Source organism: Pleurodeles waltl, chromosome 3_1 (assembly GCF_031143425.1).
Source record: "Pleurodeles waltl isolate 20211129_DDA chromosome 3_1, aPleWal1.hap1.20221129, whole genome shotgun sequence".
NCBI classification, from domain to species: domain Eukaryota; kingdom Metazoa; phylum Chordata; class Amphibia; order Caudata; family Salamandridae; genus Pleurodeles; species Pleurodeles waltl.
In genome coordinates, this window is record NC_090440.1 from 1,061,918,305 (window position 1) to 1,062,062,483 (window position 144,179).

The window sequence follows — 144,179 nt, forward strand, 5'->3', positions numbered from 1 at the left end:
TCTGAGTGGTAACAGTGTCAATAGATATCATTTGACCTAATATCACAGTTATCAAGGCCTATCACGTGTCCAAATGGGGCCTGGATATCTCACAATATCAGTAACACATTCCAGGATCCATGGCATGTCCCAAATGACAATGTATACACAAACATAAACTTAGTCTGCATACAGATATATACAACAAAAGAATTGAGGAGTAGTGAGAGTGACCTAATTGCAACTCCCAGGAGGCACTGTTTCAGAAAATCCAGCTACCAGCCTAGTGTTCTTTTCTCCAATGACCCCTGTTTGTCAGCTCACTAATGAACTTCATACACCTGGGGGGATCACAGTGGTATAGTGTGTGTAGTAGAGAGAGTGACATGACTGCAACTCCCAGGAGGCCTTGTGTCTGTAACTCCAACCACCAACACAGTGTTCACTTCTTCATATACCCCTGTTTGTAAACTCTCAGTTGAATTGTACTTACCTTAGAAGATACCATTGGTCTAATGTTGGGAAGTAGAAGGACTGACCTGACTACAACTCCCAGAAGGCCCTGTTTCAATAACTCTAACAACTAGCACAGGGGTCACTTGCACAATTTCCCTTGTTTGCTAACTTGTAAATTAATTATACTTACATGGTGGGTTAACATTGGTTTAGTGTGTGTAGTACAGGGATTTATCTGACTGCAACACCCAAGAGGCACTGTTTTTGTTAGTCCAAACGCCAGCACAGTGTCCTCTTGTTCGGAGGCCCATGTTTGACAACTCACAAATGAAGAGTAGTCACCTGGGAGTTAGCAAGCACAGATCATGCACAAATCAGAGGCATATCTGTTACCTAGCTTCAACTTGACTTGCTAGATGAAACTATTGAGGGCAGGAAGGACAGCTTGCCCAAAGTGTTCAAGAAGTATTCCTAAGGCCTCAAGATGCCTCACCAGGTTGGCAGCAGACACATTGACATAGCACTGTGCACATGATGACTCCAGTCACATATGCTACCAAGTTCTGGGTCTGCCTACATCCCACTCAAACTAGGCCTCAAATGGTCACAGCCTGTTGGCTTCACTGGTGCCATGAAGTCATTTTCAGGCCATCCTCCCAAGTGCAACTGATCTGCACATCTCCACAGCTTCTTGAATCTAAATGAGTTGGCTTGCTTCACACACGGCATGTCAATACACCCAATACCATGGTTACTTGTAACAATTGGTTTAACTACAACTTAACTTTGTACCAAGCTCTCTGCTTACTGTAACTCTAAACCTTTGGAGGTAGATGTCACAATACAACCAATAACAATGTATGTTTTACATCAACAGGTGGATCTGCCGCTGGCCACACAGAGGCCATGGGACAGAGTGTCATTACCCTCCTGGATGAAGTCTTTAGTGATGACAACACTCCTTGACATCTGCATGTGGAGGACCGTTATGGCCCATCTTGGCAACTTGGTCAGACAGCAACAATGAGCCTCACTGTGCCCACAATGTCACCTCCCAGCCCTGTCTGTTGAACGTCATAGGCAACCATTCGCCCCATAACCTATGTCCCGAGCACAATGTCTACTATTTCATGCCTACCAGTCCTGGATCCTGAGGTGCAGTGTTACACTTCGGACAATGAGGGTCCAGGAACAAGTTGGAGGGGGCACACTGTGGCAAGGGCACAGGCCTGTAGTTGGCAAGGTCACAGGCCTGTAGGGGTAGGGTGCATAGGAGGGATGCTGTGGGCCAGCGGGGGTTATGCCACTGTGGCTGCTCTTGGCCAGGACACCATCAGCCAGTGCTTAAGGGTCTATCAGGAGTCCCAAGGCGTGATGGGGCAGGCGTTGATCGAACTTCAGGAAATCAAGCAGCTACAGAGGGAAATGCATCAGGACATGGAGAAACAGATGGAGACCCACCATAACAGCATGGCCTCGCTAAAAGGGTCGTTGAGGGACATACATAACACCCTGAGCAGGGTTTTTTAACACCAGTCTACCCCTCCTTTTGGCCACTCAACAGCAGGCCCAGCAACATCAGTGCCAGCCACATGAAAAGAGGCCCTGCCAGAGGAACAACAAGCCTCAGGCACCCCTGCCTCTGTAACAGCAGATCCCACCCCCTGCAAGGGGGACATCAAGCAAAGAATCTAACAGGTTCGGATGGCAAGACACCCATCACTGCCAGTAACAACTCTCCTCCTTAAGGACCTCCTTTGTGTGTTAAACATTCATTCTGGACTGATCCTGAGTGAATGTGTACCATTTCCAATGGACTTTGGACTCCCAGTGGTTTGGCATATACTCCAATGATTTAATTCACCATGACTGACTCCTGACTCCTGCACCTTGGATTTTTTGTTGAGTCATGTCACTTTTTTTCTGTTAGTCATAGCTATACAATAAAATCACCTTTCATCGACTGTTTGTCTGCTGATTTTGATTTCATATTTACCCATGTAGATATGTCAGACCATGTGAACCATACAATGATGATCCAAGCTACTTGTCCAATATGGGATATGTTGCATGTACACAGCGTCTAGCTGATGATTACAACCCTCCCACACAAACACATACACACAAATGTCTGCTCAAACTAAAACTTATATTACAGTGCACAACACATAGGCTGCCAATCTGTCAGGACTATTAAAAAGCCGAATAAATAAACATGTTGACAGGTACAGATCTTCCGACCTCGGTACGAAGGGATTTGTCAGACACTGTCCTGTAGAATAGGCAAACATTGATGTGGCTGATGTCAGAAACATGGCCCTTATCACATACCACACCAAAGTAATCCAACATCACATAATCCAAGATACAGTGCAACAGTCCCTGATCACAGGGCCATCATAATCCAATGCCCATGCATCTGATGGTATGGCACAAACATATGTCAGTGTTGTGATATAGGCATTTTGGCCTACACTGATGAAAAACATCTACACCTAGATACAGGTCAGACAAAAAGAGTATTTAGCCACTGTGAAGGGAATATTACTTGGTCGCAAGCTAGGAATACATATTTCATGCCCACATGTTGATACACATGATACAATCGGCCCACCACAGCACACAAAACAAGTCCAGTGGGAACATCTGACCTTCCACCACAATGTGAAGCTTTCTTGGCACAGATCTCATGCACCCAAACTCTTTGACCTACATTACTTGGGATAATCCATGTCCATTTTGTATGTCAGCATACATATCTGCCAATGTCACAACTCTGCCCACGTGAAGATGTCATGGTAAAAGTTCCTGTACAGCAAGCAAAACAAGAGGCAAAGTCTTGAAATCATATATATGACTCAAGTCACATAGCAAGCATCTGGAAAACAAAGTACATTGCAAGGAAACTGACACAAACAAAGCAACATTATCCAGGTGAGGATGTGTCAAAAACTATCTCATCAAGCAGCCTTTGGCTGATTAATGAAGAGAATTAGTTCCCTAGCTCTATCCAAAACTCTCAATTAAAAACATTTTCACAACTACAGTTCATCATACAGCCGCAGTCATGGCATCACAAGGCGTAATTACACTCATGAGAAGTAGCTGTGGATTCGATCTTCTTGCAAGTCAACTCTTTCATCTTCACCACTGTCCTCCTCACTTTGCATTTCAGGATTCTCACCTGTTGGCACTGCAGGCTCCCCCTCCTCTGGAATATATGGGATGTGCCTCCGCAGAATGATATTGTGGAGCAGGCAGCATGCCACAGTGATCTGACACACTCTCCTGGGTGAATGGAGAAGGGCTTCACAAGTCCTGTAAGAACACTTAAATCTAGACCTTAGGAGCCCAAAAGCCCACTCCACTACCAGCCATTTTTTTTTCCATGGGCCTCATTGAAGCAGACTTCCCTTGGCGTAGTTGGATTCCTCACCAGTATTCACAACCAAGTACGGTTTGGATACGATGAGTCACCTGGTAAGGAATGGGACATAAGCAAACCAATGAGTCCCCCACTTCATGACTGTAGTAACTGACTTTGCTCACACACAATTTGGACAGATGTGGCTTACGAACCAGACAGGCCCTTTCTAGGTGTAGTTGTGACATCAACTGGGGAAAGGTGGTACTTTCCATTGCGAAAGGCTTGTTCAGTTGCATGTGGTGACAACAACCCAGGATGTGTGCCATCAATGGCCCCCACAACATGTATGAGGTGGGCAAAACCATAACAGTCAGCCTTAACAATGGCTAAATCCTCACACTGGAAGAACCTGATATAGCTGTCAATGTGTTTCACCATTGCTGAGAGGAAATCCTTCAACACCAGACTAGATTGGGACACACCAGCAGATAGGACCACTGTATGTTGGAGGGACCCTGTGGCCAGGAAGTGCAACACTGACATGATTTGCACAACAGTTGGTATGCAGGTTGGATAACTAATAGTTGGCATTAGATGTGGCTCCAACTGACGGCATGAGTCCACTACTGCTTGCCTATTCAGGAGGTATAACATAATTATATGCCATTGCTCCATGGTCTGAAGGTCTAGCAGTGGACCGTAGACAGGAGGTTGTCACATCGTCACTCTCCCAGGGTACCTATGTGTGACAAGACAGGATTTGTAACATTAGTCAGTATGTCCACAGCAACATACATGATGCATGCCAATAATATCATGTGACAAAGCATTTTTGACTGGCTTGACATGACAACCAGTACATATCACAGCTGGCAACTACACAAGGGTCACATGTGATCCCCATGGTTGTCAACTCGTGTCCAAAAGATGGATTTGGACAAAACTCACATATCTGCTACACAATTGGCCCTCAAAATGTAATTGTATTTTCAGACTGCCAAAAGATCATTGGCTGTGGTGGACGATACACTGCCTTCAAATGCCTGTGCCCTGAAACACACTACACTGGTGGTTGTGTAGAAGGTCCTACATGACAAGACAGAAAAACAATGCTTCTGATGCTGCAACACATATATTGTATGTGTGACACAGGTTACAAAGACAAATACTGTATTTCAGACTGCCAAAATGGCACATCCCTGACCTACTCCATTGGACATTAGAAACATCCGGCGACCAACAGCGGAAGTCATGTGGGCGATAGGCAGTTCCAACTGTGGCAGACACAGCCATAGGCTAATATTGTTGCCTGTGGCAGTCACGACCCAATGGCTGTGTTCGCTGGCAGTGATGACTGTGTATGTGGCAGCTGTGACTGCCATGTTATGCACATTCACTCACTTGACTCCTGACACTGCTGCAAACAACACCTCCACTACCTGAGCTGCTGTGTGCTGCCTCTGGGAAAAATCATGTCACGTCCAGCAGGTGATAGGGTCCCTGCCTTGTTGCCAGAGGAGCTGGAGAGACTTGTTAATTAGGTCTTTCTCCTGTATGAACATCTCTATGCCTCACCAGAGGACCAGGTTAGTACTTGGTATGGCACAACTGACTGTTTGATACATCCTTGCCCTCTTCACAGGCTACAATGTTCCCCTGTGTGACAGTTAGACTTCTTGTATGCCTATTGTTGCAGTCTGTGTGGCATCAGTAGGATGTACATTGTGGAGGTATTGGTGGCCAGTACTATATGTTAAGTTCATTCACATTGTGTTGTGTGAGATTTTCTGTGGCCCTAGGTCCTCCTTGTTTTGGATGCACTTAACTAGGCAAGAATACTTTACTGCCATCCAATAACTTCTCTTTCCTCATGATTGTTGTAAATATTGGATAGATAACATGTATGTGCATGACAGCATGAGCTGTGTATGCATATTGAGTAAGTCATTTGAGAATCTTGTAAGCAATGTGTATAGTATCACAAATCTTTCAACCTACATCTGGCCTTGCCAAACTGTTGTCTGTAATCCATATCCTGACTCACTCAGCCCCTCAGGATGCCAAGAAATCACATGCCAAATTGTTTATGGCCACATGATGTGCTATCAAGCATGGAAGTGATGGAAATGTAAGTGACACGTAGGTTCAGTGTGCTCAGCCTGCAGAAACCAGGGCCTGTCACGTGTATCTCCCAGTATGGGACGTAGTCCAGGCTGTGGTAGAGTCACTGTGTCTGTGCAGCTGTGACACTGTGCCCACTCCCTGTACAGCAGATGATCCTGGCATGGATGATCTAGTGGCAAAACGTGCCCTATATGCCTCAGACCATTGACTAGATTAGGAATGGGTACTGAGGTACACTCCAGAAGTAGTACATATGTGCATTTTGCATCATTATCAATGTGTGCCTTTGACTTATAACAGGTCCTCTACTTCCACAACTCTGTTGGCACCTTCAAATAAGTCATATTTTTCCTGTACAGGCTTATTGCAAGAATGGCAGTCCCACAGTGCAGACAGTGTGTTGATTCCTGTGAGGCCATGATATGTGAGTCAATACCTTGGTCACATAACAGAAATCGCACAATGCATAACTTTCTATACTGGATAGACACAAAGGTTCATACCACAGAACCCACACCATGGAAGTGGAATTAGTCTGCATTGCTAGGCCACCTGTCCACATATGCACAGGGGACATACTTTCTGTACCCACCATGCCAGCCCCTTCATTGTCATGCTAGTGTGATGGTGAAGACTTTACTATGGAAGTTGCCTGTGGGGAATTTATTCAGTGAGTCAATCTCACAGAGTGTGAATGTGTTGGTCCATTCAGACCTAATGAGTTTATACTTCAGAAGCCACATAAGTGTGTAGTGTTTCATTGTGGCTCACATCACATTACATGTTTCTGGAGAATGGATACCTGATGTCAGTAGGCTTGCTTAGTCATTGTAGGCCCTTTGTATGGTAGTAGATTAGTCTGCAGATGGATACACATGCCTATAGTCATGTCCCTGTAATTATTGGCTTGTGTGCTTTACATTTGTGGTGTATTGACAATTTGAACATTTCTAGCTTGGTGTTTCTGACCTGTGTGATTCAATCATTTGTAGTAAAACTTATGATTGTAATCTCTTGATTTTTCTCTTGCATCCATGCAGGTTATTTACCATCAGAAGAAGGAGATATGAAGAGCCATCGCCCAAAAGGTGCCTACCCTTGAGGGACAACACTGGCTGTGTGCATTGATCAATCAAGTATTCTTTATTGCAGTTGGTGTAAAATCTATGCAACACACCAGTAATCCTCAGTGTTACAGGCCAAAGGAAAGGATGTGATTACTGTCCTTAGCCATGTGTCTGGCCAAATTAGTATATTTGCATCTGCCACCCATCTGCTACTTGTCTTCAGCATGTGACAGGTGCCTCACTACTGTCTGTATTGTCTGTAATGTGATAATGGCCATCATAACTGTGACAGGGCATACATTGTTCTTTCGGTCAGATACAGATCAATACTTTCCCTCGGTAAGTGGGGAATATCCATTGACATGATTTGTGTGCCATCACTGTTGCCAACATTCCTTGTGCCTACATATTAGCATGTGTCCCCTTCACGTGTACACTGCTGTTTCACACATGGTCTACCTGTGTTATTGGGATGATTTCTGTATTCCCTTACATATACGTGCATGCCATCCTTTGTGTAGAATAGGACATTTGCAATGGGGTACATTGAGGGCCAGATGTAGCACCAATAGGTTTTGCGACTCGGAAATTGCGACTCCGAGTGACTCGCAATTTCCGAGTCGCAAAACCTAATGCAGAAAGGTGTCTCAGACACCTTCTGCGAGTCGCTATGGGGTCGCAAAGACCCACCTCATTAATATTAATGAGGTGGGTCCCAAATTGCGGCCCCATAGCGACTATGGGCACTCACGGGTATGGAGGCCTGCTGTAGTCAGCAGACCTCCATGTCCGTGACTGCTTTTAAATAAAGCAGTTTTTTTTTTTCAAAGTGTAGCCCGTTTTCCTTAAAGGAAAACGAGCTGCACTTAGAAAAAAAAAACGAAACCTTTTGTTTCGGATTTTTTCAGGACAGGTATACCTGCTCTGAAAAAATAATTTGGGGTCCAGTCACAAAGGGGAAGGGGTCCTATGGTGACCCCTTCCCGTTTGCGAGTGGGTTACCATCCACTTCAAGTGGATGGTAACTGCGGTCGCAAATGGAGTTGCATACCACTGCGACTCGCAAATAGGAAGGGAACACCCCTTCCTATTTGCGACTCTGAAATGCATTTTGCAAGTCGGTTCCGACTCGCAAAATGCATTTCTGCATAGCAAACACACATTTGCGACTCGCAAACAGCGATTTTCGCCGTTTGCGACTCGCAAACTGTTTGCTACATCTGGCCCTTAATGAGGTGCCACAAACAGGAGTGTGTCACCATTGATTGTTGGCTAATACATACTTCATTGCATGTCATTTGGCATGTATAACAGCAGTAGCAATGGGGGTCATGACTTGTATGACTCGATTATTTGGACACAATGTGCATTTCCATGCCATTGATGTGTCACCATGAAGCAAAGTGCACTGCACGTGTGAATAGGGAAGGTTTGTAACCAGACTGTTGGCATGCTACATCGAGTGACTTGCAATTATGTTGGTATCATATGTGTTTGGGTACACCCATTCATCCACAGACATCTGGGTTTGTAGGACAACAATGGCGACAGTAATGTACCTTCCAATTGAGCAACATGTTTAGGGCCTTCTACAATTACTTACAAATCTTTGTGCCTCTCCAACATTCAAAGGACTAATAACATCTACTGATGCAATCAGAGTATGTCATTGTAAAGGGTGCCAGACATTAGTTGTGATTTCCCTGGAGCTTTCTGATTCAAGTTTAAACCAAAAGTCCAAGTTTAAGACTTTTCGGTATTAACAAAGGTGTGTTACGAGTAGCATCTTTACAACTGCACTTTGGGTGGAATCTATGCTCTGAGTGTGGAGATTCCACTCTGCATCCTGAATGTACTCTCCACACCTGGAGTGGAATCTGTGCACTGCGGTCTGGTCTCCACCCAGAGTGCAGATATTTTTCTCCAAGCGCAAAGATTCCACCCGAGTACAGACACAAAGATACTACTTGGAACTTACCTTTGTGAATACCGAAAAGTCATAAACTTACACTTTTGGTCCAAACTTAGACCAAAAGTCTAAGTTTACCTTTGTGAATCGGGCCCTATATCTACAGTGTGCATTTCCACGCCAAATACCTGAGCAACATTAGTACTACCTCCATTACTCCACTGAGACAAATGTCACTTGGTAAAGTGTATATTTTTTATATGTTTCCAGTGTGACATTAGTATTTCCATGTCACCTTCTCCATGCTACTGTACTGTTGTAAGCAACATGGCATATTTGGGGAGCATCATTTCACATTGTTGTGTTATTGTGCATGTGACAAATAGATATCTGCATGACCTTGTGTGGGATCTGTGGGAATAAAGTTTGGCTTGGGCTACGATTGCATGACAACAGGTAACTGAGGTAGGCTCCCCGAGGCAATGTATTGAAGGTGATGTATTCTACTACTTGTTCAGTGGTAACTGTGATTGTGCAACTTCAGCCATGCAATTGTAGTTGTTTGAGATACAAATTTTCCTGTGGGCAGCTGTTGACAGTGTAGATGGCATGCATGCATATGGTATGGTACATGTAGGGGCCACTTTGGTGGAGCTTGTTGGGGTCTACATGACATAATGGTAGTATTTGCTAATCACAGCTGTTGTTCAAGTGTGATCAGGTACATTTGGTGGCCCTTTTTCTCTTTGTATTTGCAGCATTCACCCAGGCAAGCAAAGGAGACAGTGCACAACCAAGTGTGGAAGCATCTGGCCACGGTGCCTTCAGTCAACACACCACTGACATACAAAGGTCCAGTGGCCCGAAGGGTGAGGGGAATGCCACGGAGGAGAACGGGTCTTCAACCTCATCATCAAATTCAAACTCCAGTGGCCACTCCGTAGTCCCTAGTGGTGGCAAACCCATCAGGACATAGTCCTGTACCATTTTTGTCTGCCACCCCCAGTTTTATCGCCACCCTCTCTGTTGTTCCCACTCAGTTGGTAATGCCCACTCACCCAAGAGAGTGGCCATTTCCTTTGCTGCAGGTACTTCCACCCCAGCCCCTGTTACCCCTGCTGCCCTGCGTGAAGAGGCTATTGGCTATTGGCCTCCTGAGGAGCATCTCTGTGGGTTAGACTGCCATTGTGTTTGACATCTAGGGGTTAGTCAGCCAACGTCAGCAGAGCAATGCTTTCCTGGAAGGCATTCACTGGCCTACAGAGATGTTTTCAGACTCTGACCTCCTCACTGATGGCAGCCAGTCATATGCCACATTCCTCCCACCTCCACCTCCACCTCCACCTCCCTCTTCTCAATCCATATCCCCATTCCTCACCTTATACCAAGCACACAAACACATCTGCATGCACCCACCTCAACACATACAAGCAGCACACATAAATACAAACATAACAAGGCACAATGGCATGCAGGCCCACAACATTCACTCACAAAAACAACATCAGCTACCACTTCACCAGACACCCCACCACCCCCACCGGCCAACACACCACATCCAGCATACCCACACACACCACTACTGCCAGTGACACATTCACCACACCCACTACGCCTGCAGGCACCACCCCAAACAGACACACAAACATCTACCACTACCACCATACCCACAGACACCACCCCAAAGACACACAGATATCTACCATATCCACCATTCCCACATACACCACCCCAGCAGACACAAACACATCTACCACATCACTCATCACTTCCACCTTCCAGCCCTCCCAAGGCATGCAAACATCTACAGTGACACACACAACAGACACCACCCAAACAGAAGCATACCTCACACATGCACATACCCAAGACATCCACACCCACACATGAGATGGCCACTCTTACAACCTCCAAATCCCCAACCCCTTAAGATGACCTTGTGATGTTCCGAAGGAGTTTCCTTTTCGACCTTGCCTTTTTCCCTGTTACTTCCAAATTCCCCCCCATCCACAGCCCAACCCATACTTTCCACATTCAAATCCTCCCTGTCACAACTGCCCCCTGCAGGAACCCATGACCCTATCCCCAGGAATTGGCCCACCCCTCCTAAGAAACAGTCCACCCCTCCCAAACCCAAACCCACCCATCCCAAATATGACCCCCCACAAGGCTAATCCCTGAGGTGCCTGACTACCCACTTGATGCCACTTCCTGTGAAGGTTCCCTGGCAGTGATTGGAGTCATGTGTGGTCACAAGAATAAGCATAGACATTACTTGGACCGGCCAATGGCCTTTTTTCGTATGTATATTACATTAATAAACCCACACAATTGTTTTTTTGGGTACACATTCGTCCTGCAATTCCTTTTCTACCTTTATGTTGCGTTCCTGAGTAACTTGAGTTGTATGACTACAGTTGTGTGTGTTTCACCCTGACTGCTGATCCATTCGCTGTTGTTTGCAAAATCAGACTTTTTGGGCAGTAGTGATGTCACCCAGGACAAGGGTAGATGTTGACTGTGTGGATATGTGTTTTTTAATGTAATTGTGGAGTCACTTGCATTGTGTCATTTTTGCTATGGTAAGTATTTCATCCTGTGTTGTCCTATGTCAGCATGTATGGTGTTAGAATTGTCCCCTAATATGGATTGTAGATTAGTCTCATATGTGGCAGCTTGAGTTTTCTTTGTGCAGACATGGAGGGTGTTCAATTGTGCTTGCTTCCTTTCATTTGACTGATCATGTGCCCATTTTGCAGCGTGTACCTTACAGTCACTTAATTTGGATGTATGCCCTATGCTGTTGCAGTTGTATGTGCTTTCTTGAGTTGCACTTCCACATTCTGCAGATAGGCATGTCACTTGGCTCTAGTATTGTTTGTCCCTGAGATATCTGAAGGGCCTTTTCCTGTGCAAATGTTGGCTTAGGGATGTGTGCAAAGTGTAATGTGCCCCAGGGCAGCATGCTTCCCTGAGTGCTCCTGATGCCCCGATCCCTATTGTGCAGGTATTGTTTGCATAGTGAGCTTTGGATATTTGTCTCTGACTATTGTGCATTCCATTGTCCTTTCATTGTGTTGCAATGTGGATGATGTGTGGGTCCATTACAGGGCTATTTAATGGCAGGGGTATTTGTGTTCTATGACACATTGATACATATGTGTGTTGAATCTGATGATAGTCTATGGCATATGTACAATGTGAGGGTGTCAGTTGTATTGGTAGATGTGATAATGCTGTGTTATTGCTGTTGTGTGACACAATGTTCTGTAAAAGTCACCATGCCTGTGCCTAAGATGTGCAAACATACTGTTTTGTGTAGTGTGGCAGTGCAGTGTGAATGACGTGCCCAAAGGAGGCATTCAAGGGCTGTGAATGTCTCCAATTGTGTACACAATGACAAGTGTACTTTGTGCTGTAGCGTGAGCCCGATATCATATGGATGACAGTGTGATGATCTGTTGTTAAGATTAATGACACAGGTAGGTGTGTGCACTTACTGTCATTTACATCCATGGCCGAGTGGCTATTATGCACCTTTGATGAGCAGCAGCAACAGCAGGACGTGTGTGATGGTCTCCATAATGGCTCTGGACATGCAACGCTGCCTGCACGCGAGTTGCTCCCTTAATACGCTGCGTTTCCACCTGCTGGGATGTGGTGGTTGAAGTGCCATGGTCACATTGGTGGTGTGCAACATCATGATAAGTCCGTCAGAAACACAGGAACAACTGGCCCGGTTATACTGCCTTGTCACTGTAGTGGTCTGTGTTGCCTGGTGGTGCTGGCAGAACTACAGCGGTCTTTGCTCCATAGGCCTGCCAGCCTTGTAATACAATGGTCCGACTACCAAGACGATGGCAGTCCAACCACCACCATGGTGGCGTACCGACCGCCAAACGCATAATGAGGGTCACAGACATAGGGGGTCATTAGGGCTAGTATGACTGAAAGCACCGCCAACAGGCTGGCAGTGCTTTTTTCCCCATTCTGACCGCGGCAGTTACGCCGCGGTCGGACCGCCGGGGCCGGCTTTTTTCCACCATTTCTGCCCCGGCGGCGATAATCCGCCAGGGCAGCGCTGCTTGCAGCGCTGCCTTGGGGATTATGACCCCCTTACCGCCAGCCTGTTTCTGGCGGTTTTCACCGCCAGGAATAGGATGGCGGTAAGGGGTGTCCTGGGGCCCCCTAACAGGGCCTGGACAGCTTTTCACTGTCTGCCTAGCAGACAGTGAAGAGCGCAACGGGTGCAACTGTACCCATCGCATGGCCGCAACACCGCCGGCTCCATTCGGAGCCGGCTTCTGTGTTGCGGCCTCATTCCCGCTGGGCCGGCGGGCGCAAACTTGGTTTGCGCCTGCCGGCCCAGCGGGAATGTCGGAATAGGGGCCGCGTGAGTGCGGCTGCATTGGCGGCCGCATGGCGGTTTCCGCCTGGCGGCCGGCGGTAGCCGCCCGCCAAGGTCGGAATGACCCCCATAATGCCTACATTAGTCTGACACAGCAGACTATGGCCCTCATTACACCCTGGCGGTCAGTGTTAAGGTGGCGGTAATACCGCCAACAGGCCGGCAGTAACTACCACCAAATTTGGACCATGGCAGAAAGATCTCTGATAGACAACCAATGTCCCACACCGACCGCCAGGGTGGAAACAACAGCCACCACAGGGGTAGCCACCGACAGCCAAGCAGAATGTTCCACCCACCTTCAAACCGCCACCTTTTCCAGGGGCGGTACCACCAACATCAAAAGCCTGGCAGAAACTGAGCTCAGAAGGGAAAGGACTCACCATTGGAGACACAGGGAAGAACCACACCGCCATGGAACCTGAACTGCATGTCTTTCCCATGATCTTCTAGGTTCTGCTCAACCACAAACACCAACGCCAGCGAACACAACGATGATGAGTACAGCTGCCTAGCACACTGAGGAGGGGGGAGGAAAACTAGAGCGACACACACACGAACAACACACACCCCACACACCCACCATACACACAACCAGCTGCATTACAAGAACAATTTTACCTCATAACTTGGATGAATAATGCAATGACAAAACAATTTCGCAAAAGTGAATGTAATGAGATCAACACAGTATGAAAAATAAGTTAGGCAAGATAATAGATGTATACATATGTACAGAAAAAGGGACACAGCCCAGTCCACAATGTTCGTATGCCATATGGCCACAGGCCAAAGTCCAAGGACACATATGTCACCTGCTTCAACACAGAGAGACCACTGCAGGGGCATCACTTGGTAAGTAGGAAGGCACCATAGGGGGAATGGGGAACTGGGGGCACCTCACCTGGGAGATGTAACAAGACTACTGGTTCTGGAGGGGTCACCGTGCCCTGTGCTTGGTCCTGTGGAGTGCAAGGTCACAGTCTCTCAGTTGGATGCTGCTGGTGGGGAGGGGCTCCTGCCCATCCCCTGCAACTTTGGACAGCTGCACAACCATGGTTAATGGTGGGTGCTCCGTCACAGTTCCAGGCCCAGGCCCCTTGGTCTTCCTGCCTGCTAGTGCAGGCCCCTTTTCGTTCTTGGCTGATGGGGCTGGCTCTTTTGTCTTCCTGCCTGCTGGGACAGCCTCCTTTCCCTTCTTGTCTGCTGGGGCAGGCTCCCTGGTCTTCCTGCCTGCTGGGGCAGGCTCCTTTCCCTTTGGACTTGTTGGTGCAGGCTCCTTCCCCTTCAGAAAATGTGGCCTGGATCCCTTTCCATCACTAGTGGGTGTGGTGACGGCGGGGCCCATGGACTGTGTGGCTGAAGTGCTTGGCTGGGTTCTTCCTACCCTGGTCATACATGCAGGATGAGGGAATGGGTAGGGAAGAGGTCAATGGTGGATAGGAAAATTTCTTAGGGACATTGGGGCAGGAAGAGGGAGAAGGAATGGGAGTGGAGGATGAGGGAGTGGCCGTTGGAGGTGTCTGTCTGCTGCTTTTGGGTGCAGGTGCAAGGGCTGTATGCTGTTGTGAGGTGGATGGCTGTTGGGTGTCTGAGTGCTTGTGTTTGTGTATTGTCTGTGGGATGAAGTGTGGTGCTTGTGCCTGTGACACTCTTGGGTGTTGTCTTGTGTGTATGCTCGTCTGGCTGTGTGCTTGGGATGGGTTGAGGGGAATGGGACTGGGCAGTGGAAGTTGGAGGGGGGATGGTAGGCACAGGGACAATGGCTGCCATCACAGTGGAGGCCAGAGCCTGAATCGAACTCTGTTGGGCTGCCAAGCCAGTGTGAATGCCCTCCAGGAATGCATTAGATTGTTGCATCTTGGATGCCAGCCCCTGGATGGCATTCACAATGGTTGACTGCCCAACAGAGATGGATCTCAGGAGGTCAATAGCCTCCTCACTCAGGGCAGCAGGGCTCATTGGAGCAGGGCCTGAGGTGCCTGGGGCGAAGGAGATGCCAACCCTCCTGGGTGAGTGGGCACAAGCAACTCGCTGAGGGGCTGCTGGGAGGGCTGTGCTGGTACCGGGGTGGCACCCTCACTCACAGGGAACAGCCCTACGCAATATGCCATCGCACTACCAGAGAAATAGTTAGCAGCCAAAGTATGGGGAGGGGCACATACTGCCAAATGCAGCACACATGCGACCCACGCAGCCCTGACCAGTAGTGGATGCCTACAAGCGAGGTTGCAAGATTTTCCCTTCTGAACCCTAGCCACCTGGGGACCTACGCTGCAATGTCAGGCCTGGCCTAGGGGCACCCACTGACACACATCCCCCACCCAGATACCACCCTTCTATGTGTAAGTTGTAATGATGGGCACTGTACTCACCCCCTTCTGGCTGCTGTGATGCCCTCAAGCGCCCATCCAGCTTAGGATAGGCCACCACCAGTATGCAGGCCATCAGGGGGGTCAGGGTTCGATGGACACCCCTTCCTCATTAGGAGGCCATCCCCAGCTGGGCCTCTGCCATCTTCCGTGCACAGCATCTCAGGTCCTCCCATCGTTTCTGACAGTGGGTGATCCACCTGCCATAGACCCCCAGGGTCCGCACCTCCTTGGCGATGGCACACCATATACCTTTCTTTTGATGGGCTCTGCAGAGGCAATACACACAGGAAAATATATTTAGACAAACAGTCCTGCCTGTTGAACATATGGCCTACCATACCCGTTTCCATCACCATTTACATACCCATGGCCCAGCACACAACCTGTACGCCGCCCAGAGACATCCACCCACCCCCCTCACACAAGGCCTTCACACACAAAACTCCATGCATTATGCCACATGCATTGTGCACACAGTGTACTCACCTGTCAATACAACAGTCCGTACTGTGGTAGGACCCCATCCACCAGTCTCCCCAACTCCTCCGAAGTGAAGGCTGGGGCCCTTTCCCCGGTCCCCCGGGCCATGGTAGGTTCTAGACACAGGTCACAGCAGCATATCCAGTGTAGGTCCTCTCCTATGGAAGGTCAGATGGCATGTGAGGAATCAGATAGAAAATGGCGGTCACATTCACGGAGGTGCATACCTTCACTGCCGTCGTAGATCACCATTGGCCACTGTACCCCATAGGGCCCAATTATAACCAATAAGGAGTTGCACAGTGGTTCCCGATTGTCTCCCGCAACGGCGCACAATGTCAGCGGAATTACCTCACTTCTACCTGTCTAACCACACAGGACAGGCGGATGCCATTTTGGGGGGGGTGCAGGCCCTGGAATAATGTTGCATCACAGGAGATATTAGGACATACTGGACAAATCAAAATGACCCATTACAAGCTGACAGGATGCAAAGATCTGTTGTAGCTCCATTGTTCTGTTTGTAACTGGCGCCTCACTTTTGTCTTCCTTAGATTGCTACCGCTGCGGATGAATAGGTGATGGAGACATACCCCGGTGTACAGACCCCTGGTGGACTTGGCAACACTGGAGGAAAGGCACATTATCCTCACCTATAGACCAGACAGGGCCACAATCACAGAGCTGTGTGCCCAATTGGAGCCTGACCTGATATCTGGTATCTGTCATCCCGCTGGGACCCCCCCTCTTGTGCAAGTGCTATCAGTGATCCATTTCCTGCCAACTGGTTCTTTCCAAGTGACAGTGGGCTTGGCAGCAGGAATGTCACAGCCAATGTTCTCAATAGTGCTGAGAGTCTTGTCTGCCCTGATAAAACACATGTGCAGCTACATCGTTTTCCCCCAGGTTGAAGATTTGGCCACAGTGAAGGCCGAGTTCTATGCAATGGGACATATCCCTAACATAATTGGGGGGATTGATGGAACACATTTTGCATTTGCCCCCCCCCCACCAGAATGAACAGGTGTTCAGGAATCGGAACAGTTTCCACTCTATGAATGTACAGAGGGTGTGCCTTGCGGACCAGTACATCTCCCACGTCATTGCTAAGTATCCTGGGTCAGTGCATGATGCCTTTCTCCTGAGGAATAGCAGCATCCCAAATGTGATGGCCCAACTACAGAGGCACAGGGTGTGGCTAATAGGTGAGCCTTGGTCCCCACCCAATATATGTTGGCGTATGGGTATGGTGTGGGCCATTTGGGATAGTGTGTGGCTAAATGTTGTCCCTCAATATTTCAGGTGACTCAGGTTACCCCAACCTATCATGGCTGCTGAGCCCTGTGAGGAATGCCAGAACAAGGGCAAACAAAAGTTATATTGAGGCACATGGGTGAACCAGAAGGATAGTTGAAAGGACCTTTGGACTCCTGAAGGCCAGGTTCCGGTGCCTCCATCTCACAGATGGATCCCTGTGCTACTCACCCAAGAAGGTCTGCCAGATAGTGGTGGCATTCTGCATGTTGCATAACCTGTCCCAAAGACGCCATGTCCCATTCCTGCAGGAGGAGAAGGCTGGAGATGCCCTTGTGCCAGCTGTGGACCCTGTGGACAGTGAGGATGAGGAGGGAGAGGATGAGGATGAGGACAACAGAACATCTGTGATCAGACAATACTACCAATGACACACAGGTAGAACAGTGTTACTTCACATTTCAATGACATTTGTTTGAATTTGTGTGGCAATGGCATGCTGATATTTTCCACTTCTATGCCCACTTACTGTTCCCTCTGGTAATTCATTTTGCAGATGTAGGTGACCTCACATATACTCCTGGTGTGATCACTGCAGGTCATTAATCTATGCTCATTATCTGTACAGTTGATTTGCAATGTTTGTACCTGTTTCAATGAATACAAATTTGATATACATGACATACTCCAAACTTCTTTTTTTCCAAGGGTGTTTACTGATGTGCTAAAATATTGAGGGGCAAGTGCAAGGGGATGGGGTGATGATAGAGGAATGTCCAGGGTAGTGTTCCAGTCTGTTTCTTGCACAGGTGCATTTTCCCAAGGGGCATAGGAAGGGGAGTAATGGCAGTTCATAGTGGATAGGGTGACAGGGTGGGACACAAGGGTGACATACAGGAGGGTGTCATTTCCTGGTGGGGGTCTTGGCAAGTGTCAAGGAACGTTTGCAGAGGGGTTCACCTTCTGCAGGAGGAGGGATAGTGGTGGCCTGTGAATCCTGTGGCAGGGCCTACTGGCCACTTGCAGCAGCGGAAGTAGAAGGCTGTTCAGATGTTTGGCTAGTGGCAGGGTCCTACTGGTGTGAGACTGCCTCCCTCATAATATTGGCCATGTCTGCCAGCACCCCTGCTATGGAGATCAGGGTGTTGTTGATGGCCTGCTAGTCCTCCCTGATCCCCTGGTACTGTCCCTCCTGCAGCCACTTGTTCTCCTGCACATTGTCCAGGATCTGGCCCATCGTGTCCTGGGAATGTTGGTAGGCTCCCAGGATCTCGGAGAGTGCCTCCTGGAGAGTCGGGTCCCTGGGCCTGCCCTCCCCCGGCACACAGCACTCCTTCCAGTTTCCGTGTTGGCCTGTGCCTCTGTCCCCTGAACCGTGTACCCACTTCCACTGACCCCAGGTCCCTGCTTGTCTTGGGTGTGTGGTGTGGCCTGGGGTCCCTGTAGAGGTAGACACATACTGCTGATTGACGTGTCCTGGGGACAGAGGTCTGGGTATGCTGGGTGGCTGCTGTGGTGGTGTTTCCTGATGGGGGAGGCTCTGTGGTGGTGTGTGACTGAGCCTGGGTAACAAGCTGTCCTGAGGTCCCTGAATGGCCAGGTAGGTCATCCAGATCCTAAAGACTGGAGTTGCTGTCATCACTGTGGGCCTTTTCAGTTGGGGGACTGGATAGTGCTGGCCCCTCCTCTCCGCTGACATTGGCTTGGGTACCTATGGGGATGTAAATGATGTGTTATGGTTTCTTTGTCTGACATATTGTGCATCTGTGGCTTTCCCTCTTCGGTTGGATTTACCCTGGCAGCTTTCACTTGTGCACGTTGGTGTATGGTGGGATAGTTAGTTCTCTATAGTGTGCATGCTTTAGTGATGAGTGTTTATGCAGGGCTGTGAGTGGTGTCCATGCATTGGTACAGCATGCAGGGCTTGGCATTGGGATGAGTGAGATCTGATGGTGGGGTGTGTGGGATGGAGTGCAGTGATGGGAGTGAGGGTGGGGGTATGTGATGGCATGCAGGTAGGGGGTAGTAGTAGTAGAGAGTTGATTTACCAGAGTCCAGTCCTCCTCCTACTCCGAGCAGGCCCTCAGGATGCAGGATTGCCAAGACTTGTTCCTCCCATGCTGTTAGTTGTGGAGGAGGAGGTGGGGGTCCACCAACAGTCCTCTTTACAGCGAACTGGTGTCTTGCTGCAATGGAACGTACCTTTGTCGCGTAGGCTCTCATTATCTTAATGAGACTACTGGATTTTGAGCAACAAGATCGTCCACGATGTCGGGGACTGAGTCTGACCCACGGTGGATGAAACTTGCCACTCCAAATCCGGGCTGTGTTCTGGCTGACTAGCAGTGCCTCTTCTCTCCCGAATGGTAGAGATGATTGGCAGCCGAGCGCATGACATTTCTGTACTTCTCAGGGAAGTTGTGGTCACTCAGGTCACAACCTGTTCTCTCATACACAGTACAGTCTCATATATAAATGACAATAAAGGCAGTGTAAGTTTTAAAGATTGGTTTAATAAAACAACTGCATTTTGGATAGCAAAGTATGAGCTGCAATAACCAGGACTACACAACACAGTAATATTAAAATAATAATGATGAGTGAAGCACAAGAATAAGGCTATCATAGTGCCACTAGATTATTTTTCTTTCTAAGTTATATTTCGAGCACAGCATGTTAAGCTCTAAGCCTGTCTTTCAGGTTCCCCCGGGAGGATATCAACCCTCATACCTGAGCAAAGGCCTGTAATCTGCAACAGCATCTGCAACCGGGCATTCAGCATACAGTTGTGGTTAACTGGCTGGAATCTCCCTCTTGATGTGTACTAGAACTAGTAAGTGTTTTTATAACTAACACGCAGATGTTATAAGAAAATGTCCCTACGTAAGGATGTGTATTTTCTACGAATGCTGGAGACTAAACTTCTACCACGTTTACCGACAATGTACCAGACTGTAGCCTTGACTGAAGCACAGGGAGATCAAGAATGCATTATTTGAGAACATAGGGGGTCATTACAACATTGGCGGTAAAAGGCGCTTACCGCCGTGCAGAAGATCGCCAACACACCGCCGCGACAGCGGAATTCCGCCCCAGCTATTATGACCCACAGCACGGAATCCTCCAAAATTCAGACACCCACACAAGTCCGCCACACCAAAGGTCAGTGATAAACTGGCGATAACAAAACCTCCATAGTCACGCCAACAGAAATACGCCCATGCTATCATGACCCACGAATCCACGCAGCGGTCTTTCAACCGCGGTATTCCATTGGCGGTACACACCACCGCGCTCAAATACACACACATCTCCAAAACACCACCACATTGGACAATTCGAAATACACACACCTGATACACATACACACACCACTCCCACACAATCAATACTATATAAAACACCCACCAACATCACCCACAAACCCCACCGACCAAATTTTGAAAGAAGGCCAGAGAGAGACAGCACCAGCAAGACCAACAGCATCCACAGGCACACAACACCATCACCCACACTACTTCCACGCACAAAACACCACACACCACTACATATCACCACACATATCACCACATACACCACCCCACACATCACCTACACCACCCCATGGCACGGCAAAGACACCCCAGGTTCTCGGAGGATGAGCTCAGGGTCATGGTGGAGGAAATCGTACGGGTAGAGCCACAGCTATTTGGATCACAGGTGCAGCACACCTCCATAGCTAGGAAGATGGAGCTATGGCAAAGAATAGTCGACAGGGTCAACGCAGTGGGACAGCACCCAAGAAATCGGGACGACATCAGGAAGAGGTAGAACGACCTACGGGGGAAGGTGCATTCCGTGGTCTCCAGACACAGCATCGCGGTACAGCAGACTGGCCACGGACCCCCAGCTCCTCCCCCACAACTAACAACATGGGAGGAGCAGGTTTGAACTATTATGCATCCTGAGGGCCTCGCATGGGTTGGCGGAGGAATGGACTCTGGTAAGTCAAATCTTAACTATCATATCCCCCACCCTACCTGCATGTTATCACAGACCCCCACCCTCACCCCCTCCCCTATCACTCCAACTCCTCACATATGTACTACTAACACAAACCACCCATCCCAATACCAAGCCCTGCATGACACAACAAAGCATGGACACCCATTACTCAAGGATGCCCACTGCACATAACCATAACACCCCCTCAACCATCATCACACAAGCCCCCACACAGGAATGCTAGCACTGGGGTACACAGTCACCCACCCATTGCACACCATGACATACACAGATGCAATAATCATGCTTTTACACCCCTGCAGGACCACTACCCAACGTCACCAGACAGGAGGGTCCAGACATCTCTACCCCACCCACAGAAGAGGCCCACAATGATGACAGCAGCTCTGTCCAACTGGATCCAGATGACCAGCCCGGACCATCGTGGGCCTCGGAACAGTCGGTTCCCCACACCCAGTCACAGGCCACCACAGACCTTCCACCCTCTGGTAACACCAGCACAGCACCCACCCAGCGGGCCCATACCTCAGTACCCAGGACACGTCAATCAGCTGTGTGTCCACCACTACAGGGATCACAGGATAACCCACCACCCCAACAACAACAGGGACCTGGGGGCAGTGGTAGTGGGCACACGGTCCAGGGGACGGAGGCCCAGGAACACAGGGAAACTGGGAGGGCTGCTGTGCGACAGGGGGGGGACAGGCCTAGGGAACCCACTCTCCATGAGGCCCTCTCCTCCATCATGGAAGCATACCACCACTCCCAGGAGACGATGGCAACGGTCCTGGCCAAGTTTCAGGAGACCCAGCGCCTGCAGGAGGAACAGTATTTGGGGTTCAGGGAGGAACTCAGAACCATCAGCACCGCCCTGGGCACCATCGTAGGGGTGCTGAAGGAGATACTTAACACCAGGAGGGACACTGTGGTACTACAAGGGGCCCCTGACACTAGCATGGACGATGAACTGCCCACCACCTCCGCCGGCGCTAGTGGACAGGAGGCACCGCCACAGGACCACCACACCAGCACCCCACCCCCTTCAGACGGAGAACCACCCCGCAAGCGGGCCCTGAGATCCAGGAACAGGACAGAGCACGATGCCAAGACCCCCGCCAAGAAATGAGACCACCCTGATTGTCATCCCACTGTTCCACTTTGTAACCCTGTCCATATTGGAACTGCCCCAGCTCCACTTCCTATGCCCATATGGGCAGTGCACCTGTGAGACTAATAGACTGGACTCTGCCATGGACATTCCTCCACCATCACCCCTCACCATTTTACCACCCCCTCCAATATTTAGCACTTCAATAAACAGCCTTGAAGCACAAAACAATCTGGAGTCAGTCTGTGATTTTGAAAATGTGTATTAGCAGTGACAGTGACAAAATCCGTTTTCAATTGTAATGTCAACATACCTATGTCACACATCTCAAGTCCATGAGGAATGTAAGCAGATGACACACGTTGGTAACCACACCTGTGAAACCGTAAGGGAAGTGTACAACTCAGTTACCATATACTGGTTGAAATAGAGAGACAGGATAGAGGTAGAAGTGTGAAAGTACTTGTAGTAGGCAGGAATGTGTTCTCACCTGTGTGTCACTGGAAATATTGCTGGATAACTGAGTCCCTGTTGTCAATGTCTTCTTCCTCTGCTTCCTCCTCATCACTGTCCACAGGCTCCACAGCTGCCACAACACCGTCATCTGGACCATCCTCCTGCAGAAAAGGCACCTGTCGTCGCAAAGCCAGATTGTGAAGCATACAGCAGGCCACAATGATCTGGCACACCTTCCTTGGTGAGTAGAATAGGGAACCACCTGTCATATGGAGGTGCCTGAACCTGGCCTTCAGGAGGCCGAAGGTGCATTTGATCACCCTCCTAGTCCGCCCATGGGCCTCATTGTAGCGTTCCTCTGCCCTGGTCCTGGGATTTCTCACTGGGGTCAGTAGCCATGACAGATTGGGGTAACCAGAGTCCCCTAATAGCCACACACGATGCCTCTGGAGTTGACCCATCACATAAGGGATGCTGCTATTCCGCAGGATGTAGGCGTCATGCACAGAGCCAGGGAACATAGCATTTACCTGGGAGATGTACTGGTCTGCCAAACATACCATCTGTACATTCATCGAATGATAACTCTTCCGGTTCCTGTACGCCTGTTCTCTCCTGTGGGGGGACCAGAGCTACATGGGTCCCATCAATGGCACCTATGATGTTGGGGATATGTCCAAGGGCATAGAAGTCACCTTTAACTGTAGCCAAATCCTCCACCTGAGGGAAAACAATGTAGCTCCGCATGTGTTTCAGAAGGGCAGACAACACTCTGGACAACACGTTGGAAAACATAGGCTGGGACATCCCTGATGCCATGGCCACTGTTATTTGAATTGACCCACTTGCAAGGAAATGGAGCACTGATAGCACCTGCACTTGAGGGGGGATCCCTGTGGGATGGCGGATTGCTGACATCAGGTCTGGCTCAAACTGGGTACACAGTTCCAGGATTGTGGCACGGTCAAACCTGTAGGCGATGATCAAATGTCGCACCTCCATTGTCAACAGGTCCACCAGCGGTCGGTACACCGGAGGATTCCGCCATCTCCTCACATGTCCCAGCTGACGGTGCATAGGAAGGACAACAGCGACCAAAGAGTCAAACAACTCAGAGGTATGTACCCACAGTCTACATAGAACACCATTCACACACAGAATCTGACCTGTATTTGTGTTGTGCGACAAGGCCTAGGTCTGTGTGACGCAGTTGTGAATCAGGCCATGTGGGCCCCTGAAATGGTGGCTGCCTGACCTCTAAAGTGGGACAATGGGATGTGAGGTAACTGCGCTGGCGTTGTACACCGTCGCGGTAGGTGGCCGGAGACCGCGGCACAATGCTGCATTGGTTAACATTGGACCCTATGGGTCCCAGGAGCCAATGACGATGTACGCCGGTGGTGATGGTACGCACCGCCACGGACGTGACCGCCGCGGACGTGACCGCCATTTTCTATCTGTTCAATCACTCGATACCTGATCTTCAACAGGAGAGGACCTACACTGCAAGTGCTGCTGTGACCTCGGTCTGGAAGAGACAATGGCTTGTGCGTCTGGGAAAAGGGCCCCTGCCTTCACTGCAGAGGAGTTGGAGAAGCTCGTAGTCGGGGTCCTCCCCCAGTACACGCTACTCCACGGTCCTCCAGACCATCAGGTAAGTACACAGGGAGCACGTGGTATGGGCTATGCCTGTGTAGAGAGGGCTGGTTGTAAGAAGGAAGGGGGCACAGGTCTGCGTGCATGAAGGACTGTGAATGCATGTGCCACATGGCAAGGTTAGGGATGTGGGCCAGTCACGTCGACGGTGCAGTTGGTAATGACTTCTCTTCTTCCCCTGTACATTTCATGTAGGTCAGTGCCCACCAGAAGAAGGATATTTGGCGTGCCATCGCCAAGGACGTCCGGACCCTGGGGGTCCACCACAGACGGAGCACCCACTGCCGGAAAAGATGGGAGGACATTCGCCGCTGGAGCAAGAAGACGGCGGAGGCTCAGCTGGGGATGGCCTCCCAACGTGGGAGGGGTGCCCGTCAAACCATGACCCCCCTGATGTTCCGTATCCTGGCGGTGGCCTACCCTGAGTTCAATGGGCGCTTGAGGGCATCACAGCAGACACAAGGGCGTGAGTACAACAACACTCAGCGGTCTTTGCGCGCAGTGAATGTGTCTGGGTGGGGGAGGAGGGCTGTGGGTTTCCCTAGGCCAGGGCGAGTTCCGTAGGCTAGGCCCCTCCATAATGCAGGCTATGTGGCACCCCACCCCACCTCTGTAGAGTGCCAAGTACAGGTATACATGCCCCTGTGTCATCTATGTGTGCAGATGTCGACTATAGCCATGTAGGATATATCCCAGGAATTGCACCTGTAGAGCCCAACAGCGCGGCGTAGTGCAGGGGGCTTCTGTGTCTGTATTGTCCGCCAACGGTAGCCGCAAGCCATGCACTCAACCTGTCTTTCTTCTGTCATCCCCCCCTTTTTGTGGTCTCCCTGTTCTTGTGTGCATCAGCATCATCAGGCGGAGGTACAGTGGCACCGGAGAACGAGGGAGCTGCATCCCACATGGCCATGGAGGGCCACACCACGGACTCGGAATACACCAGTGGGATGGAGGGCGAGGGGAGCTTCACGGCGGTCACAGGATCAGCAACCAGCGACACGGACCAGCACCGCCCTCCCAGCAGCCCCTCAGCCTTCGCACCATGCCCGCTCACCCAGGAGGTTGGGCATCACCTTTGCCCCAGGCACCTCAGGCCCTGCCCCTGTCACTTCTGCTGCCCTCAGTGAGGAGGCCATTGACCTCCTCGGGTCACTCGCTGTTGGCCAGTCTACCATTTTGAATGCCATCCAGGGTGTAGAAAGGGAATTGCAACACACAAATGCATTCCTGGAGGGCATTCATTCTGGTCAGGCTGCCCTTCATCGAACCCTGCAAACTCTGGCCTCAGCACTGATGGCAGCCATTGTCCCTGTCTCTAGCCTCCCCCCTCCAACTTCCTCCACCCAGCCCCAATCCCCTGTACCCCAGCCTATCCCAAGCACACCATCAGACCAGCATGCACACACGTCAACACACAAGGGAAGCTCAGGCAAACATAAGCACCACACATCCCACAGGCACTCACGCAAGCATCACACACATACAGACACAGCAACATCCACTGCCTCTACTGTGTCCCCCTCCTCGTCGTCTCCCTCCTCCCTCCCAGTGTCGTCTACACTCTCACCTGCATGCACTACCACTACAGCCACTACGTCCCACACCAGCACACCCACCACCACACCACGCTCACGTGTACTCACCACCCCCACTCCCATTTACACATCCCCTGTGCCCCCTCCCAAGATACACAAACGCAGGCACACTCCCACCCAACAGCCATCCACCTCACTACAGCCTCCAGTGCATGCACCTTCATCCAAAGTCACCAAACGTACACCTCCTACAACCACTACCTCTTCCTCTACTCCCAAACCCCCTCCAGCTACCTGTCCCAGTGTTCCTAAGAAACTTTTCCTGACCAAGCTTGACCTCTTTCCCACCACCCCCCCTCCAAATCATAGGTCCCGTACTAGCACCTCAGCCAAAAAATCTCCGGGACCAGTGGTGCCTGTTGTTACAGGTATGTGGAGTGCATCGGCCACCAGGACAGCCAGTGTGACACAGAGCCACAGCACAGCCAGTCCCCCCCTGTGAAGCACCAGAAGTTGGACAGTGCCGGTGGGAGAGGGTGAAGCCTCCAGCCAGCAAAGCCGCTCACAAGGGTCCTGGGGGGAGTGTCGACTCAGCTGTGACTCCTCCCAAGGTGGGGAAGGGGCAGAAGAAATCTCCAAAGTCTGGGAAGAGCAGCACGGCGGAGAAGACCGCCATCATCTCCGCTGACCAGGAGGCCACCGCCAGCCCAATCGTCACTGGCCAGGAGGCCACCGCCAGAGTCAGTGCCCAGGAGGGCAGCCCGATCGTCACTGGCCAGGAGGCCACCGCCAGAGTCTGTGCCTAGGAGGGCAGCCCGATCATCACTGGCCAGGAGGCCACCGCCAGATTCAGTGCCCAGGAGGCCACCGCCAGCCACAGCCCAGCTGGGCAATGAAGGACCGCCATGGCAAGCACCGCTGAACAGGGCAAGCACCGCTGAACAGGTCAGAAACTGCAAACTCAAGCACCTCTGAACAGGGCAAAGACCGCCATGGCAAGCACCGCTGAACAGGGCAAGCACCGCTGAACAGGTCAGAAACTGCAAACTCAAGCACCGCTGGACAGGGCAAAGACCACCATGGCAAGTACCGCTGATCAGGGCAAGCACCGCTGAACAGGGCAAAGACTGCCAACGCAAGCGCCGCCAGCCCATGGGCGGCAGGGGCAGTGACGCAACTGGGACCGTCACGGGGTGAGTGCTGCACTCTGCGCAACAGTCCCCCTCCAGAACCAGTGGAGACATGCATCCACTCCGTCTGTCCTTCACAGGATGAAGGACTCTGGGCACCAGTCCCCCTCCAGAACCAGTGGAGATATGCATCCAATCCGTCTGTCCTTCACAGGATGAAGCACTCTGGGCACCAGTCCCTCTCTAGAACCAGTGGAGACATGCATCCACTTGAGAGACTGTGGCTTTGCACTCCCCAGGATGGTACAGTGGGCAACCCACCCACTGTAGAGACTTGAGAGACTGTGGCTTTGCACTCCCCAGGATGGTACAGTGGGCAACCCACCCACTGTAGAGACTTGAGAGACTGTGGCTTTGCACTCCCCAGGATGGTACAGTGGGCAAACCACCCACTGTAGAGACTTGAGACTGTGGCTTTGCACTCCCCAGGATTGAACAGTGGGCAAGCCACCCACTGTAGAGACTTGAGAGACTGTGGCTTTGCACTCCCCAGGATGGTACAGTGGGCAACCCACCCACTGTAGAGACTTGAGAGACTGTGACTTTGCACTCCCCAGGATACATCAATGGGCATGGAGCCCCCTCGTGGATCTGGCGTGGTGCACTCATCCGGCTGAGGTGCCCTCCCTTCCCTTCCCCCTGAGGTGCCTGTTGTATTTCTATCTGATGCCCCGGCAGTGTTCTCTCCGTTTTGGTATCTGGTGTGGGCCTCGCCCATGCATTTTGGGCCCAGTGGTCCACGGACAATGAATGGTGCATTACCTGCACTACTAATCGTGATGTATATTTTGTTGCATGTGTATATATATATCTGTATATATTTGGTTACTGTATTTTGATATATTAGAATGGTTCCACTCATTTCCTTTTATCTTTGCATTCTTCCGGGGGGGTTGGGGGTTGTTACTGTAATGTTTGGATATGCATTGGTGTGTGTGTTGTAGTGGGTGAGGGTCGGGGTGGGGGTGTTGCGTGTGTGTGTCCCTGTCTTTTGCCTCCCCCTCCCCTATGTCGTAAGTGCAGTACTCACCGTTGTCTTCGCCGCCGGCGTTGATGATCGTCGTATAGGAGCAGGAAGACTAGGGCAGGAAGTATATGGAGTTCCGGCTCCATGGTCCCCTCGTTTCTCGTGGAGTGTGTAGAGGTGAGCGTTTTCCCTTTGAAATGGCTGTTTCCACCGTGTTTTTATCCTCGGTGAATCCTCCACGGAAAAGGTGGCAGATTGGTAGGTTGTGATACTGTGGGCGGTACATTGTCTCCCGCCTGTCTGTTGGCGGTGACCGCCGCGCTGTTTGTCTGTACCGCCGTGGCGGTCGGAGTGTTAAAGTGGCTCTCTTTGTTGGCGGTTTCCGCCATGGTTATAATTCCCATTTTTTTACCACCGGCCTGTTGGCGGTCTTACCGCCTCTTTAACACCGTCCACCAGGGTTGTAATGACCCCCATAGTGCTGAACTAAGCTAAACAGTATGATAGAAGAAATTAAAACAAGACCGTAAAAACTGGTTATTGTAAAATAACAGTGCGAAGCTGAATAAAATACATCTAGGGCAAAGTGCACAGCGGCCTAGTATGTTAAACTAACGTGCATGGAGCTATACTTAAAATGGCTACACAACACCCTCCCCTTGTCAGTAGAAAGTGGTTCAAGCCAAAGCTAAAATTCCCTAACCTAAAATATATTCAAAACCCTACTAAATTATGACAAGTTAAGATTTCACAAAAGCATATTACTTGACAATTTATAAGTGAGCATGCGGCTTAGTGCCGAATTATAAGAAAAAATGTCAATTTAAAACTGTTCCAAATTAAGCACTAGTCATGGAACGTAGGAGATCATCTACTTCGGCAGATGACAAAACCGGTAAATCCACGCCAAAAACGAATAAGGAGCAGGTGTGTTCTAGAGCCCCAGTATCAACCAAGGCAGCATCCCGTGCAGTGCCCATTAACGAGTCGATGTTAACTTCCTCCAGGAAGGGTAGATCGTAATCAGCTTCTCTCAGCAAACGCAGCCGCAGTGCGCATGTCTGGTAATGAACCCTCAACGAGAACATCAACAGGTCAGCATCAATCACTGAGGGGCGTTGCTGTGCAAGACAAACTTCTAGTGCATGTTCAAAAGAGCACCAACGGCACCATAACACGGGCTGCACACAATCCAAAATCGGTCTGAATGACTCAGACCAGTCACACCCCAAATGTTCCAGGAGTGTTGCCCCAAACTGCTGCATCATGCGTTGACGACACAGCTGCGCTGATGGGAGAGCCTTCATTTGTCCTTGTTTCAGCGGGACAGCCATTGCGGAAAAACAACAGGAACAGCAAAATGACGGCTAATAAAGCCAAAGTTATTGGAAATCCCCAAAAAATGCTTCCGAAAATTGAGTGAATAGCCAAAGGTATCAAACCGAATATAGAGGAAAAGGTTTGAACAAAACCAATACCAACAGCTTTAAAAAAATTTGCTAATCCAGCCATGCTGAACACATACGTCCCACGAGTTCACCAAAGTGTCTAAGAAAATTCGTATTTCACAGGGACTGTATTTCTGCCGACGACCTTGCCACTTGAAGCACGTAGGTCTCGCGTGCCGATGTAAGGGCCACATGCTTCTGAAACAATAAAGCCTTGAGTCTACTCAACTTGTCAAAATTCACCTTGGAAGTAGCAATATGAGGCCAAATATCAGCTACCTCCCTTAATTTAGTGGGGGGAAACAACACGTTCCCGCATCATGTAACAACCTTAGAGACCGAAACAACGTAAACTATTCCGGCCCACATGCCACAACAGTCTTCACTATTGAGAAGGACATAGCTGCCGTTTGAAAGCACCTGGAATGTGCGTTTAATCAAGGGGCCTGGAACTCCCTTCAGATAGTAAGCCAAGTTTGCAAGCAAGGCATTACACGCCCCATGCAGGGACAGCTGCTTACAAATCATCGAATGGCTGACTGAAGTCTTGCATTCACTACCGCTAAGAAAGACCTCTTTCATGCCATTGAGGCATTTGTATGAGAAGGGAAGCTCCCACACCTCATGGATATAACTATCTCCCAACTTTTCATATCTGCCTACCGGAACGTGTTTCAAACATGAAGTGAATTGTAATGTTGAAATAGGCAGATTAATAATCCTGTGTATTAACCACTCTGCCGAAGGAATCTCGGCAACGGTAAAAGGCAGTCTTTCTATTTTTTCAATGTTAAGCATGACATAAGTTACTTCTTTCTTAGCCATTAGTTGTTGTTGCCGCATTAGAATAAAGGAAAAAAATATTTCCCTGGTACTGATGTGCTGCCACGGAACGCGACCAGCCTTCAATGTTTGAAGTGTCCAACCCAACTGCAAAATGGACCTGGTCTGACTCTGTCCATGATATAAAGAAGACATATCAGATCGTATAATGTCTATAGCAGAAGAAACAATGTTGTTAATTGTATATATCTTGTCGGACAAGGTGTGAATTCCATTATCCACAACAGCTAATGCCTTTTTCAAATTGTCCTGGTCTATTTGCCTTAACCGGGCTGCAGCCACTTGTTGGGAAAGTTTCCATATTTCAATCTATACTTCATACATGAAACGTTTTCTACGTGGTATCCTGGGGCCTGACAAGAAATCTTGTAAGTCAGTGTTGTTAGACAAGAGATTGAGGTGCGTTTTAACCCCATCAAGTGAGGACGATTTTAGCCACTGTTAGCACAAGTTTCCTACAATATATGTTGTAATTATGCCAGCATGTTTTGGTGATATATAGCGAGGGTCTGGCCTACTCGTCCGGAAACCCCCCGAGGAGGTGACAAAACATTGATGACACCTGTTGGTATCTATGGGCCACAATAACCACCCGCCTGGACGTGTCAGTGAAGCATTAAACGTACCATTCTGGACCCACTCATTAAGCTCGTGTGTTGTTGCATTTGGCTATATTTGCCAGTTGTCAAATTTTGCAGGGGCAGGTATACTGGGCATCTTTAATTCTCTGATTGTTGCTAAGCCTAAACAACGTGTTTGTTGTACTGTGTCATTCAAAAAGATCATTTGAACAGGGATGAGACATGCTCTAAACAATGTTTCTGTACCCTTGGTTTGCCAATTTTTTGTACCCCAAACACTTTTCAAATCAATATATTTGGACCAATATCCATAACCTTCTATTGATAACTGGGAAACAAAGGATTCCGAATATATACATTTTGTGTTGGTCAATAACATATGTATATCCTTAGTAGGAGTTACTTTAAAATAATATGACTCCACATTTTTTTGACGATGCCCAGAAAAATACGCAAACTTGTCAGTATAAGATTTTGAACTCCCTTGCGGTGGAGTTGGACAATGTTCCTATTGTGTATAATTAAATATCGTTTTTGGTCTACTCGCTCTATGTCTGAAGTGGTGGCCATAATAATTATAGCAAAACATATCACCATAATTGTATTTAAATTGGTAAACATCTTCGTTTTCATAGACAGTATAATATTGCAATTCTGTCATCAGAGAATCAACTGTTTTCACATCCCAATCATCTGACACAATGCCTGGAATGACATTATTATTCATAGATAATTTTAACACATACAGGGGGTCATTCTGACCCCGGCGGTCAAGGATCGCCGGGGTCGGCGGGAGCACCGCCAACAGGCTGGCGGTGCCCCGCAGGGCATTCTGACCGCGGCGGTTTGGCCGCGGTCAGAACAGAAAAACCGGCGGTCTCCCGCCGGTTTTCCGCTGCCCTCAGGAATCCTCCATGGTGGCGCAGCTTGCTGCGCCGCCATGGGGATTCCGACACCCCATACCGCCATCCTGTTCCTGGCGGTTTGCCCGCCAGGAACAGGATGGCGGTATGGGGTGTCGTGGGGCACTGCAGGGCCCCCGTAAGAGGGCCCCACAAAGAATTTCAGTGTCTGCTCAGCAGACACTGAAATTCGCGACGGGTGCAACTGCACCCGTCGCACCTTCCCACTTCGCCGGCTCCATTCGGAGCCGGCTTCCTTGTGGGAAGGGGTTTCCCGCTGGGCTGGCGGGCGGCCTTCTGGCGGTCGCCCGCCAGCCCAGCGGGAAACACAGAATCACTGCGGCGGTCTTCAGACCGCGGAGCGGTGTTTTGTTGGGGGAACTCTGGCGGGCGGCCTCCGCCGCCCGCCAGAGTTAGAATGACCCCCATAAGTATTTGGATAATTTCAGTGAGACCATATATATCACACATTATTTTGTTCCACACAATCCCATCAGGAATTGGCACTGCCGAAATGTTCACAAAAGACAAGTCTCTTCGAATCTTATGTGATGAAAAATGTGGTTTCAAAACCTCCTCCACCTGTTCAACCGCTGATCTCTCGGGAAGAAAATGACCATGTATCAGCAAAAAAAAGGTATTAACAAAACCAATCCAAAGCAGAAAGGCTAGGACAGTCAAAGAAAGCCATACATAGTTCCATGGAAAAACGAAATATGTGTCTTTAAGCCAATGTATTAGCTTACGTGCACCTGACAGGGCAGCTGTTGAAGAGGCAAACAAGTCGGATAGACCGTCATTGAAGTCGGCAAAGTAACCAGAGGCAGTTCGTGCAAATGGCGTAGCCGTTGTCAATGGTGGAGTTGGTGTTTCCTAGGGTGTTACACTGTAGACAGCACCATCCGTAAGGCTTGTAGTCGTGGTGACTTGATCAAATGTTTCTAAATTGCTTGTTGCTAGTGGAACTAATGCAAGATCATCATAATCCACCCTCCCCGAGCTCGGAGAGGTATCAGTGTTGGTATAAACAACTTGTAGCGGAACTTCTTCTCCAGTAGTGAGAGGGATTCGGGAACTACTGGATGTTCCACTTGGTCGGCTGTGCAGAATCGGCCACATGTTGTAGTTTGACATTGTCAATTGAAACAAAACGATTTTCTTTGGCACTTAGCAACGGTGGTAGAATAACAGTTCTGGTACCGTGTATCCCCAGTACAGGGACTGGTGTCCGATAAGAAGGGCCAAATTCTTTTTTCACTGCGACCTTTTCACGTAAAAGATCCCCAACACTGGGAATCCAGTCGGTAGATGTCACAGGCACATCCTTAATTCCTGTTGAGGCAGCACTTTTAGAAGAGTTATCTTCACGAAACTGCTGTAATTCCTGTAAAACAGTGACACGATCATTTATGTCAAAAGGTGTTTCTGCTGCCTCCCCGGCAGGACCATCAAGATCCGGAACAAACATTTGTGTTCCGAACAGGCACTCATATGAAGTACGACCCCCCAGGGACCTTCTAGGCAGGTTATTTAGTGCTCTCTGAACTCCATACAGGTGGGATAGCCAACTACAACCCGTACCTAAGACTCTGGCTGTTAAGGATTGCTTTAAATCGCGGTTTAATCGCTCCACAACACTATTTCCTTCGGGATGAAATGGAGACGAGTACTGCAGTTGGACCCCCAATGAAGCCATGGTGTCCCTGAATGCCCTTGAGGCAAAAGCAGGGCCCTGGTCCGAATGGAAGGCCGCAATTGCATATTTACCGATAAAGCCTCGCAAATCTTTAATACCAGTCCGAGCGTCAGCCGAGCGTTGTGGCCACACCCACACAAATCTGGAGCATGAATCAACAGCGACTAATATGTATTTGTATGCACTATCAGGTGTTAATGGACTGCAATGGTCCAAGTACACACATTGTAATGGTCTATTGGAAATTAAGAGGGGTGTCTGTGGCGGGCGCTTGGCTGTGGAAACTTTAATTTGTTGACAGATGTCACAACAAAGGACATACTGCTTAGTCTCTTAATAGAGACCGGGCCACCAATTAAGGGCCTGTAAGAGTGAAAATGTATCCGCCACACCAGCATGTGCAGATTCCACCCCCTCATGTGCTGCTTTAATCAATTTTGATCTTACATATTTACTGGGGATATCGCGTACGCCTACGCCAGGAATTTTAACTTCAGCGTTCAGCATAACTCCCATCAAGTATTGATATTTATTAGGAAATCCTTTAGGATAAGGCATACCATCAACCGTAGCTTTTATGGCAGCCATAATGTCTGTGTCGGGTTTGGTACTTGAACGAGTCACTGCAGCTACAGTGGCAACTGCCACTGCTGACTTTGCGGCTTCATCAGCCAATGTTTTTCCAGCAACGTGTATTCCAATGCGCTGGTGTCCAAGTGTATGCACAACATGGACATTCAGTAGCGTCTCTTTCAGGTCTGCTACCTTCCCCCGCAGGAGTCTGTGTTTTATGGTGTTGCCTTTCGAATCTCTGAACCCATTCAAACGCCAGTAATGCAGATATTCATTAAAGGACTGGACGCTGTAATATGAATTACAAACAATCAGTGTGAACTGTACCGGATCCGTATGTTCTAGTGCCATCAGCAGAGCTTTTAGCTAAGCCAATTGTGCTGTACAATCCCCTAAGGGTATAGGTATGTTGGGGACAGAATTTCTCCCCCTCCATGTAGCCGCTTACGACTGTGCAAGCAGCAGAGTATTGATGTGTAGTTCCAATCGCTGGTTGTGCAGAGCCATCTGTGTACATGACTCTATGGTATTGATCAATAGGCAAGGTATTCACTGGAACTGGATATTCTTCTTCATATTGTAGGAATTCTTGAGTTTGTAATTTTGGATCGAAAATTTAGTCTACATCAGTGGCTGTTACAGACATAGCCCATTGTATCCAATGTGGATGAAGTGCTTTTGCGTTCGGAACGCTAGCTTTTGTATCAGCCTCTAGGGCTGGAATTGGAGAAACAACAATGATGCGTTTCCCTTGAGCAAGAGGTCTGTCTTTAATAACAGCTATCTGTACAGCAGTGAGAATTTTTTCCGTGGGTGCAAAGCGTTGTTCAGCAGCTGAATACAAATGTGATTTGTATGCTATCGGGACTGTCTCACCTTCATTAAATGTCACATAGGTGAAACCGATGGCCCCAGCTATTACCCTGATGACCAAATGTGTTGTGTTGTCCCTTGTGTGTAAATGTTTTGCTGACAGCATGTCTGTCTGCAAATCTCGAAGGGTGCGTGTATGTTCAACTGTCCAGTATTTGCTTGAAAAATCGGGACGTATTGAATCATATAAAGGTTTTATGCGCATTGCATAATCAGGAATGTATGTTCTGCCAAAATTTAGAAAACCCAACAATGACTGAAGTTTTTTAATCGTATTGGGTGGTTGTAATTGTGCACATTTTTCTAAAAATTGTGGCGCTAGGCTCTTCCCTTCACTCAACAGCTCATATCCCAGAAACAGGATGCTGAGGAAGGCAATTTTTGATTTTTGAAAGTTAAATTTGTAGCCAAGTTCGGCAAACCCTACAACAATGCGAGCTACCCGTCTTAAATGTTGTAGTAACTCGTCATCCGTGAGATATATATCATCTACATACGACAATGCTTCAGGGTCTAGCTCGTGTAATATAGCCGTCACACGAGCCGCAAACATTCCTGGACTGTTCTTATACCTCTGAGGCAAACGACTGAATTGTATCTGAGAGCCTAATGCGCTAAAGCTTGTTAATTCCCTGCTTTCAGGCGCTATATTCTGGCAGAAGAACCTATTTGAGATGTCTAAAGTTGTTTTTTTTTTTTTCCGTACTATGTTGCTGATCAGTGCAGTGCTATGTGAATTTTGTATAGCATATGCACGTGTATGTCCGTTTAAGTGTCTCTAGTCTAAGACTATTCTTTATGAATGGTCCGGCTTGGCTACAGGAAATAAAGGGTTATTCATCGGTGAGACACAGGGTTCAATCACACCCTGGTATTCTAATTGTGTAAGTATCTCTTTCACCGGTGCCCTTGCTTCATGTTTTATGGGATTCTGCGGGTGTGGCTGAGGTTCACTTTTAATGGGAATGACATGGTAGGGAGAGTCCCTATCCCACCCTACGTGATTTCTATATAACGCGGGTGCCTGTGGTAGAGCCCATTCTGTAGAATAGGACTCTGCGAGTTCCTCCGGAACAAGGGGCGAGAAAGAAGGTTTAATGACCTCTTCTCCTTATGGGCAGGTGCGGACAAAGTCAGGCGGCCAATCTTATTCAGCCAACAAGATGTCGTATACTTTAACTACACGGTCCCAAAAGATTGCGTCTATCGTGCGTTCAATGTCTCCTTCTAATTGTAGTGTTACTTTATATACCCTGTCAGGCTTGGAGACACGCATGTCCGCTGTTTCTACTTGTATAAAGTCATCAGTTGCTTTCACCTCCAGATGCTCTAGAAGATTCTGGCGAACTATTGTGACCTCTGCCGCGCTGTCTAGCAGTGCTAGAGTCCAAGTCTTATTCTTCAAGAGAACCCTCTTCCTGGGTGGCATGTCGAACTGAGACTGCTGCCACTTTTTTCTTTTTAAATTTTTGTTTGTGCTGTACAGGTTTCTCTTCCTTTTTAACAGAAACCTCTGAAGAGCGTTGTGATTCCTGTCTCAGTTTCACGTACTCTGTTCTTCGCTCTGATCGCCCACCTCTCTCATTTCTTTTTCCCGATGAGTCCTGAAAGGAACGAGATTGGCGTGTATCAGTATATTGATATCTATCAGGTCTTTTTATATTATCTCTATTCCTAAGATTATACCTATTCTGTGGGGTCTCCGTCCGTGGAGATTCTCCCCTTTCTTTTTTAGGCGTTTGTTGCTTTTTATCCCAGCGTTTCTTATTACCCTCAGGTTGTTGTTTAGTATTCTATTTATTAATTTTACCCTGAAATTTAGGTTTTTGTGGTCTAGCTCCAAGGCTTTCTCGACCGATACTCGAATATGTTTCCGCTAATATTTTAGGCAGCTCTCGTTCCTGATCTTGTTGCGAAACGTCACGGAGCCGCAGCACACTAAGATTACTTAAGATTATTGAAGAAACTGTGGCAAAATTGCCCATCAGTTGCATTCTCAAATCCAGGGCCGGGGCAGCCCCGTATTCATCTTGTATTTGTTTAAGCACTTCCGGTAGGTTGGCAAGTGTCGGTGTACCGTGTGCAGTTGTATAGAGCGCAGCAAATACCGTGCCCCAGGTATTACAGTTTTCAACTGTAGGGACCATCCCAAAGGGCAAGCACATAGTTAATATCCTGTATTTATCCTGAGGTCCCGTATGGGGAAACACTGCTTCCAGCCTTTTGAGCCAGCCAAAACAGAGTCTCCTCTCGTTTGGCCGGTATTTTACCCATAATCAAATGTACAGTCACCGGATTTATACCTGGTGTCGCTGCATGTGGTTGTGCTGGAGCAGCACGTGCTGGGTTTGTATTTAAAGTTTGCATCACAAATTGGACTAATCGTCTATATATTGCTATTAATTCAATATATAAGCGTCGAACCTCAGCTACTGCTAAATTCGCAACCGCAGGATGTGCTGTATATGTGGCCAATAAAGGCCAGGTAGGGCCGTCATTACTTAGTGGACCTAACCTTACTGGTAATATTGTATGGGGTAGGGTGCCATCAAGCCAATTATTATGTTCTTGATAAGATAGAGGCATCTCTAAATGTGCGTACGCCCTGAGTTGTTCAGGCGCGTTCGCAAATGTATATGTATGAAATGTATTTGTGTTCCCATCAACTGCTGGAAATAGGACCCAAGAATAAAAAAGCTCTGTTCTATAAGCTGCGTGGGCATCCACCACAAACGTGACTGGACCTTCCTGGACCGTGAGGCCATGTGCTAGTAAGTGTGTTGTGAGAGGTTGTCTCATGCTAACAGCTATTTGTACAACCTGGGGATTCACCCTCATAGGAGCACTAAGAGTTCCGAGAAGGCACACCAAGATGGGGTTTTTCCCTTTTAAAGTTCAAGCTTGAACAACTGCCAGCTGAAATAGGACCACCTATATCGCTGTGGTGGAAATCCTCAGTACCACGGATGTCTCCGTATACGGAACTGAGGGGTCATTGTATAAAATAAGACTGAGAGGTTCCGGTGGACCCAAAGATTAGAGCCTGACTAAACATTGGCAGCGCCATGTCGCATAGGCTCTCATTATCTTAATGAGACTACTGGATTTTGAGCAGCAAGATCGGCCACGATGTGGGGGACTGAGTCTGACCCGCGGTGGATGACACTTGCCACTCCAAATCCAGGCTTTGCTCAGGCTAACTAGGAGTGCCTCATCTCTCCCGAATGGTAGGGATGATTGGGCAGCTGAGCGCATTACATTTCTGTACTTCTCAGGAAAGTCGTGGTCACTCAGGTCACAACCTGTTCTCTCATACACAGTACAGTCTCACATATAAATGACAATAAAGGCAGTGTAAGTTTTAAAGATTGGTATAATAAAATGACTGCATTTTGGATAGCAAAGTATGAGCTGCAATAACCAGAACTACACAACACAGTAATATTAAAATAGTAATGATGAGAGGGAAGCAAAAGAATAAGGTTATCATTGTGTTGCTAGATTATTCTCTCTCTAAGTTATATTTCGAGCACAGCATGTTAAGCTCTAAGCCTGGCTTTCAGGAACTCCCAGGAGGACATCAACCCTCATACCTGAGCAAAGGCCTGTAATCTGCATCAGCATCTGCAACGGGGCATTCAGCATACAGTTGTGGTTCCCTGGCTGGAATCTCCCTCTTGACGTGTACTAGGACTAGAAAGTGTTTTTATAACTAACACGAAGATGTTCTAAGAAAATGTCCCTACGTAAGGATGTGTATTTTCTACGAATACTAGGGACTAAACTTCTACCACATTTACCGGCAATGTACCAGACTGCAGCTTTGACTGAAGCACAGGGCGATCAAGAATGCATTACTTGAGAACACAGGCCCGTATTTATACTCCGTTTGCGCCGAATTAGCGTCGTTTTTTTCGACGCAAATTCGGCGCAAAACTAACGCCACATTTATACTTTGGCGTTAGACCCGTCTAGCGCCAAAGTATGGACAAATAGCGTCATTTTTTTGCGTGAACGCCTTCCTTGCGTTAATGAGATGCAAGGAAGGCGTTCCCGTCTAAAAAAATGACGGCAACGCAAATGCGTCGTATTTATACTCCCGGGCAAAAATCACGCCCGGGAGGTGGCGGGTCAAAAAACCCCGCATTTGCTCCACTATTTAACGCCTGGGTCAGGGTAGGCGTTAAGGGGCCTGTGGGCTCAAAATGAGCCCATAGGTGCCCTCCCCTGCCCCCAGGGACCCCCCCTGCCACCCCTGCCCACCCCAGGAGGACACCCAAGGATGGAGGGACCCACCCCAGGGACATTCAGGTAAGTTCAGGTAAGTATAATTTTTTATATTTTTTTATTTCTTTTGGGTGGCATAGGGGGGCCTTATTTGTGCCCCCCTACATGCCACTATGCCCAATGACCATGCCCAGGGGACATAAGTCCCCTGGGCATGGCCATTGGGCAAGGGGGCATGACTCCTGTCTTTACTAAGACAGGAGTCATTTAAATGGCGTCTGGGCGTCGAAAATAATGGCGCAAATCGGGTTGAGGCGATTTTTTTGCCTCAACCTGACTTGCCCCATTTTAAGACGCCCTAACGCCATTTTCCCCCTACGCCGGCGCTGCCTGGTCTACGTGGTTTTTTTCCACGCACACCAGGCAGTGCCGGTCTGCTAGCGCCGGCTAACGCCATTCCATAAATACGGCGCCCGCATGGCGCTTCAGAATGGCGTTAGACGGCGCTAAATTTTTTTACGCTAAACTGCGTTAGCGCAGTTTAGCGTCAAAAAGTATAAATATGGGCCACAGTGCTGTACTAAGCTAAACAGTGTGATAGAAGAAATTAAAACAAGACCGTAAAAACTGGTTATTGTAAAATAATAGTGCGAAGCTGAATAAAATATATCTAGGGCAAAGTGCACAGCGGCCTAGTATGTTAAACTAACGTGCATGGAGCTATACTTAAAATGGCTTCACAACACCTTCCCCTGTAGGTCATTCTGCCTCTTCCTGATGTCATCTCTAGTTCTTGGGTGCTGTCCCAAGGTGTTGACCCTGTCCACAATTCTCCACCATAGCTCCATCTTCCTAGCTATCGATATCTGCTGCCCCTATGCTCCAAATAACTGTGGCTCTACCCTGATAATTTCCTCCACCATGACCCTTAGCTCCTCCTCTGTGAAACAGGGGTGTCTTTGTGCTGCCATGGATGTTGTGTCAGGTGTGTTAGTGAGGGTGTGTTGGGTAATGTGTTGGGGTGTGTGATGTGGGGTGCGTGAGTTGTGTATAGGTGTGAATAGTGTGTGGCTCTAGTTGTGTCAGTGGTCTTAGGCCCATATTTATACTTTTTTAGCACCGCATTTGCGTCGTTTTTTGACTCAAAATCCGCGCAAATTTACAAAATACAATTGTATTTTGTAAGTTTGCGCCAATTTTGCATCAAAAAGTGACGCAAATGCGGCGCTAAAAAAGAATAAATATGGGCCTTAGTGTCTTTCTGCTGCCAATGGTTTGAAATGGTAAAGGGTTGTGGGTAATGTGGGTGGGTGTTTTATAGTGGTGAGGGTGTGTGGTGTGTGTATGGGTGTCATGGATGTGTTATTTAAATTGGCCAATGTAATGTTGTTTTGTATGTGGGTTTCCATTGTCAGCGTGGTGGTGTGTACTGCCAATGGTTTACCGCTGTTGAATGTCCGCCTTGGTGATTCGTGGTCATAATGTGGTGAGCGTACTTCTGTTGGCGTAATGGTGTGGGTTTTGATACCACCACTTTATCATTGACCTTTGGTCTGGCAGATTTGTGTGTGCGGCTAAATTCTATCGGATTGGTGAATGGGTGTCATAATATGGTGAACGGATATCCACCGCCACGGCGGTAAGTTGGCAGCCGTCAACGAGGCGGTAAGCGGGATTTACCACCATTGTCATAATGAGGGCCTATATGTCTCAAATTTAGCACAGAGCAAAGAGGATGTTTAGTGGGGGTTTATTCACGTAAGGTGGGTTGAGTGTCTGGAAGGAGAGTAATGTCCTTTAAGGGTCACGCAGGGTGAAGACCATGTGCAGCAGTGTCTTGCCTACCCATGTATGGTCAGTTACCATTGGAGGATGGCTGCCCACAAAGGGTTCTTCACAAGGCATAGGCTGTAGTAGTGAGGGTTTAGCCAAATAAGGGGGCTTGGGAGCTGTGAGGGAAGGGGATGGGCATAAAGGGCAGTGCACGGGATGAAAACCGACCTCATCAGCGACTTCTCCACACAGTTTCAGTTGGATGTTCACAGCGGGTTGGCTGTTCTCATAGTGTTGAGCACAAGATAAAGGCTCGGTGATCTGGGGATTTGACCACCTTGCTGGGGCTTGGCTGTCTGAAGGGAACAGTCTATTTAATAGGTGTTTTGCACAGGGCAAAGACCATGCACAGCAAAGTCTTGCCCACTCATTTGTTGTTTGTTGCTTACAGGGGTGTTGGCTATCTGTGAAGGGTTCATCACAGGGCACCATGCACTGTGTGTGTTTGGACACCTATGGGGGCTTGGGTGCCCATGTGTTGTTGCCTACCCATGGGGGATGGTTATCTGCAAAGGTTCAACACAGAGCAGAGGCCATTCATAGTGGAGGGTCAGATTGTTTGATTGGCCTAAAGGACACTCAGACAGTGCCTGATGGGGCTGGTTTGACAGGTTAGTGTGTGACTATTTTTTGGGCTGTTTGTGGTTCTGCTTTATAGTCTGGTGGGCTGCTTTTTACTATTGATTGCCCTAATATTATTCCAACAATTGCCTGCAGCAAGCAGAAATGCATGCAGTCTACCATACCTTGAAAACACATATACAGAATGTCTTTAAAAGTTTAAAACTGGCCCAATTTGAAGACAAAGGCCACTTTTTTACCTATCTCATTCACAAATGGGGCCAATTTTAGTTTGGTACCAGGGCCTATTTTCTATCATTGTCCTATCTTGAGTGTTATCTTTCTTCATGTACATGTTAGGTTTACTGGGCATACTGAGTGGATGACTGCTGAGACTGAGTAATGAGAAATCATTAACCTGTTGTTAGACCTGACAGCCTTAGGGTGGTCACCCCCAACTTTTTGTCCGCCTCCGACCACTCTTTTCACACCATTTTTGCTAGTTTTAGGACTCTGCGCTCTTTACCCCTGCTACTTCCCAACGATTGGTTAATGGGGTCTTAACTGGCAAGGATGCCTTCTGCTCAGCCTTGTTAGACAACAACGCCATCTATAGTTCCAGCTGGGAGCCACACCTGCTCCACCTCAAGGAGGTGCTTCAGGCCCTGCAACAGGCAGGCCTAACCATCAAGGCCAGTAAGTGGCAGATTGGGCAGGGTTCCACGGTGTACTTGGGACATCTAGTAGGTGGTGGCAAGGTGCAGCCCCTCCAGGCCAAGACTGAAACAATCAAGGCCTGGCAACCACCTATCACCCAGACAGAGGTGAGAGCCTTCTCAGGTCTCACCAGATACTACTGAAGATTTGTTAAGGGTTATGGCACCATAGTGGCCCCCTTAACAGAACTCACATCCAAAAATCAACCTAGGTTGGTGAATTGGACAGAGGCTTGTCAGAAAGCCCTTGATTCCCTGAAGGAAGACATCTGCATGGCCCCCATGCTCAAGCACTGTGACTACTTCAAAGAATTCATTGTGCAGACATGCGCTTCAGAGCATGGCATAGGAGTTGTCCTAGTACAGCTGAATGAGGAGGGCCTAGACCAACCAGTAGTCTTTATTAGTAAAAGACTATTACCACAGAAACAGAGGTGGAGTGCTATTAAAAGAGAAGCATTTGCTGTGGTCTGGGCACTGAGGAAACTGAGGCCATACCTGTTTGGGACTCACTTCTGGGTTCAGACAGACCACCGGCCCCTTAGATGGCTCATGTAGATGAGGGGTGAAAATCCCACATTTTTTAGGCGGTCCATTTCCGTACAGGGGATGAACTTTACGGTGGAACATTGCCTGGGGACTGACCACGCCAATGCTGATGGTCTCTCCAGATACTGCTGCCCTAGCGATGAGAGTCCCAAGGGGTTGGGTAGCTCTCTCCACTTTCATCTGGGGGACACAATTTGGACCTGACAGCCTTAGGCGGGTCACACCCAAAGTTTTGCCTGCCTCCCTCCACTTTTTTGACACTGTTTTTGCTGGTTTTAGGACTCTGCGCACTTTACAACTGCTAACCAGTGCTAAAGTGCATATGCTCTCTCCCTTAAAACATGGTAACATTGGTTCATACCTATTTGATCTACTTGTAAGCCCCTAGTAAAGTGCACTACATGTGCCCAGGGCCTTTAGATTGAATGCTAATAGTGGGCCGGCAGCACTGGTTGTGCACCCACATAAGTAGCCCCTTAACTATGTCTCAGGCCTGCCATTGCAAGGCCTGTATGTGCAGTTTCACTGGCATTTCAACTTGGTATTTAAAAGTACTTCCAAAACCTTAGACTCCCCCTTTTCTACATATTAGTCACCCCTAAGGTAGGTCCTAGGTACCTCATGGGGGAGGGTGCTGTGTAGGTAAAAGGCAGGCCATATACCTGTTTGCTTTATATGTCCTGGTAGTGGAAAACTCTTAAACTCATTTTCTACTGCTGTGAGACCTGCTCGTTTCATATCTTAACATTAGGGCTATCCTCATATACTGTTTGAGTGGTAGATTCTGATCAGAAAAGAGTAGCCAGGGTCATATCTAGTATGGCCAGAATGGTAATACAAAATTCTGCCGACTGGTGAAGTTGGATTTTATATTACTATTTTAGAAATGCCACTGTTAGAAAGTGAGCATTTCTTTGCACTTAACATCCTTTTGTGCCTTACAGCCTGTCTCCAATCCACAGCTGGGCTGGTTTGGCAGGTTGGGCTGGTTGACAGCTCCCTTGTGCATTTCACCCAGACAGCCACAAAACACAGGATGCTCAGTCACACTTGCACACATCTGCATACTTAATGGGTCTTCCTAGGCTGGAAGGGAAGAGGGGCTTGACACTTACATTTCAACGGGTAGTGGCCCACCATCACACAAAGGACTGCCACACCTCCTACTGGGACCCTGGCAGACAGACCTGTCCTGAAAGGAGAGCTTGTGCACTTCAAAACCACTCTTTGAAGTCTCCCGACTTTTAAAGGCACTTTTGGGTATATAAACTGGGTCTCGGACCCTACCAACTTGGACACTTCCTGGGACAGACACTCTGAATCAGACCCTGAAACCTGTCAAGAGGAACTTCCTGGCTGCCCAAAGGACTCACCTGGACTGCTTTGCTATGAATGACTGCTGCCTTGCTGATGTCCTGCTGCCTTGCTGGCCCTGCTGAGAAGTGCTATCCAAGGGCTTTGATTGAGCTTGCCTCCTGTTTCCTGAGGTCTCAGGGCCAAAAAGACTTCTTCTCTTCAAGGAACTCCTTGTGCAGTGAAAATAGAGGCACAGCCTGCCGGAACCAATGCACAGCCTTCCTAGCGGTGAAAGAATCACTGCATTACCCCTCTGGAATGATGCAGCCTGGTTCCCCGAGTGGAGATTGATGCAGTGCCAGATTTTCGACTGGAACTTCGGCTCACAGCCCAATGGATCAATGCATCACTGAGACGGAATAACACAGTGCTGCATCAAGAATTGACACATCGCCTGCCGTGCTCCGCTGCATCACCCACCATATCGACAGAGCGGGAAACATCCTGAACAACTAGGTCTAAACCACTACTTGCCTGAACCACTACTGCTAAACAACTAAAAAGTCTCTACAACTAAGTACTGAACAACTACTGTCCAAACAACAATTGTGCCTGAATAACAATTGCCTGAACAACTAATTTTAAGGAAAGGTTTTCTTTTTGGTTTTTATGGTTTATTAGTTGTTTAGAATATATATATATTAGTTGTTCAGGCAATTGTTATTCAGGCACAATTGTTGTTTAGACAGTAGTTGTTCAGTACTTAGTTGTAGAGACGTTTTAGTTGTTTAGCAGTAGTGGTTTAGGCTATAGTTGTTTAGGACCTAGTTGTTCTGTCACATATTCCGACAGAGCACCTGTGACTTCGTCCAGCACACCCAGGATTTCCACGCATCGTCTCTGGATGTCAAAAGACCCTGCATCACAAAGAGGATACAAGCCTGTGTGCCAGAATTTGATGCAAAGTCCTTGCAGCGTCGAAAAGAATCAACACATCACATTTTTACACATACCAGGTACTTTGCGGACACAAGACAATTGTTAGTTGTTAAAGACTTAAGACTCTTCTTATCATTGCAAAAGTGATATTTCAACTTGTACTTATCAACTCTTGATCGTTTTGACCTTAATTAATTCTGATAAATATCTCATATTTTCTTAAACCTGTGTGGTGTATTTTTGTGGTGTTTTCACTATGTTTTTGCATGATTTATTCCACAAATACTTTACACATTGTCTTCTAAGTTAAGCCTGACTGGTCAGTGCCAAGCTACCAGAGGGTGGGCACAGGATAATTTGGATTGTGTGTGACTTAACCTGACTAGGATTGTGGTTCCTACTTGGACAAGGGTGTATACCTCTGTCAACTAGAGACCCCATTTCTAACACCTGTGTTTGTGGCGTAGATGAGCTTGGGAAGGAAACAGCAAGACAACAGTGTCAAAGCACAGGAGTTAGCTGAGCGTCATTTGTTTCTTTAAATGACCCTCCTTGTATGTATCAATGCTCGCCCTAGGGTACCTTTCTATGCATGGTGATTTTGCAATTGAACGTTGTGTACCCAATGGTGTTGGGCACAGGGCCAAGGCTGGCAGCCAACCTCACACCATGCACAGCCTCGGGTTGGTTGCCCATAAGGGGTTGGTCACAAAGCCTGCCCACAATTACTGTTTGAAACAAACAAACCAGTGAAATTCACCAAGTAATTGCAAATCAAGCCCTAAAGTAACTATACCTTGACCCCTTGTCATGCGCTGCTAATTACCTTCCATATTACATCACGTGTGACATACTCTGTGACACCATTGATAACATTACTACAACATCTGAAATTACATCATTGATATTATGATGCGCATAGCATTGGCGCGAATTATAATTATCTTAGGCTTGATAGTTACTTGAGATATTGTCTAAAAAAAAATGATAACAGAAAATGTATCTCAGAACAGAGGATCATCTAAGGAGGGGACCCAGACACTGGCAGGAAAGTGCTGCTTTACTGAAAGGGGATGGAATGTTGGTTAAAACAAAATCAAATTGGGAAAAGAATATGCCCAACGGGTCTGGTGACCATTTCTGAACTAAATGAGTTTGAGTGCCTGAAGGTTCCAATGACCAATCCTGATCCCATAGGGATGTCTTGCCCCAAGTAATAAATGCCTCCATTCATTGCAGTCTTCTTTCATAACCAACACTTTTGGTTCTAAAATTGAATAATTCTGTTCTGAAGACAGACAAAGAACTGCAATAATTAAAGAAAGGGTGTTCTAAAGAGTCATCCTCCTGCAATTGCAAAAGAACAGCTTCTGAGCACTTTTCCAAGCATCAGTCTCCACAAAAGATTGTTTGCAAGAATACGGATGATGAAGAACTAGTGTACAGGTAAATGCTTTTTAAGGGCTTAAAAGCTTCTTCAGCATATGTATCTCAAAAAAATCCAATGATCAGTTGTTCCTTCTTCAGAAGTCAAGACATCTCATCAGAATTTAATTAAAAATGTGTAATAAATTGCGGTTAAAAATGATCAAAACACAAAAAGCATTGAGAGCTCTTGACTATAACCGTGGATGGCTAGTTCAGAACACCAGAAATAGTATTTTGATTCATCAAAATTCTCTCTGGATTCAATATGAATCCAAAATACTCAACTCCCTGAGCTTCTAGTTTACAGACTAAGGCCCTCATTCTGACCTTGGCGGGCGGCGGAGGCCGCCCGCCAAAGTCCCGCCGTCAGATTACCGTTCCGCGGTCGAAAGACCGCGGCGGTAATTCTGACTTTCCCGCTGGGCTGGCGGGCGGTCGCCTTCAGACCGCCCGCCAGCCCAGCGGGAAAGAGGCTTCCACGATGAAGCCGGCTCGGAATCGAGCCGGCGGAGTGGAAGCTGTGCGACGGGTGCAGTTGCACCCGTCGCGTATTTCACTGTCTGCGCAGGGGGGCCCCTGCAATGCCCATGCCAGTGGCATGGGCACTGCAGGGGCCCCCAGGGGCCCCGCGACCCCCCCTACCGCCATCCGGATCCCGGCGGTCGGACCGCCGGGATCTGGATGGCGGTAGGGGGGGTCGGAATCCCCGCGGCGGTGCAGCTAGCTGCGCCGCCGTGGAGGATTCAATGGGGCGGCGGTACACTGGCGGGAGCCCGCCAGTGGTGCCGGTCCGACCGCGGCTTTACCGCCGCGGTCGGAATCCCCATTGGAGCACCGCCGGCCTGTCGGCGGTGCTCCCGCGGTCCTCCGCCCTGGCGGTCAAAGACCGCCAGGGTCAGAATGACCACCTAAGTGATTGTTTTGTAGTTTGAAAGCACTTTCACCACATTATGATGGTGATCGGAGTATGGGTAACACTCCTACCACATGAAGATAGTGATAAGACACAGTTTCAGAAAAAATCAAAATGTCATCTAGGTAAAAAATAACAAGTAAATGCAGGATATCTGAAAAAGTCTATTTATAAGTCAGGCAGCAGCTGTCACTGTGGTAAATGGACAAGGCATTATGGAGGCCAAAGGGCATTACTCTATGTTCAAAATGCCGAAATGGTATGTGAAAAGAAGCTTTCCATCTGCTCCCTTCTTTTATTTGATAGACTCCCGTGAGGTCCAACTTAGTAAACTATTTGGATTCCTGAAATGACTCAAAGATGTCTTTAATTAAAGGAAGGGAATAATGGTCAATAATAGTGACTTCATTTAGTTTTCAGAAAACAAGACAAGGCCTTAATTCACTATTTTCTTTGGCACAAAAAATAAGTCATACTTTTAGACGGCCTCGAGAATGATCTGAATTCACTGCTATGCTGCACTGAGCTCTTCATGCAGCAAACCTGCAGCTAGCAATCTGGTCTTCCATGCTCTGTTGCCTACACTGCTGATGCCACTGTACAAAGATCACTCCAGGAGCCAGGTGGGTGAGGGTGTAGAGTAGGGTGATGGGCAGTCTTCCACTGCAGTGTTGCGTTTGGGTGGACAGGTGGCCTGTATCAACTGCATGTGAGTAGCACAGCTACTGGAGGAAGGGGCCTCTGGTGGTCCTCCCTCATCAAGGATCCCTTGGGCACAGAGACAATTTGGCATCAAGCTTGTGCCCTTTTAGTTTACTTCACACTGCTGTCAGTGTCATTGTGGATGTAGGCAGCAGCTGTCACTGTGGTAACTGTGACCAAGAGGAAGAGGCAAGTGACTGTGACTGTTGTTGATTGGATTGATTGCCTGGATGTTGTCTCAATGTTGCTAGGGCTCTTACACTTATATTACATTGGATTGTATATGCTGCCATCCCCTTACTCCTATTTATTCATAAAAGATACTTCCAACTGGCACTGCAGCTTGATCTTATGGCATGCTTGACCTCAATGGCTTCAATGGCCTGTAGCTGGCGAATGCACTAATGGCGTAATTGTGTAATGGTCTTGTAGTATAAAAACAACAGTACTTGATGTGCATGGATATAGATAATATTGAGACTCGCAGGGACCTACTGGAAGACTTCAAAAGGGTCAGCAGGGTGTCTAAGTATAAAACACCAAGCCCCAGACTCTATGTACATGGCCCTTTTAGCCATATTCTACAGGAGCATAAAAGCTGGTGGGTGGAGGCAGCAGCTTCCAGCACTAACCAGGCGAGTGGCTACTGGTTAATGGTAAGCGGCTGACATCGTACAACATTAATAATCATTCTTTTCACTTCTTTTGTGGAGTATTGTGCTTCATTACTGAGAATGGGTAAAAAGATGGTAATAGGGTGTGCTTCCATTCATTCCCCCTCTATGAAACTCACCTCTTTAGGTTGTATGCTAGTGAGGGAAATCAAGGTAGTAATCATTGTTCCTATCACTCCACAGGCTTTAACACGCACAGCTAGCCCGCTTCCAAGCATTGGACAAGAGGCGCATCTAAGTCATCCCATTCGAGAAAATGACAAGTGTGGCCCTGATACCATGCTATTTCCAGTGCCTACCGTAATCCTAAACCCAAGTCCAGGCCCAAATGGTTACAAAATAGTGGAGCACACCATATGGAATATGAAAAACATGTAATTTGAATCAAACTGAATATTTTTACATTTAAATGGATAGCATAAGTTAATCAGCTATTAGTGAGATAATTAGTCAAAGGGACAAAACACAAGAGAACGGTGTTCATTCCTCTATCTTTTTAAACCACAAAGAAAACTCATATATTGATATAAAACTAGAAATTTTTAATATATCAATATTAAGAATACAAATGCAAAAAACCATGCAAACTCATAAAATACGTAATACAATATACACAACAAAAAAAAAACATGAACACGTAAAACATAATGTATGTACATATCTCTTTAGTCCCAAATGTTCAGAAAAAAGGGGCCAAATAATATATAATTCAACCCCTGTGTAGTAGAACTTCAGCCTAGTAGAACTTTAGCCGACACGTGTGAAGCAAAATGGATATTCAGATTGAGAGCCATAGAACTTGGAATGAATCTGGATGATGGAATGTACCATTTCTTGGAAATGGATGTTCTGTTTACATACTGAAATGTGTTATATATAAGTAAGTGGGAGGAACATATGGATAATCTGCTCACCTTTTCTACTAACTGCATGTTTTTACGATCAATTAACCATATAACAGTTACTCAATGTTTTGACCAGTATATGTGTGTGTTTACTAACTTTCCACATAGACAATATGCACCGTCTAACTACTTGGTGTCAAAATGCAATTTAAGACTTAACTATAATTCTCTTGATTGATACAATTAAGTATACAACAAGCATTAGTTTTTCGGTTATGGTATGAAGGGCAACTGTTATTATGGTAATTCATTGGAATGGTCAGCAATGTGCCACTTGATACAGTGAAGATGGCCACTGTTTTTGCCTGTAATAAGACTCTTACCGTTCATCTTTGTATTAATCTTATGCTTTACGATTAATCAATTATAAAACAAATTATTCAATTATTTTGATCTCTATATGTTGTGTGTTCACTTACACTCTATATAGTTAATATGCATCATTTAACTATTTGGTGCTAAAATCCAATTTGATGTTTAGTTTTAATTCTTCTAATTAATACAGGTAAGAATACAATATTGATCAGTTTTTTTCATTATGATATGATTGGCAAGTGCTGCCATCTTAATGTATAATGATGCACAGCAAATGTGCAACTTGACACTATTAAGATGGCCGCCGTAGTTGCCCGTAGAAGGTCTGATATCATGTTGCCAGTGGCGGTCGACGCTACTTTTTTGACTCTTCTTGCACGAACAATTATGGTGACTGCCCGTTGGTAGTGCTTGTTACGGTTGACACCATTGGATGGTGTAACCGTGTAATGAGAGATCGTTTCTCTACTTAAAAGAGTGCGTGTTACGCTATCTGCTTTTAAATGACTCCACTGATGTTCGCAATCCTGACTTTTGAAAGTTATCACTCACAGGTATCGTTATTACAAGTCCATAGTTTTTTTAACTAGCTAATATGTTATTTGCCTTCTTGTAATTGAATAATGCAGTTTTGTAAGAAACCAGCATTAAGTCACTTAACTATGAGATATTAAGGGGCATATTTATACTCCGTCTGCGCCGAATGTGCGTCCAGAATTTTGACGCACATTCAGCGCAAACCGTGTACCATATTTAAACTTTAACACCCGAGGCTGCGGATGTCAAAATCCCACCCTGTGTGTCATTTTATGGATGCAGTAAACCACCTTGCGTTAATGATATGCAAGGTAGGCGTTCCCATCCAAAAAATGACACAAACACCCGTACGCCTTATTTATGCTACCGCACAAAAATCCCGCATGGTCGGGAGGCGGAGTCGAAAAACGACACACAGCACGATTTGCGTCAAACATTAACTCCTGGGTCAGGGCAGGCATTAAAATGGGGCAAACACACCTGCATTTAATGAAAACACACAGAAGCAACAGCAGAGCTGCAAAAGGAAGACATGGAGGTGCTTTTCATCCAGCATGCACGAAGACGCAGAGCACAGGACCAGCAACAGCAGCTACCACAACACCAGCAGGGACCCCAAAGGCAACGCAGAAGGTAGGAGAGGATATTCCGCACCAGGACAACCCTTCATGGCCTCAGGGAACATGACTTCATCCAGAGGTACAGGTTGAACTGGCAAGCCATTCAGCAGCTGCTGTGCAACATTGAGCCACAGTTGGCACCCAGCTTGCAGACACCCCGCACCATCCCACCAGAAACCAAGCTGGTGGCTGTACTACACATGTTGGAGAGCGGCTCCTTTCAAACCACTGGCGCCCTGGTTGCTGGGATCTCACAGCCATTATTCTCCTCCTTTCTGCCCAAGGTATTGGATGCCATCATCACACTCACACCCGCCACATCTGCTTCCCCAAAACACAGCAGAAGCAGCAGGAGTCAAAACAGGGGTTTTACCTCATTAATGGATTACCACACGTCCTTGGTGCCATTGACTGCACACATGTATGCCTTGTGCCACCTGCTGCAACTGAACATCTATACCGCAACAGGAAGCACACACACTCCATCAATGTGCAGGCCATTGTGGACCACCAGGGATTGATCACTAACATTGTGGCAAAGTATCCTGGGAGTGTACATGATTCATTCATCTTCCTTCACTGTACCATCAATCAACACTTCCAGGATGGATGACATGGAAATGGACTACTTGTTGGTAAGTACAGAAACCTACTTATATACACACTGCACAGCAACCCTCTAGGACACCACGACAGCGACATGTGGACAGGAACACACTGAGGTTGTGACACCGCTAGGCATGTTTGATATCCTCACCCAATGGGAGACACACCTAGGGACAAAGACCTGTTCCAAATAAAAACTGACTGCACTCCACAGACACAAGGGGAAAATGTAAAACAACACAATGACAAACACATGGTGCCAACTGGCATTACATCTGCGAAGATTAAACTCCAATAACACATCAATAACACCCAATCAAACACCCTTGCAGTCAATACGTACTGCATAAGGGGTGTGGAATGTAATTTGCTGCAGGTCAAACACCGTGACTCACATAGCATTATGATGACTACAATAAAGGTCACATGCAATCATTGAAGCCATTCCAATATCTCACATCACTCCTGCTCTCCCATTTCCCACTACCAAGAGGCAAGTGGACTGTGCGAAGAACACATCTTGATGGTACTATATGGAAGGTACATATTCCTACACACACGCATTGTGACAAATTAACAGACACACAACAGATGTACTGCCATGCGGACCTTCTGAAAACACAAAACGACAACCTCACAACCAAGTTAGGCAGCTGAACTAGACCATGTGCAGTAGTCTAGGTAGACGTTACAACCTGAGTCAACTTGCCAAGGGCAGAGAAATAGGTCTGCAGTGAACTTGTCACACATGTGAAATTAGTGTACAGTCAAATGTTAAGACGTCAATGATCACAACGTACGGAGAAGTTTGGCTAATTGTCACCTTCCAAAATGTAAGCGTCTCACTGATGGTTAAATTAATCTATTACATATGTCAAAATGTATAGGATGTCCAGTGTACATAGAGGAAAATGTGTTACCACCACCGTTGATTTGATTCTGTGTATGGAACTATCATCTCACCCTCAGTGAAGACACAGGAACACCTGTATCACAAGCCACAATGCAAGGGTGTACTGCAACTCTCAAAATATACTGCTGACATCCGGTCAGCAGCCAAACACTCGTTCAGCCAAGGAAACAACCCAAAGCTGATGGTACATCCTAGAAGCCTAGGAATCGACATAATAACACAAATGAGTCACAGACACCACAAGAGAACTACTGCCATGCAAGGTGATATTAATGGGGCAAGCTACATCAACATGATCTCAATCATTTTCTCTTTCAGCTGATCAGGGTTATGGGATCCAGCCATGGATTATGACACCATTTGGCAACCCAAGCACTGCAGCAGAGCATGCCTACAATGGGGCGCATAGGAGGACATGCACCATAGTTGAGAGGACCTTTGGCATCCTGAAGTCGAGATTCAGGTGCCTCGACATCACTGGAGTCACCCTCCTGTACTCACCAGAAATGGTCTGCAAGATCATTTTAACCTGTGCCATCCTGCACAACATTTGTGTACGAAGGAGCAGTCCCCTATTAGAACCAGAGCCACAAATTCCTGAAGAGGAGGATGCTGGCCATCAACATGAGGGGGACCAACCAAACACAGCTGCAGGGTTGCGTAGGTGCTAACATATTGTCAACAATTTCTTTTGAATCAACTCACCATCACCACTGTATTGACATATATAAATAAACACCTATAAAATCACCATATCATGGTCTGGGTAATCATTTTTGCTCACCTTTATCTCTAACTATCAGAATAAGAGTGTAGCCTCATGGAGCATTGCTGATATACCGATCAGGACACAGAAATTTCCAAAGCAATTATGATGCATATTAATCAACAGTCACATTCACACAAACTGTAAATGACAGATATCCTGTACATTTCACTTTTGAAGGGCAATAGCAGAGGACCACACCTATTTCACACATACATGTTGCCAACATGATTCATTGCAGCATATGGCACACAACTAAGACACCATCAGTCAATAATGGAACAACAAGCAACATACATGTGGCAGTGGATGTGCAATTGCAACAGTAACATCAATGTATGGCCAGACCCTTGACAGCAGTAACCGTTACATCACCTATCTTAGCAAGGACCATGTGTGACTAGAATTCCATATAAGCAGAACATAGATAGCACAAGTGCCACACCTATGACAAGCATTGCGCACATGACATTCCATGTACATGTCAACCCATGTCCTAAGTCCTGACACACCCATGTTCCTGGTCTCACCCCACCCGTCTTAAGAGGTGCCTGGAAAGGTAATATGTGTACCCAGATATTCCCTCCTCTACACACACACAGACTCACAATCTTAATCCAGTGTGCTTCACCCTTTAGTATGGTATGCCATAGTCATTGTACATCTGTCTGCATGGATGTCAGGTTAAAGAATGCACTGGCTTGTGGTCTCTAAGCCCTGTTATCACCTGTAGATTGCTTCCCATGTGAAAGGTACTGTTGGCCATTTGAACTAGAATCTCACCTACAGGACTTGTGAGAGACTGATGCAGCACATTCCTGTGAGCACATCAATGCAGACCAGCCATTTTAACATGCACTGCCCTTGCAGATGCTTGGAACAGCATAGAGGCTGCAATTTTATTGATTACACTGTTATGCATTGCCATAAAAATCAGCTGTGTAAAACAGTCCTTGGGTTAATGTGTCACCTACCAAAACACAGGACAAGCACAGTTTTCCATGTCAACTGTCTTGTTCCTCCTCCGACCAGTCTCAGTCAGGCCACTGAGGGACGTATTTATACTTTTTGGCACACAACTGCGCCAACGCAGTTGTGCGTCAAAAAATTTAACGCCTGCTAACGCCATTCCAAAGCGCCATGCGGGCGCCGTATTTATGGAATGACGTTAGCCGGCGGAGCTGCCTGGTGTGCGTCAAAAAAAATGACTTACACCAGGCAGCGCCGGCGTAGGGGGAAAATGGAGCTTGGGCACCAAAAAATGGGGCAAGTCAGGCTGAGGCAAAATCTTCGCCTCAACCCGATTAGCGCCATTTTTTTTGACTCCCAACCCCCATTGAAATGACTCCTGTCTTAGCAAAGACAGGAGTCATGCCCCCTTGCCCAATGGCCATGCCCAGGGGACTTCTGTCCCCTGGGCATGGTCATTGGGCATAGTGGCATGTAGGGGGGCACAAATCAGGCCCCCCTATGCCACAAAAAAAAAAAAAAAAAAATACTTACCTGAACTTACCTTAAGTTCCCTGGGATGGGTCCCTCCATCCTTGGGTGTCCTCCTGGGGTGGGCAAGGGTGGCAGGGGGTGTCCATGGGGGCATGGGAGGGCACCTCTGGGCTCCTTCCGAGCCCACAGGTCCCTTAACACCTGCCCTGACCAGGCGTTAAAAAATGACGTTAAAACGGCTGGACGTCATTTTTTTTGACCCGCCCACTCCCGGGCGACATTTTTGCCCGGGAGTGTTAATACGGCGCACATGCCTCTGAGTCATTTTTTAGACGGGAACGCCTACCTTGCATATCATTAACGCAAGGTAGGTGTCCACGCTAAAAAATGACGCAAACTCCAAGATCTTTGGCGCTAGACGGGTCTAACGCCAAAGTATAAATATGGAGTTAGTTTTGCGTCAGGTCCTGAGCTCGCCCCCCACGACCGCAGCACCAACCTGCTGCCTCCTGCCTCTGTCCCCTGACCACGCTGCTGTTTGCGTGTTCGAGGCCCTCCTCCACCCGCAGGCATCCTCCTGCGCCTCATCCCTGGGGTCTAGTGGGCTCTGACTAGCTTCACTTGACCCGTGTGCCGCTTTCCGCCGTCCCGTAAGTGTTTTTCGTTTTTTTCGCTTTTTTCAGCGCCTCGCCGCCGGCGCTTCTGCCCCCTTTGTGCCCCCCTGATTGCTGTCTCCCCGATCGTATATTGTGCCATTTTGTTTTTTCTGATTGTGTGCTTTTCTTATTGTATCTGCTGTTTTTTGCTCGTTTTCAGTGTTTTTGCCCCTTGTGCGCTCCCCGTTCCCTGCCGCTGCCTCCCTGCGGCCTCGCCCCCCACGCGCCCCCATTTGCCGCTCCCTCCCGCCTCCCGCCTCCCAGCTGCTCCTCCCTCCCCCCTCCCTTCTTAATGGCTGGCGCTGCGCGTCGCGAGTGAGCGACCTCTGACCTGTTTCAGGTCCTGAGCTCGCCCCCCACGACCGCAGCACCAACCTGCTGCCTCCTGCCTCTGTCCCCTGACCACGCTGCTGTTTGCGTGTTCGAGGCCCTCCTCCACCCGCAGGCATCCTCCTGCGCCTTATCCCTGGGGTCTAGTGGGCTCTGACTAGCTTCACTTGACCCGTGTGCCGCTTTCCGCCGTCCCGTAAGTGTTTTTCGTTTTTTTCGCTTTTTTCAGCGCCTCGCCGCCGGCGCTTCTGCCCCCTTTGTGCCCCCCTGATTGCTGTCTCCCCGATCGTATATTGTGCCATTTTGTTTTTTCTGATTGTGTGCTTTTCTTATTGTATCTGCTGTTTTTTGCTCGTTTTCAGTGTTTTTGCCCCTTGTGCGCTCCCCGTTCCCTGCCGCTGCCTCCCTGCGGCCCCGCCCCCCTCGCGCCCCCATTTGCCGCTCCCTCCCGCCTCCCGCCTCCCAGCTGCTCCTCCCTCCCCCCTCCCTTCTTAATGGCTGGCGCTGCGCGTCGCGAGTGAGCGACCTCTGACCTGTTTCAGGTCCTGAGCTCGCCCCCCACGACCGCAGCACCAACCTGCTGCCTCCTGCCTCTGTCCCCTGACCACGCTGCTGTTTGCGTGTTCGAGGCCCTCCTCCACCCGCAGGCATCCTCCTGCGCCTCATCCCTGGGGTCTAGTGGGCTCTGACTAGCTTCACTTGACCCGTGTGCCGCTTTCCGCCGTCCCGTAAGTGTTTTTCGTTTTTTTCGCTTTTTTCAGCGCCTCGCCGCCGGCGCTTCTGCCCCCTTTGTGCCCCCCTGATTGCTGTCTCCCCGATCGTATATTGTGCCATTTTGTTTTTTCTGATTGTGTGCTTTTCTTATTGTATCTGCTGTTTTTTGCTCGTTTTCAGTGTTTTTGCCCCTTGTGCGCTCCCCGTTCCCTGCCGCTGCCTCCCTGTGGCCCCGCCCCCCTCGCGCCCCCATTTGCCGCTCCCTCCCGCCTCCCGCCTCCCAGCTGCTTCTCCCTCCCCCCTCCCTTCTTAATGGCTGGCCCTTGCGCCCCCTGCATCCGCTACTCGATCAACGAACTCCGCGCCTTCAACCCCGGCCCCTCCACTGAATGCTACCGGGCATCCCCGAAGCACACTAAAGGACCTTTTTCCTGCCGTACCTGCAACTTCTCCTGCATCAGAACGACCAATCCAACTACGAAAACATCCAACCCCAACCACCTGAACTGCATCCTCATCAACACCCGCTCCGCACGGAAACACGTCATCGAGCTCTGGGATTTGCTCGACACCACTGCTCCTGACGTGGCTTTCCTGACCGAAACCTGGTGGGACGACTCCTCGTCTCCGGACATCGCCATCGCCATACCGGACGGATACAAAATCACCAGACGAGATCGAACCAACGGAATCGGCGGCGGAATAGCCATCGCTCACAAAGCTACCCTCAAAATCCACACCCACTCGGACGACACCCTCAGGACAGCCGAACACCTCCACTTCCAGATCCACACGGACCCCAACACGACCCTCAGAGGAACCCTCATTTACCGCCCTCCAGGACCAAGACCCCCCTTCAACGACACCATCGCCGACCTTGCAAGCACCCACGCCCTCGCTTCCCCGGATTACATCCTCCTGGGAGATCTGAACTACCATCTGGAAAATGCCAACGACGTCAACACCGCGTCACTGACCTCCAATCTCCTCAACCTCGGTCTCCGCCAGCTAGTCAACACACCTACCCACATCGCCGGACACACCCTTGACCCCCTCTTCACCTCTAGCAACCACATTTCCTTCAGCCACACCTCCGAACTCCACTGGACTGACCATCACTGTGTCCACTTCACCTATAAGAAAACCACAGAGCAACACCGCATCCAGCTACCTCCCCACCGCCGCTGGGGCAAAATCACCCAAGAACAACTGACCAACACCCTCGTCAACAACCTTCCACCCGACGCAATCGACCCGAGCACAGCCGCCATCAACCTCCATCAATGGATCCTCGACTGCGCCAACACCCTTGCCCCTCTCAAGAAACCCACCACCACCCAAGGAAAGAGAAAACCAGCCTGGTTCACAGACGATCTCACCACCTCCAAAAGCAACTGCCAGAAACTCAAAAAGAAATGGATCCAAGAACGCACACCCGACAACCTCGCCGCCCTCAAAAACGCCAACCGCGAACACCACCAACGGATCCGCACCTCCAAGCGCGCCCACTTCACCGAACGCATCAACAACAACGCCCACGATTGCAAAGAACTATTCGGCATCGTGAAGGAACTCTCCAATCCGAAAGCCAACTCCAACGACATCCCGCCCTCCCAGAAACTCTGCGACGACCTCTCCACCTTCTTCCACCAGAAAATCACCACCATCCACGACAGCTTCATCACCGGTCCACCGCCAGACCCCACCCCCGACGTCTCCTCCCGCGACTGCCGCCTCACCGCCTGGACCCACGTGGACGAGGCAGTAACCATAGCAACCATGAACACCATCCACTCAGGCTCCCCCACGGACCCCTGCCCCCACCATGTTTTCAACTCAGCAAACGCCACCATCGCCCCCGAACTCCGCAAGATCATCAACCTCTCCTTCACTTCTGCCACCTTCCCGGACAGCTGGAAACACGCAGAAATCCAACCCCTCCTCAAAAAACCCAAGGCTGACCCCAACGACCTCAAAAACTTCCGTCCGATCTCTCTCCTCCCTTTTCCAGCGAAAGTCATCGAGAAGATCGTCAACACTCAGCTCACCCACTTCCTCGAAGACAATTCCATCCTGGACCCCTCACAATCCGGATTCAGACGAAACCACAGCACTGAGACCGCCCTCCTCGCCGCCACAGATGACATCAGACATCAAATGGACAACGGCGAAACCTCAGCCCTCATCCTCCTCGACCTATCAGCCGCTTTTGACACCGTCTGCCACCGCACCCTACTGACCCGCCTCCAGGAAGCCGGCATCCAAGATAAAGCCCTCCACTGGATCTCATCCTTCCTCTCCGACAGAACGCAGAGAGTCCGTCTCTCCCCTTTCCGCTCCAAAGCCACCAACCTCATCTGCGGCGTCCCCCAAGGATCCTCCCTCAGCCCCACGTTGTTCAACGTCTACATGGCCCCCCTCGCTCAACTGGCCCGCCAACATCATCTCAGCATCATCTCCTACGCCGACGATACCCAGCTCGTCCTCTCCCTGACCAAAGACCCGCTCACCGCCAAAACAAACCTCCACGAGGGACTAAAATCTATCGCCGATTGGATGAACAACAGTTGCCTGAAACTCAACTCCGACAAGACGGAAGTCCTCATCCTCGGACGCACCCCCTCGGCCTGGAACGACTCATGGTGGCCCTCCGTCCTCGGACCCCCACCCACCCCTGCCAGCCACGCAAGAAACCTCGGCTTCATCCTGGACTCCGCCCTCACCATGTCCAAACAGGTCAGCGCCGTCTCCTCCTCCTGTTTCAACACCCTCCGAATGCTCCGCAGAATTTTCAAGTGGATTCCAACAGAAACCAGAAAGACGGTGACCCAGGCCCTCGTCAGCAGCAGACTTGACTACGGCAACGCACTCTACACAGGCATCCCAACCAAAGACATCAAACGCCTCCAACGTATCCAAAATGCCTCCGCCCGACTGATCCTCAACATACCCCGCCGAAGTCACATCTCCCCTCACCTAAAGGAACTCCACTGGCTCCCGGTAGACAAGAGGATCACCTTCAAACTCCTGACCCACGCTCACAAGGCACTTCACAACACCGGACCCTCCTACCTCAACACCAAACTTCACTTCTACACCCCAACACGTCAACTCCGATCCGCCAACCTCGCCCTCGCCATCGTACCCCGAATCCAGCGCAAGACATCCGGCGGCAGATCCTTCTCCTTCCTCGCCGCCAAAACCTGGAACTCTCTCCCCACATCCCTTCGCCAGACCCAGGACCTCCTCGCATTCAGAAGGCTCCTCAAGACCTGGCTCTTCGACCGATAAACCAGCAGCACTCCCCTCCCCCCCCCCCCTCAGCGCCTCGAAACCCTGACGGGTACATAGCGCGCTTTATAAATACTATGATTGATTGATTGATTGATTGCGTCGGAATTGCGTTAAAAAAAACAACGCAATTCCGGCGCAAACAGAGTATAAATATGCCCCTGAGTATGTACCTTGTGAAATTGCTAGATCCTGATTGACCCTGCATCCTGTTAGCCTGACTGGCACCTGTCTGTGCATTAGCCTAAAGGTTCCTTGTGGCTACATATGTATCATAGTTGCTTTCCCAACCCTCACATTCCTCCTGGGGTATTTTGTCAGGTGGTTCTTCAATGCTTACTCAAATACATTGTATAGCATAATCTGCTCATTTATCGTACCATTGTTGGGAACTTGGGGGTTATTCTAACTTTGGAGGAGGTGTTAATCCGTCCCAAAAGTGACAGAAAAGTGACGGATTTACCACCAGCCGTATTACGAGTCCATTATATCCTATGGAACTCGTAATACGGCTGGTGGTATATCCGTCACTTTACCGTCACTTTTGGGACGGATTAACACTCCTCCAAAGTTAGAATAACCCCCCTTGTCTCCAAATACCCAAATCCTGGCCTATCCCTTGTCTGGGTCTCATGTATGCATGAGTGACAAATTGTGACAGTGTACCATGGCCGTATGCAGGGATTGGGTATGGTGCCTCCAGCAGAACCAGCAACGTCAGATAATGTGCATGAAAAGTCCACACATGTTAGGACCCTGACAGTTCAACACTGATTCACATTGCTCACAACATATTGATGGGCCGTGCGTGGTGAATAGCTGCGAGAATAATCAGCACAGAGGCAATGATGCTCTCAAATGCAGTGGGAATTTTAGAGGCCAACCTGTGTACAAATGTTGTGATGACACCTGCCGGTACAAGAATCCTGAGATATGAGCTTACTCAGCATACCAAGGTTGCCCTGTTGACAGTCTCATAACACGTCTGTAGTGACAGGGTAGGACCATCCCCATGTGGGTTCTCAAATCCTCATTGGCTTTACTTCCATTGATCTCCGAAGGATACTCAGTAGATACAGGAATAGCAGCCACAGACTCATGACTAGACCTGGACGTAACTGTGACAACATAGACCCCTAAAAATATACAGGCTAAACATTGGCCCACACACATGAACCAGACACCTCTGTGCATATGATCACTGGAAATATGTGGCCACATGCTGCTTGGTCTGCTGTTCCTCCACTGCCACAGGAGAGTTGTGGCTCAGTTATATGACCTCAACTGTGGCGTGACATTACAAATGTGGTTTATCTTTGGCTCTCTGTGTCACAAACACGGTACCCACTTAGTATGTACACGTGCCTGACTCATGGTGGGTTCACCAACAAGTGCCTAGGAAGCAGTATCCAAAATTCCAGGACATGTGATGGCCAAGTTTTGGACCATTGACATGAACAAACATCTGCTATCTATCCGGTGCATGCTTTGTCATTTGTGGTGTTTATGTTACCCAAAAACTAGAAAGTGCACACAGCAGTTGTTGCTACATGTATGACTAACACATGTCCTCTCTCATTTCCACACTGACTTGCATCTGAGGGTTGGACACATTGACTCCACATGCATACAAGCATATTTGCAATAATGCATCTTGTGATGGTCACACAGTGTGTCAAGAACAATATTAGTAGCCAAAGCACACACATTGAGCCCTAGACATTGAGGTATTGTACTTATGTGTGTCACCTTGCTATCCTCTCCTGAAGCCAAACATGCCCAAATTGTGTAATACATATATGTAGGCCACACGTTTGCCCATCTATTGCCTCAGACAAGAGTGAAAATCGTGTACATGAAGTAGCGGATCTTGGTCCGCAGTAGTATGATGTGTCACATGTACACATACACCATCATGCCCAAAGTGGGTGCAATCAGCCTATCTCAGTATTGTCACAACTGTAATGTATAATTAAAATGGTAAAATGACCCAAACCCAGTTAATGCCTCAAAGTTTTCCGCATACGCATCAAAAAATGACACACATGCATCTAAAAATTACGCTTATGGACGAAAAATGACGCATTCTGCCCTGAAAGAACCATTGGCCCTGAGCGGTATCTTCCACACTGTACCTCCGAACATTGGTTAAGTTTGAAACAATTTAGAACCATATGGGTGCGGGCTTAAATCTACTCCTGTGCATCAATAAAAATGACGCGCAGACTGTATGATTCAAAATATTTTGAGCCATGACAGTAAAAACGCCCACCATTTTAGGCTGGAAGTGATGTAATAGGATATCCTGTTTACAGAATAGGTACAGTGGGTGTACTTTCACTTTCACTTTGCAGTCTGTGATATTTCCTGACTGTGTGGCTGTGTCTCAATTTGTCTCCTGTGTGGTCTTTTTATTGTCTTTTTGTGATTAAAAACTTGTTGTAGTATCCTCTCTGAGTGATTTTTGTTGTCATTTGTGTTGTAAAATATTGTCTTTGTTTGTTTAAGAATCTTTTGTGGGTAGTGTTAGTTTGGGTATACTTGGGCTGTGTTAGTAGTTTTTTAAAAAATTTCCTGTCCTACTTTCTCCTTTGTTCCCCTTTATCCCATATTTCTCTTTTTGTACCAATATGTTGGGTAGGCCTTGTCTTGGCAGGATGGGAGAGGAGCAGCTGGGTGGGTTCATTTGGCTGGTGTGCCATTTCCTACCCCTGATGATTGAGGCAGGTGGGCGTGTGATACATGGGTATCACACTGAGGCACGGAGGCTCCAGTGGGCAAAGGTGTTGCATCATCTGCAAAGGATTTACAACACACCCAGAAACGACAACCAGCTGAAGCACCCCTGGGCTGACCTTGTCTCCAGGGAGGAAGATCTGCTGGACCACCTGGGGATTGTGATTGGTGGCCCTGTTGGTGAGTACAAATCATGTTAATGTGCACTTTTAAATGCTCTGTAGTGACATCAGCTGATTTTTACAATATCTGCTGGCAATGTTGTTGAGTGTGTGGAATGCTACTGAAACATACAGGGTCATATTTCTACTTTGTTAAGGACTACAATTGCGAGCTGTTTGGAAGCAAGAGCTCCGCAAACTTACTGAATACATTTGTATTATGTAAGTTTGTGCCGCCTTAGTGTCAAATAGCAACACAAATCAGGAGCCAATTATGTATAGATATAGACCACAGTTGCCTGTGAGGTATAGAATTTTCTGACTCATTACCAACAGCTAGACTGACTTTCTAAACAAAACAGGAGGCTGAAAACTAGCGCAGGCTTCACATCAATTGATGATAGCAATGTGGCACTAACATGTCTCATGTGTGTTTGGTGAGTATGTAAGGAAACCGATCATGGAAATCCCAAAAATCTTAGGGATTATTGTGCCCCTCCTTCATTTTGGATTCATGTCTGATCTGGATTTGGACACATAGGTAACAAGTTCTAGCTGCGCTCAACTAACATCTTGGACTGGTATTTGGAGTTTATAGTGCCACATTTCAATTAGGGATGGCTGGCCAAAGGTATGCACATGGGTTCATATCTCTATGGTTGGTGCAACTCATCATAGCTGTGCCACATCAAATGTAACAAAATGAGGGCTAACAACTGTCCCTGGCCCTCTGTACATTGTACCTGTGTGTCATAAATTTGTCATAGTCACAATGGCTGGTTGACTGGTAATGCAGTCCTCACGGAAAGTGGCTTTGGATGTATCTCATGGATACACACGATGAGACAAATACGCTCAATGATTTGGTCTGCTCACTAATGAAGAAGCATGTTTGCCACCACATGATAGTTAGGGCCACTGCATGTGTGCAGATATGTGTGTATCACTCACTGGAGTCCCTGGGCCTGTACATGTTTGCTGTGGTATCTAGGATGCAGTATCATCATGTCTGAGAGGCTTTACTTTCTGATGTGATCTTACACATAGTATTTGTCTTTGGAATTGTTGTACAGTGCACAGACATTGAGCACATTTCTCCCTTCCATACCTTACAGGTGGACCGGCACCCTACACTGTTGGCGAGGTGGCTCAATTTGAGGACCCAGACAACTCCAGTAAGTGTTGATATGTCTGTTATGTGTTGTGTTTGATGGTGATGTGTGATGGACTCCTGTGTGTTGGACACATAGCAAGGTGTGATGCACTGGCCAATCATTTGTTTTTTTCCATGAGTGGAATATCATTTTATCACCATCTTTGAGCTGGCCAATCCTTATCGTAATGTCATATTTTGGTATTCAAGGTCAGTCCTGTAAAAATGGCAATGTGAATAGGGATGAGTCATGTGGATAAAACTGGATTCAGAAAAGTCGCACTGGACCATTTTAGTGAATTAGTCAGCCAGTCAGACCTGCTTTCTACCAGAATAGGGATGCCAAATGCTTACCCACAGACTTCTGCTTCCCTATTCACTGATAAACATGTTGAACTGTATGTTAAACTTCCTAGCAGCATGTAGCTCCACATGTAGTGCTACAATTATGTGGCACTTGAGTACAATGGCCTAGGTGTGCATGCAACTCATGGCCAAAGGTGTTCTTGCATCTCTGTTTGTTGTCATGGCTTACTGGTAGTAAATGCTGTGGACAAAGGTCTGCATTTCCAAACATGAGTGTTGATGGGATTGTCCGAGGGTTATCTGTCTCCTATTTGGAGATCCTCCTTACCTGTAGTGTGTGTGCTGGGCCAAACCCATTTCCAGGTTTCCTTAGCTTCCTGGGTGTTCTTGTTTTTGGAAGTTATTAGTTGATAGTCCACCCCCCCTCAGACACAGGTATAGGGTTGTGAATAGTGTACCTAGGACTGATGATATAAGTTTGGTACACAAACATGTAATTCAGTGAATCACTTGTCTGAACCTAGTATACCCACTCATGATTACCACATGCTTTCTCTACTGGCAAGTCCATTTCCAATGCGCAGATTATGTGGCCCTAGATTGCCATCCAGTACAATGACATTTGTAGCCCTGGCAGTGGTGGAGGATGTGCAGCATTAACTTTAGCTGACAACTGGCAGAACTATGATGCCAAAATCATGCCAGTTGTTACCCATCTTGTAGGGTTTGGATGTGCTATGTGTGATAGGACCTTTGTAGGCTGGCTTGCCATGTACTTCCTCAGGGACAATCAATGATCTGTATAATGATATGGGCTGTTACAAGTACAATAGTTGTATTGTCTGATTTACTTCTTGTGCCATTTCACACAATGCAGTACCTAATGTTAGATTTTCTATTTGTCTTAATAGCTGCAAATATGACTCCCATCCAGGTAAGGGAGTTTCAACGGCGGGCAATGAAATACCGCCACATCCTTGATGTCGAGTCTGGGTAACGCAACATGGCCTGCAGATCTCACCATGAACGAGCCTCCGGAGCCGGGAGGGCATTTGCACAAGGCGGCCCTTCTTTGTCTACCACAGCCACCACCTGCACCACCACTACAGCAGCTGGGACCGTTGCAGGATCATCAAGGATAACTGCTCCTGGACCAAGCACAGCACCACCTGCAGGGCTGCCTACAGCCATTGCCACAACACGGCATACATCCTCGGCTGGCACCCAGACCACCCCTGCTGCAGCCATTGACCCTGCTGCTTTTTCCCAAATGGAAAGGAAATTGGACCGTGTCCTTAGAAGGATGACCAAACTGCAGCAGGAGGTGCAACAGGTCAACCGGCGGGTGCATTCAATCAAGAAGACCCTCCGGAGGGCCAACCTATAGACGGACATGATTCCCTCCCCTCCCTCCTCTTTCCTGGTTCTTATACTTTGTGGCTTAGTGTTTGGTTAGTATAGGGTGTTAGTTTAGTTAGTTTTAGTGGGTGGGGCGTGGGGGTTTCTGACTATTTCTACTGTTTATTTTTATGTGTGATGGGCAATGTTGGGCTTCTTGTGTTTGAAAAAAAAATACAAAAAAAGATATATTTGTTTAGTAAAGGATAGTATGTTTTTAGGTTAGTATCTGTTGTCCTCCATGTGTCCCATCTCATAAGGGGGGTGGGGGGTTGATGTTTAGATTGTTTAGTTAAATGTGATAAGTAAGTTTTGCTTAGGTTAGTTAGGGACAGTTGTGGCTAATGGATAGTTAGAGTAGATTAGGTTAGGTATGGTCTTTCCCGAGTTTTCACTTCTGTTTTTACTGTTTAATAAATATCTAGGTAACCCTTTACAGAATGTGTCAAATGCTTGTAGATCAGGCCATTGACCCTGCTGCTTTTTCCCAAATGGAAAGGAAATTGGACCGTGTCCTTAGAAGGATGACCAAACTGCAGCAGGAGGTGCAACAGGTCAACCGGCGGGTGCATTCAATCAAGAAGACCCTCCGGAGGGCCAACCTATAGACGGACATGATTCCCTCCCCTCCCTCCTCTTTCCTGGTTCTTATACTTTGTGGCTTAGTGTTTGGTTAGTATAGGGTGTTAGTTTAGTTAGTTTTAGTGGGTGGGGCGTGGGGGTTTCTGAATATTTCTACTGTTTATTTTTATGTGTGATGGGCAATGTTGGGCTTCTTGTGTTTGAAAAAAAAATACAAAAAAAGATATATTTGTTTAGTAAAGGATAGTATGTTTTTAGGTTAGTATCTGTTGTCCTCCATGTGTCCCATCTCATAATGGGGGTGGGGGGTTGATGTTTAGATTGTTTAGTTAAATGTGATAAGTAAGTTTAGCTTAGGTTAGTTAGGGACAGTTGTGGCTAATGGATAGTTAGAGTAGATTAGGTTAGGTATGGTCTTTCCCGAGTTTTCACTTCTGTTTTTACTGTTTAATAAATATCTAGGTAACCCTTTACAGAATGTGTCAAATGCTTGTAGATCAGGCCCTTGGCATGAGTGAACAGTGTCTCTTTTGTATTAGATTTTGTGTCCTATGCTGCAAACAAATCCCAACTGAGCTGAAACATTGGCAGCTACCCCAAAGCTACTTAGCTAAGATTTGGCCATTCATTGCAACCACCAATCATGGTTACTATGGATCCCAAAGTGTGGCTTTTTCATGATGTATGTTTTCAATGTCACATACTGTGCTTCCAGATTTAGTATTGGGGACTCTGTTTTAAGTCTGCCTGCAATCTGATGTCCAAGGAATTCCTTATAAGATGAGTGGCAGTAAGCTATCTTGTAGTATAGTGTACATAACTCACATAGATCATTTGGTACACTGTTCAGCATGATTATTTATTTGGATGTAAACTCATACACCTCCATTCATGCAGTTTGGTGTGTGTTAGCATAAATTTGTGGGAAATGTCACATACATTAGTTTTGCATTGAAGCAACAATTTGAAGGCACTATTTTCTGGATTTGACATCTCTTGAGGAAGCATTATTCTGTCCAACACAGCATTATGGTATATAGTTTCTCTTTTCCTCAGAAATAACCCTCAGGAAGGGCAGAGTATGATAGAATCCAGGCCACTGTACATAGTTATCAGCCCACACTATTTCAGGACAGTTCACTGATCTACTGCACGGTTTGTGTCACATTCCACAGAGACAAAGTGGTTGTGTAAGTGCTATTTATTGATAAGTGCTGTAGTGCTATATGTACATTGTCCATGATTGTGAGTCCATTATAGTGACATCTTCCATTGTGATCCTACACAAGTGCAAAAGGACATGCCATTGGACATGCTGGGGTGAAGTGTCAGTCAGTGCAGAGGGACAGGATTTGCCAATGAGTTAGTGAGAGACAATCACAGGGCAGGGTGACAAGATAAACAGTGGTTTGCAGAACAGTGCTTAAGTACAGTTGTTGCAAGACTGGCATGTTACAAAGCGCAGGACCTTGGTAATAGGTGGCCATGTGGCAGGGACTAGTGCTACCGGGTATTCTTACATGTGAAGGTGATCTGTTCCTGGTCTTCATCTTCTGATATGTGTGTTGCCTCCTCTGTCCTTGGTGGTGGTGGTTGTGAAGGGGCAACACACACCTCAGTGTGTGTAGACGTGGAGTTAGACATCCCAGTAGCTGCTACCTGTGGGGGTCTTAAGGGCAGTACTGCTGCAAGGAAGATCTGCTGGTTCTTAAGAATAGCAGCCACATCACTGTGGTAGACAGCCAGGTCGGCCCTGAGGGGTTCAAGGTTGCATTTGTGCACGTGTTGACAGGATTGCTGTTGTAGGTGTTGGGTCAACTATATTACAGCTGTGCTGATTTCCTTCAGCCTTTTTTCTACTTCCTGCAAGATAATTGTTCGCCCTTGCATAGCTGCTGCCTGTTCTTCAGTTGACATCATGCACGAACGCACCCCCTCTAGGCTGGCTGCCATAGCTTGTATCCCCACTGCACCTCCTTGGCCAGCTCCCGCTGTACTCCGACTACATTTCTCTCAAAGCTGGTGCAAGTGTCATCAGAGTCCTCAGCTGTATTGGAGCTGGTAGGTCGTACAATTGGGGTGGTGGGTGGGCCCTCTGTGATGGCTGCTATATCTGTGGTCCTCCTTGTGACTAAAGGTGGGGTCTGGAGGGTTCCAAGGACCTCTTGGAGGGTCTGCTGGGTGATGTTTGTCAGCTCATCATCCATGTCATCAGGGTAGTCCTGGACAGGCATATCCGCAGGAGATCCATCCTCCTCTGCAATGGAATACGGTACAATTAGTGTGTCAGTGTTGTGGGCTTTGTAATGTGACATGCCTGCCTTGTGATTATTTTCACCTTATGATCTTGGTTCCTGTTCATTGCGCCTGTCTTTAATATAAGCATTCTCCCAGGCCTATGCCCCACCTGCATGTCACATGTATTGTGGTCAGTTTGTGGGCTTGTCAGCATCATCTCCTCTAGTTGTTGGTTCTGGCCAAATAGTGAATTGCCACCTTCTTGTCCTACTCAACCCTCCGTCTACTTCCATTCTCATGGTGAGGCCTTTCACTGGCTGTGGGTGCTCTGATGGCACTAGCACCACACTTAACGATCTGGACCTGCCCCAGTCTTTGATCTTTCACATCCACCTCTATGTAGTAGCAATGTAGCGTATACTATGTATGGCATTGTAATGGCACAATATGGATGTCAGCATTGGTAATGTGTACTGCTGATGTTGGGGAATGTGTGGTACATTGGATTGCCCTGATAGTCATAGCAGTGTCCTATTTCCTCCTCTGACTGTGCAGGCGTATTTCTGTGACCATTTACATGTGTCCTCCCCCTCAATGCTGTTATCTGAGCTGTATGACATTTGAGGTGTTGCATTGTGACCGAGGCACAGGATGGACCCTGACATACGCAGCATGGGTATGACATTAGTGCTGTGCACCTCCTAATGTGGATAACATTGGGTGATGTTTGTGTCAACTATGGACATTCACATTTGACAGGACTGGAACATTTGTCTTGTTTCAGGAGATTGTTGACGTTGTCATCCTGAACCCTCTAATTTGGGTGTGTTTGATCCATGGGGATGTTCCTGCCATTAGCTACTTGACCAGCACACACAGCGGAGGTGGTAGTGACAACTGTTGTCAATGTTACATTCCAGTTGTCGGTATGGCTAGAGGTTGTTAATTGGGCCCTAGTTAATGTAGGGAGTATAGTGACTGACGTGTTACGGGATGCCAGTTTGACGTTGTGCCCTTCCCTCCTGGCCTGGCTTTACCTTTGCAACATAGTTGGCAGGGCAGCATACACTCATGGGAAGGTTGTTGGTGTTGTGTAGTGGTGTGCCCCAGGTTTCCTCTGAACGGCCATGGCCCGTTGCCGTGCCCCTTTACCCATGCAACTCCCTGAATATGATGCCTTACATGTATTGTGTAGTAGGTATTCCCCCGCGCTTGCAGTTAACATTTGTGCATTGTAATTCCCCATGCGACTTACCTTGCATGTGCGTTGTCTCCTGGTAGTCTACGCTGTCCTGTCCTTGGATCCCTGTGATGATCTCCTCAGGGATGACGGCTGCGACCATCTCCTCCATGTGGTCCAGGGGCTCCTGTGGTGCTGGACTCCCACCTCCAGTCTGCAGTGCTGCCTTCCTGTTCTTGGCCAACCTTTCCTTGGTCCTGTGCTTGCAGTCATGCCAGCGTTTCTTGCCCTTGATGACTGTTCGGCTCACAGTCATTTACGCCATGTTAACGTCGTTTTTCTTTACAACATGACGCTGTGGTGTGCGTGAAAGAAAATGACTCACACCTGTGGTGTGCGCCGCCGTGCGTCAAAGTATAAATTTGCCGCCCGCACGGCACACAGAAATGGCGTTAGCCGGAGGTAATATTTTTGACGCAAAACTGCGTCGGTGCAGTTTTGCGTCAAAAAGTATATATACGGGCCTAATTATTTAAAGCCGCCCTTGAAGTTGATTATGTGAGTCGTGTTTGTTACTATTAGGCTAACACATGTCTCTTTTCTGGTCAGAACCGGTAATGCAGTTGGGACATATCAGAAATGATTAAGCCTTATTTAATCTTTGACTCAGTGAAAAGAATAATAGGTTCAAAATGTGCTTGCAGTGTAATATGGACATTTTGGGGGGTACTTTTTGGCTCATGAATACTTTTGTTTTTAGATTTAAAAGTGACCGATTTGTGGCTGTCTTTGCCCAAGATGTTGATGCTAAGTTTATTATATGCCAGCTTCTATACTGCACTTTGGACAGTGCGATTTGAGAGAGTGAAAAGTTCCATCTGGCTGAGATGTTACTGCCATTAATCAATTAGTGGTCGTTCTGGGGAAGACGGGTATGAAAAATTGGTCAGGATTACTATTCTGAACAAATACTAGCCATAACTGTAGTATTCAACCTAATTATGCTTTCATATATTTTAGGTCTTTTCTTATGAATTAGGGTCAGTTCCAATATATGAGGTACTTATTGCACATGGCCCTTAGGGCACAATCCCTAATAACTTCTTTTGGGCCCTTTCTATCATTACACCATTGGGTGATCTACTCTCCATATAATTTGTATGTATAAAACTGGGCATGTTTTTCTTCCTACTAATTTGATTCTATACACTCTGGGTGCATGCTTTGACACATGATTGTATAGTGTATGCACCATATAATATGTGCTATGTTAATTGTGATTTGGTATGAGATATTGGGTGTTCTTCCTTAACTGTCTTGCTTTGCTGTTTTCGGGTTACACGTTTGAAGACCTTGGCAATTTCAAATGGGTCATAATAATACATTTCAAAAATAGAGATCAATTACATTAGTGTGTAATTTGTCACAATTAATATATTGTTTTTCATTGTGATTTATCAGCCTTGAAAAAGTCCTTTTGTGGATGAAACACATGTCGGCTGAATTTCTACTAGGTTGAAGTTCTACTACGAAGGGGTTGAATTATATATTATTTGGCCCCTTTTTTCTGAACATTTGGGATTTAAGAGATCTATACATACATTATGTTTTATGTGTTCATGTTGTTTTTTGTTTTGTATATTGTATTGCGAGTTTATATGATTTTTTGCATTTTTATTCTTTAGGGCCACTGCATGTGTGCAGATATGTGTGTATCACTCACTGGAGTCCCTGGGCCTGTACATGTTTGCTGTGGTATCTAGGATGCAGTATCATCATGTCTGAGAGGCTTTACTTTCTGATGTGATCTTACGCATAGTATTTGTCTTTGGAATTGTTGTACAGTGCACAGACATTGAGCACATTTCTCCCTTCCATACCTTACAGGTGGACCGGCACCCTACACTGTTGGCGAGGTGGCTCAATTTGAGGACCCAGACAACTCCAGTAAGTGTTGATATGTCTGTTATGTGTTGTATTTGATGGTGATGTGTGATGGACTCCTGTGTGTTGGACACATAGCAAGGTGTGATGCACTGGCCAATCATTTGTTTTTTTCCATGAGTGGAATATCATTTTATCACCATCTTTGAGCTGGCCAATCCTTATCGTAATGTCATATTTTGGTATTCAAGGTCAGTCCTGTAAGCATGGCAATGTGAATAGGGATGAGTCATGTGGATAAAACTGGATTCAGAAAAGTCGCACTGGACCATTTTAGTGAATTAGTCAGCCAGTCAGACCTGCTTTCTACCAGAATAGGGATGCCAAATGCTTACCCACAGAATTCTGCTTCCCTATTCACTGATAAACATGTTGAACTGTATGTTAAACTTCCTAGCAGCATGTAGCTCCACATGTAGTGCTACAATTATGTGGCACTTGAGTACAATGGCCTAGGTGTGCATGCAACTCATGACCAAAGGTGTTCTTGCATCTCTGTTTGTTGTCATGGCTTACTGGTAGTAAATGCTGTGGACAAAGGTCTGCATTTCCAAACATGAGTGTTGATGGGATTGTCCGAGGGTTATCTGTCTCCTATTTGGAGATCCTCCTTACCTGTAGTGTGTGTGCTGGGCCAAACCCATTTCCAGGTTTCCTTAGCTTCCTGGGTGTTCTTGTTTTTGGAAGTTATTAGTTGATAGTCCACCCCCCCTCAGACACAGGTATAGGGTTGTGAATAGTGTACCTAGGACTGATGATATAAGTTTGGTACACAAACATGTAATTCAGTGAATCACTTGTCTGAACCTAGTATACCCACTCATGATTACCACATGCTTTCTCTACTGGCAAGTCCATTTCCAATGCGCAGATTATGTGGCCCTAGATTGCCATCCAGTACAATGACATTTGTAGCCCTGGCAGTGGTGGAGGATGTGCAGCATTAACTTTAGCTGACAACTGGCAGAACTATGATGCCAAAATCATGCCAGTTGTTACCCATCTTGTAGGGTTTGGATGTGCTATGTGTGATAGGACCTTTGTAGGCTGGCTTGCCATGTACTTCCTCAGGGACAATCAATGATCTGTATAATGATATGGGCTGTTACAAGTACAATAGTTGTATTGTCTGATTTACTTCTTGTGCCATTTCACACAATGCAGTACCTAATGTTAGATTTTCTATTTGTCTTAATAGCTGCAAATATGACTCCCATCCAGGTAAGGGAGTTTCAACGGCGGGCAATGAAATACCGCCACATCCTTGATGTCGAGTCTGGGTACCGCAACATGGCCTGCAGATCTCACCATGAACGAGCCTCCGGAGCCGGGAGGGCATTTGCACAAGGCGGCCCTTCTTTGTCTACCACAGCCACCACCTGCACCACCACTACAGCAGCTGGGACCGTTGCAGGATCATCAAGGATAACTGCTCCTGGACCAAGCACAGCACCACCTGCAGGGCTGCCTACAGCCATTGCCACAACACGGCATACATCCTCGGCTGGCACCCAGACCACCCCTGCTGCAGCCATTGACCCTGCTGCTTTTTCCCAAATGGAAAGGAAATTGGACCGTGTCCTTAGAAGGATGACCAAACTGCAGCAGGAGGTGCAACAGGTCAACCGGCGGGTGCATTCAATCAAGAAGACCCTCCGGAGGGCCAACCTATAGACGGACATGATTCCCTCCCCTCCCTCCTCTTTCCTGGTTCTTATACTTTGTGGCTTAGTGTTTGGTTAGTATAGGGTGTTAGTTTAGTTAGTTTTAGTGGGTGGGGCGTGGGGGTTTCTGAATATTTCTACTGTTTATTTTTATGTGTGATGGGCAATGTTGGGCTTCTTGTGTTTGAAAAAAAAATACAAAAAAAGATATATTTGTTTAGTAAAGGATAGTATGTTTTTAGGTTAGTATCTGTTGTCCTCCATGTGTCCCATCTCATAAGGGGGGTGGGGGGTTGATGTTTAGATTGTTTAGTTAAATGTGATAAGTAAGTTTAGCTTAGGTTAGTTAGGGACAGTTGTGGCTAATGGATAGTTAGAGTAGATTAGGTTAGGTATGGTCTTTCCCGAGTTTTCACTTCTGTTTTTACTGTTTAATAAATATCTAGGTAACCCTTTACAGAATGTGTCAAATGCTTGTAGATCAGGCCATTGACCCTGCTGCTTTTTCCCAAATGGAAAGGAAATTGGACCGTGTCCTTAGAAGGATGACCAAACTGCAGCAGGAGGTGCAACAGGTCAACCGGCGGGTGCATTCAATCAAGACGACCCTCCGGAGGGCCAACCTATAGACGGACATGATTCCCTCCCCTCCCTCCTCTTTCCTGGTTCTTATACTTTGTGGCTTAGTGTTTGGTTAGTATAGGGTGTTAGTTTAGTTAGTTTTAGTGGGTGGGGCGTGGGGGTTTCTGAATATTTCTACTGTTTATTTTTATGTGTGATGGGCAATGTTGGGCTTCTTGTGTTTGAAAAAAAAATACAAAAAAAGATATATTTGTTTAGTAAAGGATAGTATGTTTTTAGGTTAGTATCTGTTGTCCTCCATGTGTCCCATCTCATGAGGGGGGTGGGGGGTTGATGTTTAGATTGTTTAGTTAAATGTGATAAGTAAGTTTAGCTTAGGTTAGTTAGGGACAGTTGTGGCTAATGGATAGTTAGAGTAGATTAGGTTAGGTATGGTCTTTCCCGAGTTTTCACTTCTGTTTTTACTGTTTAATAAATATCTAGGTAACCCTTTACAGAATGTGTCAAATGCTTGTAGATCAGGCCCTTGGCATGAGTGAACAGTGTCTCTTTTGTATTAGATTTTGTGTCCTATGCTGCAAACAAATCCCAACTGAGCTGAAACATTGGCAGCTACCCCAAAGCTACTTAGCTAAGATTTGGCCATTCATTGCAACCACCAATCATGGTTACTATGGATCCCAAAGTGTGGCTTTTTCATGATGTATGTTTTCAATGTCACATACTGTGCTTCCAGATTTAGTATTGGGGACTCTGTTTTAAGTCTGCCTGCAATCTGATGTCCAAGGAATTCCTTATAAGATGAGTGGCAGTAAGCTATCTTGTAGTATAGTGTACATAACTCACATAGATCATTTGGTACACTGTTCAGCATGATTATTTATTTGGATGTAAACTCATACACCTCCATTCATGCAGTTTGGTGTGTGTTAGCATAAATTTGTGGGAAATGTCACATACATTAGTTTTGCATTGAAGCAAAAATTTGAAGGCACTATTTTCTGGATTTGACATCTCTTGAGGAAGCATTATTCTGTCCAACACAGCATTATGGTATATAGTTTCTCTTTTCCTCAGAAATAACCCCCAGGAAGGGCAGAGTATGATAGAATCCAGGCCACTGTACATAGTTATCAGCCCACACTATTTCAGGACAGTTCACTGATCTACTGCACGGTTTGTGTCACATTCCACAGAGACAAAGTGGTTGTGTAAGTGCTATTTATTGATAAGTGCTGTAGTGCTATATGTACATTGTCCATGATTGTGAGTCCATTATAGTGACATCTTCCATAGTGATCCTACACAAGTGCAAAAGGACATGCCATTGGACATGCTGGGGTGAAGTGTCAGTCAGTGCAGAGGGACAGGATTTGCCAATGAGTTAGTGAGAGACAATCACAGGGCAGGGTGACAAGATAAACAGTGGTTTGCAGAACAGTGCTTAAGTGCAGTTGTTGCAAGACTGGCATGTTACAAAGCGCAGGACCTTGGTAATAGGTGGCCATGTGGCAGGGACTAGTGCTACCGGGTATTCTTACGTGTGAAGGTGATCTGTTCCTGGTCTTCATCTTCTGATATGTGTGTTGCCTCCTCTGTCCTTGGTGGTGGTGGTTGTGAAGGGGCAACACACACCTCAGTGTGTGTAGACGTGGAGTTAGACATCCCAGTAGCTGCTACCTGTGGGGGTCTTAAGGGCAGTACTGCTGCAAGGAAGATCTGCTGGTTCTTAAGAATAGCAGCCACATCACTGTGGTAGACAGCCAGGTCGGCCCTGAGGGGTTCAAGGTTGCATTTGTGCACGTGTTGACAGGATTGCTGTTGTAGGTGTTGGGTCAACTATATTACAGCTGTGCTGATTTCCTTCAGCCTTTTTTCTACTTCCTGCAAGATAATTGTTCGCCCTTGCATAGCTGCTGCCTGTTCTTCAGTTGACATCATGCACGAACGCACCCCCTCTAGGCTGGCTGCCATAGCTTGTATCCCCACCGCACCTCCTTGGCCAGCTCCCGCTGTACTACGACTACATTTCTCTCAAAGCTGGTGCAAGTGTCATCAGAGTCCTCAGCTGTATTGGAGCTGGTAGGTCGTACAATTGGGGTGGTGGGTGGGCCCTCTGTGATGGCTGCTATATCTGTGGTCCTCCTTGTGACTAAAGGTGGGGTCTGGAGGGTTCCAAGGACCTCTTGGAGGGTCTGCTGGGTGATGTTTGTCAGCTCATCATCCATGTCATCAGGGTAGTCCTGGACAGGCATATCCGCAGGAGATCCATCCTCCTCTGCAATGGAATACGGTACAATTAGTGTGTCAGTGTTGTGGGCTTTGTAATGTGACATGCCTGCCTTGTGATTATTTTCACCTTGTGATCTTGGTTCCTGTTCATTACGCCTGTCTTTAATATAAGCATTCTCCCAGGCCTATGCCCCACCTGCATGTCACATGTATTGTGGTCAGTTTGTGGGCTTGTCAGCATCATCTCCTCTAGTTGTTGGTTCTGGCCAAATAGTGAATTGCCACCTTCTTGTCCTACTCAACCCTCCGTCTACTTCCATTCTCATGGTGAGGCCTTTCACTGGCTGTGGGTGCTCTGATGGCACTAGCACCACACTTAACGATCTGGACCTGCCCCAGTCTCTGATCTTTCACATCCACCTCTATGTAGTAGCAATGTAGCGTATACTATGTATGGCATTGTAATGGCACAATATGGATGTCAGCATTGGTAATGTGTACTGCTGATGTTGGGGAATGTGTGGTACATTGGATTGCCCTGATAGTCATAGCAGTGTCCTATTTCCTCCTCTGACTGTGCAGGCGTATTTCTGTGACCAGTTACATGTGTCCTCCCCCTCAATGCTGTTATCTGAGCTGTATGACATTTGAGGTGTTGCATTGTGACCGAGGCACAGGATGGACCCTGACATACGCAGCATGGGTATGACATTAGTGCTGTGCACCTCCTAATGTGGATAACATTGGCTGATGTTTGTGTCAACTATGGACATTCACATTTGACAGGACTGGAACATTTGTCTTGTTTCAGGAGATTGTTGACGTTGTCATCCTGAACCCTCTAATTTGGGTGTGTTTGATCCATGGGGATGTTCCTGCCATTAGCTACTTGACCAGCACACACAGCGGAGGTGATAGTGACAACTGTTGTCAATGTTACATTCCAGTTGTCGGTATGGCTAGAGGTTGTTAATTGGGCCCTAGTTAATGTAGGGAGTATAGTGACTGACGTGTTACGGGATGCCAGTTTGACGTTGTGCCCTTCCCTCCTGGCCTGGCTTTACCTTTGCAACATAGTTGGCAGGGCAGCATACACTCATGGGAAGGTTGTTGGTGTTGTGTAGTGGTGTGCCCCAGGTTTCCTCTGAACGGGCCATGGCCCGTTGCCGTGCCCCTTTACCCATGCAACTCCCTGAATATGATGCCTTACATGAATTGTGTAGTAGGTATTCCCCCGCGCTTGCAGTTAACATTTGTGCATTGTAATTCCCCATGCGACTTACCTTGCATGTGCGTTGTCTCCTGGTAGTCTGCGCTGTCCTGTCCTTGGATCCCTGTGACGATCTCCTCAGGGATGACGGCTGCGACCATCTCCTCCATGTGGTCCAGGGGCTCCTGTGGTGCTGGACTCCCACCTCCAGTCTGCAGTGCTGCCTTCCTGTTCTTGGCCAACCTTTCCTTGGTCCTGTGCTTGCAGTCATGCCAGCGTTTCTTGCCCTTGATGACTGTTCGGCTCACAGTCATTTACGCCATGTTAACGTCGTTTTTCTTTACAACATGACGCTGTGGTGTGCGTGAAAGAAAATGACTCACACCTGTGGTGTGCGCCGCCGTGCGTCAAAGTATAAATTTGCCGCCCGCACGGCACACAGAAATGGCGTTAGCCGGAGGTAATATTTTTGACGCAAAACTGCGTCAGTGCAGTTTTGCGTCAAAAAGTATATATACGGGCCTAATTATTTAAAGCCGCCCTTGAAGTTGATTATGTGAGTCGTGTTTGTTACTATTAGGCTAACACATGTCTCTTTTCTGGTCAGAACCGGTAATGCAGTTGGGACATATCAGAAATGATTAAGCCTTATTTAATCTTTGACTCAGTGAAAAGAATAATAGGTTCAAAATGTGCTTGCAGTGTAATATGGACATTTTGGGGGGTACTTTTTGGCTCATGAATACTTTTGTTTTTAGATTTAAAAGTGACCGATTTGTGGCTGTCTTTGCCCAAGAGGTTGATGCTAAGTTTATTATATGCCAGCTTCTATACTGCACTTTGGACAGTGCGATTTGAGAGAGTATAAAGTTCCATCTGGCTGAGATGTTACTGCCATTAATCAATTAGTGGTCGTTCTGGGGAAGACGGGTATGAAAAATTGGTCAGGATTACTATTCTGAACAAATACTAGCCATAACTGTAGTATTCAACCTAATTATGCTTTCATATATTTTAGGTCTTTTCTTATGAATTAGGGTCAGTTCCAATATATGAGGTACTTATTGCACATGGCCCTTAGGGCACAATCCCTAATAACTTCTTTTGGGCCCTTTCTATCGTTACACCATTGGGTGTTCTACTCTCCATATAATTTGTATGTATAAAACTGGGCATGTTTTTCTTCCTACTAATTTGATTCTATACACTCTGGGTGCATGCTTTGACACATGATTGTATAGTGTTTGCACCATATAATATTTGCTATGTTAATTGTGATTTGGTATGAGATATTGGGTGTTCTTCCTTAACTGTCTTGCTTTGCTGTCTTCGGGTTACACGTTTGAAGACCTTGGCAATTTCAAATGGGTCATAATAATACATTTCAAAAATAGAGATCAATTACATTAGTGTGTAATTTGTTACAATTAATATATTGTTTTTCATTGTGATTTATCAGCCTTGAAAAAGTCCTTTTGTGGATGAAACACATGTCGGCTGAATTTCTACTAGGTTGAAGTTCTACTACGAAGGGGTTGAATTATATATTATTTGGCCCCTTTTTTCTGAACATTTGGGATTTAAGAGATCTGTACATACATTATGTTTTATGTGTTCATGTTGTTTTTTGTTTTGTATATTGTATTGCGAGTTTATATGATTTTTTGCATTTTTATTCTTTATATTGATATATTAAAAAATTATAGTTTTATATCAATATGAGTTTTCTTTGTGGAATAAAAAGATAGAGGAATGAACACTGTTTTCTTGTGATTTGTCTCTTTGACTAATTATCTCACTAATAGCTGATTAACTTATGCTATGCATTTAGATTTACAAATATTCAGTTTGATTCAAGTTACATGTGTTCCATATTCCATATGGTGTGCTCCACTATTTCGTAATCGTATGTATTAACTGGATTCTCTTTTGAGATTCCAGCATGTACATTTTGGCAACAGTGTACATTAGTGTATGAGCACCTGAGATGCTTACCACATGCATAGGAAATTATAGGAATGTGCATTCATCCATTTGTCAGTGTTGCCAGTTTTGTCCAGGCCCAAATGGGCTGTCCATCCCAAACCAGCTGGTAGGAAAGAAAAGACTGCTGTCTACTTCCACACTACCCACACTACCAAACCAAGCTTATCACTTGGAAAGTTCTCCAAGTATGAAAGAGGAAAAATAGAGGAAAACATTAGTAAAAATAAACATATTTCTCTTCATTGCACCTCCACTGGGGTGGTTAAGATTTTGACACATTCCCAGGTTTACAGATTCTTGTAAATCTGGGAATGTATCAAAACCCATAAATATTACATAGAAAACTCAATGCAATGGCAATGGAATGCCTCCCTGATGCAGTATAAGGCAATGCAGTGATTTGTGCTGTGTTGCCCTACACCATATGTACAGGGCCATTAAAGCCATGCAAAGTGGCTTTGCGTGGCCCTGTAGATATGGTCCTGCTCTATGCACCACCAGTGAAATAAAAAGATTGATGCACTTGCGGCACACAGGGATTGGAAATAAGTCCCTGCATTTTTCTAAGATCTTTAACAGAAATCTCCCACTTCCGAAGTAGAAAGCCTTTTCTGCATAAAGCTGAATTATGGCAGTGGGAAGTATATCTACAGAAACCAGGACCAAGATTTAAGAAGCTCTAGCTCGACCTTAGCATCATTTTTTTGATGCTGATGTGGCATTAGGCTAAAAAATTGCAGCATCAGATTTACAAAGTGGTGCAATGCATGCATTGCGTGAGTTTGTAACCCCTTGTGCCACATTAGATCTTAGTGAATTATGTTATTAATTATTGGTTTAATATGGTTAGTTAATATTTTAGTAAAAATGCTATAATCAGTAATAATTGATGTTATGGGCCTATACGAAGAACTTTCTGTTTCTGGTTTCCCTTTTGTTAAGAAATTAATTGATATATCCTTTTTAGTGGAGGGCAGTATAATTCCACATTGTGTAACTGAATTAAGGAAACTCTTAAAGGAATCTATTAAGGTAGTGGGGAAGATTCAGTAAAATTCAGTGCAAAAAACATCTTCCTCAGGGCTTTTCTACTGGGTTGTTGTTTTATTGCCTTAATCATCTCAGCTGCAGATATGGGGTTAACCAGATAATTCACAGTTTCTGGACTCAGATTAGGGAAAGTACCTCTTGCAAAAATTGATCTACTATTAAAGAATCATCAAGTTCATTCTCCTCCTCATAAAATGTAGAATAGTAGTCTACAAAAATATTTTTAATCTCCATGAATCCTCTGGTTAATCTACCATTATTAGGATTTCTTATCCCAGTTTCCCATGTACCTCACTTTTTTTCTTTCCTTCAGTGGTCACACTGAGAAATGTCGTATTTCCTGCCTTCATTATAGATTTGTCACTTAAATGTTTGATTGTTAAAAAACGATTTCTCCAAAAATGATTTACCTTTTGTGTAAAATATTTTTTTATAGCTAACAATAAATAATTCTAGATTGGATTTATTTATTTTTAATTAAAAATAATAAATTATTTGAATTGCAGTATGGCTACCTTTTCAGTAACTTCGCTTTATCTTTAGTAATCAAAGTACAACATTCACCTAGCATATCTGCTGTTTGGGCTGATTTTCTTTAGTTTGTCTTTGTAGTGTCCCCCAAAGCACCCTTTCCTATATCGTATATCACAAATCGCTCCCTCTCCTCCCCATAACCCACACAGCCCCACCTCCTGCCCTATGTCTTTTTTTGGCACACCTAGCCCCCAAAAGTGAAGTTCATCTGTGTTTTCCATCTAGTCGGTGCATTCTTATCGTACCTATGATTGACCAGGTTCCAATTTCCGATTCTTTGAGCTTCACTTTACGGTCAGGAATGTCTCAGCTGGGGCTGCACATGCCACTGGAGGCAAAATGGTTGATCCTGGGCATTACGGGGGATTAGGGATGACCCAGGTACTTGAAACTCTGGTTACAATTGGCGGCCAGAGTTGCCAAGTGAAAAATTGCAAGGGGAAGGGGAGGAAGCAATTCCCTAGGGATAGCAGACTGGGAACGGGACTTGGACTGGTGACAGCACGCTGAACAGGTGGTTTACAAAAGCAGGGGATGCATGAAGAAATACAAGAAAACATGGTCCAGGTGGGTTGCCTACAGAGACACAGTGGGATAGTTAAGGGGGAGTGGGAGTGACAAATAGGGCCTAGGGTGGTTAGTAGGGCAAGTTCTGCAGGGATAGACATAGGAGATGATAAACGTAAGGTGGTCACGAAATGTTGGCTAGTTTCCTGATGCTATTGTGTACCTCGCACGAGATGTTATTAAATGTGATCATGACGTGTTAAGACTGTACGCTGAGATCAGAGTGAAATAAAAAGTTTTTTTTTTAAAAAAGAATGTCTCAGCTGCAAGTATCTCTAAAAAGATGTGAAAGTGACTAAAGAACCTTTAGCTTTGTCTGTTGAACAATCTGTGCTTGAGTTCTATTTACCCTGTATTTTTCTATCATTTGTTTGAATTCACAGCAGTGTCAAAAGGTTTTATTTGAGACGTCAGAAAAGATTGTAAAAGGAACGTTTCTTCTATGTTGATGATTTTGAGTTTGTTTTTCTCAAGAATTTTTCTCAAATTCAAAGGTCTTGAATGTAGATTACAATCGTCCAAGGTTTTGAATAATCTTTTAATGGGGTGAAGGGAACGCTATCAGCTCTCACAATTGACAGGTTCAAATGAGGCTCTACATGCACATACTTTGAAATCAATTTGGAGACTTCATCAACTGTGTCGTTTTTGTATCAGTGCTCTCCTGAACACCAAACAGTCATAAATGTGCTTTCTGACATCCATTTTTGGATCTTTCAATCTGAATTTGTGATTATTCATCTCCCTCTGGAGTTGTCATTAATTCCTTGTGAACGGCTTGCACATCTATAGCAAAAACCCTCTGTTCAATTTTTTTACATCTAGAATCAAAATCTTGTACTCTCCTATCTATAATATTGAATTTATTTTTAGTTTACCAGCCATCTCAACTTGAACTGCTTTCCTTTCTTATACTTCCGCTGGAACAATTATAGCACCTACTCGGTCAATGTGCCATGTGGATGCTCTGCTACACCGTCGAATCCACATTTTTTATGCAATATGACCTCAAGGAAGAAGTTGTGCTCCTGCCTCCTATTTGGACTTTCATTATGCCTGTCTGCTGCTTGTCTTTCGAGTTGGTGTGAGGAGTGCCTGGGACAGGTAAAAGAGTTTTCAGCACCAGACTATGACTAACTCTGTGACTGTAATGGACTGCTTGATTGGGAGGAGGTGGGAAGTGGGAGCAGGTAGAAAGGGCCATGGGTAGAGAGGTAGGGCTAAGATTAAGCTACAAGAGCTCTTTTTATAGCATTTTGTAGAGCTCTTTTTGAAAAATTTGGTAAGTAAAAAAGTAGGACATTAAGGTTCTGCTGCTCTAACAGACTGGAGATACCACGTGGCAGCTCTGCTATTTGCACGAGTCTTTGTCCGTTTGTTAGAGAGCTGGAGGAAAGCAAATCTTACTTAAAAAACGAATGGGCTATGAAGCTCTAAATGCATCTGAAGTAAAAAAAAATCACCTGCAATCACAACCCTTACTAGCCCTTTTGTAGTGGGTGAGCAAGTCTCTCTCTTGCACCTTCAGTAAGAAGTGTTTAACCAAGAAAGGAAAGATATTTCAGGAAAGTTCAGTGATTAAACTAAATCCCCTTTCACACCATAAGGCAAAGAGCTTAACTTAACCTCCTATTCCTGACTTGTCTAATCAGATTCACAGTCGAGTGCTAATACTACTAGGGTCTGTGGGTGGTAGTTTCCTGCTGATGCTGTAACTGAAGGGCTCAATGCCGCATGTAGTACGACCTACAGAAAATAGGAAATCCACATAAAACCCACCAGTAACACAACTGCTATGATTGTAAAGAGGGTGATGATTCATTGGTGCATTCTTCAATTATTAATTATAACAACATCCAGAATCACGTCCCCCAGTACCAGATTTTTTTAAAAGGTAGACCAGTTAAAGTATCAATGTTGCACAACAAACGAACCACCAGTGAGTGCACCGAAACAACCAACACTACTGAAGTGATATGCAACATAAATCCAAGTTGTCCCTATGAAAACAATATGATACACAGTGTCTAATCATAACATTTGCTGAGAACCCTGCAAGGTTATAACAGGTTTCAATAGCATGCTTAAAAATTCTAAGGAATGCCACATATGAACTCTTTTGTTATTCAAGGCTTAAAAGTGTGACACAATGAACCTTGCAGACTAAATATGGACAACTTGGCTTTGCGTAGCATATATGCCAATGTAGTCATCCCTGACGAAGGGTGCCATCACCCAAAATGCAGTGGGTCTCCAAAACAGAACTGCTATATTAACATTGGCCTAAATAAGCTGTATATTGACAGCACATCAAATGTGAAGCAGTATTTGTATGATACCACAGTCAATAACTATTGAGAACAATTTCTCATCATGTCATGAATAAATTACGTATGATAGCATGTTGATTTTGGTTTAATCCATTGAATTTAGTAACACTTAGAGTTAAATTGGCCTAAAGGCCTTTTCTGTAGTGCACTTTGATGCTGATTAACCTCATGGTACCTGGTGCTATTGTAATTTTTCACTGACACAGGCAGGTTCCATTACCAAGGTAGCACACACACAGTAGAAGTTTGATTATTTTGAATTTAATTTGTGTAATCCTGGGTGCACCGTATTATATTAATTTCCATAATAAGAGGTTTACTGTCAAAAGACAGTTTGAAGCTGCAATGTCAAGCCTGAAACATGGTAAAGTACTACTTAAGTGGATGGTAAAATCAGTGCTGCAGGCTTACTAGTAGCGTTTAATTTACATGCTCTGGGCACAGGTGCTGCCACTTTCACTAGGGGTGTATACGTAAATTAAATATGCCAATTTGGTATACGACAATCTACAGGGACAGCACACAAGTACTATAGCACTACTTAGCAGTCACCAAAAACTGGAAGTCTGGAGGCAAAAAGTTAGGGGGGAAACAATGGCAAGGGTGCCAGGTCTAACAGTGGTGTACTGTCAATGTGCCCCCAGAAGGCAGCCCTCAGCAGGAAAGAAAAGGGGCCTCCCAGACACTCACTGCACCCACCTACAAGGGGATTGCTCTCCTCTCTTGAAAGTGCGGGTGGGTTACCGCCTGCGCAGTGAAACACAGAACTGCTCTATTTTTCACTTGAATGCACTGTCCCCGTTGCAGCTCGAGTTTGTGGCTGAACCGAGGGCAGAACTTTTACCATAACAAGATGCACTTTCCCTGTTTGCACCCGTGTCACTTTTTAATATATGATTCATTATTTCATTTTAATACATTTCAGAGGGACTGACAGAATTTGAGCGTTATCCATTTAGTATTATTGTGTTCTTAAGACTGCAGATACGTCTGCTAGTGCTTTGAAATATGTTTTTGCTGTGGATAATATGCTAGTATTTCAGTGTGTATTAATATAGGTCTATTCTGAAAGGCAAAATGTGTTCTAAGGAAATTAAAAACATGTATTCTAAAATATATTTTTTCTTTTGGCATGCATTAACACTATAGACTAAGGCCCATATTTATACTTTTTAGCGCTGCATTTGCTTCGTTTTTTGACGCTAAATCAGTGCAAACTGAAAAAATACAATTGTATTTTGTAAGTTTGCGCTGCTTTTGCATAAAAAAATGATGCAAATGCGATGCTAAAAAAGTATAAATATGGACCTAGGTTTGCCCAGATATTTATAAAGAAAGCAAAAAGTGAAGTCTGAGACAGTGTAACGTTTGATTTTTATTTTGTCACACTGGGAAGTACTGATTGCTAGATGATGCTGTATCAGGGCTGGCCTACAAGAGTGAGCTTGCAAGGAGTTCTAATCAAATGACTAAGAGCAGCACTGCTATTCTATAAAACCTTTGTGTTTATCTAGGATGTGTGTCAGCGGGGCAAGTGTAGCCCTTACATTTTCGGTAACATGCGTCAGTCAACTTTGACTTTTGTAGATATGCATCGTGTTTCTAATCCATTTTTGACTTTTGATAAAAAGAGGCAGAGAAGGCCGAATACAAATAGTTGAAACACTGAAGACGTAAGGTGTACGACCAGCCCAACCCAAATATCAGGACAGTCTAAAATTCCGGAAATAAACAGAAGCCCTGCATTTGAATACAGGCGCTTCAGGATTCCATTAATCTTGTCACATCACAGTTCTCAGTGTGAATGTTAGCTGTATTAACTAGTGACTGGTGCAGATGGCATGTCACAGGGATGGTATTGGCTATATTGGAGAGTCTAACATTTATCAGTGAAAGATTTAATCATTTTCAGCTCTAATGCCAGTGAACCAATCCACTAGAGCTTTTTGGAGGCCCTTTTCTTAAAGAGGAGGTGAGTCCCTTCTGTAACTACAGCTCCTGAATATAATCTAGATTTGACTCTATGAGGCATATATACAAGCCCCTAGCGCCACTGGAGTGCCACTTTTTGTGACGCTCCGGTGGTGCTATGCACTGCACCATTTTTTGTGGCTTAACACCACGTTGTAAATACAGCCCTTTAACATGCAGCACTTTGCATGTAAGGGGCGTGCAATGGGTGTTACTGTGGGCCTCTCACAGCAACACACATTGCATTTTGACGCTGGCCCAGATTTACGAGATTTTGTTAACATGAGGCAGCGCCAAAATCTAACACCACCCCAGGGGTGGCGTTAGCAAGGTGCAAGGAGGAGAAATGCTTTCATTTCTCCTTGTTTTTTGCTCTTTCTATGTGTGCAGTATTCTGCAGCACATATAGGAGGAGCAAATCACCATTAAAGACTGTTTTTGTGCAGAAAAGTGTCCCTTCCTGCACAAAAACAATCTCCCCCGCAACGCAGCCATTCTCGCACCATGGCTCAAGGTTGGCTGTATTCGCGCTCAGCAGTTAATTTAGCTCTGGCTCAGGAAGAAACACATGGATGCACCGTATTCTTTTAAATATGGTGCATCCCTGCACTTTAGAAGTGACGTAGCATGGGGCTGCTAATGTTCATGAAGTGGCCACGCTGCGCCACTTCCAGTAAACATGCCCCTATGTCTGACAACTGCATCACGGAATGGGAAGCAATGTGTTGGGTGGCATATTAGAACTTTGAATAATGAGATCAATAAATACACTTTCAGTAACTTCAAATCCCTTAGCATTCTACGTGTTTATGTGTGAAATATGGAGTGGTGAAAATGTATTTGTCACAAGGTATATTTAGATATTTTGCCTCTCATTTTATAACCAGGTTTTCTTCTTACCATGGAAGATTTACGCATAAAATATCTGACGGCTTTCATTACCTGCCAAATGATGCTTGGTTGATAACATAGATCTTCAGGGTGGCTCGTTTTCATTCAGTAAAATAGCTATTCTTTGAGCCAAGGACACTTTTGCCACAGAAATCCATCATATCAAATCTGCATTTAAACCTACAATATTGCATTTGATAGTATAGGCTGTAAGTTGCACTTCAGTAATGGATAAAACGTGTCTGTTCCAAGTTAATTAGTCGTGACATATCATATATGACAAAGAGAATTCACATTCGTTGCAAAAAATATCATTAACTTTTCATGTGACAGACGAGCCACAACTCTAGACTGCTTGATCCTTTTTCCAGTGATAAAGAATTAATAGGTAAGGCAATATTACATAGTCATTGTAAGAAAAATAGGTCGTTCAGAATAGAAAACATAGATAAAAATATTTTTTTTAAAGTCTACTGTATGCTTTCACATTTCACATTTCAGGTTATGTTTCTTTATACAATATAAATAATATAATTATTTCGCACCCTTGTTTCCTCTTTCCATAGAGAAAACCTAGATTGGAAGAAGAATTCATGAGGAGAAATAAAGATATTTCTTCTCTTTATGCCTCTGTTGAGTATGTGCACCATTTTGGTGCAAACCCAGGTTTAGAAGTTTTTGTAAATTTGAGCTTGCATCAAAGTATATGGGTGGATGGATGGGGGTTTCCATGCTTCACCAATGTAATGCCTACCTGACGTAAAGTAATGCAAGTCTGTTAATTTTGTCTGTCTACAATAGTGCATGTTCCTAGAGTAGGATACCACCTCCAACACACACTCTTCCATTCCCCTTTCAGGGCTCTTGTTAGCATGCTGCTCAGATACTCTACTTTAATTTCTCTCCTCATTAAAAAATTCTGCTTTGATTGATTATTGAATTATTGAGCTGATTTGATGCCAAAACTTCATGATTTAAGATTTCTTTCAAATTCAGAGCTCTTTCTGGGGCTGACACCTTATTTCCTTCTCATTCCTTTATGGAACACGGTAAATGCATTTATTTTGAATGAAAATTAATTGATTACTTATTTTTGATTACTCACAAAACTAATGACTCATATTCATGAACTTACATGATGATTCTATTAAAGGCGGATTACTAAAAGATTTGATTAATAAAACCCGTTAACTCAAACCAAAATCTCTTTATTGACTGAAAATTAGAAATCATTATGATAATTTAATGTGATGTACAGCTCCTGGATGATCTTATCCAATGTCAAAAATCCAGCAACTTGAGGCAAGGTGGGGTTGGCCCTGATGAATGGTAACCCAAAACCTCAGCTGAAACGATCTCTGCGCCAGCACGTAGATCTACCAGACAGAAGCATAAAGAGGAGAAATATCTTTGCTTCTCCTCATTACTTCCTCTTTCAATCTGTGCCGCATTCTACAGCACACATAGATAGAGGAATAAGCAAGGGTGTCTGAATTCGTGCTAGACATCATACAGTGCATCAGGCTGAGAGAGAGCAGAAATGCTTCATAACTTTGTAAATATGAAGCATTCCTGCTCCCTCTTTTCCAAGCAACAGAGTGCATCAATGTCCCTTGCTGCACCATATTGTGTGAAATATTAGTAAATGTGTCCCCTGATGTGCAGTACAAGTCAAATCAAAATAATGTTCATAAAGAAGGAAAATATGAAAAAACGCAATAATTTCGATATTAATTCATTCAGTCCAAACTGCAAAAATATGATGTCCCTTATATTGACCTCAAAATCGGGATGGTTTTTCTCCATTAATATTTAGTTAAAAATCCTGAGATCAAATGCTATGTTGTTTTTTTTCTCACAAGTTTTTTGTTTTTTTTAGCAAATTTATGAATTTGAGAGATATGCTGAGTTCTGTCGCAGTCTGGCTTTCTCATTAAATTCAGAACGTTTGGACGCGCATAAGTAAGTTACTCAAAGAACACAATTTCACAATACTCGCTAGAAAATGCAATGCAAGACATACAACACTTGCACACAAAATGTTTGCGAGTTACTGACCAACCTGGGCCTGTGCAGAGAGCCCAGTGAAGTGACTGTATTATTGCACCTGCAGCGTCTAAAGAAAATTCATGTAACCATACATAGCAATATGAGAGAGGGCTTGATTTCAGACAGTGCAGCTCTGAAACAGTGACGATGGTTCACCTCTATCTATTTTTGAGCTGTGTGTGCTAAAATGCAGACATATAACAGAATTTCACCAAGTTAATGCATGATTTTTAGGCAGAACAAAATGGAAACAGAGGAAGGCAATGCTCTCTTACTCTTTTCGACTTGTACTGTCTGCATTTCATGTATTACCTCTAAGATTTTCCAAGTTATATGCTTGAACTTTAGACACCCACACACAGAAAGAGATGACAGCTCTCACTGACTTAGCACAGTTTGCTCATAATAAAATTAATTATTTGACAGTATTCGTTAGACTGAAGGCCAAGTAACACTGAAATAAAAACTGCACCAACGCTGATGGAAGTCAGGAAACAATTAACTATGTGAAAGGCGTTAGTTAGGAACAATACATAATAAACATTTCGCGCATCCAAACTATGCATGATTATTACAATAGCCCCCAAACTCATTTCAATGAATGGTGTCATTTGTGCATCCCCCATACATGTGTTTTTAACATTACTTTTCGACATGCACATGTACATTACACAGCAAGAAAACGTCATCACATATTATAAACCAGCGTCATGTGAGAGTCTAACTAAAAGAGATGCACTGTTGGTTCACTTGCAGAAATAAATAAATACTTGAAAATTACTGTAGAAATGCTGAATTGGATTTGGAGCGCACTAGTTTCAGGAATTCCTTTTAATTAACGTGAATCCGTTGAAGGTGAAAGGACCAGATAAAAATGTAACAGACCGTTGAATAGCTAACTGTGCAGCATCCTAATACATCGAATTAAAGCATGATATCCTAAAAATCTGGGTTTCCCTTTGTATTTTTTTTTTAATTTTAGGTTAAATCTGCTGATTAGCAAAATTATAATGTGGCCTAGCAAACATATGAGTTTGACTAAGGTAGCCAATAACCTCCCATTCAAACACCTCAGCATGGAATAATGTCCAGCATCTCACTAAATTAAGATAAAATGAGATCGGAATAAAAAAATATGTTAGTAGTACCATTTCACAAATTTCAAATGCGCAAGAGAAGTGAAGACGCGTTGAAGGCCAAGTAAGAAGTACACATTTATTGTTAAGAAGAAACGGGAAGAACAGGTCCGATCAGGGAATACACCAGGGCTCAACTGACTTCAGGAGACTGCACGTACTAGAACGTGGAATCTACCTAGGTCAGAACCACGAGCATTCCAGCAAGGAAGTATGACACACTACAGCAAGTACAGCCAGCATCTTAAAAATAAGCCCCAGGAGTGATAAGGACAGTGGAAGAATAACATTGTGGGCTGCACAAAATGGGAATTTATCCCTTTTCTCCCAAACCCACCAGCAGCAGAAAGACCACTGAGACTTGACTAGCCCCATATTTTTGTCCAGGGTCGCAGGATTCAGGTCTGGAAAAAACAGTAGACAGCTTTTCCCCAATCAAGACAGTCTATTGATTAAAAACAGAAAGCACAATTCTGTCTTTCCAGGCCACTGAATGAAGTACTTCCATCATCGTGATGCCCACACTTCCACCAGTCACTTTTAAAGTGGGTGACTACACAGAGACAATTACATCATGGTTACCATTCTTCTACAGGTTGAAGAGTTCAACCAAACCTCCATAATATTCCCCAAAAGGACACTATGTAGAATTTCTTCAGGCGCACTCAACACTCTAAAAGGTGAGCTTTGTCTGAAGTTTCCCCACGACTCAAGTCTGTTTTCCATTTTCACAACGGCAACTACTGCAGCAGTTCTAAAGGATTCCAACTTCAAAACTCCTTTCCCTTCCTTAGTCACACTTCCTTCCATTCAAAGCATGAAGCCCCATACTCGCCTTAAACTCTCTCCACCTTCAGTTAGAGAGGCCTTCAAGCTTCTGTTCAGTGCCGCACACTGCCTTCTAAAAAGTTCCAATCTTCTTACATAGGTTTGGCCTAAAATCATTCATGCACCGCAAAATTATTTCTGATATGGGGGACGGTTCAACTCTTACTGTATGGGTGGATATGGGGGTCCTATGACGGTCTGTGGATTAAAGAAATCCCTCTTTTCTCTTCTCTCCTCTACACTTTGCCTGTGTGTTGGTCTTGTGTGTTGTTTAACTAGTGAGAATGGATAAAAGTGCTTTATTGGTTGGGTCATACAATATACTCGACCCAGTGCAGGGCACGATTTGCCAGTCCCTCCATGTGGCTGCCAGGTACCATGTCTTGGATGCTCCCCTCGATTCACTTGATAATACTGGGCCAGAGCTCCCATGTCCCCAGAGCACACGACCATGAGCCAGAGAGAAATACTGTGTCTCCTTGGCACACTCCTCCACTTCACTCCTCATGCCCAGGGTGCTTAAGTTACACTGTCCCTAGTTAACCCGCAATATAAAAGGTCAATGTTTAGTATACACTCTTTAATATCCACTGAGTTGCACTGGACTGCAGAGTTCCCAAGATACCACCTCTTTCTAAGTCTTCGTGTGGCCGGAGAGCTAGATTGCCACTAACTCCACCAAATGATCCGGGCTATGGCACCACATCAAATGTATATTGAGGGGGGCACAGGAGAACGTCAGGTGTTTCCTGCCTAACATGCTCCTTCCTGGCACTCTTAGCAAGTCAATCAAACTACAGATACTATACTTTTATTCCTTAAGAGCAAAGGATTATGGAGACGGGTGAGGGAGCAGATGAATGGGCACAGAGGGGCATATTTCAAGCCTTATGGTGGAGGTCAACGCAGCAAGTGAAGAGCAGAAATGCACCATATTTTCAAGATACGGAGCACAAGGTTGGTAATCTTTTTTCCATATCGTCTTAAAGTGGAGGCAGGCATGAAAATCATGATTTCAACTTCAACCCACATATAGAAATGTTTGCAAACTTTGAATAGTATTAACAGGCTTATGAGAAGGTATCAAGAGAGATACATCAAAAATCCATACTTATCACCTGTCAGCAGAATGCATATTTCTTATTCTTTTCACATCTGAAAAAAATTAGGATCCAAATATTTCTCACGTATTGGCATAACTTACTATTAATGTCATTATTGCAATACATATAAATGTAAAACTCAAACAAGAGATCACAACTACCTCTAGTCTTCTGCTCGCTGAGGCATGTTACATTTATCATTGCGTATTACTAGTGAAAGGTTATGCACACAGAATAAATGGAAAGCAAGCAGTCGATCACATAAACCTCAAGGATAAAAAGAATGTGGAAAATTCAATATAAAAATCCTTTGCTAAAGCTTTACTACAAACCAAAAGAAAATGAGAAATGTATTTTTGATGCTATAATGCTTGCTGATATTTGCTTTGGTAAAGGAGATCAGAGAGAATTCCAGAATGAAATGAGCTGATCAAACAAAACTTAGTTTCTAATCATTATTGCACCTTTTCTGTGAATGCACTGTTCTATAATATGTACGTTCTGTCAAATGATTCAATTGTGCTGGGGCATTGCAATGTCGCTTTTAATTTACTAGAAATAATTATGGGTTTTATTTGAGGTTGGCTGCATTATTTTATTAAAGGGTGCTGAATACGCCACATCTCTTTACATCAGGCTGCATGCAGGATGTGCGTTATGCAGGGAATTAACTTGATGACCTCTGCAATCCAAATTGCTACCCTCATTTGTACCCCAAACATCTTTGTGCATGAGTTATACTAGGGCATGGACACAGTTATACATTTCTTTTGAAGGAATGTTTTGTGGGTATCCTAGTTAAAGTTTCCAGAACTGCATAACACATTGGGGTCTATGAACTGAGGGGCATATTTACAAGCCACATGGTGGAGGGCAGCACAGCCAGTGCTTAATTTGAGCTGGTGGTTTCTGGTGAGGAGGACCGTCACTCATTTTTGGGGGCCAGCAATTATTTTTCTGCATCAGCCATGCACTCCGAGCAAAAGACACATATAAGAAAGACAGAGGAAGAGAAAGACGAAAAAACACCACAAAGAGAGAAAGCAGAAAGATGCAAGAGTGAGCTGAAGGGGCAAGGAGTAGCTGTAAATGGATTAAAGAGTCTTGAGATGGCTTTAGGATTACACTACCTCAGTATTCTGTGCTCGCACATTTAAATGCAGCAGTTGCATGCTTTCAGGGAAGGCTTTGAGCACCAACACATTTTTTATTACAAACCAAGCACTGCGCACAGCAATTGACCTTGCTGTGCTGCCCTGCAACACAGGGAGAGGGCAAAAATGCACTGTATTTACAAGATACAATGCATTTCTGCCCTTTCCCCTCTGCTGTCACACAGACTGCTGCCTAGCGGCCACACAGACACACTTGCACCATGGTGGAAGGGTGTCTGCGGTGGCAACAGGATTGTGCAGGAACGGGCACCTTCCTGCAAAAAAACAAACCAGAGAGGTATTTTCCTCTTTTTATGTGTGCTGTGGAATCTAGCACACATGGAAAGAGGAAATAGCAAGGAAAAATAAAGATATTTCTCCTCGATGCTCCTCCCCTGGTGAGGCATACAGTTTTGACGCATTCCCAGGTATACAGATTCTTGTAAATCTGAGAATGCGTCAAAACCCAGGGATGTTTCATGCGAACACCAACCGCAATGTCCATGGTACGCCTCCCTGATGTAGTGTAAGGCAACAAAGCGACTTGTGCTGCGTTGCCTTACACCATATCTACAGGGCCATGAAAAGCCACATAAAGTGGCTTTCTATGCCCTTGTAGAGATAGGCCAACACTCTGCGCTGCCAGTGAGTCACCAAAAGTGATGCACTGACAGCTCATGGGGCTGGTGAAAATTACCCTGAATTCTTACACAGCGCAATAACCAAAAATGCTGCACTGCGAAGGGTTTTCCTTTCCATCAATGTCTCTTTTGGAGATAGCGATGCGATCGGGCACAGGAATGCCCACTAGACACAAGGGATTATTGTTTTTTGTGTGTGTTTTATGTAGCGGGGAGTGGCCTCTTATTTTTAGGCTGATCAGCCACTAAGGGGGGCAGAAGCCACTGGAAGCCTGGGATTGTTTTTTTTGTTTTGCTTTTGTGTGGGGGGTCACCACCCCAAAGGGGACAAAACACTGTTGGGCAGTTCTGCCCCTCTTGGGGGCAGTTTGGCCTATTTCTTTAGGTCCATCTGCCCCCAAGGGGGGCAGAAGCCACTTAACTCCAGGGATCTTGTGTGTGTGCTCTGTGTTTGGGGGGGTGGCCCTTGCCTATTTTTTTTAGGCCGTCTGCCCTCAAGTGGGGCAGAAGCCACCAAGATGCCAGGGATTTTTTTTCATTTTGTTTTTTTTTGTGTTGGAGGCGATCACTTTGGCAAGGGTCAACCCCCTCCCCAAGAGGGCAAAGCTCTGTTGGGTCGTTCTACCCCCCTTGGGGGCAGTTCAGCCTATTTTTTTAAAGCCCATCTTCCCCCAAGGGGGGCAGAATTCACTTAGGGCCAGGGATCTTATGTGTGTGTGTGCTTTGTGTGGGGGGTAGCCCCTGGGCAAGGGTCGTTCTCCAAGGGGGGGCAATATTATTTACACCATTTCTGCCCTCCTTGGGGGCTGAATGGCCTATTATTTTTAGGCCCATTTTCCCCCAAGGTAGGCAGAAGCCACTAAGGTGCCAGGGATTTATTTAGTTTTGTTTTGTTTTGGGTGGGGGGCAGCCCCTTGGGTAAGGGATTCAGCACATTACTGGTGGCCTAATTTTTTTAAACCCATCTGCCCCCTAGGGGGGCAGAGACTACTACACACCAGGGGAAATTTCTAAATGTTTTGTGGCAGGGTGTTTGTTAACTGGCAAAGTATTTGCATTTGTCATTATAACAGTTTATTTCTCTTTTTTGTTTTAGTTCAAAGCTTTTCCTTCCTTTGCTGCGGCTCATTGCAGTTTTGACACTGGTTGACCTGTGGTTTGCATAGTTGCATGTTTTAGGTAAGTAAAAACAATTTACTCCAAATGGCCATAGTTGCTATGTATGAATGACAATTTGCAAGTGGTGTACTAAATGCAGGATTGTGAATGAAATTGTCTTTAGACTAGTTCACGATGATATTTGTGTTGTCTTATGTGTAATTTTATTTTCTTTTTTCTTTTTAGTGGAATATCATTGGTGATTGGTGTGGCTATGCAGAGTAGTTGCTGGTGAGTCTAGCTTTTTCAGGCAAGTGAGTGGTATAGTTTTTGAGTTTATAATTCTTAGTGATAAAGCCACACTTTGTTTATCACATATCTTACACAGTGCTGGTTGTTGGTGGTGCATTCAACCAGTTACTTTTTGTAGGAAGGATCATGGCCAGATGTAGGATGACCGCTCAGCATGTTGTTGGTGTGCTTTTTGGGTCATCTTCTAACCATAATCATGAGACTGACTCTGCATCTGAGGCAGAGGAGGAAGTTCACGATTCTGGAAGTGAATTTTCTGTCGGAGAGGAATATCTGATAATGAAGCCACTCTCAGTGCTGATGAAGTGCCTGTTTTAGAGGAGGACACTGATGTACCAATGGTGCAGCAACCAGAGGCTAAAAGGTTTCCATTAGGAGACCTGACACCTGGGTTGCCCCAAACAGGAAGCAGCACAGTTGCCTGCTTTTACTGGTCTCCCAGGGTGTAGAGTGAATACGGAAATCCTTTTGCCTGCCGATTTCTTTCAGTTGTTTCTGGACGATGTATTTTTGGAAGAGATTGTTGAGCAGACAAATTTGTATGCGGAGCAGTATTTGATGGACAATGCTGCCAGACCTAGGCCACACTATAGAGCTAGAGGGTGGATTCCCAAAAATCTGTAAGGGTTTAGCTTTTTTGATGGGGCTGATTGGTCTACTAGTCCCTTGATAGCAACTGCTATATTTCCTGCAGCCATGAGTCGTAACCGGTATGAACTTCTTCTTTGGATGCTGAATTTTGTTAATAATGCTTTAGCTTTGTAATGAGATCACCCTGATTCTGATCGTCTTTTTAGCTGTCCTTGATCATATTATAGATCATTTTTCAGAGGTATGTGTTCTAGGCAAAGAAATATCAATAGATGGGTCTTTGGTCCTGTTCAAGGGTTGTTTGTTTTTTAGGCAGTATATTCTTAGCATGAGGGCATGGTATGGAATTAAATTGTATATGCTGTCTGAAAGTGGTACAGGATATGTTTATAATTTCCGGGTCTACACTGGTGAGGATTCCGGTATTGACCCCCTTGGTTGTCTGCCTACTTTTGTAGTTAACAAGAAAAATGTGTGGGTACTTGGTAGACCACTGTTTAACAAAGGTCACCATTTGTACGTAGATAATTTCTACGCTGGAGTGAAGTTGTTCAAGGAAGTGTTCAGAGTGGACACTGTTGCTTGTGGCACAATCCGCTCTAACCAGAAAGGCTATCCAAGAGAGCTTGTCTGTAAAAAACTTGAGAAGTAACAGTGCAGTGCCTTGCGGAATGATGAGCTGCTAGCTGACTACTATCCAGGATAAGAGTACATCACCTGTGGCTGCTTGGGGTCAAGTTCTGAAGTGCACAAACCTGTGTGCATTTTAGACTACAATAAGCACATTGGTGGTGTTGATAGAGTAGATCAGAGGTTGGAACCTTACACTGCTGCTCGTAAGGCTTATGTTTGGTATAAGAAATGAGTGGTTCACCTGTTCCACTTGGCAACTTTTAATGCTTTCCTTGTGTTCAAGAATAGTTCTCCAGCGTCAAGGATGACATTTGTGAAAGTCTGTCGTAGCGAGCCTTGTTGTGCTGGAACAGGCAAGAATTCTTATAGAAGCAGTGGTAGAGAATGTGACTAGATAGAAAGATTGCCACTTTGCTGAGCACATTCCTCCCACGGCCAAAAAAGACTTTCCTGCTAAGAGATGTAGGGGCATATTTATACTCTGTTTGCACCAAATGAGTGTCATTTTTTTTTTTTTTACTCTAATTCGGTGCAAAACTAACTCTATATTTATACTTTGGTGCTAGACCCCTCTAGCACCAAATTTATGGAGTTAAAGTCATTTTTTGAAAGTGGAGACCTACCTTGCCTTAATGAGATGCAAGGTAGGCATTCCTGTGCAAAAAATGACTCTATGGGGCATATTTATACTCCGTCTGCGCCGATTGTGCGTCACAAATTTTGACGCACAATCAGCGCAAACGTTGCCCCGTAAATAAACTTTGACGCCCGAGCCCGCAGACGACAAAATTCCACTGTGTGCGTCATTTTTTGGATGCGGAAACCCACCTTGCGTTAATTATATGCAAGGTAGGCATTCCCGTCCAAAAAATGGCTTAAAGGGCCATGCGTCGTATTTATGCTTTTGGGCAAAAATGATGCACGGCGGGGAGGCGGAGCCAGAAAATGACGCACAGCCCGATTTGCATCAAAAATTAACGCCTCGGTCAGGGCAGGCGTTAAAATAGGGCAACACACCTGTATTTAATCAGAACACACAGAACAAACAGCACAGCAGCAGAGCAGCAACAGGGAGCCATGAAGGTGATACTAATCCAGCGTGCACGCAGACGCAGAGCCCAGCAGCAACAACAGCATCTACAACAACACCAGCAGGGACCCCAAAGGCAGCGCAGAAGGCAGGAGAGAATATTCCGCCCAAGAACCACCCTTCAGGGCCTCAGGGAACACAACATCATACAGAGGTACCGGTTGAACTAGCAGGCCATTTAGCAGCTGCTGCACAACATTGAACAGCAGTTGGCCCCCACTTTGGTGACACCCCGCACCATCCCAACAGAAACCAAGCTGCTTGCCGTACTTCATATGCTGGCAAGTGGCTCTTTCCAAACAACTGGTACCCTGGTTGGCGGAATATCACAACCATCATTCTCTGCCTTTTTGCCCAAAGTACTGGATGCCATCATTCGACTGACACTCTGCCACATCTGATTCCCTAACACACTGCAGAAGCAGCAGGAAACAAAACAGGGGTTCTACCTCATCAGTGGCTTCTCACACGTCCTTGGTGCAATCGACTGCACACATGTACGCCTTGTGCCACCTGCTGCAACTGAACACCTCTACCGCAACAGGAAGTACACACATTCCATCAACGTGCAGGCCATAGTCGATCACCAGGGATTGATCACCAACATCGTGGCTAAATATCCTGGGAGTGTCCATGACTCATACATCTTCCGTCACTGCACCATCAATGAACACAGAACATAAACAGCACAAGTGCCACACATATGACATGCATTGCGCACATGACATTCCATGTACATGTCAGCCCATTTCCTAACTCATGACACACCCATGCACCTGGTCACAACCCACCTGTCGGAAGTGGTCCCTGGAATACTAAGATGTGTACCCTGATATTACCTCCTCTATAAACACAGACCAACATTAGCAAACCAGTGTGCTACACCCTTTCCTATGGTATGCCATTTTCATAGAAAATCTGACTGCAAGGACGTCAGGTCAATTTATACACTGTCTTCTAGTTTCAAAGCCCTGTTAGCACATGTAGATTGCTTCCCCTTGTGAAAATGTCTATTGGCCCTTAGAATGAAAGTCTCACCTACAGGACTGGTGAGAAACAGATGCAGCCCACACCTGTGATCACCTCCATGCACATAACCCATTTCAAAAAGCACTGCCCCTGATGATGGCTGGAACTGCATAGGAGTTGCCATTATGTCAAATACACCAACAAGCATTGATACTAATTAAGCCGTGTAACACAGCCCTTGGGTTCATTTCTCACCTTCAAAAACACAGGACGTACACAGTTTGACATGTCAACTGTCTAGTTTGTCCTCAAAACAGTCTCAGTCAGACCACTGATTACGTAACTTGTCAAGTAACTGGATCCTCAATCACCTTGCATTCTGTCAGCCTGACTGGCAACTGTCTGTGCGTCACACTAAAGTATCCCTTTGTCTACATATGTACCACACTTGCGTTAGCAAACCTCTCATTCATCAGGGGACATTGGGCATGGGCTTCTTCCATGCACACCCAAATACATTGTATAGCATCATCTGCCTTTTAACTGTACCATTTGAGTTACATCCTCTTGGAAAAGCAAAATTCATGGTCCATCCCTTGTCTGGGTTGCATTTATGCATGAATGACAAAGTGTGACAGTGTCCCAGGGCCGTAGGCAGGGATTGGGTACGGGGCTTTCAGCACAACCAGCAACCTCTAATAATGTCCATGAATAATACACAAATGTCAGGACCCTGACAGTTCACACACAGCATCACAGTGTGGACAACAAACTGATGGGCCGTGTGTGGTGAATAGCTGCGAGAATAATCAGCACAGAGGCTATGATGTTCCCAGATGCAGTGGGAAGTGCAGAGGCCAACCTGTGTACAAATGTTGTAATGACACCTCCCGGAACATGACACCTGAGACATTATCTCACTCAGCACACCAAGGTTGCCCTGTTGACTGTCTCATTACACGTCTTTAGTGAAAGGGTGGGACCATCCACATGTTGGTTCACATGTCCACATCAACTTTACTCACATTGATCAACCAAGGATACTCAGTAGATACAGGAATAGCTGCCACTGACTCATGATGAGTCCTGGACCGAACTGTGACAAATTACACCCCTAACAATCTACAGGATCGTCATTGGACCACACACATGAACAAGACACCTATGTGCAATTGATCACTGGAAATAAGTGGACACGTGCTGTCTTGTATGCTGGTCCACCACAGCCACTTGATAGTTGGGGCTCACTTCTATGGCCTCAACTGTGGTGTCATCATACATATGAGATTCACCCTTGTCTGTCTGTGCAAACAACATGGTACCCACTTCCTCAATGCATGTGTATGACTCACTGTGGGATTCTCCAAGTAGTGCCTAGGAAGCTCTTACCAATACTCTAGGACATAGGAGGTAGAAAATGTGGACCATTGACATGAACAAGTGTCTGCCATCCATCTGGTGCATGTTATGTCACATGTGGTGTCTACGTGACCCTAAAACTTGGAAGTACACTTTACGGGTGTCATTACATGTATGACTAACACATGCCCTCACTCATTTTCAATTTGACTTGCATCTAAGGATTGGACACATGGACGTCACATTCATACAACCATAAGTACAATTATGCTTCATGTGATACACACACACTTGGTCAACCAACACATTAGTTGTCAAAGCACACACTTTGATCCAAAGGCATTTAGGTATTGTACATATGTGCGTCACATTGCTAACCTCTCCTTATGCCAAACATGCACAATTTGTGCAACACATATATGTAGGCCACACTTATGACCATCTATTGTGTCAGCCAACTGTAAAAATACTGTGAAGGGTGTAGTGGATCATGTTCCGCTGCAGTATGTTGTCACACATGTGAACATACACCATCAACACCATACTGTCTTCAATTAGCCAATCTCAGATTTGTTCCAAATGTAAAATAACCAATAAACAAGTAAAAATGCCCCAAGCCAGTTAATGCACTGTAATTCTGACGTCCCTAGCGTTGTGCGTCATTTTTTGACAACCAAAACTGTATTTGCGTAATTTTTTTTTACGCACAGGAGTGAAATTTAGCCCACATCCAGATATTTGTACAGTCCATGTATCATTATGTGGATGCGGGTTAATATTCACATCTGTGGTTAAAAAAAATGACGCAAATGCAGTTATGTTAAACAAAAAATGATGCAGGTGGGACTTTTCTTGCAGGAAGTGATGTAATAGGATATCCTGTTTACAGATCATGTACAGTGGGTGTACTTTCACTTTTACTTTGCAGTCTATGATCCTTCTAGACTGTGTGGCTGTGTAGAGAGTGTTGTCCTGAGATTATGTGCTGTTTTTGTCCTGTGTGCTATCTGTAAAGTCCATTTGTGAAATAAATATTGTTTGTGTATACTGTAGTACTGTGTTTTGTCTACATTTGTCTATTTATCTTGTGTTTTTCTTGTTTGTGGGAGTCTGTTGTGGGTAGTGTTAGTTTGGGGATAGTTGGGCTCTTTTAGTGTATAGGTTTACTTTTTTTCTGCTTTGTACCCCTACTTTCCAACCTTTTCCCCTTTCTATTTCTTTTACCCCTATTCCATATTATCACCTATAAGTATGTCTGGTAGGCCACGTCTTGGCAGGATGGGTGGAAGAGGAGTTGGGGGCCTTCATCTGGCTGGTGACGCATTTCCTGCCGCTCATGATCCAGGGAGGGGGCAGGGTGATAAAGGGGTATCCGACAGAGGCGCGCAGAATCCGGTGGGGAAAGGTGCTGCATCACCTGCAGCATGTGTATGCCAGCCAGAGGAGTGACCACCAGCTGAAGCACCGGAGGGCTGACCTCATCACCAGGGAGCAGGATCTCTTGGACCACCTGGGACTCATGATTGGTGGCACTGTTGGTGAGTACGAATTATGTTAGTGTGCACGATTAAATGCTCTGTAGTGACATAAGAGGATTTGTACTATGTCTGCCAGCTAACTTGCTGACTGTGTGTAATGCTGGGGTAATATAAGGGGATCATAGATGCACTATGGCAAGGATCACAATTGCTAGCTGTCAGGTATCACGTGCTCAGCAAACTTACAGGTTACTTTTCCATGAAGGAAATTGGTGCGGCCTTTTTGTCAGAACAGCTAACAAAATATGAGCCAATCATGTCTATATAGGGTACCATTGACAGAGAAGTACAGATGTACCAACATTTAGACCAACTATGTTGACACAATTGCTAGACTGACTTTAGAATCACTACATGATGCTGAAAATGAGTGCTGCCTTCACGTAAATTGATAATAGCAAAGGGGCTCAGACATATGTCTCATGTGAGTCTGGTGAGTGTGGAAGGAAAGCGTTCACAGAAGTACTATGAATGTGTGGGATTATTGTGTTCCTTGATCTTTTTGGATACGTCAGTTCTTGATTTGAAAACATCGTGAAAATGTGTAAGGTGCCCTCAGCTAACATCATAAGATGTTTGTTGGAAGTAGTTCAGCCACAATCCAAATATGGATGGCAGTCCAAGTGTATGCACATGGCCTCACATCTCCATGGTTGGTGCAAATCACCATAGCTGGGCCACATCAATTGACTATACTGTAACAGATTTTGAGCACATTTCTTCCTTCCATACCTTACAGGTGGACTGGCACCCTACACTGTGGGAGAGGTGGCGGCATTTGAGGACCCCGACCACTCCAGTAAGTGTTGATATGTCTGTAATGTCTTGTGTTTGCTGGTTATGGACTCGTGTGAGTTGGACGCATAGCAAGGTGTGATGCGTTGGGCAAGCTTTTCTCTTGTTCCATGAGTGGGAATGCAGTTCTCACATGTTTTGAGTTTGCCAATGCGTATCCAATGGTATCATGTAGGGATTGTAGGACATCCCTGTAGGCCCCACTGTGAGTACAGGGGATAGTCATGTGTATGACACTTGTATAACCAAGAGTCGCAATGGAAGTCAGCCCCAATTTAGTCAGCCTGTCGGACCAACATTCTCTAAGATTGGTAGAGGTAATAGCTTTCCATTAGACATCTGCTTCCCTATTTACGTACGTTATTTTGAAACAGTAGGTAGAACCTCCTAGCAGCATGTACTTACACATGTAGTGCAACAAGTCTGTGGAACCTGAGTGCAATGGCCTACGTGTGCATGCAATTCATGATCATGAGTGTTCTAGCAATTCTGTGTCTGATGTAAGTCAGGCCTCACTGGAAGTATATGTTGTGTACTAAGTTCTGCATTTCCTGACATGTCTGACCCTATGAGTGCTCTAGGGTTTGCTGACTCTTAATTGTAGATAGACCTTACCTGTGGTGTGTCTGTAGAGACAAACATGTGTGGAGTTTCCTATACACTCCTCGGTGTACATGTTGTTGGCAAATTATAGTTATGTATCCACCGCCACCCCTCAAACACGGCCCTGGGTTTGTGAATGGGGTAGCTAATACTGATGCTACCAGTATGTTACACATACATGTGAATAAGTGACGGTTTGGTTGCATACTAGTATACACACTCAAGTTTGGCACTTGGTACTATGCTGGCAAGTCCAGTTAAAAGTTGCAGACCATGTGGCTTTAGTTTTGCTTTCCGTACACTGACATTTGTAGCCCAGCTCCTGGCGGAGGATATGCAGCATGATTCTTAGATGATAACTGTCAGAACTCAGATTGCAAGTCAAAGCCAGTTATTACCCATCTTGTAGGTTATGGATATGCTTTGTGTGATGTGACCTTTGTAGTCTGGCCTGCCATATACTTCCTCAGGGACATTCAATGCTCTGTATTGTGATATGAGCTGTTACAAGTACAGTAGATGTAATGTCTGATTAACTTGCTGTGCCATTTCACACAATGCAGTTACTAATGTAGAATATCTGCATTTGTCTTCACAGCTGCTAACATGACTCCAGACCAGGTCCGTGAATTTCAGTGCCGGGCCATGCGGTATCAGCACATCCTGCTGGTGGAGTCGGGGTTCCGGAGGATGGCCCAGCGATATTGCCATGAATGGGCCTCCGGGCATAGCGAGCCTTCTCACAGGGTGGGCCTACTTTACCCACCACAGCCACCACCAGCACAACCACCAATCAGAGCCAGGTGGCCCCACCCACAGCTGCCACTGTTGGTCCAACATCTGCTGGACTTCCTGGCCCCAGCATTGCCACCGGTGCAGGACAGCCCACTAGGCCTGGCACCATACCCACACAGACCTCCTCCACTGGTACCCAGACTGCCACTGCTCCATCTGTTGACCCTGCTTCCTTCAACAGAATGGAACATACGATGGACAAAGTGCTGCGCAAGTTGAGCCACCTGAGCCGGGATGTGCGGCACATTAACCGGCGGGTCAAGGACATTAAGAGGACCCTCCAGAGGGCCAAACTCTAGATACTTTTTTTGATGGACATGATTCCCTCCCATCCCTCCTCTTTCCTTGTTCTTATAGTTAGTGGGCTTAGTGTTAGGTTAGTATAGGCTGTTAGTTTAGTTAGTTTTGGTGTGTGGGGGGTGGGCGGTCCTCATTCTTTATATTTTTACTTATTAAGTGTGTGGGTGGGTGGGTGGAGGGCTATGTTGGGGTTCTTGTGTGTTTAAAAAAAAAAAATAATTCAAAAGAAAAATACCCAAAAAATATATATTTGTTTAGGATAGTATAGTATGTGTTTAGGTTAGTATGTGTTGTCCTCAATGTGTCCTGTCTCATAAGGGGGGTGGGGGGTAGATGTTTAGAACGTTTCGTTACATGTGATAAGTAAGTGTAGCTTAGGTTAGTTAGGGACAGTTGTGGGTAATGAGTAGTCAGGGTAGATTATGGTAGGTAAGATTTTTCCCTCAGTTTCCTAATCTGTGGTTAGCATTTAATAAATATTTGGTTACCCCTTAAATATTATGTGTTGAATGGTACTTGATCGTGGGTTTGGATTCAGTGTACATCAATTTGGTACTATAACATCTGTGTCCTGTGCTACAAACAAATCCCAACTGAGCTATACGATTGGCAGCTAGCCCAGAGCAACCTTGCAAAGTGTCGACCCTTTGTTGCAATCACCAATCACAGTTAATATGGATCTCAATGTGTCTCTGTTGATAAGTGTGTTTCCATAGTCACTAACAGTGCTTCCAGACTTGATATTGGGGAAACAGTTTTAGGTCTGACTGCAGTGTGATGATCATGCACACCCTTATATGATGAGTTCTCATTGGCAATCTTGTATTCTTGTCTTCATGACCCTCATTCATCATTTGTGACACAGTTCGGCATGATTACATGTTTGTATGTTAACTCAGACACCTTCATTTGTGCAGTTTTTTTTAGTGTTTACTTAGATTAGTGTGGCATGTTTATTGTGTTATTTTTGCATGTTTACAACATTTTGCGACCACTATTTGATGACTTAGTTATCCCCTGAGGAAGCATTCTTCTGTCCAACACAGTATGGTGGTATTAGGTTTCTCACTTCATACGATTTGTCCCTCAGGAAGGGCAGAGTATGATGCAATCATGGGCATTGTGCAGAATTCTCTGACTACATATTATCAGGACAGTTGTATTGACAAGCTACGTAATTTGACAGTAGGCACATTTCAGTTATATACTTCACAGATGATATGTCACATTACCCAGAGACAGATTTGTTGAGTAAGTGCTATTTATTGAAAAGTGCTGTAGTGCTATCTGTACATTGTCCATGATTGTGAGTCCATTATAGTGACATTTTAAATTGGGATCCAACACAAGGGGTTACGGAAATGCTTTTGACATGCTGGGGTTGATGTTTCAGACAGTGCAGAGGGACAGGATTTGGCAATGAGTGGGAGAGAGACAATCACTGGGCTGGGTGACAAGATATACAGTGGTTTGCAGAACAGTGCTCGAGTAAAGTTGTTGCAAGACTGGCAAGTTACAATGCGCAGGACCTTGGTAAATGTGGGCCATGTGGCAGGGACTAGTGCTTCCGGGTCATTTTCCTTGTGAATGTGATCTGTTCCATGTCTTCTTCTGATGTGTTTGTTACCTGCTTTGTCCTTGTTGTTGTTGGTTGTGAAGGGGCAACACACACCTCAGTGTTAGAAGACGTGGAGTCAGACATCCCGGTCGCTGCTCCCTGTGAAGGTCTTAAGGGCAGTACTACAGCAAGGAGGGTCTGCTGGTTCTTGAGAATAGCAGCCACATCACGATGGTAGGCAGCCAGGTCGGCCCTGAGGGAGTCATGATTGCATTTGTGCATGCAGTGGAAGGTTTGGGGTGCGAAGTATTGTGGCAACTCCCTTACTGCAGTGGTGAATTCCTTGATAGTTTCTTGTAGTCCTTGAGTATGGATGTTAGGGCTTGCATAGCTGCTGCCTGATCTGCAGATGACATCATGCACGAACCCACCCCCTCAAGGCTGGCTGCCATAGTTTGCATCCCCACCCGCACCTCCTTGGCCAGCTCCCGCTGTACTCCAACTACAGTTCTCTCAAAGCTGGTGCCAGTGTCGTCTGAGTCCTCAGCTGTATTTGAGCTGGCAGGTCTTACAATTGGGGTGGTGGGTGGATCCTCTGCGATGGCTGCTTGTTCTGTGCTCCTCCTTGTGACTGAAGGTGGGGTCTGGAGGGTTTCAAGGACCTTTTGGATAGTTTCCTGGGGAATGTTTATCGGCTCGTCATCCATGTCATCAGGGAAATCTGGGACAGGCATATCGGCAGGAGATCCATCTTCCTCTGCAATGAAACAGTATACAATTAGTGTGTCTGTGTGTGGCAATTTTGATGTGACATGGCTGCCTTTTGATGAATTCACTTTGTGATCTTGTTTTGTGTTAATTTCTCCAGTCCTTCAGATGGGCATTCTTCCAGGCCTATGGCCCACCTGTGTGTCACATGTATGTTATTGAGTTATCAGACTTGTCAGCCTCATTGCCTCTAGGTGTTGATTTATACCAAATAGAGAATTGCCACCTTCTTTTCCTACTCGACCCTCTGTGTACATCCATTCTCATGGTGAGACCTTTCACTGGCTGTGGGTGTACTGATGGCCCTGGCAGCACACTTAACAATCTGGACCTTCCCCAATCTCTGATTGTTCACATCCACTTAAATGTCATTGACATGTGGCATATCCTATGCATGGCAATGTTATGATCCGAAATGGTTGTTGACATTGTTAATGTGTCCTGCTGATGTTGGGGAATGTGTGTTACATTGGATTGCCCTGATAGTTGTATCAGTGTCCTATTTCATCCTCTGACTGTCCAGGTGTATTTCAGTGACCAGTTACATGTGTCCCCTCCTCAATGCTGTTGTCTGAGCAGTATGACATTTGGGATGTTTCCTTGTTACCCAGGCACAGGATTGACCCTGACATATGTAGCATGGGTGTGTTCTTAGTGCTGTGTAGCTCCTATTGTTGTTTACATTGGCTGATGTTTGCGACAACTATGGGCATTGACATTTGAGAGTACTGGGGCCTTTGTCTTGTTTCTGGGGATTGTTGCAGTTGTCATCCTCACCCCCTAATTTAGGTGTGTATGATCCATGGGGAGGGTACTGCCATTGGCTACTTGAGCTGCACACAGAGCAGAGGTGGTAGTGGCAACTGTTGTCGCAGTTACATTCCAGTTGTCGGTATGGCTAGAGGATTGCTAATAGGGCCCTAGTTAATGTAGGGGTTATGTTGGCTGACGTGTGCCAGGATGTCAGTTTGACGTAGTGGCCTTCTCTCCTGTCGTGGCTTTCCCTTTGCTCCATCGTTGGCATGAGAGCATGCCCCCATGGGACTGTTGTTGGTGTTGTGTAATGGTGTGCCCCAGGTCTTCTCAGAACGGGCCATGCCCCCTGCTGTGCCCCTTTACCCATGCCACTCCATGTATTAGATGACTTCCATGCATTTAGTGGTCGGTATCCCCCCCGGTTGTAGATGACATTATTGCATTTTAATTCCCCATGTGACTTACCCTGCATGTGCGTTGTCTCTTGGTAGTCTGCGCTGTCCTGTCCTTGAATCCCTGTGACGATCTCCTCAGGGATGACGGCTGCGACCATCTCCTCCATGTGGTCCAGGGCCTCCTGGTGTGCTGGACTCCCACCTCCAGTCTGCAGTGCTGCCTTCCTGTTCCTGGCCATCTTTTCCTTGGTCCTGCGCTTGCAGTCATGCCAGCGTTTCTTGCACTCGATGACTGTTCTGCGTACTTCAGCCACACTGTTAATCTTGTCGACATTTTATTGCCATATAGCCTCTCTCGTACTGATTGGCAACTTTGATGTGACAAACAGTTGGTGCTGGTGTTCAGTCACCTCTTTAACCAGAATTTCCTGCTCCCCTGCACTAAAGCAGCACTTTCTTTTCTTCTTAAAAGTGTCCTGGTTCTTGTGTGGGTCCTCCTAGCTGGTTCCTGGTCTGCTGTCATTTTCCTGGGGTCTGTAGTGGCATCTGGTATCCATTTTGGTTCTCCTCTGGTGAAATGCCTGTGTTCGCTGTTTTTTTTTAACGTTATTGCATTAAACAAAAACGGTGCATATCCGGTTTGCGGTGTTGTAAATCGACCCACAGTCATTTCCGCTGCGTTAACGTTGTTTCCCTTTTCGACTTGACGCCGCAGTGTGCGTCAAAAATAATGACTCCCACCTATTGTGTGCGCCGCCGTGTGTCAAAGTATAAATATGACGCCCGCACGGCGCACCAAAATGGCGTTAGCCGGCGGTAATATTTTTGACGCAAAACTGCACCGGTGCAGTTTTGCATAAAAAAGTATAAATATGGGCCTATGGCCTTAATGCCATATTTAGCAGCATATTTATACTCTGCGGCATTTTTATACTCTGTTTGCACCAAATTAGTGTCATTTTTTGGACTCTAATTCGGTGCAAATCTAACTCCATATTTATACTTTGGTGCTAGACCCGTCTAGCACCAAGGCCCTGATTTATACTTTTTTTGCGCCACTTTAATGTCATTTTTTGACGCAAAAGTGGCACAAACGTACAAAATATTGGCCCTTATATATACTTTTGCTGCAAAACTGCACTAACTCAGTTTTGCACCAAAAAGTTTAGCACCAGCTTGCACCATTTCTGTGCACCAGCCGGGCACCATATTTATGGAATGGTGCAAGCCGGTGCAAAGGGTAGGCTAGAATTTAAAAAAAAAATACTTTAGTCGGGTGGGGCTGGCAGTATAGAAGAAGAAGGTTTAGCACCAAAAAATAGATTTAGGCAGGTTAGAGTAAAAAAAATGACTCTAACCAGATTAGTGTCATTTTATAGTGCTAAACCTATCATGACACATGGCTCCTGCCTTAGAAAAGGCAGGAGTCATGCCCACCACCCCAGTGGCCAGCACAGAGGACAGGGGTCCCCTGGGCATGGCCATTGCACCCTGTGCCATGTATGGGGGCCCATTTCAGGGCCCCCTATGGCACTTTCTAAAATAAAATGCAATCTTACCTGTACTTACCTGGGATGGGGTCCCCCATCCTCGCAGTCCCTCTAGTGTGGGTGCCCCTGGGGCCCGGGGAGGGCACCTGTGGGCTTATTCCATGGTGCTCCACCGTGGAAATAGTCCCACAGGTCCCCTAATGCCTGCCCTGACCCAGGTCTTAAAAAATGGGGCAAAGCAAGCTTTGCCCCATTTTTTGCCCCCTCATCCCTCCTTTGCACCATTTTTGCATGGGAGTATAAATATGGCGTTAAGGCCATAATGTCATTTTTTGCACGGGAACACCTACCTTGCATCTCATTAAGGCAAGGTAGGTTTCCACTTCCAAAAAATGACTTTAACTCCATAAATTTGGCGCTAGACAGGTCTATCACCAAAGTATAAATATGGAGTTAGTTTTGCACTGAATTAGAGTTAAAAAAGAAATGACGCTAATTCAGTGCAAACAGAGTATAAATATGCCCCTTAGCGTCAAATAATGATGCTAATCTGGTCAGAATCATTTATTTTGGCTCAAACCTGCCTAACGTCATTTTGTTTTAAGCTAGCCTACCCTTTGCACTGGCTTGCACCATTCCATAAATATGGTGCCCAGCTGGTGCTAAAAAATGGTGCAAGCCGGTGCAAAACTTTTGGGTGCAAAACTGTGTTAGTGCAGTTTTGCACCAAAAAGTATAAATAAGGCCCGTAGAGTCTCTGCTCGAACAAGTATCCAGAAGGAGACTAGGATGTGCTGCCTTGATTGTCCTTCAAAGCCTGGGCTAGGTGTGGGTGGCTGTTTCAGGAGTTAACCACACTCAAAAACATTATTGGGAACCACCATGAGTGTAAACTGTCTCTTTTATATTTTCATGTGTTCAGTTTCATGGTTGACATTACCGTCATGTATTTACCTAGAGCTTTTGTGTTTGTAGTTTTGTACTTATTTCTAATTAGTTAGTGGTTTCTTTGTTATTTAAGAAAAATTGATGGCGGTGTGCATGGAGTGGTGCTTGGCTGGCGGCGGACATGGAGTGGCGGTTGGCCTGCAGTGTGTGTGGAGTGGCGCTTGGCTGGTAGTGGGCGTGCAGTGGCACTTGGCTGGCAGTGTAAATAGTGACTTGCTGTTGGCCACTGCAACACACTGCTAACCAAACGCCAGTCCACACACTTCCATCAGCTGGTGTGATTGTTGTGTCAGGCATGTGGGCACATAAAAGTGATGGGCCCTTGAATGCGCTGTCCGTTGATGTGAGTGGTTGTAATATGCTGGGCCCCAGGCTGGTGGCATGAATGGTCTTGTGCATGTCATGTATGAAAGGTGTGTGAATGGACTGTAAAGTGGTTGGTACCTTGTCGCGGCTTTACAGCTCACGAGCTGTAAGCCATTGGTTTAGTTTTTTGGCCTTTCAGTTATTAACAGTGCATTTCATTTTTGTGAAATCTCTTGTTAATAAAATTTGATCTACTGAACCATCAAGCACCCTGGTGCCAAACCCAACCAGTATGTGTGGTAAAAATGAAAAAACCTGCTCGCTGTAATTAGGTGGTTGGTGGGTGTGGGGTCTTTTAACATAACCTAAGTGCATTTCCTTTCACAAGTTTAGTGTTTAGAACATCACAGAAGGATGTAGATACATCAAAATGATCTAATACAAAATTACCTCTTTTCCTGGGGGGGGGGAGGGGCACATGCATTTTTGGTCCTCAGTGCATCCTTCATCTAGGGAAACCTACCAAACCAAGACATTTTTTAAAACTAGACACTCAGAGGAGTCCAGGGAGGTGTGGCTTCCGTGGATCCCCCAACATGTTCTTACCCAGACTCCTCTGCAAACCTCAATATTTGCTGAACAAAAGCATACTTCCCCCTAGTCTCCCAAGTAAAATAATACCTCACTTGTGTGGGTCCCCTTTTCCTGTCACGGGCACTAGGCCTACCCACACAAGTGAGGTACCATTTTGATCGGGAGACTTGGGGAAATGCTGGGTGGAGGGAAATTTGTGGCTTCTGTCAGATTCCAGAACTTTCTATTGCCGAAATATGAGGAAAAAGTGTTTTCTTTGCCAAATTTTGAGGTTTGCAAAGGGTTCATAACCTGGAAAGAGCCCCACAAATCACCCCATCCTGGATTCCCCTAGTGTCTAGTTTTACAAAATGCACAGGTTTGGTAGGTTTCCCTGGGTGCCTCCTGAGCTAGAGGTCAAAATCCACAGCTATGCACTTTCCAAAAAACACATCCGATTTCAAACTAAAAATGTGATGTGTCCCTGTTGCATTTCCTGTTGCGGACATTAGGCCTATCCACGCAAGTGAAGTACCATTTGTATCGGGAGACTTGGGGAAACACAGAATAGAAGAACAAGTGTTACTGCCCCTTGTCTTTCTCTACATTTTTCCCTTCCAAATGTAAGACACTGTGTAAAAAAGACATCTGTTTAAGAAATGACCTGTAATTCACATGCTAGTATGGGGACCCCGGAATTCAAAGATGTGCAAATAACTACTGCTTCTCAACACCTTATCTTATGCCCATTTTGGCAATACAAAGTTTTCCTTGATATCTATTTTTCATTCTTTATATTTCACCAAATCAATTGCTGAATACCCGGTATACAATGAAAACCCATTCCAAGGTGCAGCTCATTTATTGGCTCTCTGTTACTAGGGTTCTTGATGAACCTACAAGCCCTATATATCCCCACAACCAGAAGAGTCCAGCAGACATAACAATATATTGCTTTTGAAAATCTGACATCACAGGAAAAAGTTACAGAGTAAAACGTGAAGAAAAATGGCTGTTTTTTTACCTCAATTTCAATATTTTTGAAACTTTGTAGGATCTACACAAATGACCCCTTGCTGAATTAAGAATTTTGTCTACTTGTCAGAAATGTTTAGCTGTCCAGGATCCAACATTGGTTTCACACCCATTCTGTCACTAACTGGAAAGAGGCTAAAAGTACATAAAATAGTAAAAAGTGTGGTATGTCCCAGTTAAATGCCAAAACTGTGTTGAAAAATGTGGTTTTAAGATTCAAGTCTGCCTGTTCCTGAAAGCTGAGAAAATGGTGATTTTAGCACTGCAAACCCTTTATTGATGCCGTTTTCAGGGAATAAAGCACAAGCCTTCTTCTGCAGCCCTTTTTTCCCATTTTTTTTTTTTAAATGAATTTTTTGCTGTATTTTGGCTAATTTCGGGGTCTCCTCCAGGGAAAACCAAAAACTCTGAGTACCTCTAGAATCCCTAGCATGTTGGAAAAAAAGGACGCAAATTTGGGGTGGGTAGCTTATGTGGACAAAATGTTATGAGGGCCTAAGCGCAAACTGCCTTTAATAACTGCCTTTGCACCTGAGGGGGAAAAGGACTGGCAGTGAAGGGGTTAAGGAAAACAGGCTGCATTTAAAAAAAAAATGCTTTATTTAAAAAGCATTCACAGACATGGTGGTCTGCAAACCTCTACAGGCCACCATCCCTGTGAGTGTGACCATTCCCTAATGGGTCGCAAATTGCGATCTGCTTCATGAATATTAATGTGGCAGGTCCCTTGCGACCCATCTAGGAATCGCTATGGGCCAGATGTATCATCACGGCCCTTTGCGATTCAGAAATAGCGATTTTTAAGAAATCCTTATTTCCGACTCGCAAAGTGCAATGTATCACATTTGAGAATCGGTAATAGCGATTTCTTAAAAATCGCAAATGCTATTACCGATTCGCAAATTGCGATACCGGCCCCATTCGCAGCTATGGGCCTGTTGGCCCATATCTGCAAACTTTTTGCATTTACAAAACTGCGATTTCTGAATCAGAAATCGCAATATTGGAAATGCAAAACCCCAGGGTGCTGGGGGGCTAAGGCCCGCTCTGCTGCACCCCAAAAGTTTTTGGGGGAACATGTAAGGTGCACACATGCAAAAACGCCATGTGTACTTTACATGTACAATTTAAAAATGCATTTTTAAATTTTGCACATGGTTTCCACCAAGTACAACTTGGTGGTAATTAGCGATTCCTAAATGCCAAAATCGCATTAAGGAATGGCTTCATACATGTTCTAAGAAATTGCAAATAAGGAATCCTTATTTGTGATTTCTAATTTAGAAAGTCGCAATTTGCGACTCTCTAAACAGGTTCGCAATTTTGAGGAATCGCTATTTTAGCGATTCCTTAAAATTGCGTTCAGAATGTATTTTTATACATTTTGAAATGGCATTTTGCATTCGCAAACGGGCATTCGCACCGTTTGTGAATGCAAAATACCTTCAGACATCTGGCCCTAAGTGTCTTAGAGACTGTTGTACATTTTGTTTTGCAACTCGCAATTTGCGATTCACAAAGAAACTGCATATTGCAAGTTGCAAAACAAATGGTCGTACATCTGGCCCTTAATCACCAACACCATGACCATTATTGCTAACGGTCCTCTCACACATCTTTCACACAGAGTTACTGGTATCTAGTGCATATTGGCTGCTGGATCTTTATTTTCATTTTCTTACAAGGATTTATGGTCCTTTTACTTTTTGATCAAGGTGTATGTCACATTGATAAAGGGATATTATCATACATTTTACCCTTATGTATGTACTGCATCAAATTACCTCCTCATTACTTTAGGCAGTGTAAGTACAAAAGTCCACTTCTATACAATAGTTTGTTTAGGTAATGTCACATAGCCTCTTGCGCTCATGTGCTAACACAGACTGCAATGCTTCAGCATCAAAGTCAAAATGTCATGCAGGCTTAATATTTTCAGTTTTAATTTAAGAAGCCGAGAATATCAGTACTCTGGGACAAGATAAGCCAGCATTATTAAAGAGTTTCAGATATTACAAGGGTATATGTGTTGACATCTGGATTTAAATGTAGGCAATTCTGAAGATAATGATAAAGTCTATTAAATATCTGGAAACTTGAATAATATTTAGTAATGTTCAGGTATTCCATTTTGTCCATCTTATATGCAGATATGTTATTGTTTTCATAGTGGTCGATATATGACGATGTCTTTAGTTCAGTAAATTAGAGTAAATATTATAAGCAATATATTTTGCGAGGATGTTCCTATAGGTAAGTTTATATTAATGAACGACTGTAATGTTCGCTAGTATAAAATACATATGTGAATTGTGTGTTAAGTGAATTTTGTAGAGATGTGAAATGTCAAGTGGCCCTGGATTATCTATTCGACGTGTGAGGCTTTTATTAGCGGATGAAATGAGTGTACCAAGGAGAAGGTACTCCAGAGAGCAAGGGTGGATCTTAACAGAAGTTATGGAATTTGTAGGGTAGTTGGGTTTCTTAAAGGTTTGGACTGAGTAGTCATTACAAGATTACACAGTTTGAGGTGGTGCTGGTACACCCATGTTTGCGATCCATTCCTGCTTTAGATATATTTACATTTAAGCTTGTTATTAGGGCCAGTGGAAATCTTGAATTGTGGGTGCAGGAAGTGATATGTTGGATGAATCAGATTGTCCATAACAATTCAGGTTTTATATTACTCCTTGCTGATACACTGTTTAAAGCCACCCATCATTCGGAGTCAGGGAGATTGGAATGGAAGAGACAGAAAAACTTTATGGGATTCTAGTGGTAGGTAAGAAAAAACATACTTTCCCTCGCCATTACTGTTTGGAGGCTGGCCTGGTTTGTAGTGGGTACCAAAGGTAGTTACACCTTATACCAGGTCCAGTTATCCCTTATTAGTGAAATGTAGTCAGTGTCTAGAAGCCAGGCTCTCTAGGGGCATTGTGGGCGAGTAGCGAAGGCCTAACTAGGAGTCATACAAAGCTCATTCAATACCGCTGTAGCCACAGAGTACTTACACACATGAAAGGAAATATTCAGTGTTACAGAAATAAAGGTACTTTATTTTGGTGACACAAATGTCAAAAATATCTTAGAGACTGTACTCCCTTAGGAGGTAAGTAATATACACAGTATATACACTCAAATGCAGTAATCATTGTAAAAGCAGTTAGAAAACAGTGCAAATAGTGAAATCACATTAGTTAGAAATGGGCCTAGGAAGAACAAAAACCATCTAGGTTTCCCACCTAGGCAACTGTAATGTCTAGAAGGATACTGGGTGTGCAAGTAACCACTAAAGGTAAGTAATAGAACCCACCCAAGAGCCTAGGAAAGAAGGAGTAAATCAAAGTAAGTTTTCTAAAACACAAAAGGGCACATGATTGAAGATTATGCAAGCACCAAATGAGACTCCAAGACACCAATGATGTCCTGGACCTGAAGACCTGTGGAAGAAGGGGACCAAGTCCAAGAAGTACTGAAGAGTCCATCAACAACAGGAGACCCTGCTAATTCGGTTGAAGTTGAAAAAGACGAACCACCAGTGAAGAAGAACAGTCAGTACTGCACCCAAGAAGATGGATGTGGGTTCCTGGTTGGTGCAGATGATGCCCCACGCGGGATAGATGATTGCAGTCTGGCGAGAATCACTGGAATCTGCCAACAAGCCTTAGCACACAGACATAGCATGTGGTTAGAAGAAAATGACGCTGCCCATGACCAGGAGGGACCGGTAGCCTCTACCCAGGAGGGAGAGACAGAGGGGGCTCTCAGTAACTCAGAGAGCCTTCAGAAGACCAGGCAGCACACACAGGAGTCACACAGCCCGGGGACAAAGAAGGTGCAAAAGGAGGCCCATGCAGCACTACGACAAAGGGATCCCACACCGCCGGAGAACTACTCAGGAAACTGTGCATTGCATGATAGAGTGCTGGGGGCCGTAGCTGCACAGTGCATGAATAACTTTGTTAAAGGAGGCCAACGAGTCTTGGCAACTGCAAAACACACAGTGCACGGGGGTACTGTCTTGTGTAGGGATGCAAGCTCTTACCTCCACCAAAGTTGGACAGCTGGACCTTAGGACCGTCCGGGCCACTTCGGTGTACCACCTGTGTTGCTGGATCAACACACTTCTTCAGGAGAGGGGACCCAAGCCACCTGTCATCACTGCAGAGGGGTGCCTGCAGAATCAGGGAAGTGACTCCTTCACTTCAAAGGAGATTCCTTCATTCTTGTGGTGCAGGCTGAAGACAGGCAGTCCTTGGAGGATGCACAACCTGGAAACAGTTGCAGTTGCTGGCAGGAGTTGAAGATACAATTTTGCAGAAGTAGTCTTTGCTTCTTTGTTGCAGTTTGTAGAGTTCTTGGAGGGTCCAGGTGCAGTTTTGCCAGTAGAAGGTGAAGTAAAGGATGCAGAGGATTCCTGATGGAGTCTTGCAATCTGAATCTGTGGAAACACCCAGAGGACAGACCCTAAATAGCCCTGAAAGAGGGATTGGGCAGCTACACAGGTAAGCACCTATTAGGGGAGGGCTCTGACATCACCTCCTGGCACTGGCCACTCAGATGCTCCCAGAGTGCCCCACTACCTTGAAATCCAAGATGGCAAAACCCAGGGACACTCAGGAGGAGCTCTGGGCACCACCCCTTGGTCATTTCCCTTTCCTTTGTCCAGTTTCACACCAGAGCAGGGACTGGGGGTCCCTGAACTGGTGTAGACTGGATTATGCAAGGAGGGCACCATCTGTGCCCTTCAAACTATTTCCATAGGCTCTGGGAGGCTAGCCCACCCAGGCCTGTAACACCTTTATTAGAAGGGAGAGGGTGTAACACCCCTCTCCCAAAGGAAATGCTTTGTTCTGCTTTCCAGGGCTTGAACTTCTCGAGCAACAGGAGGGCAGAAACCTGTTTGTGAGGTTGCAGCATCTGGGGCTGCCTGGAAAACCTCAGAAGGCTGGTATGGCAGTACTTGGGGTCCACTGTGGAGCCTCCAGAGTTTGTGGAATTATACAACCAATGCTAGAATGAGTATTGTGGTATAATTCCAAGATGTTAGGCACCTTACATGGCCATATTCGGAGTTACCATTGTACAGCTATACATAGGTATTGACCTATGTCCAGTGCACGCGTAAAATTATGTCCCTGCACTCACGACGTCCAGGAAAATGGTCCTGGACAATGTGGGGCACCTCTGCTGGTTCAGGGGTGCCCTCACATGTAAAATTATGTCCCTGCACTCACGACGTCCAGGAAAATGGTCCTGGACAATGTGGGGCACCTCTGCTGGTTCAGGGGTGCCCTCACACACAGGTACTCTGCACCCAGCCTTCAGGGTTGGAAGGCCTGGTATATGGGTGACTTATAAGTGGCCTGGTGCAGTGTAAATGGCTGTGAAATGATGCATGAACCATTTCACACAGACTGCAATGGCGGTCCTGTGGAAGTCTTTGTATGGGCTTCCTATGGATGTCAAAATTAATGCTGCGTCTCCTAGAGGTCCCCTGGAACACCAATGCCCTGGGTATCTATGCACCATATGCTAGGGACTTATAAGGGGACACCAGCATGACAATTATGAGTGGAATACTCTGTTAGCAGCATCCAACAACCACATTTAAAGGGGAGAGAGTATAAGTACTGGGGTCCTGTTTAGCAGAATCCCAGTGATACAGTCAAACACACTGACAAACAGGCAAAAAATATGGGTAATCGTGCTAGAAAGAGGCTACTTTCTCACAATTGCACTTTCAAGTGTTCGCATGCAGTGTATGATTAAGTAATCACTACAATATAAACTACAACCATTAAAGGAACTAATGGAGGACCCTCAACAAAATTTACAATCTCTGTGAACAACGCTGTAGCGATGCATGATGACCTTATGACATATGGTGGATAGATTAAAAAATAAGTTCTTGGTCAGTTTGAGTTTTGGAAAGCCAGTTGTATTCCCTAAGCTAGTTTTGATCATTGAGGGCTGAAACTGAGATTTGTCCTGGGATATTTCATGGTCTGATGCCTTATCCTCCAGATTCCAGTGCAAGATGATTTTTTATATGCTTTCTTCAGCATTGGTGTTTATGTGTATCACGAAGAAATCTGGATTTTAACTTAGGAAATCATGTTACTTGCTGATTTAGCCTCATATACATGTTGATATTGCTGTTGTGGTATCATAATTCCATGAAGAACTATTGTTGAAGATAATTGAGCTGTTTATAGTGGGGGAATCGATACTGGTCTTAGTTGTTTTAGTGAATTTGCGCAATTTATACTGTGTGGGGTTCCTCTCTGATGTTAACCCTTTCTATTTCTAGCTCCTGGTTGGTAGGTCCTTAAATAGATGTTCACATGGGTATGGATTGGGGTCTCTGCCAAACAGGAAGAATGAGGCTTTTCTCCTTAGATATACTTTTAAAGTTATCTGTGATCCTGTCCAGCTTAAGAATTTGCTTTCTGTTCTTCAGGCTTCTCCTTGCTGATCAATGTCTAGTGTGCTGTCCCTGGAGAATTTAGTGGAATCTTGCATGACTTGTCTGTTTGAGGAGAAATAAACCCTGGTAAATTCCTGTACGTGGGCCCCTTTTAATGGGCATTGATGGAAAACGGGCTGCAGATGGAAAAAACAAACTGCTTTATTAAAAAGCAGTCATGGACATGGTGGTCTGCTGACTCCAGCAGGCCACCATCCCTGTGAGTGCCCATACTCGCAATGGGGTCGCAAACGACCCAATTGCGAGTTGCAGAAGGTGTCTGAGACACCTTTCTGCATAGCAAATTGCGACTTGCAATTTGCGAGTCGCAGGAACTTTGTTCTACATCTGGCCCATAGTCCTTTTTGTTGAAATCTTTAAAGTTAACAATGGAACATAACTCAAAAACAACTTAACAATCCACCAAAAATATGACAGAGTGCAATACAACAAAACATTTGTAACTGAAAGCAATACAGCAAACCACAGTACAACACAGCTATACAACAAGGTAAACAATCAGCACAAAAACTCAATAGCACAACAAACAACATAATATATAGGTCACAACCCCAAAAAATGTAATACAAAAATATATATAAACATTATTGCCACACAGAAACACGACCCAGAAATCTACTTCCATAATAAGGCACTGAAAGGTGTTTGCATCAATCACGGATGTGTTTAGCACCAAAGACAGTAGCACCACTGAACAACAATTTGTTATCTAGTTCCAGACTTCATAGCGCCATATGTCGGGTGTTGTAGTATTTTGGTTACAAAACCTATACTGACAATTTTGGTTTTATTTTTGTAAATGGCGGGCCAGGAGCATCTCAAGGTGAAGTGAGAAAAGAAAAAAAAACTGATTGAGGTGCTCATTTTGAGTCTGGCGGTCTGTGGACAGCCACGGTGGAGCTGGTGGCAGCACCACTGCAGCTCGGCAGAGCGGACCACCATATTATGAGCACAGGGATAGAACAAGCAGAACACCTTGGATAGTCTGCCGCGGCAGCATATCCTGGCCGGCGGTGCGGCTGTTTCCCATGACCCTTTTACGAGGCTGTACACCGCCATTATTTTCAGGGCTGTCGCACCACCACGAAAAGCCTGGAGTAAAAGAAGAACTCAAAAGGGAACACTCACCTTCAGGAACACAGGCACATTGGCAGGCACCATGGCACATGAATTGCAGGTCTTCTCAATGTAAGTACACCTGCCTAGCAAACACTGGAGGGAAGGATATTAGTACACACACACACGGCACTGCAAGCCACATCCACACACACACACATGCAAACACCCGTACCAACACACACACATACACATACCCATAGGCACCAAATCGCGTATACACCACACATACATGTGGAAGGAAAGCCGGGACAAGGTTCTTACCATCTACACCAACGATGCAGTGCATTATATTATATACATATATTTGAATATGAAAACATTACATGCAACATAATGAACTGTGTACAATCGGGCTCAAGGCCCAATCCATGAAGTCAATCATGCCCCATGCACACTGGACACAGAATGAGGGCCCAACTTGACTCCTGACTGAAAACAGCTGGCCTCCACTGGGCAGGGGCATCAATGGGGCATGCAGGCACCTCAGGGGCGAAGGGGGGCAGGGGTGGTGGTTTGAGTTTGGAGGGGAGGTCCTCAGGTTTGGGCTTGGATGAGGGTCCTTAGGCTAGGGTGGGGGGTTGGGCTTTGACTTTGATTTTGATGCATTGGATTTGGGTCTGGGCTTGGGAGGGGTGACTGTGGACTTGGTGTGAGTGGTAGTCTTAGGCATGGGAGGGGCAGGGAGGTGGAAGGCAGAGGTGTGTGGAGGGAAACAGGATGCTTGGGGGGCAGGGCCAAGTTTACTGTTGGGAAACAGGAAAAATCCACAAAAGAAGTGTTTCTTAGGGGCACAGGGGCAGACATGGCAGAATGATATGGGAGTGTAGATAGAAGGAGTGGTTAAGAGGTGAGTATGTGGAGGTGATCTGAGTGCAGGTGCATGCTTGGATGCCATGTGTGTGCTGTGTGACTTGTGAGTGGGTGAGTGTGAGCGTTAATGGGAAGAGGGCGGAGGAGATGCAGGGATATGGCAGGGGGAATGTGAGAGTGAATGTTGTGGTGGTGTCTGTAGATGGGGTGGGTGTGCTGCAAGTGGGGGTATTGACAATCATGCTGAGTGCTCATGTGGTGTATGGGGTGCATGTGTGCAGGTCTGATGTTGTAGTGACAGTGGCAGTGAGGGCACTTGTGGCAGGATCTGGGACTGATAAGGTGGAGACTGCAGGTGTGAGTGATGCAATGCATGTGAGGGGGAGGTGGTGAGAGAGTCGGTGTAGGGAGTGGATGTAGTCATGTCTGCATCTGAATGTTGGGTCTGTGCATGGTGGTGGTGGCATTTGTCCTTGCGTACCGTGTCTGTTGATGTGGATGCATGTGGGTCAGAAAATATGCCTAGAATGTGTGAAGGGAGAGGGATGTGGCATTGGCAACAGGTAGCTTGGGACAGGAGAAGTAGGGACACTGGCTGTCATCAATGAGGAGGCCAGAGCCTGAAACAATCTCTGCAGGCCAGCCAGGGCACTGTGAGTGCCTTCTAGGAATGCGTTGGACTGCTGCATCTGTGATGCCAGTCCCTGGATGGCATTCACAATGGTTGACTGTCCCACATAGATGGACCTCAGGAGGTCAATAGCCTCCTCACTGGGGCCAGCAGGGCTGACTGGGGTGGGGGCAGAGGTGCCTGCAGCAAAGAAGATGCCCACCCTCCTGGATGAGCAGGCAGGGGCAACTGGGTGGGGAGCTACAGGGAGGGCAGTGGTGGAAAGAGGGTGGTAGACAGGGACGTAACTGGAGGGGTTCCGGATGGGTCCGCCTCCACCAGGGAGCTGCCATCAGAGAAGGAATCTGAAGATGGCATGGTCGATCCAGTCTCCCCCGTTGCACTCCCCTCACCCTCCGTCCCACTGGTCCCCTCGGCTTTGCTGGATTGAGAATCCTGGGTCCCTCGGGCTGCAGCTTCCCCACTCACCAGTGGTCCTTCTCCATTGCCAACTGATGCTGAAGGACACAAAGACAGAGGAGGAGAGGTAGGAAAGGAGGGTGGGAGAGAGAGGCAGGGTGCAATGGGTCAATGCCAGCACAGCAGTCACACAGTGTGACAACATCATCATCTGCTGCCATGCCACGACATGCCCTCACCTCTACATACTACAACAGTGGAACACCATGGGGTACACTACAGCTATGCTGATGTGTACTGCTGATGGTGGTACAATTGTACCCATGTACTTAATGTAAGTCACACTATTAACACTTGCCCAGAACTTGCCAACTCCACATGGTCGTTTAGGGAAACTAGTCCTGTACACCTGAATCAACTGAAACCTGCACGGGTGGGTAGCATGCCTACTAAGCCACTGAAATGTAGAACACTGACATCTTGCCCATTGCTGCCTCACCACACATATAGTACAAAGCAGCAGAATGAGGACTCCCTCATCACCCCTTCACAGTGGTCGGAAACCATAGATGACAATGGCCTGACACCTCAGGTGTACTGATCACTTTGGAAGGAGCAGGATATAAACACTTGTTTGAGGGGGACCACACAAATTACACACTGGAAGTACTTGCGTCAGAAGTCACTGACTGCATTGTATGGGCTCACATCTGTGATACCAATCCTGGCAGGGTGACTTAGACCCATAGTGGACAGGCATCTACCTAGTACTTCTGCTACAGCTTCCCACTAGTCCACAACCAAAAAGCACTTAAGTGTTAGACTTGGCATCATTGGCATGGTCTCCCCTAACCTTTTGCCTCTTCTTCCCAGGTTGTTTCTGTGTGTGGGACTCTGTTTGTGCTGTTTTGTTTGCTCTGGACATTTTACCACTGCTGACCAGTGCTAAAGTGTAAGTGTTCCCTGTATAAATTATATGTGTACATTGGCTTATCCATGATTGGTATATTTGATTTACTAGTAATTCCCTAGTAAAGTGCACTAGAAGGGCCCAGGGCTGGTAAATCAAATGCTACTAGTGGGCCTGCAGCACTGGTTGTGCCACCCACATTAATAACCCTGTAAACATGGCTCAGACCTGCCACTGCAGTGTCTGTGAGTGCAGTTTTAAACTGCCAATTGGACTTGGAAAGTGTACCTACTTGCCAGGCCTAAACCGTCCCTTTTTATACATGTAAGGCACCCCCAATGTAGGCCCTAGGTAGCCCCATGGGCAGGATGCAGTGTATGTTAAAGGTGGGACATGTACTTATGTGTTTTACATGTCCTGACAGTGAAATACTGCCAAATTCGTTTTTCACTGTTGCAAGGCCTATCTCTCTCATTGGTTAACATGGGGGCTGCCTTTAAATATGATTAAAGATCAGATTCCCTTTGGGAGCAGATAGACATGTGGAGTTTTGGGTCTCTGAACTCACAATTTAAAAATACATCTTTTAGTGAAGTTGGTTTTTAGATTGCGTGTTTGTAAATGCCACTTTTAGAAAAGAGGCATTTTTTTGCTTAAACCATTCTGTGACTCAGCTTGTTTGTGGATTCCCTGTCTGGGTCAGTTTGACAGTTGGGCTGTTTGCACCTCTCCTAACCTTTTGCCTCTTCTTCCCAGGTTGTTTCTGTGTGTGGGACTCTGTTTGTGCTGTTTTGTTTGCTCTGGACATTTTACCACTGCTGACCAGTGCTAAAGTGTAAGTGTTCCCTGTATAAATTATATGTGTACATTGGCTTATCCATGATTGGTATATTTGATTTACTAGTAATTCCCTAGTAAAGTGTACCAGAAGGGCCCAGGGCTGGTAAATCAAATGCTACTAGTGGGCCTGCAGCACTGGTTGTGCCACCCACATTAATAACCCTGTAAACATGGCTCAGACCTGCCACTACAGTGTCTCTGAGTGCAGTTTTAAAATGCCAATTGGACTTGGAAAGTGTACCCACTTGCCAGGCCTAAACCTTCCCTTTTTATACATGTAAGGCACCCCCAAGGTAGGCCCTAGGTAGCCCCATGGGCAGGATGCAGTGTATGTTAAATGTGGGACAAGTGCTTATGTGTTTTACATGTCCTGACAGTGAAATACTGCCAAATGTGTTTTTCACTGTTGCAAGGCCTATCTCTCTCATAGGTTAACATGGGGGCTGCCTTTAAATATGATTAAAGATCAGATTCCCTTTGGGAGCAGATAGACATGTAGAGTAGGGTCTCTGAACTCACAATTTAAAAATACATCTTTTAGTGAAGTTGATTTTTAGATTGTGTGTTTGAAAATGACACTTTTAGAAAAGAGGCATTTTCTTGCTTAAACCATTCTGTGAATCAGCTTGTTTGTGGATTCCCTGTCTGGGTCAGTTTGACAGTTGGGCTGTTTGTACCTCTCCTGTAGACAGTGACACAAAGGGCGCTGGGGTGTACCCTGCATATCCTGATGGGGCATCTGGGCTGACAGGAGGGAGGAGTCGTCACTTACACCTGGAAGGGCTGTGCCTGCCCTCACACAATGCAGTCTCCAACCTCCTGGTGTGTGTCTAGGGCCTGGCCTGGGCAAGGCAGGATCTTGAAAACAACAGGAGCTTCTCTTTGAAGTAGGTCTACTTCAAAGGCAGAAAGGGGTTTTAGAAGAGCACCTAAAACCCCTGAAAATTGGATTACTTCTGAAACCAAGAGGAACTTCTGTCAAGAAGAAGAGCTGGAGAAGCTGGAAGCGGAGTACTGCCCCTTTGCCTGTGACTGTGCTTTGCTGGATTGGCATGCAGTAGCTGCTTCTACCTGAGAGAGGACAAAGACTGACTTTTGTGTGACTTACCACTGGTGAAGAATCTCCAAGGGCTTGAAACTGAGCTTGCCTCCTGTTGTTGAAGTCTCAGGGACAACAAAGACTTCTCTCTGCCAGCATTTGGGCTTTCTACTGAGAGTCCTGCCTGCGAAGTGGTTCCCTAACCTGTATCTGGGCCCTTGAAAGGTAAAGCTGGTGGAAAAGGACAGAAATCCACACAAAGACCGCCATGCGGGGAAACTTTCAACTCACCACCCACCTCGTGGCTGAGAAACGATGCGCCACTGGCCTTGTGGCTAAAATCGACGCTCCACCGGCATCACGGCTGTGAAATCAATGCAACGCAGCTGGAGAAACAACGCACAACACCCGCAGTGGCTGCTGTTAATGACGCAAGCCCCCACGCAGCGTGGTTTCTTGACACCACATGACTGGATTTCAACGCAACATCGCTCGGCGTGGAAAATCAAAGCAAAGCCTGTGCGGACTTGAGCTGCCTGTCCGGATCGACGCATTTCTCTCTTGCAGGAGAGAAGAAATGAGGCATGCTGACCCGACAGAAGGAAGAACAACGCACGTTCTCACTTAAGGCCTTTTTTGAGACACACTCGTCCATCGCACTTTATTTTGACTCTAACCAGGTACTTTTGGTGAAATATCAGCATTCTCACTGTTTTCTAAGGATTGAGATTCTTATTCTTTTAAAAATTCATAACGTGACTTGTGTATGTCGTTTTTTTGAATTTTTGGTCTTGTTTTGTTTAGATAAATGTTATCTATTTTTCTAAACCTGTGTTCTGTCATTTTGCAGTGAGTTAGTGTGTGTGTTGGCACAAATACTTTACACCTTGCTCCTGAGGTTAACCCTGTCTGCTAATGCCAAGCTACCAAGGGGGTGAGCGGGAGTTAACTGAGGGTGATTCGCCTTACCCTGACTGGAGTGAGGGTCCTTGCTTAGACAGGGGGTAACCTGACTGCCAACCAAAGACTCCATTTCTAACACTAAGCAACACATTAGCGAGAAGAGAGTGTGTACTTACCCCTTTGTGGCTGCTTTGCTGCCCTCAAGCGCCCATCCACCTCAGGGTAGGCTACCGTCAAAATGTGGGCCATTAGGGGGATCAGGGTCCAACGGGCACCCCTCCCTCATTGGAGGACTGCCCCAGCTGTGCCTCAACAGTCTTCGGGGCCCAGCATCTCAGGTCCTCCCACCTGTTTCTGCAGTGGGTGCTCCACCGAGCATGGACACCTGGTTCCACACTTGCTTGGCAATGGCCCGCCAAATCTCCTTCTTCTGATGGGCGCTGATCTACATGGGTGACTCAGACTGAAGGAGAAAGTGCATGCATCCATACTATCTGCCATGTCCCAATGCCTTACATCCACATACACATCGCTATCAGACAGGACAATGACATCAGACTCACCTGCTGCTCTGGTGCCCATACAACTGTCCATGCAGTGGTAGGACCCTGTCCATATGCTTTTCTGGTTCCTCCTGGGTGAAGGCTGGGGTCCTAGCACCTGCAGGATGTGGCATCTTGGTTATCAGAGTCAGAACACAGCAGCACATGCAGTGGAGGTCACTGTCACAGCCGGCGGCGATCACCATTGGCTCCAGTATCCCATAGACAACCATTCTATACAATGAGGAGCTGCATGGCAGTTACGACCACCTACCACCATGATGTCTAACGCCGGCAGTATGAGGTCACTTCCATTTGTCCGGTGCATGCAGGACAGGTGGCTGCCATTTTACGTGTATGTTGTGAATAGGGGCTGTATGTTAGCTGCGTCATCGGTTGAAATTGTAATTTTTGCACACCTTTACTGTGTCCATTCAGCCAATGCAGCGTTTACTGACTTCTCCTCCTCCAATTCCCAGATATGGTGCAATGTTGAGGATGAGACATGCTCCTGCGTACCGGCCCCTAGTCAACCTTGCCACCCTGGAAGAGCAACACGTCATTCAGTCGTATCGCCTGGACCGTCAAACCATCATGGAGTTGGTGACCCAGTTGGAGCCTGATCCGTTGCCTGCCAACCATCACCCCAGTGCCATCCCTCCCATAGTACTGGTGTTGTCAGTCCTCCATTTTCTCACAACTGATGTTCAGTAACGTTTTGATATATGTGCTGTTTTCCTTTACTAAGACATCTGCCCTGCTACTTCAGGTGCCCCCAACGTGCTGATTTAACCACTGTCAAAGGTGCCTTCAATGACTTTGCACATGTCTCTCATGTGATACGGGCCAGATATGGCACACACATTGCCTTGGTGCCACCTAAAAGAAATTAACAAGTGCTCAGGAACTGTAAACATTTCTAGTCTATCAATGTGGAGGTGGTCTGTCTCGCTGACCAAAGTATCTCACAAGTGACTGCCAAGTTCCCTGATTCATTGCATGACTCCTACATTCTGCTGACAGCAATGTCCCACACATGATGGCACCACTACAGAGGGACCAGTCCTGGGTTATTGGCATGTATCCAATAGAATGTGTGCCCAGTACTCAACTCTCTTCACACCCTGTTCTATCTCCCTCCCGGTCTTGATATGGTTCCTACCTCTGTGTACACAGGTGACTCTGGCTATCCCAACCTTCCCCGGCTACTGACACCTGTGGGACATCGGACTTCAGATGCTGAAAACCGTTTCAATGAAGCCCCCTATAGGACAAGGCTTGTGATTGAAAGAACCTTTGGCCTCCTGAAAGCCAGAACCTGGTGTTTCCATATCTGGAGGTGCCCTACTCTACAAACCTCAGAAAGTGTGCCAGATTGTGGTTGGCTGCTGCATGCTACACAATCTGGCCCTGAGAAGTCACATCTCATTGCTGGATGCAGAGGAGGTGGCAGCTGGACCAGTGGGTGATGAAGGGACATAGAGATTGAAGATGATGAAGATGATGAGGATGCAGCTGACTCCAGAGCAGAATTGATACAACAAGATTTCCAATGAGCTACAGGTATATGTCAGATGGATGTTATGTGACCTGTACTCCTGGCTGCCTTGTGACATTGATCCTCCTGGTGATTGTTTGCACAGGTGGAATTGGGTTCAGCTCTGCCTCTGGGTGGGTTTGCGGGTCACATTTTACCATTAGTGGGGTTGTTACAGTGCACACTTCAGTTTAATCAGCTCCCTGCTGTTGTGTTGCTTCGCATGTGAGATGTTTGTGCTTTTCTATTGTTCCCTGTACTGCTACTTCAACTGCAATATGTGTGCTATACATTGTGGTGCCAACAGTATTGATATCTCTTCTAAGAGTACACATTTGGAGGCAGTGCAAGATTACAGTATTGCCTGTGGAACATGCCTTAAGTTTAGCTTTGTCTGCGGTAATGGAGGGACCATTGAGGATGGTTGCCTTGGAACTGTGGGCCTGGACATGGACATATGGCCAGAGCTGAGAGTTGCCAACTCACCCTTGGGGCTTTGTAATAGTGGTGCATGTGTGTTGTGTGGGCATTTTTAACCCCTATAGTAAATGATACTCCTGTCTTGTTCAGCTTTCTTGGCATTTGTGTGGTGCACTCTGGTTCCTGCATCACCTGTTGCCTCCTTTGGCACCTATGTCCAGCCTCTGCCTGCTCCACTATCATCCATACTGCATATTGCTCCCCCTTCTGTCACTTACACAAACATTGGCAGGACAGTGGATTGACAGTTAAACATGTAATGTCACAGTAAATGGTACTTCTTGCAATAAAGCATGTGGACAGTAGCCGTGCTCAGTAGTGTTTATTTGTGACTGAAATGTACAAGGGGTAATGGTGGGGTCATGGTGGGTGAACTCAGTAGCCTGGCCAGCTGTGTGTAGTCCGGGTCCAGTAATGGGGGCCATGGGAGAACAGAAAGATGACAGTGGGCAGTCAACAGGGTGTCTCTGTGGCACACAAGGGAGAATGTTCAGGAGAGGGTCACTTCCTGGCAGTGATGTTGGTCTTGGCATCAGTACATGCAGGATGTCTGGTTGGACGTCTTTGCTTGTATGGGGCTCCCTCAGATACAGGGGGAGGGGTGCTGGTGTTCTGCGGGTCCTCAAGCAGGGCTTCCATTCCACTAGCTGCAGTGGAGGGATCTGTTGGGATGTGGCTAGTGGAAGAGGTTTGCTGGTGGGTGGAAAACTCACGCAGGATGCTGATCAGTTCCTCAAGCACCTCTGCAATGGTGTCCATGGTGGCATTGAGGGCCTGCCACTGCTGCATGGCCTCCTGATGGTGTTCCCCCTGCAGCCTATGGTTCTCCTGCACTGTGGTGAGTATCTGGCCCACCATGTCCTGGGTTTGTTGGCATGCACCCAGGACTTGGAAAAGGGCCACCTGGGCAGTCTGTTGTTGTGGCTGCCCCATCCCTTGGACCACAGGTACCTTCCCAATACCCCTGCCCCCCTGTGCCTGTGTCCCTGGCACAGTGTGCCCACTCCCAGTAGTACCAGGACCTTCATTGTCTTGAGTGTGTGCCCTTGAGTCAGGCTCCTGTTCTGTGAGGCACACTTCTGACTGACCCATCTCTGGGGCACTGGTTTGGGGAGGTAAGACTGCCTAAGGTGTGGTTGCCACATGGGATGGAGAGTTGGGTGTGTCCAGGGTGGGGCTGCTGGGTATGAACGGACCAGTCATCTCTGATGGGCAAGGAAAGTCATCACTGTGCAGACATCCACTGGGACCTTACTTCCTGGGGATGGCTGTCTGACCCTAGCATCAGATGGCAGGTGGCAGTGGCAGTGGGACCTGTGGATGGAAAGGGAGTGAGTTCAATTTTGTAGTTTTCTTTGTTGACCACATCGTTTGATGCATGGTGTAGCCTGGCTTGCTTCCCAGTGATGGCAATGACAGCTGCAGTGATGCAGACATTGTTTGGGAGATGCAGATTGTGCCATTGCTTCCATTTGCCATTGAGGGTTGAGGATTGTGGATAATATTGCTGTCATTGCCATGTCCTGGAACGCAGTCAAGGCTACCAGTTGGTGTGGCAGGTGGTTTGGGTTTCCATGCAGGTGTTCCACTGTGAAATGGGACTGTGTTCCTCTGATGTGTGGGGAGTGTTGTGTTGTGGGAGTTCTGATGCTTGTCATTGTGCTTAGTATCCATTCATTGGGGGTGACTGTGTGGGGATGGTGGCAGTGGGGTGGCATGGCATGCAGGGGAGGGGCAATGAGGTGCCCGGAAGGGTGACAAAGTGTGGGATGGGATGGATTGGGGAGTGATGGGTGGTGGGGGCACATGCTGGGCAGGAGTGGCTGATGCCTAGGAGGTGTTATTGACTTACCAGAGTCAATCACTCCGATGATTCCAGTCAGGCCCTCAGGATGCATGATGTCCAAGACCTTCTCCTCCCAGAATGTTGGCTCAAGGGATGAAGGTGGGGGTCCACCAGCAGTGTTGCTCAGGGTGATCTGGTGCCTGGATGCCATGGAATACACCTTCCCCTGTAGGTCATTCCACCATCTCCTGATGACCTCCCTTGTGCGTGGATGTGTGCCCACTGAGTGGACCCTTTCAACGATCCTCTGCCATAACTCAGTTTTCCTTGCCATCGATGTTTGCTCAACCTGGGTTCCTAAAAGGTGTGGCTCTACCCTGACGATTTCATCTACCATGAACATCAACTCATTTTCAATGAAACGTGGGTGCTTTTGACGTGCCATTTTGGTGGGGTAGGGGAGTTTGGTTGTGGGTGCAGGTGGGTTTTGGTATTGGAATGTGAGTGTGATATGTGCCTAGTACAAAACATGCAGTTGTGTGGTGTGTGCTGAGTGCGCAGTGTGAATATGCTTGTGGCGTATGGAATCTGTGTAAATAGATTGTGTGCTGTTTGTAGGATTCGCAAAGGATTGTGGGTGTGTGGTGGGAACGGTTTTATAGTACTGTGAGCAGGTGTGTGTGGTTTGTGTATATGTCTCAGGTGTGGGGTATTCAAACTGTCCAATGCAGTGTTGTAAACTATTGGCAGGACCTTTTGGAGCTCAGTGGAGTGCACCGCCAATCGTGTTCCACTGTGAATGGACTGCTCGACAGGGAACTGACATGTAATAGGGCAGACGGAATGGTGTCAGCGTGTCGGGGCTGGTGATCGGACAGTCATTCTATCACTGTTGATTGGAGTCGGTCGGCCTTGCAGTGTTGCATTTATGGCTTTTTTGGGGCGGTTTTTACTTCGTGACTTGTAATGCGGCAGTCACTGCACAGCCAGCACTGAAGGTATGATAGTGGTATTCTGCACAGCAGTCTTGCTGGAAACCGCCAAAGCCATAATGGGGGCCTGAATCTCTCAATCCTACCACAGAAAAGAATTAATGTTCATGAGGATTTTTGCTACAGCGTCATAAGTAACCTTGCTTACCATATTCAACAGTGTAGATAGTTTTAAGAATGCAGTATTACATAACTTTACACCTCTGCAGGCCGTGTTGACGTGGAATTACAAGATATAATGTAAAGCAGTCTGATGCGCGAACAATGTATGCTGCTTTCTATTATGACATAACGACCTTGAATCGACTTTGAATTAATCATGGCAAACACTCAGCATTTTGCTGAGGTTAGTTGTGTGATTTCTGAACTTTTTTCAGCGAAAATGAATGAATCACATTGAGTCTTATAGCACTGCACCATTTTCTACGTTTTCGGGATTACCCATACTTTTATATCATTGCAACAATTAAGGTGCTCTCATAACTGTACGTTGCCAATGTTAATCATTCAATATGGATAAATAAGTGGTATTTCATATGTCTGTTTGCAGTAACAGTGATTAACAGCATTGCATTACCCGCCGAGTAATACAAAGCATCTCTCTAAATGAAATTCATTAGACAATCTGTGGTTTTTACCTATTACCTGGACTCGGATATTTGACACTGCAACATTTCATTAGATGAAACCGGCTGCCACGCGTTCGATTAGTTAAAATAAGTAGTGCCATCAGCTGGTCCCTGCTTGCCACATTCATTATTGTATTCCCTGTGCATCGTCGCACTTAGGACCGCACTGAGAAAGATTGAACACGTTATTAAGGATATTGATATACTTTCCAATTTTTACTCCTCCGGCAATTTATTGCACCCTGTGGAAAAACTCGTACTTCGACTATAAAAAGGTTCTCGGGCAATAAGAAATAAGTAGCTTCATGCTAAAACCAACATTTACCCCATTAAAAGCTGGAGCGCCTGATAGCAATGTCTGCAGTTATCAAGGGGTGAATATATATGAGATGAGTGGCAGGAGCGCATAAAACGAAGCATCGTCGGAGAACTCTTTGTGTTTAATATCAAATAAATTAATTTTATACTTTCTCTATTGATTTGCTAAAGTTGCAACCAAAGGATCAGAATCAATACAATACGCAATGGTCGCTTTGTTTTGACTTTGCATTTAAGTATCTTAGTAAGTCTTCAGAGGAAGAAAAGTGAGAGTTACTATGTGTTTTGATAAGTTTTCAGCGTTTTAATTACATTCCCAACTGGCATTTAATTAAATTAGCAAGAGTAACATGTTTAATAATGAATGTACCTTAGTGCAATGAAAATGAAATTGGTTCCTATCTGTTGTATTTATTTCTAGCTTTACTTCAGGAATAGAACACATCTTAATTGTTGCTCTGTTTGCTTTGTCTATACTTGTTTCACGGGCACATTTGAATTAAATTGGTGTTTTGCCAGTGTCATTTGAGGTAAATAGAAGATTAAAGAAACTAAGTCAGGCGGTTGCAAGAAAATATTTTAGAGCAGCATTAGAGGGAGATTTCTAACGTTGTGCTACTTGAAATATGTCAAGCGTGAAATATGCCAATATTTAATTGTTAAACCGCAGTAGAGGGAACAACTGAATATTGGCTTCATTTTTCACAACACTGCATAAATGCTTGGATTCCACGAGCCTGTGCACCCGTGCACGAATGCCCCGAGTTGCTGGAGTGATCGTGGGGCACTGGAATGCCGAAGCCTGTGCGTTTTTTTTTTTAAATCACCTGATCAAAAAGGGCAGCTGATTGCAGGAAGTGCATTTTTTCTATTGTACCAGTCACCTGTGCTGATGCGGTGTCATCGGTAGAATGGATATGCATTTGGTATGTGCTAACCTTTCTGAGCATTTCACTATCATTCCTTCAGTGTGAAAGTTGACGTACCAGATCCGAAGGCTGTTGTGGTAAAGGTGGAATTCTACCAGGACACACAACGTGATGGACATAGGGAGAACCCGAGTGGATCGCTATCGCAAACAGTATAAACAGTTTGGCTGCCAGGACTGCACAGGTAAGGGAGCCAAAGCCCGTATATGGAAGAGGTGGACTCCACTTTAAAGAGCAGTAGGACTAGGAATGTAACACAGATATTGGAACTGTTGTGTCAGCATTCCTAAGTCTGGCAATGTCTCACCCAAAAAGAACATGTATTTCTGTTCAGTTCTAATCCATATTGATGAGCCCGCTAAAGAAATTCTCCCCAAATCACTTTTTTGCATTTTTCCAAATAAAATGGAATGTGCTTGTTTTGTGAAAGGCTCCCGTTCCGGAAGAATAAGTACCATTAACCCCTTTCCCCCTCAGGTGCCAGGCCTTTTTTTGGCTATTTGGGGCAGGGCGCGCTTGGGCCATCATAACTTTTTGTCCACATAAGCTACTCACGCCAAATATGCGTCCTTTTTTTCCAACATCCTAGGGATTCTAGAGGTACCCAGACTTTGTGGGTTCCCACAAAGGAGACTAAGAAATTAGCCAAAATACAGTGAAAATGTCGTTTTAAAAAAAAAAATGGAAAAAAGGGCTGCAGAAGAAGGCTTGTGTTTTTTCCCCTGAAATTGGCATCAACAAAGGGTCTGCAGTGCTAAAATCACCAGCTTCCCAAATTCAGGAACAAGCAGACTCGAATCAGAAAACCCAATTTTTCAACACAATTTTGGCATTTTACCGGGACATACCCCATTTTTACAATTTGTTGTGCTTTCAGTCTCCTTCCAGTCAGTGACAGAAATGGGTGTGAAACCAATGCTAGATCCCAGAAACCGAAACATATCTAACAAGTAGACAAAATTCCGAATTCATCAATGGGTAATTTGTGTACATCCTACAAAGGTTTCCTACAGAAAATAACAACTGAATTAAAAAAATATTGAAATTGAGGTGAAAAAAACAGCCATTTTTCTCTATGTTTTACACTGTAACTTTTCCTGCAATGTCAGATTTTTTAAAGCAATATACCGTTACGTCTGCTGGACTCTTCTGTTTGCGGGGATATAATGGCTTGTAGGTTCATCAAGAACCCTAGGTACCCAGAGCCAATAAATGAACTCCACCTTGCAGTGGGTTTTCATTCTATACCGCAATTCATTTGCTGAAATATAAAGAGTCAAAAATAGGTATCAAGAAAACCTTTGTATTTCCAAAATGGGTATATAATAAGGTGTTGATGAGCAGTAGTTATTTGCACATCTCTGTATTCTGGGGTGCCCATACTAGCATGTGAATTACAGGGCATTTCTCAAATAGGCGTCTTTTTTACACACTGTCTTATATTTGAAAGGAAAAAATGTAGAGAAAGAGAAGGGGCAATAACACTTGTTTAGCTATTCTATGTTCCGCCAAGTCTCCCGATAAAAATGGTACCTCACTTGTGTGGGTAGGCCTAGTGCCCGCGACAGGAAATGCCCCAAAACACAAAGTGGACACATCACTTTTTCTCAAAGAAAACAGAGGTGTTTTTTGCAAAGTCCCTACCTGTGGATTTTGGCCTCTAGCTCAGCCGCCACCTAGGGAAACCTACAGAACCTGTGCATTTTTAAAAACTAGAGACCTAGGGGAATCCAAGATGGGGTGACTTGTGGGGCTTGCACCAGGTTCTGTTACCAAGAATCCTTTGCAAACCTCAAAATGTGGCTACAAATACTTTTTCCTTACATTTCGGTGACAGAAAGTTCTGAAATCTGAGAGGAGCCACAAATTTCCTTCCACCCAGCTTTCCCCCAAGTCTCCCGATAAAAATGGTACCTCACTTGTGTGGGTAGGCCTAGTGTCCGCGACAGGAAATGCCCCAAAACACAAAGTGGACACATCACATTTTCTCAAAGAAAACAGGTGTTTTTTGCAAAGTGCCTACCTGTGGATTTTGGCCTCTCGCTCAGCCGCCACCTAGGGAAACCTACCAAACCTGTGCATTTTTTAAAACTAGAGACCTAGGGGAATCCAAGATGGGGTCACTTGTGGGGCTCTCACCAGGTTCTGTTACCCAGAATCCTTTGCAAACCTCAAAATTTGGCTAAAAAAACCTTATTCTTCATATTTTGGTGACAGAAAGTTCTGGAATCTGCGAGGAGCCACAAATTTCCTTCCACCCAGTGTTCCCCCAAGTCTCCCGATAAAAATTGTACCTCACTTGTGTGGGTGGGCCAAGTGTTTGTGACAGGAAAGAGCCAAAAACACGTTGAAATTGAGGGGGAACCAACGTGGGTCCAAAAGGGCAGTTTGAAAAAAAACATTTTAAGGCTGACAAGTGCAGCAGAAATTTTATCTGTATGGATGAGACAATGCTGGGTGGTAGGAATTTTGTGGATTCCTGTAGATTCCGGAAGGTTCCATTACAAAAATGTGGGAAAAATGTGTGCTTTCCAGCAAAGTTGCAGGTTTGCAGGGCATTGTGGGTAAGGAAATGGTGTGGGGTGCATGTGAAGCACACCACCTTGGAATCAACTAGATATTTAGTTTTCAGATGTGTCTAGGTCTTGTGGATTTTTCTACATTTCAGCTTCCCAAAGTAAAAAAAAAGTGCAGCCCTCACCATTCCAAGTGGTACGATTTTGAGAGTTATCAAGCTCTCATGGCCCAAATGTAAAACAAAGACCAAAAATAATCAAATGTCCTCTTGCTTGCCATGGGATAAGATGTTTTAGTGTGCGGGGGAGAGCTGAATGACTGTTAGCCCCTTCAGTTCGGTTGGGAGCATAACCAGGCCCATGCTGGTTGGTAGCCACCACCCCACTATTTTCTTTTACTGTTTTTATTCCCTGGAATCTAGTAGACTTTCTGTCCCCCTGGGGTGTGGATGGGGGGGAATTGCCCAATCTGCTCACTGGTGGGCAGAACAACTTTGGCCCCATTTATTTGGGGTGGGGGTATGGCCATACCTCCAACCTCTTATTTTGAAAAAAAAATCTTCCTTGGCCTCGGGTGGGCTTTCTGCCCCCCTTGGGGGCAGATGGGCTTTCCAAAAATAGGCCAATCTGCCCCCAAGGAGGGCAGTTATGGCCAACAGTAATGTGCCCCCATGGGGAGTGATCCTTGCCCAAGGGGCTGCCCCCCCAATATAAAACACACACATACACACACACCAATCCATGGTGCCTAGAGGTTTCTGCCCCCTTTGGGGGCAGATTGGCCTAACTAAAATAGGCCGATCTGCCCCCAGCGGGGGCAAAAATGGCCTAATAATAACGTGCCCCCCCCCGGAGCGATCCTTGCCCAAGGGGTCGCTCCCCAAACATGAAAAAATAAAAATAAACGAAAAATCTATTATCCCTGGTGTCTAGTGGTTTTCTGCCCCACCCCCCCCCCGGGGGGCAGATCGGCCTAATAATTTTAGGCCGATGTGCCCCCACGGGGGCAGAAATAGCCTAAAAACAATTTGCCCCCCTGGGGAGCGGCCCTTGCCCAAGCTTGTGTGCAAGTACACAAAATAAATAATAATCCCTGGTGTCTAGTGGTTTCTGCCCCCCAGGGGGGCAGAAATGGCCTAATAATTATTTGCCCCCCCGGGAGCGACCCCTCTATCTATCCTGGGAACCCTAAACCTACATGCCCTACCATATACTAGAGACTTATTTGTAGGTTGTCAGAGCCAATATAATTATGCCTAATTTGCATATACCATTTTACACAGCAGACTGGTTAGTAGTGCCCAAGGCACAGTCAGACTCAGTAACCACCAGTAACAATCCAAAGGTTTGGGAGGTGTGTCAGGAAAGAGATGCCAAAAGAGCTTTCTAAAAAAAATATGGGAGAGATAAAGTGAAATATTCCAGCTACAGCTATGCATAAAATCAATGATGAGGTATTTATTAGCAAGACAAACTCAATTTGGTTACTAATAAGAGTAGAGGGACCAAAGGAACAGTGTAACAGTGGGTATAATTCTCACAAAAAAGGCATAAATTTCTGAATCTCTTTACATTTCTATCAAATTTTCATTCTTTTTATTTGCGAACCCAAGTTACCTCTAAACCCACATTATTTTAGAATGAATACATAACTGATAGGCCTACTAAAATGTCTCATGGGTCTTATTCAAAGTAACCCTAATTTAGAATGTATTAATTAGAAGACAACATCAGAACATATTTTCTGTTTATATCCGAGCTGCTGGAACTCTATAGGAAATATATGAAATCACTTTTTAAGGCAGAAGGTATGAGAATGGTTTCCGCAAGAAATGCCTGAAACTGTTTTTGTAAACGGACGGTATAAGAACAATAGCAGATCCAATTTTATTTTTTTAAGAGCACTGCACCAAAATATGTTGGACATTGTTAGACCTGGCATCCTTAGTGTGGTCTCCCCTGTCTTTTTTTGCTTCTGTTTCCTAGGTTTTGTGTGTGTGCACTCTGTTTTTGCAGTTTTTGGTACTCTGGGCACTTTACCACTGCTGACCAGTGCTAAAGTGCAAGTGCTCCCTGTGAAAAAAATGTATGTGTAATTGGTTTATCCATGATTGGCATATTTGATTTATTAGTAAGTCCCTAGTAAAGCACACTAGAAGTACCCAGGGCCTGTAAACCAAATGCTATCAATGGGCCTGCAGTACTGGTTGTGCCACCCACCTGAGTGGCCTTATAAACATTGCTCAGACCTGCCACTGCAGTGTCTGTGTGTGCTGTTCTAAACTGCCAATTCGACCTGGCAAGTGTACCCACTTGCCAAGCCCAAACCTTCTCTTTTTACACATGTAAGTCCCTCCTAAGGTAGGCTCTTGGTAGCCGCATGGACAGGGTGCAGTGTATGTTAAAGGTGGAACATGTACTGATGTTTTTTATACATGTCCTAACAGTGAACTACTGCCAAATTTGGTTTCCACTGTTGCAAGACTTCCCTCTCTCATAGGTTAACATGGGGGCTGCATTTAAATAACTTTTAAGTGCAGGTTCACTTTGGGAGCAGATGGAAATTTGGAGTTTGGTGTCTCTGAACTCATAATTTAAAAATGCATCTATTGGTAAAGTTGGTTTTTAGATTGTCAGTTTGAAAATGCCACTTTTAGAAAGTAGACATTTTCCTGCTTAAAGCATTATGTGACTCTGCATGTTTGTGTATTCTCGGTCTGGTTTAGGCTGACAGTTGGACTGTTTGTGAATCCCCTCTAGACAGTACCACAAACAGCTAAAATCGACATTCCACCTATATCACAGCAGGGAGATCGACGCATCGCAGCTGGAGAAACGATGCACACCACCCGCTTGCAGCTGATGATAAAGACAGAAACCCCTCGCAGGACAGTTTCCTAACACTGTGTGACCGGATTTTCCACACATCATCCCTGGGCATCAAAGTCATCCCGACTGCGTGGATTTGAGGTGCCCCGTCTGGAATTGGTGCATCCCTCTCATGCCAGGGACAAAAATTACGCATCACCAACCCAACCAGAGAAGAAACGATGCACGACCTCCCTTATAAGGAAGGAATCAATGTATTGCTGCCTTTTCTGATGCACGCTCGCCAATCAGCTTTATGATTGACACTAACCAGGTACTTTCTGCAAACTCATTGTTTCCATTGTTTTCTATGGAATAAGACTCTTATTCTTCTGAGGAATCTATAGTTTGACTTGTGTATGTTGGATTATTGTCATTTTGATTTTGTTTGATTTAGATAAATATCGCCTATTTTTCTAAACTGGTGTGGTGTTGATTTTGTAGTGTTTCACTGTATTACTGTGTGTGTTGAAACAAATACTTTACACATTGCTTTTGAGTTAAGCCTGTCTGCTCGTGCCAAGCTACCAAGGGGGTGAGTGGGGGTAAACTGGGTGTGTTTCTCCTTTGCCCTGAATACAGTGAGGGTCCTAGCTTGGACAGGCGGTAATCTGACTGCCAAACAAAGACACGATTTCTGATAAGCACAGTGGACTGCTTTGAGTTGCTTTGGTTTGCAAACAAATACAAGCCATGAAAAACAAAAAAACTGTGTTTGAGATGCTGGATTAACTTTCAGAGGCTTTCTTTTTTATAAGGAGATAATTTCTATATATTCAGAAAATACAATTTTCTCTTAACGTAATGTAATGTAAGGTAGATTTGTAAATCGCTGCTTTTGTCAAAGAGCTTATGCACGGTGCCGAGTAGGTGGGAGTAGGCGTGTGATGAGGCTGGGCCTGAGTACAGGCAGTCTCAATGGTCCTGAAGAAGGTTAATTGAAAAGCCAGGTCTTCAGCTTCTTGTGAAATTCAAGAAGTGGGGAGGAGGTCCTGATGTCTTGTGGGGGTCCATCTAGGATTTTGAAGCTTGGTGGGAAAATGATCAACCTCTGGATCTGTTTCTGTGGATACGCGCTGTGTGTGCTATTGAGAGTAATGCTAAGTGAAGTTATTTGGTGGATTAGTGAAAGTGAAGCCGGTGATTGAGTTATGCAGGTCTTGTGTTGTATAGTGGCTTGAATGCATGTGTGAGAAATTTTAACAGGCAACACTTCTAGATGGGGACACATTGGAGCTCTGTGAGGAGTGTTGTGGCAAGGGCTCTGCACAAGAGGTCAAATCTGGTGGTGATTGTTTGGATGATTTGAAGCCTATGAAGAGGATAAGTTGGGATGTCGACATACAGTGCATTGTACTTTTGCAATTTTCTTGGGATTAGTGCCTGCGTGATGGTACTTTTGGAGTCCAGTGGAAACCACTTGAAGATTTTATGTAACATGCAGAGGATAGGGAAGCATCATGAGATAATGGCATTTACCTGGAACTTCAAGGTGACATTGATGTCCAGGATGAGGCCCAGGTTCCTAGTGTGATTGTTAAGGGTGGGTCTGTATCTGGGTCCAGGTTTGGCAGGCTTCCATGTGGAATCTCAGGTTGAGCTCTATTCCTGAAGATCAGGACTTCAGTTTTGTCAGTGTTGAGCTTGAGGCTGTTTTCTTTAATCCAACTGCCCACACTGGTCAGACATTTTTTGAAGTTTGTCTTGGTGGTGACGGTGTCATCTGAGAGGGAAAAAGATAGCTGGGTGTTATCAGCATAGAAGATTATGTTGATTCCATGGGATCTGATGAAGTTAACTAGAAGAGTCATGTATATGTTGAAAGGTCTGGGGCTGAGTGATGATCCCTGTGGTACTCCGCAGATGAGGTCCTTGGGTTCTGATGTGTAAGCATGAGCATGACTTGTGTTCTTTCAGAGAAGAAGAAAGCTATTCATTTGAGTAGTATTCTTTGTTTTCCAGCTGTGTGTAGTCTGGTGATGAGTATGTGGTGGGAGACTTTGTCGAAAGCAGCAGAGAGGTCAGGGAGGATGAGTGTAGTGGTCTCTCCACAGTCGAGGGTAGTGGATATGTTGGCTGTGGCAGCGATGAGGGCTGTTTCAGTGGTTTGTTTGTTTTGGATTCCTGATTGGGAATCACCCAGGAGTTTGTGGCATTCTATGTGGTAAGAGAGATGTCTCTTGATGCTCTTCTCAATGACTTTGACTGGGAAGAGGAGCAGCAAGATTAGTGGGTAGTTGCTGAGTGCTTCAGGGTCAGCTGAGGGCTGTTTGAGGAGGGCAGTGACTTTGGCGTATTTCCAGGTATCTGGAAGGGGGCTGTGTTGAGGGAAGAGTTGATTCTAGAAGTGAGAGTGACACTGATTGTGGCGCTTCACTGGTAGGAGATATGTGGGGCCAGTAGTTTTGGGGTATCCTTGAGTGGACTGTTTTTATAAGTGCTGTAGTGTCCTCAATGGATAGAGTGTTTCATGCTGTCAGTAGGTTGTGTTTGGTTGAGGAGATTAGCAGGCTTGGAAGGTCAATGGGGTGGCTGGCATTTGAAGTTGCTGTAGATCTTGGTGATTTATTTTCCAAAAGAAGTCGGAGGGATTGTTGCAGAGTTCTTGTGTAGAAGTCATGGTATTGGTTGCACCTGTTAAATTGGTGATAACCTTGACAACAATGAAACGTTCCTTGCATTTATGGGAGATAGATTCAACTCTCAGGTTCAGGGACTTTTTCTTATTCTGTTTTATTTGAAGGTAACAGTGTCTAAGTGCAGCCTTGTAGGTGTTTCTTGCGGTGGTCCCTCATGTGGTGCTCCATTTCATTCAAGTTGTCTGAAAACTCTCTTGGATTCTCTGAAGTCAGCATTGTACCAGCTAACTTGTTTGCTGGTACGTTTGGGTTTGATGTTTTTCAGGGGAACCAGGGTATTGGTGCAGGTGGTCATCTAGATGTTTGTGTTGTTAAAGAGGTTGTTGGTGGGGTGTGAGTAGTTTATTTGGATGGCACTGAGCCATTCTATTTTTGTAACTTTCTTCAAGCAGCAGCTTGGGGTGTTGATAGACTTTGTAGGGGTGGTTTGTGGCCCTGTAATGTGGAAGTGGAGCATGAAGTGATCTGTCCATGTGAGTGGAGTGATGTGACTGACTTTAATCTTGTTGCTGGAGAAAAAGTATTTAGAACATAGGTCAACACATGTTTCAAAACTGTTTCAGTGTTCAGATAACCACTGTGAGTTTGCTCTGTTATCAGAGTGTTCAAAACTTAAAAACTCTACAAGGAACACTTGCTCATTTTTTGACAATAGAATTTCATATAAGATTTAATAGTATATATTATGAGTAAATAAAATATGCGATAAAAAGAAGCAACACATGGCCCTCAAACAGTTCCAAAAACAAAATATGTTTAATATTAGGTTAAATGTATTTATATTCTTCACTGTATTAAATAATGTGACTTAAAGTACCATTATTTCCAATGGGATTTATTTCAAGTTTCTACCTCATTATTTTCTGTGGGAGGGTGTTGCAGGATTAGTTGTTGGCCATTTATATCACTTGACTTACTACTGCTCCTTTTGGGCTGTAGTAACTTTACAACCAGAATTTCTGCTCTACCTTCTTTTTCAGAAATGGGTGACATGTAAGGCTACACTTTCGAGTAACTTTACACTTGGAAATGGTGAATAGCCTAAAGTAGTACAGGTGCTCCAAAGTAGTACATTTAGACATGAAGATTTATTTATGTGTATGTTTAACTTTGTGAATAAGCCCATAGATTTACAAACTGCATTTCTTTTTATTGTACATTAGATTGTATTCAGAAAGTATAAACTAGCATAGAGAAGATTTTTGAGAAGGCCAAAAATGCAAACAAAGCATTCTGAGAGAATGAAAGGGTAGACACCTCAGTTATTCATGTCTAATTTATTTCACAGTAACATTGCAATTTGGTACTCCCTATTACAAGAATGGCTTCTCAAAATATGAAATTCACCCTAATGCTTAGGTGTTCTAGGCTATATCATTCTGTAACTCAACACACCTCCTAGGGTTTTTGCGTACGTTCAATTTTTTGATATATTGTTGATGGTCTATGCTTTTAATTTCTAACAGCCCTGATGAAGTTCCATCAAACTATACATTGGCAGTAAGGATTTTTTTGAATGGGGTTGATGTACATTTATAATGAAATAAAGTATGACTGGAAGCTGCTTGAGTGATGAATTTATTTGGATCTGAAAGCACATGTAAGAAACTGGATGCTGGTTGACTGGGGTGTGGACCCTGGTCAAGCAGCAACCGCAATCCTTGTCAGGGTGAGGAAGAAGCCAACCCTAAATTAACCTGTACTCAACCCTCTAATAGCTTGGAACAGAGCAGTCAGGTTTAACTTAGAGGCAATGTGTAAAGTATTTGTGCAACACTTCAAACAGTAGCATATTTTAAGGAGAGAGCACAAGCACTTTAGCACATGTTGGCAGTGGTAAAGTATGCAGAGTCCTAAAGCCAGCAAAAGTGAAGTCAGCAAACAAGAGGGTTAATGACAAAAAGTTATGGCGTAAACCACACCAAGGTCACCTGTTCTAATACAACAGAACTGTTGAATACATTATAGACTGCATTAATATGAACAATCTGAGTATTATATCAGAAAGAATGTGACTACTGAAGAACACTAATCGGTGTGCTGAGTTATAGTAGATTCTTGAGAAGGTGGGTATCAGCTAGATAGTCTGATCATCTGGTGGCAAACCATTTATATTGTGATCTGCAGTCATGCTTCAATCCACACAATAGTACCATGATAGCTTTCCTAGATATCTAAGCAAGGATGTTTTGATTGGCATAAAAGGAGTCTCCAGCTCTTTCTGTGCTCCTAGAAATCTGGGTGATGTTTGAAACAATGGACCATAGTATATCATTTAACCAATTTCTCCATAGTGCCGGTGGCTCCCACTTGCCAATAAAGTGGGTTAACACCTTTTCATCAGACCCCTTAGGTGGTTTTGGATTGCGTATCTTGTGTTGTCATTGCCATTTGAAATCTCACAAGGCTCTTCTATATTGACTCTAACAGTAAACACCTTACAGGTGAAAAAAGGTTCTTCTTAATATGAATGGGACTGGTAAACCAGCCAAAGGATTCCCATTCTGCATCACAGGTACTTAGACTAAAAGAAAACACAAAGTGAGTGGTAAATCCTAGACAGAGACTATCATGGGGAAACTGTAACATAGGCCCTCATTATGACATTGGTGAAAAGTCCCGCTTACCGCCATGCAGACCGCTGCCAACATACCGGCGCCTCGGCGGATTACAGCTACCCATATTATGACACACACATACCAATCCGTCACTATACAGACACACACACAAGTCCGCCAGCCCAAAGGTCAGTGATAAATTGGTGGTACCAAAACCCACGCCGTTACACCAACAGAACTATGCCCACAGCATTATGACCCGCGAATCACCGACATTCAACCACGGTAAACCATTGGCAGTACATATCGCCGTGCTAAAAATATACACCACGTAACAAAACAACACCACATTGGACAATTCAAACTACACACACCTGACACACATACACACACCACACCCATAGACCCACAACACTATAAAACACACACACTCAATACCCACAACCCCTTACGACAAAAAAAATATTGCCAACTGAGAGAGACAGACCAAGAGCACCCACAGAACCAGAGCCACAAAACACCATCACCCATCCACGTACCTTACAGCACACACCCCAACACATCATCCCACACACCCTCACACACACTACACCCGTGGCACCACAAAGACACCCCAGTTTCTCAGAGGAGGAGCTAAGGGTCATGGTGCACAAAATCAACCGGGTAGAGCCACAGCTATTCGGATCACAGGTGCAGCAAGGAAGATGGAGCTATGGAGGAGGATCGTGGACAGGGTCAACGTCGTGGGACCACACCCAAGAACAAGGGATGACATCAGGAAGAGGTGGAAAGTCCTACGGGGGAAGGTGCGTTCCATGGCAGCAAGACATCAGATAGCAGTACAGAGGACTTGCAGTGGATCCCCAGCTCCTCCCCCACAACTAAAAACATGGGAGGAGCAAGTCTTGGCAATCATGCATCCTGAGGGCCTGGCAGGAGTAGCAGGAGGACTGGACTCTGGTAAATCAACTCTCTGTCACTATCAACCCCCTACCTGGATACCACCACATACCCCACCCTCACAACCCACTCATCCCAATGCCAAGCCCTGCACGTAACACCAATGCATGGACCCCCATCACAGACCTGCATGGACACACATCACTAAAGCATGCACACTAGAGACAATCACCTTGTCCACCAAATCACTACTCACACAAGGCTAAGCTGCCAGTGCAATAACAACCATAGAGGGCAACACATCCATGCACAAGAAGGCACACATAGAAACAATAACACTGTATCTACATCCCCCCAGGTCCCCCATGCTAAGGCACCTGAGAGGAGGTGCCAGCAACATCCAGTCCCCCTCCAGAACAGGCCCACTGTGATGACAGCAGCTCTGGACACCTGGATCTGGATGATCAACCTGGCCCATCAGGGACCTCCGGATAGTCAGTAACCCAGGCACAGTCACATACTACCACAGAGCCTCCCCCCTCAGGAAACACCACCACAGCACCCACCCAGCGGGCCTAAACCACTGTCCACAGGACACGTCAATCCACCACTACAGGGAC